Here is a 104,642-nt window from a genome sequence, read left to right as displayed (position 1 = left end):
GCTTGCGTAGTAATGAATCATTTGGAAGGAGACTGAGGTGGCCCACACGTTGCCCGCTTGCAAGATCACAATGTCATGTGCAGGAGAACGCTTACTGTCCCGTCCGTCTGTTTGTCCATTGTGAGCAGCATTGTGCCCTTGTCCTGAGAATTTTTCAACTTCTTTGCAGACATCATGGAGTGTCTCCAAATGTAAACTTGATAATTTGTTTCCTTTTACGTGGGCAGACGCTTTAGCATCAGAGCGCGCCACCGGAGTGGTGGTCAGCTGCGTGCTGGCGCGAGTCCCACTCACCACAGGTGGAACACTCATCCAGGTCGACACTGCGGGCACCCAACGACTTGCGGACATCACGTAGCCGCCGTGCATGCCTGTGTGTCCAGTTGAGCTATCATACGACTTCCAAAAGTAGCAGTTTCCACATGGCGTAGCAGTCTTAATGTCAGCATTCCATTTCACAAGTGCAAGCAATTCGATTTCATCCAAAAGAAAACAGCAGCCACGTTTTGACCTTGCGACTCAGGAAATAGAATTGGAAGCCTCCAGCGTGTAGAACTGAGGAAACAAAATGCACAAAGTGGCGTCATAAGCAAAGGTGCGCATCCATAAAGCAGCGAGCGAGCGAGGGAAGGAGGCGCTTGAATCAATGGCAACGGTGCGGCTCTCATTCTGCTTTCACCAGACATTCACGTAGCCGTTGGCTGACAACCTCGCTAACTCTTGCTAACGACTGCAAGCGCAAACTCATTCCAATGCTAATATCACTTAAGTGGCCATTAAAACGCAGCCTACTGCAAATAACCTTAGAAACGTTTGCAGTCTGGTCCATAAATATTGGGACAGCATCGCAGCTGTTCGACTCGGGAACTTTCACCCTTGACAAAAGCAGCCGCACCAATTTTGAAGCGTTTTGGCCGATCTGCTTTGCGGGGCCAATCGCCATTTTACTATATTGTTGCGTTGAACTACTTGTTTTCTCGCAATTGTGCCAATTCTAGCCAGCGCGCAGCCTCCTGAAACGAGCGCACTAGATTGGAACAGAGGCGACCCTGTGTTTCATTGATGGCAATACAGTGATCCCTCGCTATTTTGCGTTTCGTTTATTGTGGCTTCACTACATCGCAGATTTTTTCCCCAAATCAAAACAACATTTAAAAGTCAAAATAAAACTTCTAAATTGAGGAAACGTGTCTAACCTTTAAGACAATGTAGTATTGCTCCAAATGTTCGTTTACATTCCTTTAGAAGTCCATTTTCGCGTGTTAGCACGATCACGAATTAGCATCTTTCTGCTAACTCGTCAGCCTGCCCAGTACTTCTTGTTGGTTAGCGTACTTTGCGGATTTCACTTATCTCCCGCGATAAACGAGGGATTACTGTAGTTTGCTTTGATCAAGTCTTTGTGCTGTCTGCCGACGTATGTGGGCAACCTGCTGAAATGCCGCGTGTGAAAGAAGGTGATAACGCGCGTCAGCTCTCACCGCTAATTCTCATCTTGATGAGGCTTCGGGCGGCGGGCGTTTGTAATCTGGCGCGGCGATCTGGTGGTTCTTGTCAAGCGGAACGCAGATGATGCGGGATAAGGCAGCCGCCCATAAAAATAGCCAGCGACAAAGCACGCGCGGCGATAACATCGCGCGGGAGGCGAGCACGGAGCAACTTTGCGTGGGCGCACCCTGCCGTCGCCCTCGGGTGTCCTCTGGAACTCAGCGTGTCTTTGATAAACCTCGCAGGTGCCGGCACCTGAGATGCATTCCAACACACGCTGGTCCCAAGAATGCGACTGGCCGACGTAAAATGAATCGCCTCTGTTGGTTTTGCAAGGGGCAAGTGAACGCGAGTGTATCCCGGCTGATTAAAGCCGAGAGAAAAACTCCAATCAGAATCCAGATTGGCTGATATCACATGAAAAGCAATTTTGAAATTGAAAATTCTTTCAGAGCATTTTTCATTACTTATGTGAGAGCCAATCCAATTGCCGCCGCATACACTCAAGGCCGTCTGCGACATTCTAAGCGCTTTAGCGTTCTCTCCGTATTTGGCCCGAAAACGAGCGATTGGCCCTGAGGGAGGTCGCCCTCGGGGAGCGCCCAACCGCCCCCCCACTGAGCATCAACCGGTGGACTAATTCATTATTGAGGCCAATGGTAAATACGCGCCTAGCCTAGCGCCCAACGTCAACATAACGAAAAGACGTCGGGAAACTCACGAGGGAGCAACAAGCATCTAAAGCGTTCGGAGGACATAAAACGCAAACAGACTGTGGCTTGGTTGCAGCGGGACAAGTAAAAAAACACTAATGGAAAAAAGCAAAGGGAACATTTTCCAAAAATTCAAGTCATACGAAATGCCACCGACGACAACGGCAAGCTCACGTTTGTCAGAATTATGAAGGATTTTTCCAGAATCAGAAAGATGCTCGTCACTCGTTTGCTCATGTGGGTTGATTGTCGTCAGCACCAAGAATCAAAACAAGTTGAGGCAAAAGCTGAAATGCCAAACCGCCTGTAAGAAAGTGTCATTTTTAATTTGATCAGAAAACGTGTGTGCGTGTGTGTGAGTGTGGGTGTGTGTGCGCGTGTGCGTGCGTGTGTGTGTATGTGTGCATGTGTGTGTGTTCTCTCGCCGTCTTAATGTCACATCCACTTTGTGAATATAAATGTGTTTGTCTGCACGCTCGGGAAGGGAAAGGAAAAGTCAATTTCTTTCTAAACGCCGAGGGTCAGGAAGAAGGTGAGAACACGAGAGTGCAAGTATATTAGCGGCGCTAAATTACATCTCGGGAGGCGCTGATTGTGTTTGTGCTCGGCTGCGGCGGCCACACAATTTGATGGACAGAATGTGCTCACTTTAATGCATCTGGGAGCCTTTTAACGCCGCCGCTTCCGCTTTTGGCCACCGTCTGCAATTCCCGCACACTTCCTCCATGCAAGGACGCTCGTCTTAATTGTGAAATGAAGAATTTGTGGCGTAAGATTTCGCCTCCTGCTGCACTGGTCCAATTTTGGGAGGAGTTTGTAATCCATATGAGGCGACGGGCCTTTGGCGTTGACAAACGAGCGTCGGGTCTGCAGCATGACGCGAGACGCCTCTTCATCTTTTTCTTATTTGCCAACTTGAGCTGGACGAATGCTAACGCTAACGCCGGCCTGGCACGTGTGCGCAACCCCCCCCCTCGCCATCCCTGAATTGTGGGCAATTTTTACACTTTGTTTTTGTTTGCCACAATCTTATTAGGTTTGTATTATTTATTGCTTGCGCTCGTGTTTTATTCATTTTTCACAAAGTGTTTTTTGGCCTCTCCTTTTCTCATCTTTCTCCTTTGCTTATTGCCTCATTTGTACTTTTCGGCCTTTCCCCACTTGCGTTCTCTCCTTTCTGTTCTTTGTCCTTCTCTGCACTTGCTTTGCTTTTTGCCGTCTTTTCTGCACTTTTGCCATTTCTCTCATTGATTTGCTTCCTGCCCTTGACAACATTTAGCTTGGCCGGAACGCCGATGAACCCTCTGAGTGATGGCGGGACGGCGAAGGGGAGCCGCCGACCTCCGGCCGAGACGTTAGTGTTAAGGCTCTTCACCTTTGCTTGGCGGATGAGGAAGGAAGCTCGTCATCATTCACCTTGTCCCAAGCGGACGTTGCAACATTCCTTCGCTCGCCTTTCAACCATCATTTCCTTCATTCGACTTTTTACACAAATGTTGACCAGAACCTTTTTGCATCTCTTTGAACTTTGAACGGTTTTAAACAGCTTCTGAACACCAGTCAGCTGAAGCTCAAGGTGGTGATCAATCGCCAATGTGTGCGCGTGTGCGTGTGCGTGTGTGTGTAAAATAGCAAATTGTGCGTTTTCATCTTTGTAAAGGCAGCATTTGCGACGTGACCTGTCCCTAATTTTTTTGCAAAGAGATAAACGTTCTCTTTTGTGTGGCCAGCACGAGTCGCGTGTATTGTTGCGTCGTATGTCAGTCTTCATCACTGCCCGCGCGGAACGAAAATCCACAATTGGAGTCTAGCTTGTGCTTTGGTTCTTGACCTAATTTGGGTTGCTATCTCATAAATATCTTTTTGAAAAATGCTTTTGCACCACTTACTGCCGTTTCACTTCCGTCCAATTGGGGAAGCGGATTTCTGATACAGCCATGCCTCGAGACATGGGTCGAATTTGTGCTCGTAGCTCAAATCCTGTCGTAGTATTTGCTTCCACTCAAGCGCAGACCATGTGTGTACTTTGAGCCCTCTTTTGCGGACACACCGGGCGATTGTTGATGGTTCTTGGTCCTGAGCGGCTGCGAGAAGTGCAACGGGGTCTGCGGACGTGATGATCGGCGAATGTGATGGTTAGCGGATGCGATGGTCGGCAGTTGGTCTTGGCCTGGTGACATTTCAAGGCGGCATCGCGACGGCGGCCTTGTTTGCCTGCAGAGAGCCTGTTGAGTTGCGCTTATGCCGTCTGTGTGTCTTTTGTATACCCACTCTGTGGTATGGATACTGCTGGGGCCTGAATTTCCCCACCCCTGGGGATCAATAAATATTCAATCAATCTGCGCGCGAGCTTCAGACCTAGCGGTGACACCTCGCGGCGCACGAATGGCAAGCGCGGCGATCTGCTGTCGGGAGTCGCTCGGCTTGCGGCAAAACGTGGAGGTGACAGGGTGCTTTTCTACTCGGCTTTGAAAACGGGACTCATGCGTTGACCTAATGAAAATTGTCTTGAAGTAATTCAACGCAATATTCTGTGGCTTTATAAAAATGCCTTAAACTCAGCAATGGCATTAATTGTGCAGAATCAAATGGTTTGTCTCGGTTTGGAGGAGATAAGATTGCATTCGCAACTGCTCACCGGCGGATGGCGGCAAATGGGAACATTGACTGTCGTGACTGATGCCCATACGGATGAAGAAGGAAAAAAACAGCGGCTTTCCAATATCAGTCCCAAAGCAATGTGTTCTCTGTCATGGCGTGCGAGCATTTGTGAGTTTTCCCTGACTGGGCCAGTTTGGAGCACTGCAGCACTGTAATGTTCTAAAAGCCTTGGCAGACCTGTACAGCGTGTCAACACGCACACACACACACACACACACACACACACACACACACACACACACACACACACACATTTACGCACACACTTAACTGCTGCATCCATAAATCCAGTAGCAGAGGCCGCCAGTTTGTGTATGTGTGTTGTTGAGCCAAGAGAAAATCCAAATGTGATGAGGCAGCAGAGGCCGTGTAACGCTGCCGTTTTTATGCCGATCGTTGATCATATGTGATGATTTGACAGCATTAGCGTGATGTTGTTTACTGGGTGTATATTGCCCTTTGCCTTGCCCAGAGGCCAGACAACTGTTGTCAATTGTCATAGAAACACGTGTTTAGTTTTACTGGCCACAAAGAAAACATTTTAAGGCACCACAGGACGAACGCATCTATCGTCCAAGCATCCATCCAACTCCGACCGTCCTCAACATTTCAATTTTATTTGACGAGAATGCTCATAAGTGACAAACCAAAAATGGAGCCTCCACACCAGGGGTCACCAACCTTTCTTAAACCGAGAGCTACTTCCTGGGTAGTGATTAAGGCAAAGGGCTACCATTGACACACACTTCTGAAATAGCCAATTTGCTCAATTTAGCTTTCATTATGTGTTATTATTGTCATTTCCAGTTCACATGTAAGTGTGATTTTAACAAGAATAGCAAAAATACAGTCACACCTCGGTTTTCGACAACAATCCGTTCCAGAAGGCGGTTCGAGAAGCGAATCGGTCGAATCCGAATCTATTTTTCCCATTGCAAATAATGGAAACAATTTTAGTCCGTTTCAAGACTAAAAAAAAAATGTAGAAATTTAGAAAATAATTTTAAAGTCCTGATGTAGTTTCCAGAATTTAAGTGGACCTAAGTGCGCAGGGAGTTTAATTTTGTCCGATCGCGCAACTGGAGCGCACCGCCGAACGTGCAACCGTAGCGCGTCGCCGACCGCGCAACTGCACCGCGCTGGTCGCATTATTGTGACAGAGCCGTCGCTGAAATTTAGAAAATGTTTTTAAAGTCCTGATGTACTTTCCAAAATTTAAGTGGACCTCAGTGCGCAGGGAGCTTAATTTGGTCCGATTGCGCAACCGCAGCGCGCCGAGCGCTCACTGTCGCATTGCTTTAAGAGCGTCTTTGTGTTTTAGGATGGCTTTACTGCTCCCACTTGCTTTCTTTGGAGGCATGATTAAGGGTTAATACACTCCTCAAAGTAACGAAAATACAATAACTACGGAGTCAGTCGGCATCCGGGCCGCGCGGTCGGGTTTTCTCGGGTCCTCCCGGCTCATCTCGCGAGGTTCGACCTCCGAATTTTGTTCAACAACCGAAGCAAAACAATCTCGAATTTTTTGTTCAAATTCCGATTTGTTCGAGAAACGGGACAATCGGAAACCGAGGTTTGACTGTAAAATAAATAGATGCAGCTCACCGACAAGTGCTGCTATTTGAGCTAATTTTAGAACAGTCCTGCGGGCGACTCATGCGGTCCTCACGGGCGACCTGGTGCCCGCGGGCACCGTGTTGGTGACCCCTGCTCCACACCATGTCACGAGCCGCATTTTTTGGTACTTTGGACATTAGAAATATTTTACATCAGGAAGAAAAATGACATCGAATGCATGAAATGATTTATTTGCTTCAAATTCACAAAAAGAGGTGGACAGTTATTTTGAAAATTCTACAAATGTCTCAAAAAACAAAAAAAGTGAAATTGCATGTGCTGTTTTGAGGAGTGTGTGGGAAAAGTGGAAGCCAACAAACAGTTTCCAGATGGCGCTAAAGTGAGTCAAGGTGCTTTGGATCTCCTCGCACAATACGTCAAATGGGACCCTGCGGGCGGGTCATTCAGCGTAATCACTCCACGGGACAAATTGTCCAAGCCATGATTGCAATTTTTTTTTCCACCGGCCTCGTCTGAGTGTGCTCAATTTGCATCCTCAACTGAGATTCTCCTTCTCTTCCCTCAAGTGGACTTTTGTGTGTGGTTGCATCAAACAAGTTTTGCGCTCAAGGGCCGGTCCCCTCGCGAGCGAGGAACAATCACGACGTTGTGTGATGTGAAGAGTTTGATCAAAGTTTGACTTGATGTAATACTGCGATGGCTTTTCTTTCTTCTGCTTTTGGATCTTTTCTTTGATCTTCATTCATCAGGATTCCTAAAGTTGTGGTCACTGTGGCTGAATTTCCACCCCATCTGTTTTTTTTGTGGTACATCCTTCTATAGTTTGTCACAAACAACATCAAAATTATGGATTTACAATTGAGTCTGCTACTAACAAGTGGCTTGTTCACGTTGACTTGGTTTCTTATTTGATCCAGAATATAGCAATGTGGTATCATCAGCATCAATGCATTTGTCCCATCATTCATGAGCACGAGCAACAGTTTGGGGTCAAGGCCGGATCCTTGTGGTCCTCCTCAGCTGACGTTGCATGGTTCTGGAGTCCAGAATCTGGACGGAATGACTTTTTCGGTCGAGGATTTTGTACTCGTAGGCGTTCTCTGCATCTGCGCTGGACAAGTTTTCCCTCAGTGAGATTGTGTGCACGTGCATGTGTGCGCTTGCCGCGGGTACGAGTTAGCCACGTTGTCGAGGGCAATCTCGTCACAAGGAGTTTGGAGAGGGCCAGCTTGAAGCTGGAGTGTGTGCGCACACACGCACGCACGCATCATATGCAAAATGCAAATGAACTTTGCACTGTTTTCTCTGTGTGTCACTCCAGATGTGACTGTGGGAACCGTTACCTTGGAAACCCTCTTCCAGGAACCTGGAAGTAAAGCCACTGCACGCGCATGCGCACACACACACACGCGAAAAGCATTAAAATGGGAGCCTTGACTTCCAAGGCCCTAATTCCAAAGCAAACTGGAAATAATGTAAAGTCAATGCAAAGATATCCGTGTTGTTAAAAAAAGGGTGTGGTGAAGTGGGAAGAGAGCACAAAGTGGGCTCAGGTTGCGTCTCACACATGTTTTGTCTGAGAATGTTGATGCAACCCCTTTGCACACAACCGCAAAGGATGTGTTGGCATTGTCAGCTACGTTTTGCTTTGATTTGAAAGTTTTTTCTCGCAGGAATGTGGAGGCTCATCAAAGGAACACCTGGGAGATAAAACTGGTACCCCTTCACTTTACTAGAGGGGAAACCTGGGGGGGGTCTTTAAATCCGACGAAGAATTTGATTGTTTTACTTTTGAATTGGATTCCGCAATTTTTCATGGTTTTTGTTGAGATCATTAAAATGTTTGGAAAAGAGTCAATGCTGCTGTCATGATCCAAATATTTTGAAAGTGAGGCGACCTATTTGAGCAGGGGTGTCAAATTTGGCCTGCAGTGTTAATTGATTGGCCAAACGTTGCCAAATTGTCTTCGCCAATAGAGATGTTGCTTAGCAAGTTTAATTACCATTGAACTTTTTAAAAAATTTAACAATTTTTACTAGTCTCTTATTTCAAAACTAGTTATTCATTAGTTTGTTGTGTAGACTAATATTAGACATTCGTACATTTATTTGGGTTGAGAGTCATAATGGCCCTCCGAAGGAAACTATGATGCAGCCTGCGACAAAATTGAGTTTGACACCCCTGTATTAGAGGCTGCTTGGCTTCTTGAACAGCACGCATGCACGCCGCCAGCACCACAACATTAGCCAGCGTTTAAGGTGCACGCAAAATATTTGATTTGTATTTTACGACTTTTATTGGCGTACGCCGGAGCGCTCGTCCATCACGCGGCAGGAAGGCAATGTGAAATTTGTCGACACTTTTACAACCTGGCGTGGAACCAGCAGCGGTTGTCACGGCAACACCGGACAACATCTGACTTTGCTTGCCGCTGACCACTTGACAGCTTGTTTGCTTGATGATGTCATCGCTGATATGAATAGTCACGCAGATGGGGAGTTGCTGGCCAAATGGTGGCCAAAAGGCAAACTGCCATCCAGTCTCTGGATGGCTTTTCCGCTGAACAAACAAAAGTAAGCATTGTACAATGTATACTATTTGGAGAATAGAGATTCTCAAGCGGCCGGCCCATTGAGATTCAAGTGGGCCCGTACTCGAGCGTAACTGCTGTGTCCTCACTGTAGCTTGTCAGCGTACCTGCTCATTGGCAGCTTGATCCGGCGTAACGTGAGACGCATCTCATCCGCCGACCTTCAGACCAAAAATCGTCCAGAGCGGGCGGCTCGCCGCATCAAGCTGCGCTCCGGGAACAATTGCAATGATGGCGGATCCGTTGCTTAGGTCGGGCTGCGTGAGATTTGTTGAGAACTGATGAAAAACTCCAAAGAGTTTGCAGGTGGCACTCATTTGCATGTGAGGTCAGCGAGGCGTAAAACCTTTGGCGCAGCGACGCGCGCTAACATGGCCGCTGCGTGTTACCCCGGCGGCGCCATGACCTCATGGCGGCCCGGGGTTTCTCTGAGGTGTTGTTGCGGCCCTTTGGACTTGTGCTGCCGGAACGGATTTGCTGATGGGCGGTGTCATCGCGGCGACCTTGCGCCTTGGCTCTCGCTCGCACGACTTCACCGCCGAATTGTGTTTGGCGCCGTGACGCAGCCGTTACCTGAACACGCCCAGCGGCGGGTGCAGTGTCAGGGGAAGTTACAGCAACAACTTTGCAGCTTGCGAGGCCAAACTAAACAAACATGTGCGCCCGCAACTTGACGTTCAATTTTCCAGATTGAACTGATTTGAAACATCGACAATGCATCCGTTTGTGTTTGTGACGCTTTAGTCCTTTGTTTGGCTACGTACGAAAACGACTGTGCTAGCTTGAACGCGTTGTTGGATTTTTTCACAAATGTCCTTGGCTTCTCGTGTCTTTGATTTTGACAGAAACGCTTCCCTTGGGTTTACTGACGACGTCATACTGTCTTTGAGGTTTGGCCATGCTTGGCCCAACTTTAAGTTTTGACCTGCGCCGTCATCAGCCAGGCAGTAAGTGAGTTGCTTTGTCTCCTTCGATTTATGTTTGCGCGCATAGCTACGGCGACATCCTGATTAAAAGTTGTCTGCGGGAGGTGAAGAGACTCACCAGGGATGGCCAGGAATGATTGGTCGCTTGATTTGATTTGCTGTGCGCCCGCCCGCCTGTCGTCCTTTGATAGGAAGCCTCTGCTAATCAGATATTGCTCACACGCACACATGCAGGTGGGTGACAAAGTGTCCTTGATTGGATTCAAGCAAAAGCAGAAGCAATTAAGCGGCGGGCATGCTGATGCAGCTCATCCACCAGCAAAATGATTTCAAGGCAGGAAGTCGGCAGCAGCTACCAGCAAACGTTCACATGACTTATTGGTGTGAGGAGTCGCCGGCGCCGCGTCACGCTGACGCCGTTGACATGAATCTCGTGTTCGCGTTGACCTGCTACACAATGTGGCGGCAAATGTTGACCGGATGAATTTCCAGGGCAGGTCAAAACTGGCGCTGACGATTTAATACCTGTAAATAACATTTGGACAGGAGCATTTTGAATGACTGCACTTGTCGTGAAGTGGCGCTTTGGGGAGGTTTTTGTTGTCCGAGCAAAGTGTGAAACGCAAGCTCTTTCTTGTTCTCCCCCCTCCCCTCTCTGATGCTCGTATTAATGCTGTGTCCCCGTGGAGCAAAAATCGTCTTTTTTCTACCTCCATCAGGACGTTTTTACCTGCTTGACGCTAAAGCTCTTAAGCCCGGTCTCATCCCTTCCGATTCCCCAGAGACAAAAGTCTCCTTCTGCCGCTATTAGGGCCATTTAGCGTCTCCCCAGACTCAATTAAGACCTGCACTTGTAGACTTTATACATCTTGTCAGCTTGTAGATTGCTGACCCCTTTAATCAATTAATCAAACAATCAATCAACCGCAGGTCTTAGTTGTTGACTAGGTTTGTGGCAAGTCCTCAAATTTTCCCACGTTGGTGTCATTCATCTGTCAAGTACGCAAGGGCGATGGGACTAAATCTTTGTCGTTGAAGGACCACTGGAAACGGGCAAAAATGGCCCTTCCACGGCCGCTTGGAAGCAAAAGGAGTGGCCTCCTGCGTCTTTTGGCTCATGGCTTACTCTCAAACTTTTTTGTGGGCCCACTCATGATGGACTTGTCTATTGTATTTCATGATGCAAAATCAGACTGGTTTTGTTCCAAAATGGGAATAGGCTGAGTTTAGACAGGTTTAGAGCAAATTTTCCAGCCATGCCCGTCACAGACGGAAATGCAAAACAGCACCGCCATCGTGTTAGAGCTCGCTTGCCGCATTCCCGTCTTTGCTCTGTACGACTTTGTGCCGCTGAGCGACTTAGATTAATTTATTTTTTTTTTTCCCCCTCCCGATTTGATGAGGTCGAGTGGCGAGCGAGGAGGCCAAAGCTGCAGGCCCTTCGGCAAATGTCACGCTCATTACGCCACCAGCGTATGAAGAGGCGTATTGTTGGAGCGCCGCCGACTCAGCGCTTTCTCAGACGCTTCTCAGCGGTTCTGTTTGAGAGCCCGGCTTTGTTTGCCAACTTGACTTTGGCCCGCGGACATGGAACTGTGTTCAGACTCGTGCACTGTGGTCGAGTGCGGGCTCCCGGTGGCATCCGTCGAATCAAACCAATCTGTGAATTATGGGCACCCCGACATAAATACGTATGCCCGCCTTTGCGCTGATAATTTGTAATATTTCTCAGCCAAAAAAAATTCTAATTGTCCAACAACCCCCACTAAGTAGCCATGCAGGAGTTGTACGTGTCCTATATACGGCCTGCGCGTGTGTGCGTATGCTTGCATGTGCGTGCAAAGCGATGCAGCCCCTTCCAAGGCGTGAAGGGTGAGCTGGTGACCGCTCCTCCTGAAGGAGGGAAAAAGACCTTAACGAGCGTCACTGAGATGGTAAACAAGGCCGTTCCCCTTAATTAGCGCTCCTCGTGAACCAATTAAGGGCCATCAAGTGATGCTAAATGGAGTGGAATGAAGTCACGCACACACAATCGCACGCACGCACACGCACGATCGCACGCAGGCAGGCAGGCAGGCAGGCAGGCAGTTGGCTGACTTGTTTCTGCTTGATTTTCTCGGCAAGTGTGTCACATGCTTAAAGGTGAGCCTTTTTGTACACAATCCTACTAAATAGTGTCAAGGGGGCTTATCAGGACTTCAATAAAAAAGGTTGAGAACACATGATACTTTTTTATCCGAGCAAATACAACAATTTGTCATATGAAGAGAATCTTGCTAAAATCAGAAGCAACAATGATAATTTTTTTCTAAAAGTCATTGAAAAACCAAGAAACATCCATCCGTGCTTGGACTTTGTTGTCATGCTTATTTCATGTCGCGTTTATGGCGTCACCATTTTGTTGTGGATCCTGCGGAGCTGCTTTGTTCAACGTTCAGAAAAACCAAAAAAACTTCAAGTGAACAAGCATCTTTGTTAACAGAAGGCCCTGAGAGAGGCTGAAATCAGGAGCAGTTAAGTCAAGCAAGGGCTCAAATCACGTGTCAATTCATCAGAGAAGCATGGAGTAGTCCATTCATCAAATCATTGCCGCATCTTGTATTTGATTGACTTTGATATGTCATTGGTTCACGTCCGAGATGCAATTACCGTTGTGTTCCGATAACAGTCATCCGATCCTATACGAGCGCGGGCGGGCTCACCGGCGCATCCTTCACATTAACAACCTTGAGCGGAGGACGGCAGAGGAAGAGGAAGATGAGGAAGGGGTAAATACACCAGCGTAGACGGGACAGGACGGGAGCAACACAAAAGGGTGTCGCGGCAGCGCCTGTCTTGAGGGAGATGTCTTTGGTTCTGCGTGAAAGGTGCAGTGCTTCCCGGGGACGTGAAGCTCTTTGCTTGGCCGTGGTATATTTATTTGCTCGTCTTCCACCTCTGCAGTCCCTTAACACAAATATTTCCACACATTTCCGCCGTTGCCTGACAAGGCCGCTCTCCACGCGTCTGCTTTTAATATTGTTGACGCTGACAAATAGGAAGCGTCAACAGACCTTGCGTGACTTATTCAACTCCAATTGATTGTCGTGTCAACAAAAGACGATGAACATCTTCCGCGGTGCAATTAACGCCACCTGGCCCCCGTTTTCCCCTTCCACGCCGCCGTCTCTGGAGAGCCGCGGCAAGGAAACGGATAATGCGCCGTTCCCGCCGAGCCCTTCTGGATTTATGGAACGACCAGGCGGCGGCAGCGGCTTGGAATCCCCTGACTGGTCCTTCCTGGAGGGGCTGACGGGAGTCTCCATCACTTCACGCGTTAAAATAAAAACAACACGAGCAGAAAACACCCCCAAGCGAGGAAACAGCGAAGAAACATGGCTCCATAAAGGATGCATTAATGCTGCATGCTGCAGTGATATGCTGCTCATCAATAATGGAGCCCGCCCCTTAAATACACAACGGCAACGACCCTCGAGTCGGGGCGCCAGCTCAGCTAAGACAAGGTAAGACAAGTTGAACTAAGCTAAGATAAGCTAAGCTTAGCTAGCAGCTGCATTCTCACCACGGCTAAGTCAGAGCGGGTCACTCCCACCTGGGATCACGTCGTCCTTTTATTGATGGAACACAACGTTCCACATAAAACTTTATAGGCTGTGCTAGCACAGTAAGAAAAAAACGCTGACCATGGGTTTTGTATCACCCCCAAGTGGGCTGGAGGCCCGATGCAGGTCATACAGTGAGCTCGAGCAATGGTTCTCGAACTTTTTTTTACACCAAGTATAACCTAAAGATAAAATACAAAAAATATTTTGCAAACATTTCTGGAAAATTAATTGATTACACTGATGACAAGGCTTTTTGGTGGGTCTGCTCATGATTGACATGCCAAATTTTGTTGAGCAGCTTCAGTGGCTGATTTCTTCATTTATTTCAAATCCGGGAGGTGCGACCAAGAGTAATAAAACTTTGCCACGCGCAAAGGGCCATGCCGAATTGTCAAAATTCCTTTTGGCAATTGGATAACTCCTTTATTAATCCGGAGGGAAATTGTTGTTGCTCTACTTTTCTAATAGATGTAGTCGAAATGAAGCAATCGGACAAACGAGTGAAGAATCCTTCTCAACTGAACCCAAAATGGCTGCTTGAAAGCAAAATAGATAACTTCCTGTGTCGTTTCTGCTCTGCCTTCTTGGGACTGTTTTTGTGGGCGCACTCATGATTGACAAATTTCATTTTGCCCTGCCAAACAGGCTTGTGAATTTTTAGGGGTCACGCCAGAGACTCCGATCGAATACAAATGAGCGCAGAACCTGCAAAAAGTCTGGAACATCCCTCGGAATGTTGATTTATTTGGCCTGTACCCAAACGTGAGCTGTTTCCTCATGACTATCGTTTGCTGAGTGGTGATCAGCAGTAGAACAACGTGTTGATGTGGAAATTCTCCTGTAGATCTGCAGAAAGTCTAAAAGAAAGTGAAAAGGATGGCCAGACGCGGAGGTAGAGGCGCTAAGTCCCTAAGCTGCCGGCCCATTGTGGACGTGGGAATGTGCTGCTAAACATATCTCTGCGGCAAACAAACGGCTGCTGCTTGTCCCACTCGAAGCTGCTGGATGGACAATGATCATGCTAATCCTGCTCCATAAGAGGCTTTGCTGCTGCTTCATCAGCATCGACACAAGCATGTCTTTCACACACACATTTTACCTTTCGATACACTCAAGAAGGAAAGCTTTTTCAAACGGGCATCTGAGTTCCATCGACGCACTGCCAGCGTTACCGTTTCTTCACCATACAAGTCAAGTCAAGTTCATTTCAACAGCCCTTGAAAAGGGTCCTCTTCGGATGAGCTCAAATATGTCCGTCGTCGTCACCGTGCTCTTGACGGGAGTGTGTGAAAGCGGCGAGCACATCATTGGTTTTGCTTTACTGTGCTGAACCCTGCCGAAGCCATCAGAGGTTGTTTAAATCACGGCCAATTACGCGCCGCACATTAGCCGGAATGACTGGTCACGTTAACGCCATGCTGACAAGACCTGCTAGCGCCCTCACCAAATCGTGACCTCCTCCCTTCTCTTGAAAAAAATCTTCACACGCTTTGTTTTCATCTAGTAAAAGTCTGCAAATGTAGAACTCAACACTTTTTGGTTAGTGGTTGAAAAGAACAAAATGGAAAAGAGCTCAGCTAGCTGTGTGTCATGGAACTTACAAGAGGACAGAATCATATCGTGTTGGAATTGCGTTGAAATGGTAGCATCTCATCTCCATATCATTCGATCGGGTGAATTGCATCCGTATCAAATCGTATTTTATCCGATAATAGCCAATCTGATTGTATTGTAATCGGAGCAAATCGTATTGTACGTCCTGAGCTGTATCAGATTTTACAATAATTGAATCGCTCTGTTCTGCTACATCGGAGATGCGCAATTCAAAATCGGGACAAGCTTGGATTGTGTCAAAACGATGGGCAATACGGCAGCGTTCGCTAACGTCCTCCCAGTAAAACTTGATAACGGCGGTCTCATCTCTGCGCTTATTAAAGTGCCGCTAAAAGTTTTCAAAAAAAGTCTGCCAGTGTTTTAATGAAAGCGGCGAGCACATCATTAAGTTGCACGTAATTACAAAGAAGCCGCAACGCGCCGTGTTTGATTACAAGTGCGAGCGTACGCGTGGCGTTCCTGCGACTCCATCAAAACGCCCGCTGCCGCATCCGTCGCCGCGGGGAGTTAATGTCGCCCTTGTTTTGCTTGATTGTACACTCCCTGCAGACATAAAACCCGCCCGGTCCTTTTGGCCATTTTGGTTCTGTGGTTCTTTTTTGTTTTGTCTTGTTTTTTTTTTGTTGGTTTTTGGGGGGGGGGGGGGGGGACATTCATAATCTGCGGCCATGACTCTTTTCCTATGTCAATTCAGTACCACGTTTCCATCAGTTGATCATGAAAATTGGACTGATTGTGCAAAGAAAAAGTGCACAGCGTGTTTTGCAGCAAATGTGTTTTGCAAAAAACACCCAAAATGTTGAAAGCGCAGCTGCTCTGATTCGATTCAAACCGATGCGGTCTCTCTGACGGAAAACTTTGTAGCCAACGCGAGGTTGTAAAAAAGTGGTGGTGATGGCATTAATACGATGGCTGCCGTGCGCTCATGTCAGCCTTTGGGCTCGGATGAAGTTGCAACTCATAAAAAGCAAAATGACGAGCACCTTTTCAGAGCAGGTGTGGAGGCTCCATTTGTTTGTTTTGACTCCAACGCAGTCGTGTCATCCATCATCCCGCACAAAAGATGGTAAATTAGTTCACGAGACCCGCCTTTAATAATACCTGGCCTCAATTAAATGGCGCCATTCATCACTCTGCTTGCTATTAAACTGTTATTGTCTTGTGAATAAATCTCATTTTTCATTGTGAGCCTTGTTTTTCGGATGCAACCGTCTCAAAGGCGTCTCGTTATGAAGGGCGAGACCTTCAGGGAATGCGGACACTGAGCAGTTTCATGCCATTTTGCAGATTTTTTGGGGGGCGGGGGGGTGCAGCCTATCACTCTATCTCTTATTTGCAATTTGGCAAGCGAGGTTCCACCAAACAGCAAAATGTGTCGTGAGGTGGTCAGTGGGCGGAATGCTGCAGAAGACATACGAGCAGATGTTGCATTTCTTCCGCTTTGCATTGTCGCCATCTGTTGTTGTTGAGAGGAAGAAACAAGAGCAAGCCCCCGCCCGTCGAGTGTGGGCGAAGCACAATTGCACAAGCTCACTTGTTAATTTTTTCTACGTGGGCACATCTGCAAGTTGTGAATTTCAAAGGGAAATAGCCCGATATGACACTGCGAGCATTGGAGGAACGGTTCCCATAATGGATGCATGATGTTTCATCTCATTAGCATGTTTATGCTTTTTTCTATCATCTGTAGAATGCTAGAATGTTTTATTAGCTTGGTGCTGTACTTTTCACATTTTAGCTAGCATGTCTGATGCTAAGCAATCACTAGCATATTCACTAGCGCGGTTAACTTTTATTTTGACTTTGATGTTTTTTTGGAACTCATCAATATTTGACTTTGGCAGCCAGCCTCATTGGTTTTTTTTTTTCTTCATTGGTCTTTGCGAGTCGGGATGCCGGCCTCCTGACGATCGTCTCCCTCGCCGTCAATACTTTGTCTGTAATTTCTTCACTTCACTTGGTTGCTAATTATAAATCTGCAGCGCCATTATTAGCGCTCGCAAAACAAACAGTGAGAGCCCTTGCGGCTGGCCACTCAGCCTTGACGGCCCAAAACACTTCCAGCGCCTTTATTAGCTCGCTTATTAGCATCCACGAACACATACACACACACGCCCGCACAATGAAGAAATCTAATATCCTAAAGATGACTTGAAATAACTTTGACGTGCTTATTAATTACATTATGAGTTGAAGGAGACGACGCTGCTGACAAAATGAGATATCCAGCTTTCAAAAGGCTCCAACATTGGTGGAAAAATGAGAACGTATTTAGATCTTTTGATATGCCTGAGTATTATCAAACAGGATGTTTATTGATTTATTGACTAGCATTTTGGCTGAAGCACTAGCATTGCTAACGTTTGATGTTTCTTAGCATGGTTGCCACAAAAATCCATCCATTTTCTGAATCGCTTTATCCTCACAAGGAAAATTATTTATATCAACGTGCCTAGGCTACCTAAGGTTTTTGATAATTTTTCTTTGATTTCATTCTTTTTTATAATGCTGAGAAGCAAAAATGAAAATGACGGAAGGACGGATGGACAGACGGACAGGTAGATGGATGGATTGCTAGTATACAGGACTGTCTCAGAAAATTTGAATATTGTGATAAAGTTCTTTATTTTCTGTAATGCAATTAAAAAACCTAAAATGTCATACATTCTGGATTCATTACAAATCAACTGAAATATTGCAAGACTTTTATTATTTTAATATTGCTGATTATGGTTTACAGCTTAAGAAAACTCAAAAATCTTATCTCAAAAAATTAGAATATTTCCTCAGACCAAGTAAAAAAAAAAGATTTAAAACAGCAAAACAAAATCAAACATTTTAAAATATCCATTAATGCACTTAGCACTTTGTTGGGAATCCTTTTGCACGGATTACTGCATCAGTGCGGTGTGGCATGGAGGCAATCAGCCTGTGGAATTGCTGAGGTGTTATGGATGCCCAGGATGCTTCAATAGCAGCCTTGAGCTCATTTGCATAGTTGGGTCTGGTGTCTTTCAGCTTCTTCTTCACAATACCCCACAAATTCTCTATGGGGTTCAGGTCAGGGGAATTGGCAGGCCAATCAAGGACAGTAATGCCATGGTCAGTACACCATTTACTGGTGGTTTTGGCACTGTGGGCAGGTGCCAGATCATGCTGGAAAATGAAATCATCATCTCCATAGAGCTTTTCAGCAGACGGAAGCATGTAGTACTCTAAAATCTCTTGGTACACAGCTGCATTTACTCTGGACTTGATGAAACACAGTGGACCAACACCAGCAGCTGACATGGCTCCCCAAACCATCGCTGACAGTGGGAACTTCACACTGGATTTCATGCAACTTGGATTTTGCTTCTCTCCAGCCTTTCTCCAGACTCTGGCGCCTTGACTTCCAAATGAAATACAAAACTTGCTTTCGTCTGAAAAGAGGACTTTGGACCACTCTGGGACTATCCAGTGCTTCTTTTCCATAGCCCAAGTCAGACGCTTCTTCCGTTGTCTTGATTTCAGAAGTGGCATGACCATGGGAATACGGCTATTGTAGCCCATTTCCCGGACACCTCCGTGAACAGTGCCTTTTGATACCTGGACTCCAGCTTCAGTCCACTGTCTTTGAAGCTCCCCCAAATTCTAGAAGCGACTCTTCTTCACAAGGCTGCGGTCATCTCTCTTGGTTGTGCAGCGTTTCCTGCCATATTTCCCCCATCAAACAGACTTTTTGTGGATGTGCTTTGAAACTGCACTCTGTGAACAGCTTGCTCTTTGAGAAATTTCTTTTTGTGTCTTACCCTCCTGATGGAGGGTGTCAATGATGGTCCTCTGGACAGCAGTCAGATCAGCAGTCTTCCCCATACTTGTCATAGAATAGAATAGAATAGAATAGATCTTTATTGTCATTGTCACACATGTACAACGAAATTTAAAATATTTAAAATCATTTAGTTTACTGAACCAAGCTGAGGTTTTTTGAAGGCTCAGGAAACCCTTGCAGGTGTTTCGAGTTAATTAGACCATTCAAGTGATTAGTTGAATACCCTAGTAGTATACTTTTTCATGATATTCTAATATTTTGAGATAGGATATTTGAGTTTTCTTAAGCTGTAAACCATAATCCGCAATATTAAAATAATAAAAGGCTTGCAATATTTCAGTTGATTTGTAATGAATCCAGAATGTATGACATTTTTGTTTTTTTAATTGTATTACAGAAAATAAAGAACTTTCTCACAATATTCTAATTTTCTGAGACAGTCCTGTAGCTCATAGTTTAATAGCATTAGCATCAATGGGCTGGCTAGTTGAGGTATTTATGTACATTCATAATGAATCCATGTCCAAAAAAAATCTGTGGGTTTAATTGACCTTTTTTGATTTTGTGCAAGGAGAGGAGAGGTGTGTTGCCTGAAGTGTGTTGCCTGAAGTGAACGCTTAATTGTGACCAGCGCCAAAGCTCTCAATGTGCAATGCCGCTTATCTTTTGCGCTGATGTTGTGGCAAAGCTGTAAGTTTTTTTCTTTTTTGTGTGTCTGACTTGAAGTGAGGAGGTGATTGCCATGTGGAGAGTCTCTCCAACAACGCGGGAGCCACTCTTGTCATCACCAATCGCACGGCGGAAAGCGTCCAATCACGCGCAAGGGCAAAAGCTCCTTGTCCTGACATGTTCTTGATCCAGTTTGGTTGCCAAGTGTATTCTTGTTTGTAGTAGTTTTGTTTTCACTTTTGTTCCCGATGGAGCTTTGTTTCCAGATTGATTCTGCCCCACTGGTCTTCTCCCGTTTTCCATGCACACTTATTCCAGACAGTTTAGGCTTCTCAGTGCCATCTCTGATTGCTTGCTTCATTCAGGAGAGACCCTTCACCACTTCCACCCCTCACTATCCACAGTAATGCTATTCTCTCCACAGACACCTTCAAGTTCCTGGGATCCACAATCTCTCGGGACCTGAAATGGACCAGCCACATAGACTCTGTCCGGAAGAAGGCCCAGCAGAGGCTGTACTGTTCAACCTGCCGCAGGAGCTGCTGAAGACCTTGTACGCTGCCATCATCCAGTCTATCCTCTGCACCTCCATCACTGTCTGGTTTGGATCGGCCACCAAACAAGACAAGCACAGAATGCAACGGACAATCAGTACTGCAGAAAAGATAATCGGGACCAACCTCCCATCTATCCAGGACTTGTACCTGTCCAGGACCAGGAAACGTGCAAGTAACATCTCTACAGACCCTTCTCACCCAGGTCGTAGTCTGTTCGATCTACTCCCCTCCGGACGGCGTTACAGAGTGCTGTACGCAAAAACCAGCAGACACAGACACAGCTTCTTCCCTCAGGCTGTCGCTCTGATGAACTCACACCACTCATAGAGTCTCAGAGACATTACCGTGCAATAACATCCTGCTCTCGATGCTTTACCTTTGGATTGTCCATATTATGTGTACTATGTGTCCTCTCTGTATCCATTGCAGCCTGGTCATCGTGGAAGAGGGATCCTTCCATCTGTGGTCTCTTCTCAAGGTTTCGCATTTCCCCTAGTAGGAGTTTTGAGTTTTTCCTTGCCCTCCTGGGAGTTTAAGATCAGGGTGTCATGGTTTTAGCAAGTTGTTTGACCCACATGCAGAAACCAATCAGGAGTCCCAGATGGATGTGGAGTTTTTATTGAAGGGAGTGAGGAAGCAATAGCGCTGGGGGTCTGAGCCAGGGGTACGGAATTGGAGTGTGATAGTGGAGCGTGAGCGGTTCAGTCTGAGCAGAGTGGAGCCGGTCGGAGGTCCGTGGAGGGGGATCCAAGAGCGGAGACTCAGAAGACGCAGCGTAGACGGGGTAGGGTTGACTTGGATAATTGCTAGAGGCACAGCCGTAGAGGAGATCACATAGGCAGACACTCAGGCAACGAGCCGCCGGCAGCATGCTCCTTAAAAGCCTTCCCCTAACGAGCCTGATCAGCCACACCTGTGGGGATCAGCTACACCTGTGGGTCCTCCGCCACTCTGCTCACGGTTGCCCCCTGTGGATAAGAGAAAAACCTCCCGGACCCTGAAACCGGGGATGTCTGAGAATAATTGTCAATTTTTGCACGTCGTCCTGAATGTTGTTAGCTACCTAAATGTTGTACAGAGGCCGAGATCTACCGGAGTCAAATTCCTTGTTTGGCATGCTTAAACTTGGCAAATAAATGATTGATTGATTGATTGATTGATTGATTGATTGATTGATTGATTGATTGATTGATTGATTGATTGATTGATTGATTGATTGATATGCTGGAATTGGAATAAAGTTAGGGTTCATATCAAATACTCACTGATGACAACTTGCTGCTGCTAGCTAAATTGATCGTTTCTCAGGAGAGGAAGAGAACTGCTTTGCTGTGTCAATATGAAGGCACACACTTAAAAGTCGCAAGTCTTCGTTTCTGTCGTTTGCAGACTCAAAGCGGAAACAAAGAATGAGTCAAAAGTCTTCACGCTTTTCACGCCGGCGTTGGGCGTTGATTGTTGTTCGAGGCACCACAGCCAATCAATGACACCAGAATTGGAACAGTCCCCGGGGAGACGAGATGGAGATCTACTCAGATAACAATAAGCTGCTTCACACACACATACACACACACACACACACACACACGCGCACACACACGCACACACACACTTTGACCATTAAAAGATTAAACGAGGACACCAGATGTGTGCTGATTCTATCTCGAGCAAAGTCAGAAAGATGTTCAATCGAATTAGGCTTGCGGGAGGCAAAACTGGATCCAGAACAAGTATGAATGCAATCAAGAACTTGTCAAGCTGAAGACGAAGTGTGGCAACACTGGTTGTGCTCTTCATCTAGTTGTGGTTGCATCCATTTTCTTTATCCGGTTTTTGTTAGTCTTGATTTGTTTCCTGATTCCGTTTTGTTTCCTGTTGCAATCTTGATCTGATTTTGTGCTCTTCATCTAGTTGATTCCATGTGTGCCCATGTGTGGCCATGTCCATGTGTGGCCATGTGTGGCACGTCAACCAACCTGGAATTGTTGATTCTTGAGTGGCCCAAAGTGACATCATGTTGCATTGTGCCCTGTTGATGTTGGCTTTTGCTTTGCTGGCCCTCTGCTTGCTTGGCACTTTGCCTCGTCTCTTTTGTCTCTCTCGCTCACTCACGTCTTGGAAGCTTGCTCACTCATTTTCAACATTTGTCCATCCGGACCATTATTGACTTCCCTTCGCTGCCAGCTTCCCGAGTCGGGTGCTGAAAGCTGACCTGAGAGACGCCTCTTCATCCTCATTGTTGGCACATGCTGCGCCATCAAACACACACGCACGCAAGCACACACACACACACACGCACACACACACACACGCACACACACACCTTAATGGCTCCACATGGTTATCGATTGGAGATTGATTAGGTGGCTCTTTGTTGGAAAGTTCTGGAGACGAGGCCTGTGGGCTGACTGGCAAACATGCTGAGTCGTTCTTACATCAACACACACACGCACGCACGCACACACACACACACACATACACACACAAGAGCAAAACAAGATCAAGAACACGTACAGGAAAAAAAAGCTGGATTAAAACCCGCTGGACCTAATGTCGGCGTCTCACAGGTTTTTCAATGGCAAATGTCGAGAAGATTGTAAGGAAATGAGTCTGGAAACGACTGGCATGTTGAATCCAAGAAGCGACGCGTGCATCTCTGATTATCCGTTCATTCTTGTCACGTTCTGCCAGGCCTCACACGAGGGGATGAGATCACTTGTGACATTCCATCGGGAGGACCTGGAAGAGACATTCCTCGTTAGTTGAGTCGAGGGCTTCTTGTTACAGGAGATGTTGCGTGCGCTTCAACCACTTCCATCTGTTGGCACTTTGTTTATGTCATGTACTCACACTTGCAAGTATTCCAAAATACGTACTGTATGCTCCCCATCAAGTCCTGATTTGAATGTGCACCTCATTGCTTGGCCTTGAGCTTGAGCGCTTGACGTGAGCGGCAGGCAGCATCCGTGTTAGCCGCACGGCCAGGTTCCTCAGATGGACTGCAGCTGTTTCATTCTTGGCAAGAAAGCTTGTGTAGCTTTGGTCCTCTACTTGGGCCGTTTGCGGGACCAAGGCGCAACATGAGCCGCTTTTCTGTCTCTTTTTTTCCCTCTCATTTTTGTCTGTGAAGGACCCCTGGAGACCCCGACCCCACCCCCACTTGGCTCGCAGATGTTTGAGCGGTTGCACGTTGTTTGGGACCGTGGCTCCATGGCGGCCTTTGTTTGTTTCCTTCTTCCTGATTTGCTTTCATCCCTCCGTCTCATTCCTCGCGATCGGCGACCCGCAAAAACAAAGGCGAGCGAGTGTTTTTTCAAGCCCTGAGGGCCTGTGAGTGTAATCAAGAGCGCGGGCCAGACTCAACGAGCCGGTCTGATTGAGGCTGCTGAAAATTGGAGCCGGGCGAGCCTTGATGTCTTTTACAGACCTCTTCCGTATTTTTGGATGCAAAAGTTGTCATAGTTTCATATTTGTGCTTGACTTTTCACAAAGATGGGACCAAAGCAAGAATGAAGCGGCCCCATTTTGACATCACAAGTACGTCGTTGCTTGCTCACAGAGACAGTTTGGAAACGAGATCGTCACACAGACGCACAACTTTTTGCATGCAAGCCATTCTAAGGTCCATTTGCCGTAATCTGTCCCCTTGAAATATTTTTGCACTTGTCCATTTTGTTGTCGTGTTGGCAGAAGGTGCGTGGGAGGCCGTTGTCGCTTTGCTTTCCTTACGGCTTACGAGGAAAAAATATGCTGCTGAAGCATTTGGCAGGTTGTGTGTGTGTGCGTGTGTGTGTGTGTATGTGTGTGTGTGTGTGTGCATGCGTGTGTGTGTGCGTGCATGTGTGTGTGCGTGCATGAAACAGACACTGTAGAGCTGGGGTGTCAAACTCGTTTTTTTCACGGGCCGCATTGTAGTCATAGTTTCTTTCGGAGGGCCATTATGACCGTCAACCCAAATAAATGTACGAGCACCTCATATTATATACAGTATAAGCTACAAAACAAACTGACAAATACAGTGGCGCCTCGGTTTTCGAACACAATCCGTTCCAGAAGGCTGTTCGAGAAGTGAATCGTTCGAATTCCGAATCATATTCTCCCATTACAAATAAAGGAAAAAAAAAATCTGTTCCAAGCCCAAAAAAACAACCCGCCTTTTTTAAGCATTTTTTCATTTGTGCATTTTTGTCCAATCGCGCAACTGCAGCGCACCGCCGAACGCGCAACTGTAGCGCGTCGCCGACCGCGCAACTGCACCGCGCTGGTCGCATTATTGTGACAGAGCCGTTGCTGAAATTTAGAAAATATTTTTAAAGTCCTGCTGCACTTTCCAAAATTTAAGTGGACATAAGTGGACATCAGTGCGCAGGGAGCTTAATTTTGTCCGATCGCGCAACTGCAGCGCACCGCCGAACGCGCAGCAGTTGCGCGCCGCCGACCGCGCAACTGCACCGCGCTGGACGCATTATTGTGACAGAGCCGTCGCTAAAATTTAGAAAATATTTTTAAAGTCCTAATGTACTTTCCAAAATTTAAGTGGACCTCAGTGCACAGGGAGCTTAATTTAGTCCGATCGCGCAACCCCAGCGCGCCGGGCGCTCACTGTCACATTGCTTTAGGAGCGTCTTTGTGTTTTAGGATGGCTTTACTGCTCCCACTTGCTTCCTATGGAGGCATGATTAGAGTTGATGCAATCCTCAGAGTAACGAGAACGTAATAACGAACGCCGTCAGTTGGCATGCGGGTCCTCTCGGCTCATCTCGCGAGGTTCGACAACCGAATTTGGTCCGACATCCGAAGCAAAAAAATCTCGAATTTTTTGTTCGACTTACGATTTGTTCGAGAACCGGGACATTCGAAAACCGAGGCTCCACTGTAACTCGTTTTCAAATCAGACTAGTAAAAACTGGTCAAATATTTAAAAAAAAAGATATTTTTAAAAGTGAAGACAATTTGCAATTCTAGTAATGACACGAATTTGATGCACAATTTGTCTTCGCGGGCCACATAAAATGATGTGACGGGCCGTATCTGGCCCCCGGGCCTTGAGTTTGACACCAGTACTGTAGAGCAGGGGTCTCAAACTCCAGTCCTCGGGGGCCGCATTCCTACATGTTTTCCAAGTTTCCCTCGTTAAACACACCTGATTCAATTATCAGGCTCCTGCAGAACCTGAGGATGAACTGATCATTTGAATCAGGTGTGTTTAACGAGGGAAACTTGGAAAACATGTAGGAATGCGGCCCCCGAGGACTGGAGTTTGAGACCCCTGCTGTAGAGGATAGGACATGTTAGCATAAAGATGTTTGGGCGACTTACAGCAATGGGGCAAATTGGTGACTTTGGAAAGAGAAAAATCAAAAGAAAATGTCCACTCATCTGCGGCTTGGCGATTGCACACCCACTCATCTGCGGCTTGGCCATTGGCTTCCCCTCCGCCCTCACGAAGGGCATAGCAGAGCAGTTCACAAATGAATAGTAACCCAGATAACGTAAATATACACATCATTACAGTATGTTAGAAAATAACGATCATCAAGACAAGCACAGAATGCAACGGACAATCAGGACTGCTGAAAATATCATTGGAATCAACCTCCCATCTATCCAGGACTTGTACCTGTCCAGGACCAGGAAACACGCAAGTAACATCTCTACAGACCCTTCTCACCCAGGTTGCAATCTGTTCAAACTACTCCCCACCGGACGGCGTTACAGAGCTCTGTACGCCAAAACCAGCAGACACAGAGACAGCTTCTTCCCCCAGGCTGTCGCTCTGATGAACTCACACCACTCTTAGTGTCTCAGAGTCATTGCTGTGCAATAACGTCCTGCTCTCGATGCTTTATTTTCAATTGTCTGTATTATGTGTAAAATGTGTCCACTCTGCATCCATTGCAGCCTGGTCATCTTAGAAGAGGGATCCTCCCATCTGTGGTCTCTTCATAAGGTTTCTCCTTTCCCCTAGTAAGAGTTTTGAGTTTTTCCTTGCCCTCCTGGGAGTTTAAGATCAGGGGATGTTTGAGAATATTTGTCAATTTTCGCACATGTCCTGAGTGTTGTTAGTCACCTAAATGTTGAACAGAGGCTGTGATGTACCGAAGTCAAATTCCTTGTTTGGCACGCCCAAACATGGCAAATAAAATTCTTGAATCTTGAAAATAGACGACAAAATTAAATGCATCAAATATGAAATATTACACCCCACAAACAATCTGAAATTTGAACTGAATTGGATTGATTTCATTCGTTTCAAACAGGCAAACCACACATAACCACACTTAACAGAGGCTGCGCTGTACCGAAGTCATATTCCTTGTTTGGCATGCTCAAACATAAAAAATTCTTGAATCTTGAATTACAATATAATATATATATATATATATATATATACATATAAAATGAATATATATATATGTATATATATATATACATATATATATACATATATATATACATATATATATATATATATATATACATATATATATACCATTTTTTCCCATGTATAATGCGCAAAATTTAACTAATTTATTGTCCTAAAATCTGGGGTGCGCATTATACATGGGTACAATTTTAAATGCATCAAATATGAAATATTAAACCCCACAAACAATCTGAAATTTGAACTGAATTGGATTGATTTAATTCGTTTCAAACAGGCAAACCACACATAACCACACTTAACAGAGGCTGCGCTGTACCGAAGTCATATTCCTTGTTTGGCATGCTCAAACATAAAAAATTCTTGAATCTTGAATTACAATATATATATATATATATATATACATATATATATATATATATATACATATATATATACCGTTTTTTCCCATGTATAATGCGCAAAATTTAACGAATTTATTGTCCTAAAATCTGGGGTGCGCATTATACATGGGTACAATTTTTATTTATTTTTTATTTTTTTTATTTATTTTTTTTGTGAAGAAAATCATGATACAACAAATTTTGAAGAAAATCTTGTCACGGATGGTTCTTTACAACGTCACTTTCCTCTCTTTTCATTTTAACCTAACTGATCGCGGTGGTGCCTTTCTGGGCAGTCGGAGAAATCAACGCCAACAAAAAAAATACATCCAGCCTAGTTAAGAAATCACCAGAAAGATCACCATGACAATTGTGAATAATAAATAAATAATTATTATATATATCCATCCATCCATTTTCTGAACCGCTTAGTCCCCACGGGGGTCGCGGGTGTGCTGGAGCCTATCCCAGCCGTCATCGGGCAGTAGGCGGGGGACACCCTGAACCAGTTGCCAGCCAATCGCAGGGCACACAGAGACAAACAACCATTTGCACTCGCACTCACACCTAGGGAAAATTCGGAGTTTTCAATCGGCCTACCAAGCATGTTTTTGGGATGTGGGAGGAAACCGGAGTGCCCGGAGAAAACCCACGCGGGCCCGGGGAGAACATGCAAACTCCACACAGGGAGGGCCGGAGGTGGAATCGAACCCGCACCCTCCTAACTGTGAGGCGGACGTGCTACCCAGTGCGCCACCGAGCCGCTATTATATATATTATATATATTATTATTATAATAATAAATAATTGTGATAAATAACTGGAACATCACTCAAATATTGGTGATCCCGTTGAGAGTCTCACATATTTCTTCGCTATCAAGTTTGCTACTGCATGCGCAGTGATACTGACCGGCAGAATAACATCCGGTTGTTCCCAAAGATGATCTTTTTTCTGAAATAATTTTATGTTTACGGACTTAAGTAACCCGGCCAGGTCATACCAAAGACTATAAAAATGGGACCCATTGCCTCCCTGCTTGGCACTCAGCATTAAGGGTTGGAATTGGGAGGTTAGATCACCAAATGATTCCCGAGCACGGCGCCGCTGCTGCTCACTGCTCCCCTCTCCCCCAGGGGATGGATCAAAATCACACGGGGATGGGTCAAATGCAGAGGACAAATTTCACCACACCCAGACCCGTGTGTGACGATCATTGGGACTTTAAAAAAAAAAAAAACAATTAAAAAAAAAAAAAGTCAAAATTTCGGTGCGTATTAGGGGTGTAACGATTCATCGATACACATCGATTAATCGATATAATGCTCTACGATTTATTGGCATCGATGCTAAACGTAAACATCGATTTATATCGCCGTGTTTGACCTCGGACATTAGACGCGACTTTATTTTGAAATCCAGTTCATTGTTGCTTGCTTCCTCTTTCCGGGAGCAGTACGCGGCGTGTTGTGTTGTGAGCAGAGCAGGCACGTGAACGGGGAGCCGACAACTACGCGGCTCCTGGGCTGGTGCTATGGCTAGTGTCCAAGAAGACGAGGAAATTTGATAAAGTTCAGTGTTAAAATAAGCACTTTGTATACTACAATACTCTTGTAATTTCCTAAATAAAGAGTTTGCAGTACCTTGTTGATATTGCGTATGAATTGTTATAAATAAGGATATTGTTCTATATTTTTTATTTAAAAAAAAAAAAAAAAAATCGATCGTGGAGCACTATATCGTGATGTATCGTGAATGAATCACAGCAGGCTTTAAGATATCGGCAAATATTGTATCGTGGTTCTTTGTATCAATATGATATCGTATCGTGACAAAACACGCGATTTACACCCCTAGTGCGTATTATACATGGGTACAGGCTTTTTTCCAGCATCGACATGCCATTTTTAGGGTGCGTATTATACATGGGGGCGCATTATACATGGAAAAAAACGGTATATATATATATATATATATATATATATATAGTATATATATATATATATATATATATATATATATATATACCGTAATTTTCGGACTATAAGTCGCACCGGAGTATAAGTCGCACCAGCCATAAAATGCCCAAAAAAGTGAAAAAAAAACATATATATGTATATAAATCGCTCCTGAGTATAAGTCGCCCCCCCACCCAAACTATGAAAAAAAAAACGCGACTTATAGTCCGAACATTACGGTATATATATATATATATATATAGTATATATATATACACATATGTATATACACGCCATACACTGAATCCACAAAAAACAAAGAGCCTGCCAATCGCCATCAATAACAACTATTTGCTCATTTGGTGACTTTGAGGCATGAATAATTACGATGAATATGAGATGGAAACGCACACTGCTGGCTGCCGAAGTGACTGCTCGACAAAAGGACGCACTTGGGTGCAAACATTGAATATCGCACTGGCCAGACAACGTGCGTGCGTGCGCGTGTGTGGCGATTGGTACACTGGAGAGTCGATAACAAATCTCATTTCCGCCATGTTTCTCAAGCTTCCAGACAAGCATTTGTCTCCCGTAAACAAGGAAAAAAAGATTTGGCGGGCCGATAAGAGGACGACGCTCTTGAGATGCACGTCAAGTGGCGGCGGGTGGTGGGTGGGGGGGGTATTGCTAGCTGTAAATTTGGAGGGCTTGAAGGGCTTCTGACACCGCATCTGTCCCACGCTGCAAAAGGTGGCCGGCCCGCTAAGAGGACGCATTATGGCAATTTTGCTGATTTGCCATCTTTCATCTTATTGGTTTCCTTATTTAGGGCCGGGGGATGTTCGGCCCTCTTGAGGGAGTGAAAAGCCGTGAGATATCTGTGCGGGTCTAATTAGCGCGGGCTGCCAGACCAAGAGAGACGGCAATTGTTGGAGCGGACACAACGCCCAAGCGACTAAGCGGCTGGCAATTACTGCCAAGCCGTCACTGCAAAACTTTTGACGGCGCACGGGCAGCACCCTTGGCACCATCCGACTCTGATGGCGCTCCAACACTCCCAACGATGATTTGCTTCACCTTTACAAAGACGATAGCATTGGCTCACGCGCACCAGCGCAGTCTTTGCCGGTTGAACCCCAAACATGCAATTTGTTTGGGCATGTCCTTTTGCATGAACACACACACATATTTGTTTGTTTGTTTGTTTGTTTGTTGTCAGGTTTCCACGCTTAGGCTGGCCTACTTCCTTGCTGGCTGAATGTATGCTAATCCCTGCATGCATGTACGCCGCCTGCACGTGCAAGCTTCTTTTTAAAGCGTGTTACACAAGCATGTGTCGGCTGTATGTTGAACACAACACGGCGGGGAGGGAGCCCAGGCCAGGGGCCGCTCACTGAGCGAGTTTCTCTGCCTTTGAATTTGCCATCGTGGCTTTTTTCAGTCATCTTTCACCGTGTTGATGAAGTTCCTCAAAAGTGCTTTCATTTTCCTGCACAGCAGCAGGAGACTCTCATTTCTCATTTAAATCCCATGAAATGAGTATTTAATGTTAATATTCATCAAACTGTGTTTTCTAGTTGAGCAACGAGGTGCTTTTGAAAGCATGATGTCACCGCTTTGAGCAGTCCAGACTCCACCGACAGTGTGGGAACTCGTCAAAGAAGTTGCAGCAGCGTGCCTGAAGGTGCCACCACAGCGCCACCTGGAGGACGGACCACCGCCACAGCCGGTTAGTGTGTTTTATCCAAAAGGTTTTTGCCATTTTACACACACGCACACACATATATGGAGATTTTAATTTCCTCCCAGGATTGAGCATCGCGTGTTAATAATGCATGCTGGCACGCAGAGTCCAAATCGAAGCAGGCAGGCGTGCCGGCTGATTGGCGGTTTGCTCTGATGCGCGCTAATAGAGGCCTTGATGATGGCGCGGGTGGGGGTGAGGGAGGGGGTCTTGTCTGCTGTGAGGATGAAGTATTTTCTAGTATATTCATGTGCTGTCTTCCAAACGAGCTCTCACCTCCAGACCCCAAGGGTCGCTTTTTTAATCAAAAGCTGCGCCGCCGCCAAATATCATTAGAATATGTGGGCGTTGCCAAGGTGAGTGAGACGTGGAGGGATGGGGCATGAGTGGGGGTCTGATCGAGCCACGCAGCGAGGTAAAGCCGACACGTGAAGCCGATGAAGGAGAGAAAATAAAGACGAAAATAAGAATAGGCAAAGTGCAGCGGCCACGAAAAGGGAAAGAAAACACAATAAGGCGTTTTAACTGCGAGGCGGCGACTTTTTTCCCCACCGTCAACAGCAGCCGGAAAGGCGCCGTTTTATGCGCCCCGTGGCGCCACATTACCGCCCCTCGTCTTTATGAATATGATCATTTATTCATTAGTGCTTGGATCTGCATATCTTGACACCTTCAGCCACCAACAGGGGGCGCAGCTGCACTCGTGTGCAAGAGGGGAAGGGGCAAAGTCAAACACCAGCCTCTGACATCAGATGTGAGATGCAATCAGTCAGGCTGGCTTGAATTTGAAGCCCCTTTCACACTGCTGGATTCCCCCAATCTGTTTGCTCTGTGTGGGGGGAAAAATATTCATGATACTGTATGATGCATGTCATTCAGGAATTCAATCAGATTTTTTTCTGCCAAACGACATATAGAAAAAATGTGTCATATTCTCAATTGTTTTGTCCTTGGTTGACAATAGAAACCTTTGGAGACCACCACATCACAATTTGCTTTTTTTTAGCCTTTTCCACGGCCGGATTGGCAACGCTCTTTTGACAAGGGAGTGGCGTTTAAAATGCGCACGTCAACATTTCCCTTGATGATCAAATAAAACTTTTATTTCAACATCTGCACAAAGAAGCCCTAAAAAAGGCAAAGCGTATGACTGAAGTTAATCTAGGAGATGGAAATAAAAAGAAGGATGAAGTCAGAGGCGTAGCCAAGCCGGGGCGAGCCGGGGCGGCGCCCGGGTTAGGACTCCCTGCGCCCCGGTTGAAAAAAATCTAGAGCTTTTTCGATTCTTCATTTTCATGCCGTTTTTTTCTTTCGGTCTTGCGCGAATGTGCTTGCGCTATTCTATGTGCGCGATGTTATCCATTCACCGTTTGCCTCCCGGACCCGGATGTTGTTTTAGCGATCAGCGAACGGCGTGGGTGATGTTCCATTTTTTTTCCTGTGGGCGTGCGCCCCTACTGGAAAAATTCCTGGCTACGCCTCTGGATGAAGTGATGACTCAGCAAAGGTACGAGAGGCGGCAACGGGGAAGAAAAAAGGTCAACGCCGCCTACTTCACTCCGGCGACTAATTGACGTCGGCTGGGGGATGAGGAAGGAGGATGAAGGGAGGGGTCACAAGTTAGAGGGGTGCTGGGTGAGCCAGACGAGAAGAAAAATAGATGACAAGAAGGACGGACTCATTCATCTTTGTCTTCTAGCAGCCTAATGACCAATTGGTGTGTGTGTGTGTGTGTGTGTGTGTGTGTGTGTGTGTGTGTGTGTGTGTGTGCGCGTGTGTGTGTGTGTGTGTATGTATGTGCGTGTGTGCCTGTGGCATTGAGCAAGCCAACACTGCCCTCTCACGCTTAACGAGGCTACACGCAATCAAAACGTCATTGCAAAACAAATATTCATAAAATGTTTAATTGTCAGTAATGAGGAAGGAATAAGACTCACCAACAACTTCATTCTCCAGGCTGTTAGGATCCTGAACTCTCTCCCCCCTTCTGTGTAGCGTCCTGTACTTTTGCGCTATATTCTGACTGTCTGCTGTATGCACACTTGCTCCATTTTTGCTCCTCTTATTTATTGTGTTATTTGTTTATTTATTATTTATTCATCACTCTTATTTATTCATTGTTTGTGCCTTCTTGTTTTTATTTTTTTGTGTTGTTAACTTGTATGTATATTGTGTACTATGTCTTGTCACCGTGGGATAGTGGGAACGTAATTTCGATTTCTTTGTGTCTTGGCATGTGAAGAAATTGACAATAAAGCAGACTTTGACTTTGACTTGAGACAGGATGACTTGAATGACTTCAGTGTTATTTAGTTTATGTTTTCAGTTTGAATATCAAATTAATAATACATTTAAAAAAATAATATCGATAACACGGTAGGAGCGCAGGCTGAGAATGGCGTTGTCATGATTGGATCACTACCCTGTCAATCAATCAGTCGTGCCCTCTCTACCTACCGAACGTGTTTATTGGAGAATCACGCCCCTTTATATCAGACCAGCGCAAACATGTCAGCGGGAGCGGTACCGCGAGTCATCACATTCGGCTATCGCAATTACTTTTATGACGGCAAAAGACGGACAGCACAATGCGAGATATGCAACAAAAACATTTCGGACAGCCAGACGACAACTTCAAACTTTGTCCGTCATTTGAAGAGCCATTCTGCCAAGTAAGTGATTTTCATTTATCTAAATAGGTGTGATATATATAGCTTTAATGCAATAAATATGATGATGAAACTGAATTAAGTAAATATGATTTAATGGTGTAGTTTACTGAATATCAGTAATTACAGTGCAAATCCAAATTATTGTCATATTTTTTAAACAGGTTAGACACATTGGACAATGATGGTTACTTAAAGTTACTGATATCTTGTCTTTTCACTACTAAGATTAGATTCTGCGGGTAAAATTGCAATAATAAGTTAAAGTCCCAATGATCGTCACACACATCTGGGTGTGGTGAAATTTGTCCTCTGCATTTAACCCATCCCCGTGTGATTTTAATCCATCCCCTGGGGGAGAGGGGAGCAGTGAGCAGCAGTGAGCAGCAGCGGTGCCGCGCTCGGGAATCAGTTGGTGATCTAACCCCCCAATTCCAACCCTTAATGCTGAGTGCCAAGCAGGGAGGCAATGGGTCCCATTTTTATAGTCTTTGGTATGACCCGGCCAGGGTTTGAACCCACAACCTTCCAGTCTCAGGGCGGACACTCTACCACTAGGCCACTGAGCTGGTGACTTGACTTGGACTTGACTTGGACTTGGACTTGACTTGACCTATTTAAGGACGACTTGACTTGCCCAAGAAAAAAATGACTTGGGACTTACTTGAGACTTGAAGGTTAAGACTTGAGACTTACTTTAGACTTGCACATGTGTGACTTGGTCCCATCTCTGCTACCTTTCCTCATTTACTGCGGTTATCAAACACGCTGGAGCGCCCCCCACACCCTTGCACCCATCCCACCCCCAACTCCCCTCCACACACAAACATTTCGCGTTGGGAATTGATTTGGGTTGTCCTTTTTTTTTTTTTTTTTTTTTTTTTTTTTTTTTAGAGGCACTTTGCAGTCCGGGGGACACCTGCGCACCTTGCGGTGATTGTGGAGGACCCCTATTGAAAAAATAAAACTTGAAACTGAAAATAAATGTTTTGAGCTTGAAACTTTCAAAATAAAAAAATATCCCTGCAAGCATTTTGACGTCTAATAGACGTCTATATGCTAACCAGACGTCTCGGATAAAAGACGTCTAAAAATGGTCTAAAAGTGTAACAAATATAGACGTCTATGCCATAGACGTCTACAGCATAGACGTCTATTAATCGGGGGGATTGTCAAATTCAACATCAGTATTGAAATACATTCAAACAACAAATAAAATATCACTTTGCAAAGATAACACAAAACAATACTGATTACATCAACAATTAATGATATGTCCATAGTAAATCTGTACCTTGTGGGTTTGGGAGAGTTCTGGGGGAAGAATGAGCTCGCCTCTGTGGGGTCAGAGTCTCTGTTAGGGGTGGGGGGGAAAAAAGAACAAGACTTGATAAGTAAGTCAAGACACAACACATTTTTAACTTGTGAAGTAGTTTGCATTAATGTTCCATGCACTATTGAGCTTATAAAAAGTTATGTTTACATTTTAATGACATCATTGTTACTGCATATGAAAATATTTTTTTGTTGCGTCTCATTTCTTTCGTATAGCCTGTTGCCATGGTTCACTACTAGGGTAAAAGGTGAAATTATTAAATTATCTGCCATGACGCCAGAATTGTTTTTATCTCAACTTACGGTTATAGCTTGGCCTTTTTATGACTGCTTCCGCCATTTTTGACAGCCGCGTGCCGACATCTGCAAAAACAATTACAGCTTTGGGATTAAAATCTGCAATATAATGTAAAAAAAAAAGAAATATACTGCGTACTGGTGAACAAATATCAAATATGTGCTTGAGCCATTTGTCTGTCTGTGCATGCAGGAAAGAATCATTTTAATAAATCGCATATTTAACTTGTAACACAGACGGGGTACATCAAGGAATTACTATGTACCTTCAGGAGTTCTGGCTGTAGTGCGGCCATGGGATTTCCTGCCACCTGTAGTCAAGTGATATTTAAGATTAATATTTACAGGTGGTGATGTAGTATGTCACTGATTACCGTGATTTACCATGCATAATGCGCAAAATTTAACTAATTTATTGTCCTAAAATCTGGGGTGCGCATTATGCATGGGTACAACAATTTTTTAAGAAAATCTCCCTCGAAATAAAACTTGAAATCACACCTTTCTTCTTGTTTGTTGTCAATCGCGCATCGCATTCAGCCATCCTGCCCAACACACTTAGTCAGTAAAATTCATAATTGACGACACATCGTTTGATGCGATGATGCAATCCTTGATGGTGTGTTATTGTCAAATATTGTTTGTTTTTTAATCTCCATCGCAGACCGGATATCATACGGAGGCCGCCATGACAGTATGCGCAGAACGGATGCGCAAGACACGTCAGCTATATCAAGAGCGAGAGTTCAGTTCTCTACCTATTAGTATCAATTCACAGTTTAATAAGCAGTTTCAATCAGCAAATAACAAAATGCGTATTACAGGTAATATTTTATTTCACAACACTTTGCCTTGTTCCTTTTTTAATCTCCATCACAGACCGGATATCATACGGAGGCCGCCATTACAGATGCGCAGAACGGATGCGCAAGACACATCAGCTATATAAAGAGCGAGAGTTCAGTTCTCTACCTAAATGCGTATTACAGGTAATATTTTATTTCACAACACTTTGCCTTCTTCCTTTCTTCTCTGCTGTTCACTTCAAACACGCTCCATACGAACACAATGCTCTCGTATCAGACTCGTATCAGACGCTTGCCATTATTCACATGTCCTGAGTGTTGTTAGTCACCTATATGTTGAACAGAGGGTGTGTTTTACCGAAGTCAAATTCCTTGTTTGGCACGCACAAACATGGCGAATAAAAACTCTTGAATCTTGAATCTTGAATCTTGCTCTATCACCTGCTCGTTCGCTGTCACAATGTACCCTACACAAATCCGAAACATTTCTCCGCTATCGAGTTTGCTAGCGCATGCGCAGTGATACTGACCGGCAGAATAACATCCAGTTGTTCCCAAAGATGATCTTTTTTCTGAAATAATTTTACGTTTACGGACTTAAGTAAGAGTCAAAATTTGAGTGCGTATTATACATGGGTACAGGCTTTTTTCCAGCATCGACATGCCATTTTTAGGGTGCGTATTATGCACGGGGGCGTATTTTACATGGAAAATCACGGTATTTGTTAGTATATAAGAAAATGAATGCCATCTTCTGTACAATATTAATATTGAATATTAAATTCATAAATTTATACAACTTCCCATTCCTTTTCAAACAAGTAGGCTCTGCCTAATTTGTGCAGTGGATTTTTTTCTGTTTGTATCTGTTGTTTATACAGTCATAGTTTGAATGACTTTCACCTTGTTTGTGGTTTTGAGTGTATTTGTCTTCATTTGATTGGTTATGTGTGGTTTGCCTGTTTGAAACGAATGAATTCAATTCAATTTCAGAATGGTTTTGGGTTTAATACTTCATATTTGATGGATTTAATTTTGTCGTCTATTTTAGGTCGATGTGTACACCTAAAATATACATCTATTTTAGGTTATTCGATAGACGTCTAAATTAGGTTTGTGTAGACCTAATACAGACGTCTAAATTAGGTCTACAGCTAGACCATCGTGATATGTCATCGTGAAGAAAAAGTCGTTGTGAAGAAAAAGTCGTCCTCCCATTCCCTATGAAAGTGATACTTTTTTTTATCTTCTTACTATGTACAGTTGCCCCACTCATTTTTATACCCTTTCTTAAGTTTAAGAGAAAACACAGGGTTCTGACAATTGGAGGGAACTCGCGAGCTAGCGTGTTAGTGTTGTGTTGTTAGCGCCATTGTTTGCACATGCGTCAAGTGCGAAAAACCCCCCAAACATTTTCATGTCACGTGATCGATCAGTAGTGGCTAGGCGATCGACCGGTCGATCGCGATCGACGTATTGGGCACCCCTGCCCTAGACCAACGAACCCCGTACTAAATTACCTGACTCCGTTACATTCCGATTGGTAGCGAATATGACATGGACCCGGACTGCATTTCGGTGTTTCATGAATTCTGATTGATATCATAGCCGTTTTTTGCGTATCCTTTCAGGTGATAATTGTGTATCTACCGCTGCCTCATGGCAGCCAGGCCTAAAAAAAAAAAGGGAACACCTAAGGGAGTTTAGCCAAAATGAATTAGGAAGAACTTCATGAAACAAAGTTGATGTTAAAATGTAGGTGGACGTGGAAGCTTGTGTTGAACATCGTCATTGCTCAACAGAAGGCTGTTTGGCAACAGTGAACAACAAACAAATTCAGCAAGGTTATTTAATTACGCCATGACCCAGATTCGTTCCAGGGATACTGCGGCCACAACGCTATACGATTATGACCAATATGCAATAGCATACAAAAGGTATTATGGCCAATATGCAGTTGCATGTTTAGGGTCTTTTCTTTAGGATCTTCAGCCAGGACACCCAGGCAGACCATGAAAAAATTTTGATGTTAAAATGATGGTTGAACTATCCGACTGCGCAGATCTGATGATCCCAAAGACTTGAGATGAGACAACATTGGAAAGACTTATTTGTTGACAGTGTCTGTGAGTTACTTCAACCCAAAAATTTCAAATACACATAGCTAATGTTGACCACAAATGGGAATGTGAGCTAGCCAAGAGTCGAACCTAGAATCTTCTGATCCGTAGTCAGATGCGTTATTCATTGAGCCACTAGCCCCACGCAAAGTTGAGATTTGAAAGCATAAGCTATTTGGGGGGTTTTAGTACAGTCACTACAGAACTCCATTTGGTCCTGGAGCTGAGGCTGCCCTCGCCTTCCTCACTACTTCCTCAACCTCGCTCCATTTTGGGGACTGTCATCCAGCTGGTGTTCTGGTTGAGGTATTGGTGGCATGTCTGATGGTATCTCTCTCTGTTCAAATCTTTGGCTGTCCATATGAATGATTTTCAGGTGGTCTTCCAGTTCCCTCTTTGGCACCTATCACACAGCATTGTCATCTTGTGCCACTTCAAGAATACCGCATCATCTTCCAAATTGATTGAAACCACACCATACATACCTTATACAATCAATAGTTTCTGGATTTGCACATAAAATACTGTCCCAGATGTTAAGCTACAAACTGGATTCGGTTGACGTTGGGAAATTGTGTAAAATGTAAATAAAAACAAAATACAATGATTTGTCATGTCTCGTCCCCAGTTTTGTGATGTGTATAGGTTGTCATCGTTTCTGTGTGTCTGTGTGCTCGCCCCTCCCTTCCTGTGTGCCCTTGATTAGTGTAATCACACTCACCTGCCTCTTGTTGCCTGTGTTGTATTTAAGTTCTGTTTATGTGCCACTCGACGTCGGAGCATTGTGGACAATGCATGTGTCACTGCCACGAGGTTGTTTGGTTCCTGTCTTTTGTTTCACGTTTTTGCCGGTCAGTCCTGTTAGTTTTGATGTTACGTCACGTCGGGTTGCCGAGTCTGTCTTTTGAGTTTGCTGCAATAAACCCTGGTCCAAGCTGCACTTTGTCGCCCTGCTCCATCTTCCACACTCCGTTCGTGACATGATTTGAAAAATCCTTTTCAACCTATATTCAATTGAATACACTACAAAGACAACATATTTAATGCTCAAACTCATAAACTTTAATTTTTCAAATAATAATTAACTTAGAATTTCATGGCTGCAACACGTGCAGTAGAAGTTGAGAAAGGGCATGTTTACCACTTCGTTATATCACCTTTCCTTTTAATAACACTCAGTAAACGTTTTGGAAGAGAGGAGACTAATTCTCTTAGCTTCCCATGTGGAATTCTTTCCCAATTTTGCTTGATGAACCGCTTCAGTTGTTCAACAGTCCGGTGTTTTCCCTGTCGTATTTTACGCTTCATAATGCGCCACATTTTTTCAACGGGAGACAGGTCTGGACTGCAAGCGGGCCAGGGGAGAAGCTGGACTCTTTTACTTCGAAGCCACGCTGTTGTAACACATGCAGAATGTGGCTTGGCATTATCTTGCTGAAATAAGCAGCGGCGTCCATGAAAAATACGTCACTTGGATGGCAGCATATGTTGCTCCAAAATCTGTATGTACTTTTCAGCATTTATGTTGCCTTCACAGAAGTGTAAGTCACCCATGCCATGGGAACTAATGCACCCCCATACCATCACAGATGCTGGCTTTTGAACTTTGCGTTGATAACAGTCCGGATGGTCCGCTTCCTCTTTGGTCTGGAGAACACAACGTCCAGTGTTTCCAAAAACAATTTGAAAAGTGGACTCATCAAACCACAAAACACTTTTCCTTTGTGTGTCAGTCCATTTTACACGAGCTCGGGCCCAGAGAACCAGGCGGCGTTTCTGGATGTTGTTCATAAACGGCTTTTGCTTTGCATGGTAGAGTTTTAATCCGCACTGATGTAGTGATGAACTGTATTTACTGACAGTGGTTTTCTGAAGTTTTCCTGAGCCCATTTGGTGATATCCTTTACACACTCATGTTGGTTTTTAAGGCAGTGGCGTCTGAGGGATCGAAGGTCACGGTCATTCAATCTTGGTTTCCGGCCGTGGCGCTTACGTGCAGTGATTTCACCAGATTCTCTGAACCTTTTGATGATATTATGGACCGTAGATGTTGAAATCCCTAAATTCCTTGCAATTTTGCTTTGAGAAATGCTGTTCTTAAACTGTTCAACTATTTTCTCACGCAGTTGTGGACAAAGTGGTGAATCTCGCCCCATCCTTGCTTGTGATTGACTGAGCAAGTTTGGGGAGGCTCCTTTTATACCTAATCATGGTACCCACCTGTTCCCAATTAGCCTGATCACATGTGGGATGTTCCAAATAGGTGTTTGATGAGCTTTTCTCAGCTTTCTCAGTGTAGATAATTGCATGATTGTGTATTGTGCTAAAAGAATGTCCCGCACGGCTACCGCAGCTTCAAAGGAAAAGCTCCCTCTCGCTCCCCTGATGTAACGCAACCAAGTGATAGATTTTGTTCTCTGGATCCTCGTGTGAGTTTATTAAACTGCTGTCCTCTGAACGTATGGTGCTTGCTTCGACGCACATAACGACATGGTGTCAGAAGGCGTCTCGGACCTGCCCTCTGTGTATTGAGTGGTGTTTTTTTCTTCGCCGTGCTTCGCTGTGCGTCAGGTGTGAAGGGAAGACTAGCTATGGCGGAAGGATTTCGCAGGCCTGACCCGCTTGTTTTTGAAGGAGACGTTGCCGAGAGTTGCCGTATTTTTGAAAGAGAATATGACATTTTTATCGAGGCTGCACACGCGGATAAACCTGCCAAGACAAAAGTGTACATCCTCCTCAACCTTGCAGGAGCAGAAGCCATTGAACGGGAGCGTTCATTTGTATACGCTGCGGAAGTGAGAGCGCCAGGAGAAAATGGAGCCGTCATGGTCCCGGCCGACTCTCGGGAAGACCCCACATGTCTCAAACGAAAATTTCGAGAAATGTGCAATCCACAACACAACAAGACGATGGAAAGGCACAAGTTTCACACTCGAAATCAGAAGCAAGGTGAGACTATTGAATCTTTCATCAGTGATTTGAAGATAACAGCAAAAAGTTGCCACTTTGCAGAACTCACAGACGAATTGATTTGTGATAGAATCGTGTGTGGCATCAACAACGAAAGTATAAGAAAGGCTCTGCTACGCGATAGTGACTTAACCCTCGCTAAAGCAATTTCTATCTGCCGTGTCTATGAAATGACCGAGGAAAACACAAGAGCATTAACTCTGCAAGTAAACCCTGTGGATGCGCTACAACAAAGCTCCAGTAGAGGGCAGTACAGGTCAAGAAATAAGAAAGCAAATCAATATGATTCAAAGAACATCACTACTTGTAATCATTGTGGAGGCAGCCACCCAGCGCAAAGAGATAAATGTCCAGCGTTTGGCTTGAAATGTCACAAATGTGGAAAGATGAATCATTTCAGGGATTGCTGCAAGTCAAAGCCAGCATATCACAACACTGAAAGAAAGAGTTTCACAAAGAAAAGCTCCACTAGAAGACCAGTGTATCACATGGAAATCGAGCAAGAGAAAGAATACACCGCTGATGATGATACATACTATGTAGATGGAATTTCTGTGGACACTATCAATGCACATATGAAAAATAGAGATGAAGGATTTGTCACTCTGCATGTGCACGGGAAACCCATTGAAATGAAAATTGACACCGGAGCGAAATGTAATGTAATGGCTAAGGACATGTTTGTACAACTCTCAGAGGGGAACATTATTCCCTGTGTCAAGTCTACAAATCTAGTGGCTTATGGCGGCAGCAAGATAGAAACTGCAGGTCTTGTCTCACTGTCATGCTACTTGAATGAACAGCAACACACGCTACCCTTCTTCCTCGTGGAGCGTGATGTTATTCCACTTTTGGGATTTCGTGCATGTATGCGTCTCGGACTTGTCACATTCAGCCCTCACGTGCACCAGGTCGGTACGGAGACTGTTACAGACTTTGTCAAACATATCAAAGAGGAATACAAAGATGTGTTCAGTGATGAATTAGGAGAACTGCCAATCACCTACTCCATGGTATTAGATCCAGCTGTACAGCCAGTCGTGCGTCCAGCGCACCGTGTCCCCTTGGCGATGCAGGCCCGCGTTAAAGCTGAACTTGATAACATGACAAGTAAAGGAGTCATCTGCCCCGTCTCTGAGCCCACGGACTGGGTTTCATCGATGGTAGCTGCACACAAGAAAGACAAAGAAGAGCTACGACTGTGCATTAACCCCAAAGACTTGAACACTGCTTTAAAGAGACCCCACTATCCGATGCGTAGTGTGGAAGACGTAGCCAGCAAAATGTCAGGTGCCACCCTGTTTTCGGTGCTTGATGCCAAGAACTCCTTTTGGCAAATTAAGCTAGATCAAAAGTCATCCATGTTGACAACATTCAGCACACCTTTTGGGCGCTACCGATTTCTCCGCATGCCATTTGGCATTAACTCAGCAAGTGAAGTTTTCCAAAGCTCAATGGAACAACTGTTTGCCGGTTACCCATGTGCTGTCATAGTCGATGACATAATTGTGGGAGGTCGCGATGCTGCAGAACATGATGCTAATCTGAAGAAAATACTGGATCGTGCACAAGAGATCAAACTTAGACTCAACTCTCAAAAGTGCAAGTTTCGGCTCGACCAAGTCTGCTATGTTGGTCACATATTCACAAAAGAAGGTCTGAAAGCCGATCCAACGAAAACAGAAGCCATCACAGAGATGCCGGTCCCGCAAGATGCCCTAGCTGTGCAACGATTCCTGGGCATGGTGAACTACCTGGGGAAGTTTATCCCGAATCTCAGCGACATTGCAGCACCACTCAGGCAGCTCACTCACAAAGACGCTGCATGGTGCTGGCTCCCCCAACACCAACAAGCATTTGAGAAATTGAAGTCATGTCTATCCAGCCCACCTGTCCTTTCTTATTTTGATGTAGGGAAACCTGTGATGCTAACATGTGATGCATCTCGTTATGGGTTGGGTGCAGCATGTTTACAAGATGGAAAGCCAATTGCGTATGCATCTCGCACATTGTCAGATACAGAAACCCGTTATGCGCAAATTGAAAAAGAACTCCTTGCTGTTGTTTTTGCATGCACTAAGTTTAAGGACTACATCTATGGCAAGCACACTGTCATTGAAACAGACCACCAACCTCTGGTCACTATACTGAAGAAGCCGATCCTCACAGCTCCAGCTCGTCTGCAGAGGATGCTACTTCGCCTACAAGCTTTTGACATCACCTTGGTTTATAAAAAGGGCAAGCAAATGTACCTTTCCGACACCCTGTCAAGAGCCCCAAACAGTAAAGTTTCTGAATTATCCAGTGCTCACAGCTCGTTTGAAGTCATGTCAGTCAGTTTTATCTCGACAGCCAGGCTTGAAGAGCTGAGAACACACACTGCCAGTGACCAAGTGCTTCAAACTCTTAGCAATGTGATCCAGAATGGATGGCCTAACAAAGAACGTCAGGCACCGCTCTCTGTCCGCCCATACTTTCCATACAGAGACGAGTTGGTAGTGGAAGAAGGTATTGTTGTTAAAGGACACAGACCTGTCATACATATCTCACTGCAACAAGAGTACATCCAGATTATGCATAGAGGTCACCCAGGCCTTGAATCAACTAAATGTAGAGCCAGAAGTACAGTGGTTTGGCCCAACATGAACACGGACATCACAAAAGTACGACTGTCTTGTGCTGTATGCAATAGCACACGACCACACCAGCAAAAGGAACCGCTAAAAGCTCATCCTGTCCCTACCCTGCCATGGTCTACGGTCGCAACAGACATTTTTGAATGGCATGGTCAACAGTATTCAGTCCTTGTAGACTCCTACTCGGGATGGTTCGAAATTGATCTGCTTCGTGATTTGTCTTCAGCTACGGTGATAAAAAAGCTAAAGAGACATTTTTCTGTTCATGGAGCACCCCATACACTGATTTCTGATAATGGCAAACAGTACACAAGCCAACGATTCCGCGACTTTTCCAAACAGTGGGACATTACTCACGTTACCAGCAGTCCCGGATACCCGCAGTCAAATGGATTAGCCGAGCGTGCCGTCCGCAGTGCCAAACAGCTCATGGAAAAGTCACACCGAGATGGAACAGATGTTTTTCTCAACCTGCTCAACCTCAGGAACATTCCTCGAGACAACACGCTTGGATCACCTGCACAGCGTCTCATGTCTCGCCAGACACGTTCTACATTTCCTGTCAACAACAATCTGCTTGTGCCTACAATAAAGGGTGCAGGACAAGTTGCTACTCAGCTTCAAAGGAAAAGACTTGTTCAAAAGCAGTACTATGATGCAACAAGTCGCCCTCTGGTGCCACTTGTGAGAGGACAAATTGTCCGGTTACAGACTGCAGAGGGATATGACCGCCTCGGGAAAGTGGTTCAGGCTTGCAAAGAGCCGCGCTCCTACATCGTTGAATCCAACGGAGGTATCTACAGGAGGAATCGCCGTCACATCCTTCCTGTTGCTGAACCAACCCCACCTTTGCACGCCGACTCTGACCATCACTCTCAACCACCGGTTCAGAGTACGCCAGACCCTCTTCTATCCAGTCCACATGCCCGACCGTCTCACTTCTCTCAGCCATCTGCTCACTACTCCACCAATGAGCAATCAACAACATCTCCAGCTGACGTGCCCACCCGAGTGTCACACAATTGCTCTGCTTATGTGACTTGCTCAGGTCGGATATCTAAGCCGAATCCGAAGTATATGGATTGAACTGCATGTTTGTTAGTTGCATTTTGAAAAAAAAAAAAAGTTAAGCTCTAAGGTTGTTTACATACTTGTTATCATTATCAAGTGTACCTTCGTGCATTTCCAAGAGGAATAATTTGTTAATTCAGTAAATTTTATGCTGCCAGTTTTACGCAGAATTGTTTATTGTTAGACTGTCATGTCACATTTGTATATTACAGTTTTTTAGTTGACAATATTTTTTATAGAGGCAATGTTCTAAAAGGAGAGGATGTAGATAATTGCATGATTGTGTATTGTGCTAAAAGAATGTCCCGCACGGCTACCGTAGCTTGGACGGAAAAGCTCCCTCTCGCTCCCCGGATGTAACGCAACCAAGTGATAGATTTTGTTCTCTGGATCCTCGTGTGAGTTTATTAAACTGCTGTCCTCTGAACGTATGGTGCTTGCTTCGACGCACATAACGACACTCAGTATTTTTTTTTACACCTTTCCCAACTTCTACTGGACTTGTTGCAGCCATGAAATTCTAAGTTAATTATTATTTGTCAAAAAACAATGAAGTTTATCAGTTTGAACCTTAAATGTGTTGTCTTTGTAGTGTATTCAATTGAATATGGGTTGAGAAGGATTTTCAAATCGTTGAATCAAAGGGCATGGCGCTTTAAGGCAGCTGCAGTGTTTGTTGTCTGCGTGTGCGCCGACTTTTAAGTTTGTTTTAATTAGTTTTTAGTCGTGTTTTTTTAAAGTCTTTTTTTCACGGCATCCTGTGTGGAACTGTTTTTGCTTCATGCGTGGCCATCTATGAAGTTGAAAGGAGATGGAAGGGTTGAATATTTACAAATACTATCCGCACATCCTAATGAGTCTAAGGAAACACGCTGTCCAGCTAAATGGGAATATACAACAAAAGCTGTCAAACATCGGGATATCACACAAAATAAGTTGTGCAAGAGGATCTAAAGCCGGTAAAAACAGATGGCAGAAAATAATCATAGAAGGACACAGACCGAATGCCAAACAAAGGAAGGAACGGGTGAGTGCCCTGTCTGCAATACGGTGTGTGAAACCTGAACGAGAGCAACCGCGAATGTCAAAGTTAACTCTCTGCAACGCGAGGTCATTGATAAATAAGACGGATGAATATGAAATATTGCTGAAAACCCTAGATGCAGACATCGGGGGCGTTACTGAAACGTGGGCTCACAATAATATACCGGATGAATCGCTGTCAATCAAGGATTACCAACTATTTAGGAGAGACAGGAACGGCAAAAGTGGAGGGGGCGTGGCTGAGTACTGTGTCAAGTGGCATGGTGGTACGAGATGGTGTAAAATTAGGTATTGAATTTGGCCCAGGCACATTGGCTATCCCAAAACATGTAGTAGTTCAAAATTTCACCAGGAGATGGTGTTAAAGCTTGACATAGGGGTGACCTGATGGAAATGAACAAATCTAGTAAATTGTTAGCAATTGGGAGGACACGACCTGTTCAAACACGTAGCAATGGACAATTTTGGAATATGAGTTTGCTATGCCGTAATTTTAAGATGTAACAGCTTGAGCAATATCAATATATGTGTTTAAGTTGGAGGAACCCATTATTGTGTTAAGTACTATTATGTGTTGAGATATATCTTTATAGACAAGATATATGTGATTCATGTTGCAATGTTTTGTCCAACCTGTATTTAACATTGGTGTTCCATCCATACCTGAATGTATTAAGTTGAGAGGAGACATTAAGGGCTAATAGTGAAAGAAAGAACAAGCAAAACAGTAAACATCTGCATCCGGTGACGGACTGCGGTCAGGCGCAGTGGTTGCTGCTTGAAGCAAGGTTGCCAAGACAACCAGTGGTGCACCTACATATTACGATGAGGTAATGCCAGAAGCCTATAAATATGTTGCCCGGACACAGAGCGGGCGCGCTTCTTCCTGGTCAGGGCGATGGCCGTGACGCTGCCCGGAGTAAAAGAACGAAGATGGATTTTTCATTCTTTTTGAGATTGAATCAAAATCTACTAAGATGAATTTCCAGAGTCTTCGACTTGGACTTTGTCAAATTTTAAGCTTCGAGGAAGGCAGAGGAGACAGCCGCTCTGGGCAGAAAGGGGAAGACGCCAATTTTACTTTTTTGGCTATGCTCCTCACGGCCAGACCTTTCCTCTTTTTTTTAAACAGAATTCGGATTTTGGAACAAAGGAGAGCCGATTACTCGCCTTCAGTCTCCTCTTTTGTTCTGAGTGGGTGAGTCTTGTTTTTTTGTTTTTTCGACTTGTAATTCTTGCTTATTCATTAAATCTCTTCTTAAGCCTTAATTCGGTTATCGATTATTTCGTATTAACTATGTTGAGCATGGTTTTATATGCGGTAATTACAACTTTAAAGTGTCTTTATTTCCCTATCATAGTCATTCTTTAAATCCGTTCAATTCTTTTTAAAGTGAAGACATCTTTAATCCTTAACATCAGGAATTGTCAGATCTGGTTCGAAGTAGTTATCTTGAGGGCGAGGGTGCTCTAGTAAAGTAACGAATCCTTGAGGTCTTAACAAAGACATCTAAAAATATCCGTAACATAACAAAAGCATCAAACAACCGAAGGGAGCCATCATTATGGCGCGGTCCTTTCGACGACTCGCCTCGAATTGAGTTACTCGGCTCGCGCCTCGGATGACTTGAGAGGGATTGGCGTCGTAAAGAAATTAGATTGATTCCGGTAGAATTAATTTAACTCAGGTGGTTAGATACGGACGAGTCCCTTCACCCCGGCTTATCGAACCCGTTAACGGGGAGCCGGTGACACTTTGATAAAAAGTGCGCGTTTGACATTTTGGCGCCCAACGTGGGGTTGAACTTCAAACCGTCGGCCAGCAAAATCAGCAAGCCCACGATCAAATCGTGGCAATGGAGCAGAAGGCAGCCGAAGTTGACCTCAAGCTCCAAAGCGAAATGCAGCAAAAATCCCAGGCCGTAGACAAAGTCCAGTTGCTGGAGCTCCACGTGACAGATTTAATACTACAACTTGAGGAACAGCAGTTGAACTCTGGTCAACAACTGGAAGACCATCAGCGTTATGAGATTCTAGCCATTGAAATGGATATGCTGGCATCTGAGCGAGATTATCTCAAGCAGGCGCTGGACCTTGCCCTGGAGCGGACTCAAATACTGGAGACGGAGAAAACTGCACTTTCAGAGGAGCTTGAGGAAAAAATGGAAGTTGCTATTACAAAACCTTTCAACATTACACTTTGACACTCTCTGACAAATGCTTTCCTAGACAGGCTTTGAGGAGCCCTGTTAAGGAGACGTTTACAATTTGAAAAGGAGGAAGTTGTCATTACTAACTCCTTCAACATTATAGAATCAGGACTTATTCTATCGAATTCTTTTTGACACTCTCCCCTGCCTTCCTAGACAGGCTTTTTGGAGATCAATCCCAATTAGTCAAAGTCAAAGTGTGCATACAGCAGACAGTCAGAATATAGCGCAAAAGTACAGGATGCTACGCAGAAGGGGGGAGAGAGTTCAGGATCCTAACAGCCTGGAGTACGAAGCTGTTGGTGAGTCTGGTGGTGCGGGAGCGCAGGCTCCTGTACCTCTTCCCAGATGGCAGAAAATCGAACAAAGAGTGAGCGGGGTGACTCACATCACTCACAATCGTGGTCGCCTTGCGGGTGAGATGGGAGGTGTAAATGTCCTTCAAGGAGGGGAGTGAAGCACCAGATTGATTGATTCCGGTAGAATTAATTTAACTCAGGTGGTTAGATACGGACGAGTCCCTTCACACCGGCTTATTGAACCCGTTACCGGGGAGCCGGTGGCACTTTGATAAAAAGTGCGCGTTTGACATTTTGGCGCCCAACGAGTTGAGGGGGATTGTGATTTAAGATTTACTAATAAATATTTACTCGCAGCTCCAAAACAAACCTGTGTGGAGTTTTTTCAGTTTTTTCTTCCCAGGAACTGTCATTTCCGCTCACTGATACAAACAAATGTCAGAACGGCCTTGAGTGACATAAGAACAGTCTCTTTAAGGAATAGAGTTTCCTGGAAAAGAGCCTTTAGTAGCACGGGAGGATTAGAACTGTTTTGTGTCATAGTAAACGGTGACCGCTACCCCTTAGCACGTTGCTTTAAGGATGAGTAAGGATGATCTCCTTCTTAACTTGTACTTGTATGGAGTACTAAAAGTAACGTTAATGTTGTACGCAGAGTATTCGGCAGAACTTGCGAAAGCTAGAGGGGCCGGTACATGGGCACGTTTCTTGCGTGGCGGTACACTGAAACGCAGAAAGTGCATCCCGCCGTTGAGAGCATCAATTAGCGAGGCGGGAGTTCTCGAATTGGTGTTCTGAGTAGAGGCGACGCAAAAGGTGCCGTTGAGTAACTAAGAGCTGTATCGTCCCTATTCCGAGTGCACACGGAAAGGCTTCGAAAGGAGACAGCTCGAACCTAAGACTACTTTTTGGAGGCGGCTTGTTAAAAGTTAAAGTTAAAGTTGTGAAGCGAAGCTGGCCTCCAGAGTTTGCTAAATACATAGTAGAGCTGGCGTCGGAGCGGCGCCTCGCTGTATAGTGTGTGTGCTTTTTGAGGAAGGAGTATTAGAGAATGAAGAAAAAAAGAAAAAAGCTAAAGAGAAAGAGCAGAGCAGGCCGTTTGCCCGGTGGGGGTTGAGTGTGCTCGGGGAGAATGTTAAAGGGACAGTCTGTGTTTCCCACAGGGTATTTGAAGCGGGGAGAAGATGACATTTGCGCTGCGTTGCTTGTTTGTTTGTATGTTGTCTGTCGGTGTTATGTGTTGTAAGACAAAATTGGCTATAATGGTGCACTGAAGAATTTGCTAGACTGTAGTTTGTCTGGTTTGCACCGCAAAATGGAAGGAAAAAAAAAAGTGGAGGGATTAGTTGTTTACAGGAACTGGTCCACACTCGTTTAGGGTCTAGCCCTAATAGAATTTTTTTTTTTTTTCTTTTCCTTTATTTTTTTTAAGACAGAGAGCATTCTGTCTGAAATGGGATGAAGCAAAATTATGAAATAAAGACATTTCAATCCTAAAGTCAGGAGAACTAGTTGATTGGCTGTGTCAAGACTATACAAGTATTTGCACAGGAAAATAAGAGAGATTAGGTTATATAAAGTTGAGACAACAAGAATTTTGATTAATCTATTGGCAGCTGTTTTGTTGATTCTTTTTTTTCTTTTTGGGGAAGTGAGTGGGTTATCAGAATCTTTGAGAAAGGAAAAAGAGGAAACAGCTGTCTCGAAAAAGGGAACTGTCGACAGCCTTGAGTGAGACCTCTGAGGCCGGCTGACTTAGAAGAAGCTGAACATTTTTGAAGTTTTTCTTTTTTCTTTCTTCAAAATTGTAAACATTCTTGCTGTAAACAATCAGGAGATTATTGAAAAGTGACTGAAGAAGATTTGCCAGCAAAAAAAGTTGTGGAGGCAGTCCAATTGCCACAAAAAGAAAGCTATATGCATGTGTCTAGCACACAAACACACACACACAAGACTGATGAGATGTCAAAAGGAAATGAGTTGCAGACAGGCCCGCAGAAGCAGACACTGCGAAAAGAGACGGATCAAGAAAGGATGGAGACCTGAAAGCCCATTGGGGCTTCATCCCTAAGAGGAGTTACCGACGTTGGGGAAGAACGCCCGGTGACGCACAGGCAGGAGAAGTTGCTCCTACAGTGCTGGAAAGACTGTTGGAGGTTGTGAACAGACACGCAGGAAGCGTGAGAGTCATAACCGACAGCCGTTATGGTGAAGAAGCCCTCATAGACGTTCTGGCCATTTGGGAAGAACATGGCTACGGGGGTGTGAAAGGAAGACCGGATTGGCCCTAGGAGGGGGCCTGCTGGTTAAGAGTAAAGGTTCATCGATACGTCCAAGAAAGGATAATTATAGTTGTAGGAGTTGAGAAATGGGACAAGACCCCTCGCGGAAAGTGGTCCCATATGTGAGTCCGTGAAGAATGTGGTAACGGCCGTACATGAAGCCATAGGGCACGGAGGAGCCGTGCCTACACGGAAGGAGTTGGAGAAGCTGGAGCTCTGGATTTCCGAAAGTGTAATTCGTGCTGCCTTGCGTGAACTGTGTGACAAGTACAGCACAGGTCGCAGAGGACAGCAAACAGACGGATTGACTTTCAAGCACTGTGCCATGGGGGCCAGTATGTCGCTGGACCCATGCGAGTTGATGGCACAAGAGGTGTGCTTGTGGACTCCTTGTCAAGACATGAAGGGCTGGAAGCTGTGAGAGAAGCTGGAGCTCGGGATTTCCGAAAGTGCAATTCGTGCTGCCTTGCGTGAACTGTGTGACAAGTACAGCACAGGTCGCAGAGGACAGCGAACAGACGGATTGACTTTCAAGCACTGTGCCATGGGGCCCAGTATGTCGCTGGACCCATGCGAGTTGATGGCACAAGAGGTGTGCTTGTGGACTCCTTGTCAAGACATGAAGGGCTGGAAGCTGTGAGAGAAGCTGGAGCTCAGGATTTCCGAAAGTGCAATTCGTGCTGCCTTGCGTGAACTGTGTGACAAGTACAGCACAGGTCGCAGAGGACAGCGAACAGACGGATTGACTTTCAAGCACTGTGCCATGGGGGCCAGTATGTCGCTGGACCCATGTGAGTTGACAGCACAAGAGGTGTGCTTGTGGACTTCTTGACAGGACATGGAAGGCTGGAAGCTGTGAGAAGAGCCGACGCCAACAGGAATCGTGAGCGTGATCAAGACGCTGGAAGAATAAAATCCAGAGGGTGAGCAGTTGAAACCATTGCCAGCTGACCCGATTCGAGCTAAAATGTAACCAAAAGAACCAGATTACAGCTGACAATTTAGCTGTCCCCGCCTTGGTGTGTTTGGCCGCATGCAAAGGTGCGGTTATCATACGAAGAAAACCGAACGGAAAAATGGCTGGTCGGGCCCTGGACCTGCTGAGAAGAGCCACACGGGGCTGTGTCCCTAGGCGACGTGACTCTTTTTATTGGAGCAGGGACGACGAAACACCGTGTGAGCATTTGTGAGCATCGTTGTCAAGTGGAAGGAGTCTGAAGTGAAGACCCAGGCCTCCAGGAGGAAGACAACATCGGTGCTTCGGAGGCAAGACACGTGACGTGGACTGACCTTTGACGACTCCCGGAGCCTCTGCGGCCCCGGGTCTCCAGATGGTTTGCAAGATAAATAGGAGACCAGTGAGTGAGTAGGCTTACTGTCCCAGCGATGTTGAGTTGATGGGGTAACTCCTCAGCAACGGTGATAGAGAGGTAAATTTGGTAGTTTTAACGCACCGGCCAACTTTGCTAATCTAACATTATATTTGATTTGCAAATGTAGTAAGTGGAGGATAAATTTGTTCGAAGAAGTCTCTCTTCTAGGAGGGGGAGGGTCAAGCACAATGGTACAGCAATGCCTAGTGTTTCCCGTTACCCAAGACTAAATTCAGCAGTTATTGAGAGAAGAAAGCAAAAAACAAAAAGGGAAATACTGGAGGAATTTGAATCCCCCGCCCCAACTTCCTCCTTTTTTAAATTGTAAACGTCTTCTTAACAGGGCTCCAAAAAGCCTGTCTAGGAAGGCATGGGAGAGTGTCAAAAAGAATTCGATAGAATAAGTCCTGATTCTATAATGTTGAAGGAGTTAGTAATGAAAACTTCCTCCTTTTCAAATTGTAAACGTCTCCTTAACAGGGCTCCTCAAAGCCTGTCTAGGAAAGCATTTGTCAGAGAGTGTCAAAGTGTAATGTTGAAAGGTTTTGTAATAGCAACTTCCATTTAATTTTTGTGTTTTATTTTGGAAGCAAATGTGAGCGATAAACACCTGCCGGCCAGTCCCTCTGCCATGCGGAGGGATTGACCGTTCTATGTTCTAAACTTGTGCGTCTATGTGTTTCAGACAAGTACGTGTTTTGAATGCACCCAGGTGCATTCTTAGTAGATTGAATCTGTCAAAATTTGCCTGGACGGTCGGAAGGGCGGTTGTGGTGAGCTGTGGCTTTCCCACATCCCCGCCGTCCTTAAATGGCTTGCCCCTAATGTCAAGCAAGGAGAGCAGGCTGAGTGGAGCGCCTTAAATGGGGTGGCTACTCTGACCTGATGACTTCAGCAACGCAACTCGAGACGTCCCATGGCCCACCGAGACCATGGGTTGTCCTCGTTTTGAGACAGTGATATCCTGTCGCACCATCTGGCCTCTGGTTCACATGGCTTAGGGCCACCTGGACGGTTCACGATGCTTCACGTCCCACTGGCGGTGTGGCCGGTGTGTGGCTGTTAGCCTGGCTCATCGTCCTGTGTCCAAAGACTTTTACACCCGAGTAGAGGGACCCGATGCTGCTCCTGTCGTGGCTGTGTGACCCTCCCCTCGGCGCGGAGGACCTTGCCTTGGACATTGGTCCGGTGACGGCTTCTTCTTCAAGCCATCACTGAGGGGGCCGTCAACGACAACGTCAACGACAACGTCAACGACGACATCAACGTCAACGACAACATCGACAACAATGGCAACGGCAGCGACGACGACATCAGCGTCCGTCACGGCGGCGTGTTCATTCAGGACCGCGTGGAGCGCTTGCTTCGGACCCTGGAGTGGCTTGCGGGATAGGGCTGTCTTGGGTGAGTCTTGTTTTTTTGTTTTGTCGACTTGTAATTCTTTTTCTTGCTTATTCATTAAATCTCTTCTTAAGCCTTAATTCGGTTATCGATTATTTCGTATTAACTATGTTGAGCATGGTTTTATATCCGGTAATTACAACTTTAAAATGTCTTTATTTCCCTATCATAGTCATTCTTTAAATCCGTTCAATTCTTTTTAAAGTGAAGACAGCTTTAATCCTTATCAGGAATTGTCAGATCTGGTTCGAAGTAGTTATGTTGAGCTCAGCTAGGGCGAGGGCGCTCTAGTAAATTAACGAATCCTTGAGGTCTTAACAAAGACATCTAAAAATATCCGTAACATAACAAAAGCATCAAACAACCGAAGGGAGCCATCATTATGGCGCGGTCATTTCGACGACTCGCCTCGAATTGAGTTACTCGGCTCGCGCGTCGGATGACTTGAGGGATTGGCGTCGTAAAGAAATTAGATTGATTCCGGTAGAATTAATTTAACTCAGGTGGTTAGATACGGACGAGTCCCTTCACCCCGGCTTATCGAACCCGTTAACGGGGAGCCGGTGACACTTTGATAAAAAGTGCGCGTTTGACAACTGTCATGAGAGACTGCAGGCAAAAAGGAAAAAGGATTTGGAGACCGATGACATTGAGTTTGCATGGGTCCAACTACAACCGTGTCGAACCCCCAGAAGTGTCTCAACTATATTTGTGGGGGTTATCTGTACCACCCGCCCTGGGCAAATAAAAACTGTACCAAGACAAAGTTCTGGAATATCTAATAAATACTATAGACACAATTAAAGCGTCTTTCCCCCACATGGGATTGTATTTATGTGGAGTTTTTAATAAACTGCCTACAAAAATGTTAACATTCTCCCACCCTGAAATTTGGCAGATACCGAAAGCAGGCAACCCTAGACTTGATTTTTACCAACATGGCTAAACTTTACAGCCCCTCAACCACCCTTGCCCCCTTGGGTTCCAGTGACCACAAGTGTTTGGTGATGAGCCCCTTAAATTCAACAGGGCAGAAACAACAGGTGAAACGTAGGAGGGGCTGGTTAGTGACGACAGAAAGAAAAGAGGCTCTGTTAGGGTTTACAGATTATCTTGATTATATTAGAGAATCTCCTTTAAAACAGGAGGCAATAAATGGGATAGCCCCTTTCATAAATGGTCTTTGGTTAGGAGGAATCATTAGGAAGTGCTCAAACTCTTCTCGCAAACACTCCTATTTGCCCAGTTCAAAAGGGCAATAAAATTGACTACAAGAGTTGCAAAGAACAGATGAAGAAGAGTCATTGGCATGATCAGAGCACTTAAACTGAAAGATGTGTCAAATGCAAATTTACTGCCGCCTGATCTGTCTTCCCCACAGGTCAACAACCGCCCCAAGCCAGGAGACTGAGACAAACGACATAAAGGTCGTCAAAAAGAACAAACTGGGCCAGCCATGGTGGGAGGGACCATTCCAAGTCTTGCTGACTACCCCCACTGCACTGAACATTGCTGGAAGGCCCAACGAAGTTTCACCTCAGCCACTGGACGTTACAGAGAGTGCTGTACCCCATTTTCGGAGTGGGGGGAAGGCTAACTTCAAAGGGGCCTCATCGTTTAGGGTGGGGCGTCTCAATGTTGGTGAAGAATGGAATCCATAAGATCCCCACTCTGACTAGGCAATGGGAAATATCGGTGTCTCTGTCATCCGAGTAGCAACGGGGCTCCACATGCCAGGTGGATCCTCTGCTGCGTTGTGGTTGGAGCGTGCTATGGTCTATGGACTCACCTGGAGTGAACTATACGCGTTACATCCAAGGAAATGAGACCCACAAATGCATTGACAGCGACTGCTCTCCAGGAGGAAACTGGATGGGAGCTTTGGACATCACCGCTGAGAGCCAGGATGGGAGAGCCATTTCAAGGCGTAAGGGCTCTCGTACCAACATGGCTGCACCGTCGGACTTCATTCAGAACGGATCGTGGCTTTGTGGTCACAAGAACTGTCCGACGCTGCCTGCCAACTGGACAGGAGTGTGTGCACCAGTGTGGGTGACAGACCACACCTACAGAATACAACATCATCAGCTAACGAAAGTACACAACTCTTCTGGACGTCGACGCAGGGCGGTTGCAACCTTTGACCCTCATGACCCTGTCTGGGGTACGAATGTTCCGGACGACCATAAAGTATGGTCCGTTGGAGACAAAGTTGTGCATGCGCTTTTTCCTTGGATCGGAGTTGGAAAACAATCACTCTTCATCGAGACACTGAACTATCGTTTTCAATCCTTTGTGAATCTCTCACTGCAAGTCAACGATGGACAAAATAGAGAGATTCAGGCTATTAGGCTAATGTTCTTGCAAAACAGGATGGTTCTGGACTTGATGACTGCAGCACAAGGTGGTGTGTGCCGCATCATTGGGACTTCCTGTTGCACATACATTCCAGGAGATAATGACACGCACATCAAGGAAGCCATGAACTCACTGAGGAATTTACAGCAGGCCATGTCGGAGGATAAAATCCCACATCAATGGGATTTCTTTTCATGGCTATTCTCTGGCACTTGGGGGCAGTTGCTGTTGAAACTTGTGGCTCCTGTGCTTGCTGTGCTGGTATTGTTGTGCTTGTTTACGACCTGTGTTATCCCATGTTTGAAGTCTGCTGTGACAAGGGTTGTGTCTTCTACCGTAGCACAAGTACATATACAACTTCTCAGACATGACGGATGTGATGACTATAATGTGCTGCGAAACGTGGATTGCGTAGATGCTGTTTAGCTCACCATGTTTTGCAGAAACTTGAAAATGGCTTGCAAGTGATGGATACAATGATGTACTGTTTCTGTGTTTCTTTTTTTTATTGATAGCATTCTGGTCGCCTAAAGCAGAGGGACCGTGTGACTCTTTTCCTGCATTAATCTTGCCGCAGGGTTTTCAATCACACACTAAATTTGGACTGGAGTATTGAGGGAAAACCTCATCTTCACTGGAAATTATTGCTGTCATTGTATTTTCTTACTTATGTTTGATTGATCGGGGTTGGCATAATCATATGATAAAACAGGAGGGATATGTTAGGGTTTACAGATTATCTTGATCGTATGATTATGTTGGAATGTAACCTGTAATAATTAACCTAGCTTGTCCTGTCTTAACAAAAGTAGTAGAACAAAGTGCTAAGATCTTTTGAACTGATTGACTAGCTGCAGAGGAAGCAATCAAAGTTGCCTTGTTTACACAACGTCGTAAAAGACCCCCTGCTATGCTTTGATCAGCAGGCCAGGGGCTTCAACCCCATCCTGTCCACTCTCACCCCCTCTGTTTTTTCTCTCAATAAATATGCTCCTGCATGAGGCCTGAGTCAGACCTCATTCGATCATCGCTGTAAGCACAGCGATGAATGGACTCCACCTGCAGGTGTCTAAAAGGACTTACTTGTCTCCCGCGTGGTTCTTGCAAAATAAGTTAGAGTGAGCGCCACCCTAACAATGGTCTCTTTTCCTCATGAAATGTTACAAAAAACTGTAGGCGGGTATATTTGCTTTCTACTGGGATGTAATCCACTCTTAATTCATATCATAATTTCTGTTCATAATTTGTAATATACAGTTTAGAAAGCTGTCTAGGATTGGTGGAAAAGATTTGAGGACATGCACAAACAAGACATTGGAAAGGTTTGAATACACATACAAGCTTAATATTTATACACCATATAACGGACAACAGTGGACTTTAACAATGTGGCGGTGCATTTTTTTTTTCTTTCTCCTTTTGCAGACTCTTCACCAATGATATAATAATGGCACTCTATAACATGCAAGATAGTGGCCGCCAGGGCAAGATGGCCTTCCAAAAAACGGCCTTCTATGAAATTGTCAAAGGTAAATTTAAAAAAAAATAAAAAAATTCAATTGCCATTTTAGGATCGTGTCATGTTAGTGTGTGACTGAACTGGGTAATTGTGCCATTCTGACAGTTACTTAATTAACATGGTTTGTCTCCATTAAATTTCTATGGTTATAGTCTGACTTTATTTCTTAATTACTTACAGCGTAACCCAGTCAATAACGGGTGGTGCCATTGAGCCAGGTGCCTTGTTTAACTTTTACCTTACATTGAAATGTTATGCACATCAAAAGGTGGTCGCAAAATGCCTTGAATTGTTTTTCTGCGGCCTAGCAAATTTCATGCATCCTCATCTAATATTACTATCGAAAATTTACCATTTATCCTCGGTCTGTGTTTGCAGAAGCAGTCCAGGTATAATACCCGGAGGCCACGGAGGAATCAGTGTATAAATCTATAGCACTGAAATTAAAACAGGCGCCAGCACGTTGTGGTGGTGGGGACTATATGAGGAAATGAACCAAAAGATTTTTTTTCTATATTTTGAATATTTTATTTTTTGAATTTTGTCCTTATATGACGCTGTCTAAATAATGACATATATTTGCACATTATTCTGTTTTTGATGGTTTGATAATGTTTTCAAAAATGCATTTATTTAGATTTGCAGTTAGCACCAATATATACACATTTGTGTTACTGAAATAAAGTTAGAAGTCCCAAAACACTGTATATTATCCAAAACATCCTGGAACTACACAAAGGTAAGGATCTCAGGTTAAATGTATTGAAGTTGAATAGACATCTAGTGTCAAGGAACGGAATGGAGCAGGGCCACCAAATGCAGCTTGGACCAGGGTTTATTGGAGAACACAAACTAACAGACTCGGCAAACTGACATGACTTAACAAACAAAACCAACAACAGGACTGACCGACAAAGATGTGCAACCAAAAGACATAAAGACATTGAGACGACAACAATCCGACGGGGCGTGAGGGGCAGACAAGACTTATATACACACGACAGGTAACAAGAGGCAGGTGAGAATAATCAAACAAATCATGGGCACACAGGAGGGGAGGGGCGAGCACACAGACAGATACCATGACAACAGACACGTCGTGGAACGGCTTGGGACGAGACGTGACATCTAGATGTTCAAATGATTAGCGCTGATAGCTATTAGCCATCATTCGAACATCTACTCAATAAACGTCTAAAAACACTTTCACATAAAAGACGTCTAAAAGACGTCTATGCCATAGACGTCTATATTTGTTGCGCTTTTAGACGTGTTTTAGCCGAGACGTCTGGTTAGCATATAGACGTCTATTAGACGTCGAAATGCTCGCGGACTCATGAGACAAAGGAGTTTGGTTTAGTGAGAGGATAATTTACTCACATTGGCAACCGAATTGTGTGTGGGCTCAATGGTGATGTAACGGCGAAAGATCGCCTTTTGGCGGAAAAATGACTGCAGCAGACGGATTCTGCGGAAATAGCACAGTGGAATATTAATTAATTATAATTTTGCGGTGTAGTAAAAGTGTCGTCAAAAATTAAAAATGCAAAGAATAACGACAAAAAATGTGCAATATAGCTACTGTGGTACAGTGCAACTTCTGGGTTATAAATGATGATAGAACTATATTCATCCCACAGCGGGCAAATTTACTTGTCACAGCAGCGTACAAGAGTGCAAGAATACAAGTGCCAAATCTAAAAAGGATAAATAACAGACAAGGACAAAGACAAGTGCCACCAGTAGCGGTAGAGACGAAACACAATTTTATCAGGCGCCACGCATGTCTTAGAGTCTGACGGCAGTGGGAAAGAAGGACCTGCGCAATCCTTTCTTCCTACACCGTGGGTGTAATAGTCTGCTGCTAAAGGAGCTGCCCAGGGACCGCATAAAGTCATGGAGGGGGTGTCAGGTGTTGTCCATGATGCAGGGATGAGAATCTTCCGCGGATCCGCGGATTTCCGTGTTTTTTTTCCATCGGGAGTATCATTTTCGTGAATCGTGTAGATCCGTTGATAAAATTGTTTTTATATCGGGGGGAGCGGCTGGCAGCAGTATTGCGACAACAGCCACCTTATTTGCGGCAGCATTTTGGCGCTACTTCGTCACATCATTGGCCAACTCATTTGCCGAATTAGCAAAAGTTTTAGCCAGCATGGTGAAAGTTTTAGAGAAAAAAGACGAGGATCGTGCCAGGGAAATAGACAAGTCGAACGGGATCAGGAACTGATTCAGATGGGCATGGCTCGAGAGCAGCGTCATCTTACAACTCGGAACACAAAGACGCTCTTAAAGCAATGTGACAGTGAGCGCCCGGCGCGCTGCAGTTGCGCGATCGGACTAAATTAATCTCCCTGCGCACTGAGGTCCACTTCAATTTTGGAAAGTACATCAGGACTTTAAACATAAAATTTCAGCGACGGGGCTGTCACAATAATGCGATCAGCGCGGTGCAGTTGCACGGTCGGCGACGTGCTACGTTTGCGCGTTCGGCGGTGCGCTGCAGTTGCGCGATCGGACAAAATTAAGCTCCCTGCGCACTTAGATCCATTTGAATTTTGGAAAGTGCCCGATGACGACTGGGATAGGCTCCAGCACACCCGCAACCCCCGTGGGGACTAAGCGGCAGGGCCGGTTCTAGGAATGCACATAAGAGGGGGCAGTCAGAAATGTGAAGGGGGCATGTTCTTTTTTTTTACACATTTTTAACACTGTTAGTGTTTTCTTCACGGCAGTTGTTAGCTGTGTGTCCAGATCTCAACCTGGAAAAGTGGATTGCACTCTGTCAGGCCTCCACACTAAGACCTGTCCAGCTTGGGTGTCCCACCTGAAGATTAAAGCTTCTGCTGGTATTGCTCTTAGGGTCACTGAGGCACGCAAACCCCCTGACCACAATAAGGTGGCAATCTCTCACGGGGGGGAACATATAATATGAATGTTATATTAACTATTATTTGAGTTGTCGTTAATCATTAGTTATATCACGGGTCATTACGACGAGTTTGGTGGAGTTTTTACTGCTTCTTCCAACTCCTACCGCGCTGACTGTAACTTGACACTCTCTGGCTGCGTCTTGCCTCATTTGCATACTCACAGTGATTGGATGTTTACGGAGGGGCGCGGAGTCCTGACAGCAGGCTGTGTGAGGACACACACTGCACCGACATGAGAGGCTGATTAACGTGTGTTTTTATCAGCGGATTTTTCACTTCTAAAAGTTTGATTTGAGGGGGCAGGACATCTGTTTGAGGGGGCGTTGCCCCCTCTTGCCCCTGCGTAGAGCCGGCACTGCTAAGCGGTACAGAAAATGGATGGATGGATGGATGGACATCAGGAGTTTAAAAATGTTTTCTAAATTTCAGCGACGGCTCTGTCACAATAATGCGACCAGCGCGGTGCAGTTGCGCGGTTGGCGACGCGCTACGGTTGCCCGTTCGGTGGTGCGCTGCGGTTGCGCGATCTGACAGAAATGCGCAAATGAAAAAATGCTTAAAGCATTGGATGGGATTAAAAATGTTCCATTATTTGTTATGGGAAAATAGATTCGGAATTCCACCGACTCGCTTCTCGAACCGCCTTCTGGAACCGATTGTGGTCGAAAACCGAGGCTTGACTGTATTACGTATATCCACCTTGGTAGCCCACCAAGCAGGAATATTTTTTAACAAAACTGTTGAAATTGAGTGATGAAATTAATGGTTTTGGGGTTGCTATACTGCCAAAATCCAGGAGTTTCCAGGGAACTTTATCCCCCTGAGCCCCCTCCAGGGCATTGCCCCTGGCCCCCTGCGGCCCCGAATGGGGGGCTGTGGGCCCTGTCCCCCCAATAGGGGCCTGTGGCCCCTGCAGCCCGCAATGGGGGCCTGTTGCCCCTGGCCCACTGCGGCCCCAATTGGGGGGGCCTGTGGCCCCTGGCCCCCTGCGGCAAGTGGGTGGGGGCACAGGCCCCCCCAATGGGGGGGCCTTCGCCCCCCCAGTGGGGCATGCAGCCCCCAAACCCTGGCTACTTTTCAGGGTTTTTTTTCATTTGCTGTTCTCATCCCTGGTTGGCTCTGCACCCCGTACTCCCGAAGCACCCTCCACAGAACTTCCCGAGGGACACGGTCGAACGCCTTCTCCAAGTCCACAAAACACACGTGGACTGGTTGAGCGAACTCCCATCCCCCCTCGAGGATCCTGCCGAAGGTGTAGAGCTGCTCCACTGTTCCACGGCCATGACAAAAGCCACACTGCTCCTCCTGAATCCGAGGTTCGACCTCCCGATGGACCCTCCTCTCCAGCACCCCTGAATAGATCTTACCAGGGAGGCTGAGGAGTGTGATTCCTCTGTAGTTGGAACACACCCTCCAGTCCCCCTTCTTAAAGAGGGGAACCACCACCCCACTCTGTTGACGGTGCACTGCTTCCCCCTCCTGAGACGCCGGATGGTGGACCAGAATCTCCTCGAAGCCATCTGGAAGTCATTCTCCATGGCCTCGCCAAACTCCTCCCACGCCCGGGTTTTTTCCTCAGCAACTGCCGAAGCCATGTTCCGCTTGGCCAACCGGTACCTGTCGGCTGCCTCCGCAGTCCCGCAGGCCAAAATGGCCCGATAGGACTCCTTCTTCAGCTTGACGGCATCCCTTACCGCCGGTGTCCACCAGCGGGTTCGGGGATTGCCGCCACGACAGGCACCAGCCACCTTACGGCCACAGCTCCGGTCAGCTGCCTCAACAATGGAACATGGTCCACTCGGACTCAATGTCCCTGCCTCCCCCGGGACGTGGGAAAAGCTCTGCCGGAGGTGGGAGTTGAAGCTCTTCCTGACAGGGAATTCTGCTAGACGTTCCCAGAAAACCCTCACAGAGCGTTTGGGTCTGCCAGGTCGGACCGGCATCTTCCCCCACTGTTGGGAAAAATATATTTTTTATCATTGGAGTCTATGTATCTACTTATGTGTGCAAGATCTTCCACAGTATGTGACAGTTTGACCTCGTGATAATGACTTGGGAGCATATGGCTGGCTAAGGAGCTCATGACTGGAGTCATGAGTCACGCTATACAATAAACTACTTAGTTAGCTATTCATGAACAGATCATGAGGTTGTTATGGGATGGCTGAAGCAGACAAACGTCTTATTTAAGTAGAAGTCATGAGTACGCCACAGAGGTATGCATCCCAGGGGCACTAAGACTACATCTTTGTTAAGCTAAAGTCATGAGACGACCATACTGCTCTTTCCATAATAGTATCCCTGTTGTTCTGTGGTCAGGAGATGTCATTATGAAATGTCCTTCCTGTCTAAGAAACTATGCATTCATGTAGACTTGCCCCATTGTTGTTCCTCAATAAAAGGCACGACCAAACTGGAGCAAGAGCGCGAATCTCAGCCACACTTGCTGTGTGTCTGATTTGCGCCCTTCTGCAGAAGTCGCTTGCCATCGAAGACATCTCCTGCCTCTGTGATCGGAGCCATCGGAGCCAACCCACCACCAGGTGGTGATCACTTGACAGCTCCGCCCCTCTCTCAACCCGCGTGTCCAAAACACGCGGCCGCAAATCCGATGACACGACTACAAAGTCGATCATCGAACTGCGGCCTAGGGTGTCCTGGTGCCAAGTGCAAACATATTCCTTATGTTTGAACATGGTGTTCATTATTGAAAATCCGTGTCGAGCACAAAAGTCCAATAATAGAACACCACTCGGGTTCAGATCGGGGGGGCCGTTCCTCCCAATCACGCCCTTCCAGGTCTCACTTTCATTGCCCACGTGAGCAATGAAGTCGCCCAGTAGAACGAGTCCCCAGAAGGAGCGCTCTCCAGCACTTCTTCTAAGGACCCCAAAAAGGGTGGGTACTCTGAGTTGCTGTTCGGTGCATAGGCACAAACAACAGTCAGGACCCGTCCCCCCACCCGAAGGCGGAGGGAGGCTACCCTCTCGTTCACCGGGGTGAACCCCAATGTGCAGGCGCCCAGCCGGGGGGCAATAAGTATGCCCACACCTGCTCGACGCCTCTCACCGTGGGCAACTCCAGAGTGGAAGAGAGTCCAGCCCCTCTCGAGAGGGCTTGTACCAGAGCCCAAACTCTGTGTGGAGGCAAGTCCGACTATGTCTAGTCGGAATTTTTCTGCCTCACACACCAGCTCGGGCTCCTTTCCAGCCAAAGACGTGACATTCCATGTCCCAAGAGCCAGCTTCTGCAGCTGGGGATGAGACCGCCAAGGTCCCCACCTTTGGCTGCCGCCAAGCTCGCTTTGCACCCGACCCCTTTGGCTCCTCCTACAGGTGGTGAGCCCATGGGAAGGGGGACCCACGTTTTCTTTCCGGGCTGTGCCCGGCCGGGCCCCATGGGCGAAGGCCCGGCCACCAGGCGCCCGCTTTTGAGCCCCACCTCCAGGCCTGGCTCCAGAGGGGCGCCCCGGTGACCCGCGTCCGGGCGAGGGAAAACTAGGTCCATATATTTTATTCATCATAAGGGGTCTTCTGAGCCGTGCTTTGTCTGGCCCCTCACCTAGGACCCTTTCGCTATGGGTGACCCTACCAGGGGCATGAAGCCCCAGACAACATAGCTCCTAGGATCATAGGGGCACGCAAACCCCACGGAGTCGTCACCTTGCTTATCTATACTGTAAATCGCTCAGTTCTTTATTAAATGAAGACAGCTTTAATCCTGACATCAAGGAGTGTCAGATCTGGTTCGAAATAGTTAAGTTAAGCTCAGCTAGCGTGGGTGTATGCCAGTGGAAATAAACGAGTCCCCGCGGTCTTAACAAAAACAGCTAAATCTATTTCGAGCGGTTAACAAAAGCCCCAAATCTTATAGGAAAGAAAGCCGCTGAAACAGCCGCGATCAACACCGACACCGGGGTCTTTTTTATTTTAAAGGGACTGGCGTCCGGAAATGACGGAATTAATCTAACAATAGATTGATTACTTGAACAGCGGTTAGACTCGGAACGAATCTTCTTTCCGTACCGGCTTAAATAAATTCTTGTCTAAATTCTAGGAATGATGGAAGAGCATTGCTCGCAAACCTATCTTTCACCACTGTACTTACTGTTAGGTTTATTTTCCTAAACATCTCACAAACAATAAGGAGAGAAGACGTTTTCGGTTTCTTGCGAGGAGAATTAGGAGAGCTGTATGGTTCTCCCACAATTACCCCCGCAAGGAGAAATAGGAGAGACGTACGCTTGCCGTACGCTGGTCTCAACTACTCCCAATCAGCTCTCCCATCAACCTCCTTTTATTTGGTTTTGGGTCCCTAAGTCACATAATTCTAAGGGGTGGGGAAATCAGCACTTGTTTACCTGTTCTTGTTGCAGAGTCTCTGCAAGCAGACATTAACAGATAAGCTACTTTGCACGTCATTTCATCACATCATCTAACAGCAGAAAGGTCTTCTCCGGTGGTTTCCTCTTATCGCCGGCTTGAGATCAACTGGGGCCAAGCAGAGGCAACAAGTTTCGGCCCCTCTGCTCCTGTTTGTCAGTCACAACAGACTTTCCACAGCGATCACAAATGTATAACACATAATAAATCATAATGAAATATTACTCCACCACTTACTTACTTACTTACCTACTCAGTGGCCTAGTGGTAGAGTGTCCGCCCTGAGACTGGAAGGTTGTGAGTTCAAACCCCGGCCGGGTCATACCAAAGACTATAAAAATGGGACCCATTGCCTCCCTGCTTGGCACTCAGCATTAAGGGTTGGAATTGGGGGGTTAGATCGCCAAATGATTCCCGAGCGCGGCACCGCTGCTGCTCACTGCTCCCCTCTCCCCCAGGGGATGGATCAAAATCACACGGGGATGGGTTAAATGCAGAGGACAAATCTCACCACACCCAGATGTGTGTGTGTGACGATCATTGGGACTTTAACTTTTTTAACTTTAACTTAGGCCCATCGCTCCCCGTGGAGCATAGGCCACCGACGACTCTTCTCCATTTAACGCGGTTTTGGGCAGTCCTTTCTGCCTCCCCCCAGCTGATTCCAAGGCTCTTGAGTTCTGTCTCAGTGTCCCGTCTCCAGCTGTTTTTGAGCCGTCCTCTCCTTCTCTTCCCCTGGGGGTTCCAAGTCAGGGCCTGGCGTGTGGTAGTAGCTGCCGGTTTCCTCAGGGTGTGTCCCCACTTTCGCCTCAGGATTTGTTTCTCTACTGGCTCCTGTCTTCCTGTCTGCCACAGTTCTTCATTTCTGATTTTGTCTGGCCATCTGATTCTGAAGATGCTCCTCAGACAGCAGTTTCAAGATTCAAGAATTTTTATTCGCCATGTTTGAGCGTGCCAAACAAGGAATTTGACTTCGGTACATCACAGCCTCTGTTCAACATTTAGGTGACTGACAACACTCAGCACGTGTGAAAAATGACAAATATTCTCAAACATCCCCTGATCTTAAACTCCCAGGAGGGCAAGGAAAAACTCAAAACCCCAACTAGGAGAAATGAGAAACCTTGAGAAGAGACCACAGATAGGAGGATCCCTCTTCCAGGATGACCAGGCTGCAATGGATGCAGAGAGGACACACAGTACAAATAATGTAGACAATTCAAAAAAGGTGTGGAGAGCAGGATGTTATTGCACAGCAATGACTCTAAGACTCTAAGAGTGGTGTGAGTTCATCAGAGCGACAGCCTGGGGGAAGAAGCTGTCTCTGTGTCTGCTGGTTTTGGCGTACAGAGCTCTATAACGCCGTCCGGAGCGGAGTAGTTCGAACAGACTGCAACCTGGGTGAGAAGGGTCTGTAGAGATGTTACTTGCACGTTTCCTGGTCCTGCACAGGTACCAGTCTTGGATAGATGGGAGGTTGATTCCAATTATCTTTTCTGCAGTCCTGATTGTCCGTTGCAGTCTGTGCTTGTCTTGTTTGGAGGCCGATCCAAACCAGACAGTGATGGAGGTGCAGAGGACAGACTGAATGATGGCAGTGTAGAAGGCAGGTTGAACTTCTTGAGCTGTCTCAGGAAGTTGATGAAGGTTTGTATTTTCTGCCACGTCCTTTTCGTGCTTCTCCACGTCTCTGAACCGTAGAGAAGGATGCTTTTCACGTTGGAGTTGAAGATACACATTTTAGTTGTTGTGGCTATTTCTTTGGAGGACCAGATGTTTTTTAGAATAATGAATGCTGCTCTGGCGTTGCCTACTCTCGCAGTGACATCGCTGTCTGTGCCTCCCTGACTATCTATGATGCTGCCGAGGTAGGTGAAGGAGTCAACCTCCTGTATGGGATTGCCCTCTACTGTGACTGGGTTGTTGGTTGAGGTGTTTATCCTCATCAGTTTGGTCTTCTTATGGTTTATCCTTAACCCCGCCCCAAGGGATGTGGTTGCTAGTTGGTAGTCTTGTCCTGCATCTGATTGTGGTTGTGTCCGCAAAGTCAAGGTCGTCTAGTTGTGTCCAGAGGTTCCACTGTATGCCGTTTTTCCTGCCCGTAGTAGTGGTCGTCATGATCCAGTCTATGACTAGGAGGAACATTAAGGGCGATAGGAGGCATCCTTGTCTAACACTGGTCTTGACCTCAGAGCTTTCTGACAGTTGGCCTGCATATAGAACCTTGCATGACATTCCCTGGTAGGTGCTTTGGATCAGAGTGATGATCTTCTCTGGGATCCCAAAATGTCTCAGTAGTTTCTAGTGTTTCTCTGTCTACACTGTCAAATGCTTTTTCATAATCTATGAAGTTTACGGATAAGGGGGAGTTCCATTCTATTGACTGTTATAATTATGCGCAGGGTGGCAATCTGGTCCGTGCATGATCTGTTACTCCACTGTGCTCATGTTTAAAAGAATTCGGGGGTTATTTATTAAAATGGCCAATCCATCATTGCAGTTTTCATTTGACCCACTCCATAACGATGGATAGGGCCACATCTCCTCCCACTGTCTGTAATTTCTTAAAAAGGGTATGGCGCATTCTTGAATTAAAATCACATCGGCATTGAGGGTTTTTATGGAGACACTAGACCAGGGGTGGGCAAACTTTTTGACTTGCGGGCCGAATTGGGTTCTAAATTTTGACCGGGGGGCCGAACCAGGAGCAGATGGATGTAGTGTTTGTGTGAAGTAATATAAATGACATGTAAAAGTCATTGCATAAAAGGTTTTTACTTTTAGTAGATACTAAAGCATGGATATTAAAAAAAAGCTTTTTGAAAACAAATGCATTTATTAACAGCATTAAAAAAATATTTCACCAAAAAACTACTGTCAGTGATTCTTATTAAATACGACACTGTTATGATGAATAACATTTTCCATCACTTCAGCGCCTGCAGGTCGGATTTATGAAATATGTTTATCTAATGAGGCGAAATCACATCCAACGGCAAACATTCTGACCAAATACATCATCTTGAAGAATCAGTGAAAGAATACATCTAAATAAAGTAATAAAGAAATCAATAGTATTGTTGGTTTCCCTTTTTGGCTAGTGCATCATAGTCTGGAGTAAAATTTGTTGTGGTCATTTTTAGGATAGAGCCGAGGTGTCGGTCCGTTAACCAAGATCTGTGACGGGCTTTGTTGACGTTCATGTGGCTGAACGTCTTCTCACACACGTAGGTCGAGCCAAATTGTCCACTCTTTTTTAACATTCGGCACTCACAGTCCACCTTTCTTTTCTTCGGGCCACTCGTTTTAATGGAAGGATTCCAGGGGAAGGTTTGTGGGTGGCATTAGTGTAAAACTGTATCTGAAAACTCAGCGCGCGAATTACGAGAATATTGACGTCACAGCCTACACTCGAAATTCGGCACTGATAGATGAAATTACTACGTACTACTGAGTACGCACGCACACGCACTTGTGAGTGTGCACCGAGCTTTCTGACACGGCTCCCGGGAGTAAATGCGCGGGCGGGCGCTTCCCCATCTACTGGGGAAACATAGTAATTGCAGGGAAAATGACCCCAAAAAAATTAATAATACAATTTATTCAGGTTTGGCGGGCCGGATTAAACGGCCCCGTGGGCCGGATGTGGCCCGCGGGCCGTAGTTTGCCCACCCCTGCACTAGACACTTAGAGCTCTAATCTAATCGGCGGAAACTTGGGGACAGAACCGCAATCAGCAGAATCTCGGGAAGCAGAGTCGCGCTCTGCGGAAAACGGAGAGTCTGAACCGCAATCGACGGCACGGGAAGTCAGAGTCGCAATCAGCGTCATTTGGAAGTCAGCGCTGTGCGCAGCGGTAGGAGCCACCACGCGCTGCAGCAGTGGGAGCGGGGCCAGGGACTATCACGGGTCCGGCGCACCTGGCTCGAAGTCCGGCGACGGCCGCGGATCCAGCGACAGCCGCAAATCCGGCGGCACAACGGTGGATCCCGATGGCGCACGTGCGTGCAGCGTCGCTGGAGCGAAGTCCGATGACGGCCGCGGAACCGATGGCGCCGGGAGGAACTCCGATGGTGGCCGCGGGTCCGGCGTCGCTGGAGCGAAGTCCGACGGCCTGCCACGGAGCCGGTGGCGCTGGAACAAGCTCCGACGACGGACGTGGATCAGGCGTCACGGCGGGAGCTGGTGGAGGAGGTTGGTCCAGGCGCTGGTCGCTGAAGCTGTTGGATCGTTCTGTCAGGATTGGAATGGAGCAGGGCAACCAAATGCAGCTTGGACCAGGGTTTATTGAGGGAAAAGGTAGTTGGAAGGGAGGATCAGGGGAACGAGCCCAACAGAACCGGTAAACTAACATAACTCAACGGACCGACCGACAGACTGGCTAACGGAAACAGAACTGATAAAGACAGGAACTAAAAGAAACAAGAAACAAGGTTTCAACAACGATCCGACAGGGAGTGACACGCAGACAGGACTTAAATAAGAGACAGGTAACGAGAGACAGGTGACTGTGATTAGTACACTGATTGCGAGTAGACACAGGAAGGGAGGGGCGAGTACACAGACGCGGACAGAAACCATGACAAACTACACATAATAAAACAACCGGGGATGAGTCGTGGCAGCTCCCAGGCTTTCCTCTCTTCTCTAACATCGATGGCGATTCAGAGGACCGTTCAGATGCGAGTCTTTTAGCTTTTTGCGCTCAAGGAATCTGGGTGTCTGCACTCAACTCATCTGTGGCTATTTCTTGTGACATGTCACTTTCCATTTGTGTGCTAACCACATGCCCCTCTCTTTCCCTTTCCTCACTTGTTTCCTCTCCACTACTTGTAGGCATTTCTTCTACTCCATCAATTTCCTCTGCGTTCTCTGTTGGTGGGGGTGGCACATGCCCCTCCCTTTCACTCTCCTCATCTATTCCCTCGTTACCTGTTCTCTCGTCACCTGTTCCCTCATCACCTGTTTCCTCGTCACCTGTTCCCTCATCACCTGTTCCCTCCTCACCCGTTTCCTCTCCACCAATCACAGGCCTTGGTGGGAAATTTGAATTTCCAAAATGTTTGTTCGCTTAATTTTCCTTCACCTGTGTCATTTCTCTCCCGGCGTTCAGTTTGTTGGCAAAAGACCTTGGGCACTTTCTGTAGAGATGATCAGTTTCTACACAGAGATGGCACTTTCTGCCATTGCTACACTCGAAAGTGTGACCAATAACTCTACATTTCCGACATATTATTTGCTCACACGCTTCTGCAAGGTGCCCATGCTGTCCACACTTGCGGCAGAGCTTAGGTTGGCCCTGAAAATATATGTAGCCTCGGTTTTCTCCCCAAACTATCATTGATGGGAGATGTTTCAGGCCCTGGTACCCCTGAGGGTTCTCCCATTGTTGAATGGGGACCCGCCAGGAACAATTCCAGATGCCATCTTCATCTCTCACCTTCATAGCCTGGCCTTTAACCGTGCAATATCTTCCCAGAAAATTACAAATGTCCTCTGCATTCACTGTCTCATTCAACATTCTGACAATAACTGTTTTCGCAGTACTGTCGGTCAGCTTTTCAACAATAAACACAGAGAACTGGGATTTAACATTTCCATACCGATTCCAAAACTCACGCAGTTTTGCCGCAGAGCAAAAGCTCACATCAAAGCCTTTGCTAAAAGGAAACGTTAGAACAGTGGTCCCCAACCACCGGGCCGCGGACCGGTACCGGTCCGTGGGTCACTTGGTACCGGGCCGCGGAGCCGCACAGGAAAAAAAAAAAATATTGACGATCAATTCATTCAGGTTAAGACGCTCGTCCCGGTCACGTGACATGTTTCCCCAGTCGAGCCCGCAAAGCTAGCAAAAATGAGTAAGAATTTATTTTGAAAAATATAAAAAATTTGGCGAATCTCTCCCAATTACATCTGTCGGTGCATCTGAAAAATAAGGACTCTTGACACAGGGCGCTCGTCTCGGTCACGTGACATGTCACCACAGTCAAGCCCGCGAGGCAAGCAAAAATGAGCAAGAAACAGAGAAGTTTGGAAAGCTTCTTCGGAAAGGGAAAAACGTCCAATGAGGACACTGAAGAAGAAGAGGCTACGACTTCTAAGAAAAGGAAAGCTGCATTTAAAAGAACATTTCTGGAGTCCTACTTAAAATATGGATTTATCGCCACAGGTGACTCTGACGCGCCAAGTGCACTCCGCATATGTGGCGAAAGGCTAGCTAACGAGGCAATGAAGCCTTCAAACCTGCTTCGGCACATGGAGACCAAGCATCCTGCATTTAAAGACAAACCTTAACCACTTCGGGTGTCATTGTCTCCGATTACGCCTAGATGGGAACGGCTCATTTCTGAGAAAAGAGCTCGGTGCTCCCACTAATTCAACGTTTTATTTTTATGTGGTTTATATTTGTTTTTATGCCAGTCGTATCATTTTATTTCATCCTATTTATATATATAAATATTTAAATAATAAATATATAAATATATTTATTCATATAAAGGCCGGTCCGCGAAAATATTTCTGACACGTAACCGGTCCGTGGTGCAAAAAAGTTTGGGGACCACTGCGTTAGAATGCAGTTCAAATCATATGTTTTAAATTTCAGGGTTTGTTGGTTTAGCTTTCTGGAAAAGTCTAAACTTGACATTACCAGCGGCTCACCATTCATTTCCTTAAAATTGAAGCGTACACTATGGTGCCTCCGCATGGCCGCATGGGGAGCCACCATAGTGGAAGCACCACCTAAAGACATTTAGACAAAAGGAAAGAAACACTTAAAGAATACTAAATAACACAAAGTAAATTAAAGTAACTTGCCACAGTAGATTCTGTCACAAAAGTATCAGGTTATTTGTAACACAATGCTATGACACTATTTCCTCCACAAAGTGAGTCAAGTTCACTGCCACGTCAGGGTGAGAACTTGCGACTCAGGAGAGGTGATCGCCTTCCTAGCCAGCTAAGAACAGATACTACACTTGATCTTAGCCAAAAGGCCGAGAAGCGATGGAGTATACGAGTGACGGACTCGCTTACAGGCTTCCCTGTCTACCCATTCTCACCGACAGTTACAGTACGGAACAGAGTGCTGCTCTTCTGGGCACTAATAAATCGGCAAACTTGTCTGCCGACTTATTTGTTCACTCTTCTTCACCCGCAGTAAAGCATGTGTCACGTGCCGTGCCAGAGAGACGTTCGGCCGGCAACTTTGTTCATAATGTAATGAAGCCTGTACACAACAGAGTCGAAACAATATGAATGACAATCAGAATCCAGTTGCGCTGGATCCGAATGCTTGTTTGCTGATTAGAGGACATCATGAAGGACTAGCGCTGAGCAGCAGAGTGGCGCAGCGGGAGCGTGCTGGGCCCATAACCCAGAGGTTGATGGATCGACACCATCCTCTGCTATTTGGAACGTGTCCTTTGGACCTTCTCTCAAGGCATGATTTTGAGAAGAAATGTGTGGATAATATTTTCCACACGTTGGTTGTGCTGCGTGGAACTCGACCCATACTCAATGCATACAGTTTATTAGGCATATATGTGCTTTATTTCACCATTCTCAGTCCAAATACACCAGACATGGGCAAATGACAGTCGGCGGCCCAAATCCGGCCCACGGGGCCTGCCAAACCCGAATAAATTGTATCATTAATCATTTTCCCTGCAATTACTATGTTTCCCCCAATAGATGGGGAAGCGCCCGCTCGCGCATTTACTCCCGGAAGCCGTGTCAGAAAGCTCGGTGCACACTCACAAGTGTAAGTAGTACGGACCCGGCGCATTCCGCGCTCTATTTTCATCAGTGCTGAATTTTGAGTGTGGGCTGTGACATCAGAATTCTCGTAATTCGTGTGCTGAGCTTTCAGATACAGTTTGACGCTAATGCCACCCACAAACCTTCCCCTGGAATCCTTCCATTAAAATGAGTGGCCCGAGGAAAAGAAAGGTGGACACTGAGTGCCGAGTATTTAAAAAAAGGAGTGGACAATTTGGCTCGACCTGCATGTGTGAGCAGACGCTCAGCTGCATGAACGTCAACAAAGCCCGTCACAGATCTAGGTTAGAGGACCGACACCTCGGCTCTATCCTAAGAATTACCACAACAAATTTTACTCCAGACCATGATGCACTAGCAAAAAAGGGAGAACAACAATACTATTGATTTCTTTATTACTTTATTTTGATGTATTATTTCACAGATTCTTCAAGATGATGTATTTGGTCAGAATGTCTGCCGTTTGATGTGATTTCGCCTCATTAGATAAACATCTTTCATAAATTTGGCCTGCAGGTGCTGAAGTGATGGAAATTTTATTCATAATAACAGTGCCGTATTTAATGAGAATCACTGATAGTAGTGTTTTGGTAAAATATTTTTTAATGCTGTTAATAAATGCATTTGTTTTCAAAAAGTTTATTTTGATTATCCATGCTTTACTACCTACTAAAAGTAAAAACTTTTTATGCAAGTGAAAATCAACATTCATTCTTTAATATGTCTATTTCCTGAAAGTTTACGTCTACTTCCAGGATAGTGATGTACAGTAATCCCTCATTACATTGCGGATCATTTCAATACATCTCGGATTTTTTTTTCCAAATTCAAAAAAAAGAATCAAATATTCAAAATAAACCTTCTAAATTGAGGCATTATGGCACGAAAGTTGCTCACACACCAGCATACGGCAGGGAGTGCCCACACTATTGCAGTACATACACTTGTACCTTTTTATAAAAAAAGGTTGTGATAATAATGAGAGTTCTATAAACATATTTACAGTATTGTACACTTGTACCTTGTTATAAAAAGTTGTTATAATAATAAAAGAGTTCTAAAACACATTTACAGTATGTATACTTTAGCTACATCTACATATGTTACGCACAAACACACACACACACACACACACACACACACACAGGGCAGTGACGCAACAGCCTTAACCTCTCGGCCACCTCGTCTTGTGTTGAAATGTCCTGTTATGTACGTTGTGCCAAGATACTTTGGATGTGAAGATCATGAAAATTCGACAAGGTTGTGTTGGAATAATTTATGTGAAGCCTTGGCCTGCCAGACCTGGAGGCCTTGTCTTTACGAGTTTATGACTTTCCTTTTATCTAGGTTCTTCCTCTTTCGTGACAGGGATGTCTTTTGATCCCTGTCAGCCATATGTATCCTTCCTGTCCTTATGTTGTGTGTGTTTTTGTTCCTGTAAGAGGCCTTCACTAACAATGAGCAGAGCTTATTTGCATAGGCGAATTGTTCTTATTTGGTTCAAAGAAACTTCGTTCCTTTTAGTTAACTGTAGGTTTGGTTCATAGATTGTTATTGGTCAGAACTGTTTTTCTTTGTTAATTGTTATATACAGTTTGAAGTAGTTGCATACAAGTTATCCCATATTTACTCAATGTTTGTTGAAGTGTTTAGGACAAGTTACTCATTATTATTGTGTGTTTATTTACCAAGTAGATAAAGTTAGCAAAGGTTTAGTTGCATTGTTCCACAGGAAAGTGGCAATTCAAGTTATCTGATCACACTCGAGGACGAGTCAGCCAACCATGGGAGAAGACAGCTGGTTGAGGAAAGAGGACAAATTCTGCGGGGGTCACGGGCCGACAATGAAGTGCTAATTCACACCACACTACATTCCTTAGCTAATCAGCGTTGCTACAGACACAATCTCCCCTCCCTTTAGTGTAGCAACGCCTCTGTAACCAGGGCAACCAAAACATTAAAAAGAGGAGCACGTGAAGTAAGGACTCAGAATTGATGGAGATTGTAACTGAGGTTCCTTCCTCTATCGTTCTCCTCGTGAGTAAACCTGTTCTGGTTGTCTTCTCCACTTCCTTCCAGCGTGTGGTTTAATGTCTGATGGTACTTAGACCTGACAGGTTGTAATATGTAATGATGAGTGGAGAGCACAATAGAGTAGCAACCCATCGCCTGAATATCTCAGCCACCGCATCTCATGCATGAGTTGTATGGGCGACATGATATGGTATGTACGGCGTGGTATAAGCCGCAAGGTAATATGACACGATACTTTGCGAAGGAGAGGTAAGCCACAAAAGGAGCGACACTGTCAACAAAGAAAAACGTTTTTCAATGTTGTCCCACCCCAAAACGTTGGGATCATCGGATCTGCGCAGTTGGATAGTTCCACCAACATTTTAACATCAACATGGTCTGCCTGGGTGTCCTGGCTGAAGATCCGAAAGAAAAGACCCTAAACTTATTGTATGCTATTGCATATTGGTCATGATCGTATAGTGTTGTGGCCGCAGCATTCCCGGAACGAATCTGGGTCATGGCGTAATTAAACTACCTTGCTGAATTTGTCCGTTGTTCACTGCTATGATATTAATCAGAAGTCATTAATCCCCGAAATGCAGTCCAGGTCCGTCATATTCGCCACCAATCGGAATGTAACGGAATCAGCTAACTATCTAGGGCAGGGGTGGCCAACCAGTCAGAGACTAAGAGCCACATTTTTTTACTGTGTACCGCAAAGAGCCACATCCCCCCCCCAAATGGGTTTGCCCCTCCTCCTTTGCGGGATTTCACCTCATGCGCATGCGCGTTTGACGAAAATACCATATTGAACTCAAGCGAAGCGAACACGCAGCGTTTGACGAAAATACCATATTGAACTCAAGCGAAGCGAACACGCACAAAAACAAACAAACAAACAAATAAACCCACAAATGTTGATATGAACGTAAAGGAGCCGCATGAAACCCGGCAAGGAGCCGCATGCGGCTCGCGAGCCGAACGTAAAGGAGCCGCATGAAACCCGGCAAAGAGCCGCATGCGGCTCACGAGCCGCGGGTTGGCCACCCCTAATCTAGGGGAATGATTCTCGCTTAGGGTGCGGGAGGTCCCGGGTTCAACTCCCGGACGAGCCCTACTTTGAAACACAGCTGTCTCCCGTTCTCTGCCAATGTCACATGCCCATTATTTACTGGCTGAATTTGTGTGTCACGTGATGCAAATTTGGACATAGCGAAGGACTACCAAATGGAATGTAAGCAGTCAGCATGATTCCATCAAAAGTGAATGAAAGAACAAAGTTTTCCCCCAGTGTCAAATCCGGTACCACAACATAGTTGCAACGCTAAATCGTTTCAATGTGTCAGGCACTTTGCAAAGGCACCAACAATGACAAGAAATATTTGAAAAAGCTGTTCCCACCCAGTCTCGACCTGGGGACCTTTCGCATTGTTAGAAAAATGTATATATATATATATGTTATCATGCGTTCTCTAATCAATGCTTTACCGCAATATTACTGCAATATATGCTTGCTGTTTGGCCTTGCTGTTTTTATGATGTACCACAGAAGAGAAAAGTTACGGCTGGGTCAGGAGAGAGGTTACAGCTGGGTCAGACAGGACCAGCTGACAACTCAGCAAAAAGAAGACATCTACCGAGACAGTTCCTTTTTAACAAAGACCACTTTGTTAAACAACATGCCTCATTGCTGTCTTGCACCTCAGATGAACCTACAAGTGACCATCATTGTCAGGGTTTTCCAAACTATCTTGATCGTAAGATTATGTCGGAATGTATGTATCCAGTAATAAATAACCTAGCTTGTCCCATTCTACACAATGTCGTAAAGCATCCCTTGCTATGTTTTGACTAGAGGTCAAAGGTTTTCTTCTCTATCCAGGCCACTCAAATTCCTCTTCCCACATGTTCTTATCAGTATGTAAACACCTAGTGATTTCTTCCTTACGAGGCAAAGCCCACATGCGTTCCCCCTCCTCTTTTAGGGGCTTTTGTCTCACGATTTGTGGGTAGGGCAAATCCCAATAAAAAGAGCGGGAGTGCATACAGATATTTAGTGTAGTGAGATTGTTGTGAAGCTATCTGTACTGCACTCCTCGCGAGAAAAGACTTAATATTCTGTCTCACTTGTGGTTTGTTTGCTGTTGCTCTTCTCTTGAAATTTGTTCGGTCAGCGAAAAAACCTAACAGTAATTGGGGGCTCGTCCGGGATCTCGACACACCTGGCGGTTCCAGCGGACTCTTCGACGCAGGCGAAAATCCTCGGCCGAGGTAAACAAAAGCCCTTTGACGGGACTGTCTCGATCAGTCCGGCTGGACACCGGGAGGGTTGACGAGGCTATCCGAGGAGGAGAATCAGCAGACCGTGAGTAGGAATATTAATTCTACTAAAAAGAAATGGATGAGCGGTGACAAGAGGTCACCTAATGAATGAGCAGTGACGAGGTCACTTACAACGAGCAGTGACAAGAAGTCACTTAAAGACCTTGAGAATTCTAGACCCTATCAAGTGCAATCAGAAACAGTTAAATTCCGCAGGGGCGGTGTGGAGCCCCCTAACTTTGTTAGTTAAATTCCGCAGCGGGAGTGCGGACTCCTCTGTTATTAAAAATCGCGCGTGGTATGCTTGTGTACGGTTTGACTGAGAGTGATCTCATTTGAGCGCTCCTCTATATAAACACACAGGATTGTAAACAGTGGCTTTGTGTGGGTGCAGAGGCAAAAACTCTCCGCTCCCTTCGGGGAGGTGAAAGGAGACTTACCACACATCGAACTTTTAACCACTGTCCTGTGAATAAAGTTGGTTTTAGGACACTGTAGGTGCCATTCAAACTACCAACTCCAAAATTTAGAAAAATAAACCATGGGAAATTTAGATAGTAAGCGAAAGTCCCTACCCCGACATGAACTACAATGCAAAGATTGGAAAATAATTGAAAGGCAGGATCCCGACCGACTTAAAAAAGATTTCGATAAATGGGTTAAAAAATATAAATTTGAGGGAGAACTAGAAGAAGTACAAGAGCGGGAAGAGAAAACACATGCTACAAATTCAAAACTAAAGATCATAGCGAAGTTGTATCCGCAAATACATGACACACGCAAAATTGAGGAATCACCTCCTCCTTATGGGTTGATGGACAGGGCCACTAGGCAGAAAAGCCCGCTAGAAATGGATTGGTCAAAGGAAATCAGAGCAAATTATACAGAAATAGGGAGAACAAAGCAAAATGATAATGAAACCTTTGTTGAGTATCGAGTGCGCATGACAAAAGTGTTTAAAACACACAGTGGACTGGTGGAAGATAATGCGCCTCAAGGTGCTTATCAACAGCAATTAAAAAATGCCATCCACGCAGGGTCCAGACCAGCAATACAAGGCTGGGTGATCAAACATTATATGGGCATGAACACCGGAACTTTGGAGAAATACATAAATCACGCCCTCCATGCGGAAAAAGTAGTAATAGACAAACAAAAACGAAAACAAATGAAAGCTTCAAAAGACACTTTTCTGGTAGACCAGGATAGTGACACTTTTTACCAAAATGCAGGCAGAGGACAGAAAGGCCAGAGAGGGCGAGCAATGTCTAACAGAGGAGGCTTTAGAGGCCGTGGGAGAGGAGTTGTGCAACCTCCAATAGAATGCTGGAATTGCGGAGAAAACGGTCACATGGCACGTGACTGCACAAATTAACAAAGACAGTTATGATTAGGCCAAAACCAAATCAAATCAGGTTTCCATGTAATGAAGTGGGAACCTGGCTGCCAAAATTAAAGAGAAATTAGCTTAAATATACAGGAGATATTTGTGTTAAAGGGATAAAGTAAGATAAAGAAACACTGAAGTTAAAATTGGCTAAATAAATGGAAAAGAATTACAAATAGCTTCTAGAAGTAAAATAAAGAATAAATCTGACAAGTAAGACGAGCAAAAAGGTGTTCTTAGTGGGATCTATGTGGTCTTATACGTATGTTGTGCGTCATCCTTTTGTGTTGGTGTGTGTGCGTGTGCGCGCAGAGGATCCTCATGAGTGGGTGTGTATATGAGTGTGTGTGTGAGTGAGATGTGTGTTCTATGAAAGAAAAATTGAAGAATAAGGGAAGTGAAGAAAAATCCAAAGAGAGCTTGTTGTTGCATAGGCAGGAAGATGATGAAACGACATCAGCGCGGCCTCGCTTGAGGGCCGTAGCTGAGGGTGTGGACAAATGACAACAAATGTTGTGTAGAAGACATTGAAAGATGTCGAATGTGAACATGACAAAGGGCGCAACAGCAAAGCTGGCCTGCCCTTTGAGAGGGTGAGACTGATAAGCGTGCCTGCGCTCGCGCGTTGTCGCGGGGCGGGGCTGTGCGCGTGGGCCTTTGCTATGCTCGTGTGGGCGGTGGGCCGGCATCATGGTTGTTGCAGGAAATGGCCAGCCTGTGACCAATCAACATTGATGCTGCGCCCCCCCTCGCACGAGGGGTGCTATGGCTGCGGGCGACGCAGGGAAAGTGCGAGTTTCTCAGAGAATGTTTGAATATTTGAAGCAGGGTGATGCTTAAGAAAGATGTGACAATATTTGCATGAAGGATAATAGGCACTGATGAGAAAAGGAGTATAACCAAAACGTCAAAACAGAGGATGACGTTGGCGCAGCGTTGTTTGTTGGTATTGTTTGTGAGCTGTGTCTCTGTTGTTTTTGTGTTGTCTGTGTGCTGTCAGTGTTATGTGTTAAAATTGGCTAATGTAGGTGCACAAAAGAATTTGCTAGACTGTAGTCTATCTGATTTGCACCGCAAAACAAAAGCAATTTTGTGGAAATAAGAAGAAAAGAAAGGCAAGCAATTTTTTGTGGGCAGAAACTGGTCCACACTGCATTAATGCCTAGCCCTGATGAAACAAAATTTGAGAGATGGAAAGAACTTGCTTTCTGGAATTGGATGAAGCAAAATTATTAAATAACAACATTTCAAAGCTAAATTTAGAAGAAATAGTCGATTGGTTGTGTCAAGACTACACAAGTTTTTACATTTGAGAATAAGAGAGTGATTGAGTTAGTTAAAGTTAAGAAACAACAACAATTGACTATTATATTAATTTACTGGCGGTTATTTTGTTGGTTTTTATCTTTTTATCTTAATTGGTTTGACACCTTGAGGGAGAAAAGATTAGGATGTGGAACACGGGTTGAGACAACCAGTTACACACGCAAAGCATGTGAGCACTGGGACACTGAGAAGCATTTTGAAAGGTGTGTCAAATTAAATGAAGATGAAATCATATGTAGTAATACAACACTTTACTACATATGGATGCTCTAAATCAGTGGTTCCCAAAGTGGGCGGTACCGCCCCCCTGGGGGCGGTGGAAAGATCTGGGGGGGCGGCGAGGAAGAAAGGGGCGGCAGTCGATTTGTACACAACACGCCGCTCTGGCCCAGTCAGATCCGACAGCATAGACTACAAAAGCAAAAGCTCAGGTTTATAATTTCAAGCTTGTAATGTTCAGAATTGTATCTATAATAAAAACCGCACTCTGGCGGTCAACATCATCTTGAGTTCAAGTCAACATGAAATTGGGGACTCGCCAGAACGCGCCGTGTTGTGTTGAGCTGGTTAGGGCAGTGGTCCCCAACCACCGGGCCGCGGACCGGTACCGGTCCGTGGGTCACTTGGTACCGGGCCGCCAAGCCGCACAGAATTTTTTTTTATCGACGATCAATTAATTCAGGTCAAGACACTTGTTTCCATATGTGCCTTGGGGGGGGCGCTAGGAATTCACTGGGGAGCCAAAGGGGGCGCCAGCCTGCAAAAGTTTGGGAACCACTGCTCTAAATCATACAATTGAGTAAAATAAAACATACATTTTGATTTTCATTCAAATTGCTAAGATTCTTGTGATAAACAATGAGAGAATGATTGAAAGGAAACTACAAGGAACTACAACTAAGCTAGTTGTGGAAGCAGTCCAATTGCCACGAAAAATAGCTATATGCACGTGTGCAGGGCACACATGAGACTGATAAGGTGCCAAGAGGTAACAAGCTTGCGGACGGAACCGCATAGCTGTAGTGCAAAAGACGCTTCAAATTTTGTACACACAAGAAGCAGATTAAATTACTGAAACGTTTTTAAAGATGTGCAGCGACAAAGTCCATAGACTGAAATTCGATTATGGACGAAAAGAGGGGCAAGAGTGGAGAATGGTATCTATAAATGACCAGAAGACTGACCTATCCTACAAAAAGCCTATATAAATGGGCAGCAATATTGAGCCATGGTGTGTGTCACATGGCTCAAGAGGAGGGATAGTGGGGCAGTTCATTCAGCTTTATACAACATATGGATTTGATTCATATTCAAAACATTTATAAAACAAAATTTTTGTGGAGTTTGTTTAACATGTGCTAAACACAATCCACAGGGTTATAATGCCTGGTCATAATAGATGCATTCTCAAAATGGTTTGAATTGGCTTCAACAAAAACACTGAATGCCTTAACAGTGGAAAAAAAACGTTATGTAAAGAAATAATACCGAGATATGGGATTTCGGAAATTAATTCTCATGACAGGACTGGTATAAAGTGTGAAAATGTGCATGGAAAAAAGTGGAAGATCATGGACAAAATGTTTACACCTGGTCAAACTGTACATAAATATTACAAGTACTGTGGGTTTAACCCCGTATGAAAAATTGTTTGGGCGACAATATAGATTACCATGTTTCAAAACCAAGTGGGATACTAAGGATGATTCAAATTTGGCATTTACATTTTATATTTATAATTAATATTTTAAAGGCAAAAAGAACAAAGCACGTTCTCATTAAGAGCATTGAAAACGAAACACTGGTGTTCTTCCAAGGGGGAAGGGCCACATTGAATATTGATAATTACATCAACTGCCATTAAAATAGCAGAAAGGTCAGTTGAGGTGGTCCTAGCAAATTACAAAAGGGTAATTTCTTTTGAGGTAACGTTCAATCGGAAAAAGTGACCCAAAGGAAGCCTCAGAAATGCCGGGAACAAGAAAATGGAACAATGACGTTATTGCATGTAAGGTGGCTATCTTTGTTGCCATTTTGTTAACTTCAGCAATATGGTATTTGTGGGAACTAAGTCATAATGAGTAGGGGAGAGATGAGTGAACAACTTATATTGATCACTCCCAAAAAACAATGCTGCATTGTAGCAATTTAAAAGATCAATTTGACTTTTGCAGGATGATCTGCTGTGTCGGATCTGGACTGCAATGAAAATATGATGTTTATATGTGTACTTTGTCAACAACCGCTGTAGATGTTAAAGAATGGGATGATTATATCTAAAACGAATGTGGATAATTTGTTTCAGGTAACTATAAGAGTTGCTGAAAAACGAAACAATTGATTGCTAATGGCAAAACAAGCTGCAAAGACAGAAACAAAAAGTGAATATGTCATATGTATGGATTTGCGACCGATTCTTTATGTTGTATCGTTGCCATTGACCAAAGATTGTGTGACATCTGTCACATCTACTGATTGTGAAATGTGTGACAGAGCATTCTATATAGTAATATCCATTGAAAAAAGAAAAAAGAAGCCATTGCTTTCAGAGAATGTAGTCAAGCTAAATTGTATATGTATCAACATGCCAAGATCTGGGAAAAAGCTGGAAAAACAAACAAACAAAATGTCTTTAAATTTGAGAGTCGACGATGATCTGACTGAAATTGATGCAATCAGAGTCCCCAGAGGAGTTACTGATTAATAAGAATTAATTGACCAAATTGTAGCAGGATGGGAGTCTTCCATTTGCTGGTGGTGTACGATGAACAAAAACGTCGACATGATAAATTACAACCATTGCAACATGCAGAAATTGGGCAAACGGACACAAGCGGGACTTGAGGCAGTGCACGGACAGCTAGCCACGCCTTCCCTAATGTCAATCCAGAACCGCAATGCTCTTGTTATGTTGTCGTCTGAGAAAGGAAGGGTCTGCGCAATGTTCAGAGAACAATGCTGCACCTTCATCCAGAACGACACCGCCCCTGATGGGAGCCTGACGAAGGCGATTGCAAGCTTGCAATCCCTCAAAACGAGGATGAAAGAGCACAACAAGTGGATGACTGCTTTTGGGAAGTATAAAGCCCTTGTGTCCTCAATTACTGCTATACTCACCTTGTGTGGTTGTTGTTGTATTCCATGTCTCCGTGCTCTGTTTAATCGTCTCATCACTACAGCAATATCGCCCATGGAAGACAAGATGGCCGGGGTATGCCTAATGTCTGAACGCCAGCATGTTGATGATAACGATGATGATGATGGAATTTTTGCACTTGGGTTTACAGACTTCTTCCCAGATCTGGGTGTTTCCGAATGATAATATCGCAACGTTTATCCTTTCTTGGTGTAAACTTATTTGTGCTCATACTTGTGATCCTACGGCTGAAAATCTTTTTGAAGTGGCCACTTTTAGGTGATAAGATGGTCTCTGAGAACTTATGATAAAGAGGAGGGAATTGTTAGAAAAATGTATATATATATATATGTTATCATGCGTTCTCTAATCAATGCTTTACCGCAATATTACTGCAATATATGCTTGCTGTTTGGCCTTGCTGTTTTTATGATGTACCACAGAAGAGAAAAGTTACGGCTGGGTCAGGAGAGAGGTTACAGCTGGGTCAGACAGGACCAGCTGACAACTCAGCAAAAAGAAGACATCTACCGAGACAGTTCCTTTTTAACAAAGACCACTTTGTTAAACAACATGCCTCATTGCTGTCTTGCACCTCAGATGAACCTACAAGTGACCATCATTGTCAGGGTTTTCCAAACTATCTTGATCGTAAGATTATGTCGGAATGTATGTATCCAGTAATAAATAACCTAGCTTGTCCCATTCTACACAATGTCGTAAAGCATCCCTTGCTATGTTTTGACTAGAGGTCAAAGGTTTTCTTCTCTATCCAGGCCACTCAAATTCCTCTTCCCACATGTTCTTATCAGTATGTAAACACCTAGTGATTTCTTCCTTACGAGGCAAAGCCCACATGCGTTCCCCCTCCTCTTTTAGGGGCTTTTGTCTCACGATTTGTGGGTAGGGCAAATCCCAATAAAAAGAGCGGGAGTGCATACAGATATTTAGTGTAGTGAGATTGTTGTGAAGCTATCTGTACTGCACTCCTCGCGAGAAAAGACTTAATATTCTGTCTCACTTGTGGTTTGTTTGCTGTTGCTCTTCTCTTGAAATTTGTTCGGTCAGCGAAAAAACCTAACACGCATGTTAGGCGAACGTGATAACCACTACACTATGGAAACATCTGGCGCTCCCTGTGTGGAGTTTGCATGTTCTGTTGCCTGCGTGGGTTTTCCCCGAGTTTTCCTCCCACATCACAAAAACATGCTTGGTCAGCCGATTTACGTAGTAATCCAAATTGCCCATAGGTGTGAGTGCAAGTGCGAATGGTTGTTTGTCTCCGTGAGCCCTGCGATTGGCTGCCAACCAGTTACAACTTGTCCCCTGCCTACTGCCCGATGACTGCTGGGATAGGCTCCAGCACGCCCGCGACCCCCCGCGGTACAGATAATGGATGGAATGGATGGAACTGAATGGGGATTAGTTTAGGGCAGGGGTGGCCAACCAGTCAGAGACTAAGAGCCACATTTTTTACTGTGTTATCGCAAAGAGCCACATCATACACATGAGCACACATGAACACCCCCCCACACACGCACACAAACACGCACGCGCACGCACGCGCACACGCACACACACACACAGTCCTTATCGATATTGGCATGAAGTGAGCTGAAGTGGCGCTGACCATTTGAAGCTTTTAAATGCGCCAATGACGTCCGACATATGAGGCAGAATGGCTTGCCATAGCGTTCAACAAAAAACAACTTTAACTCTGTTAAAAACGTCCTGTGTTCATCGTCATATATTCGTTTAGCTGTGCATTTTTTCCTTGCCATTTTGGCAAGCGTCTTGTCAGCCTTTCTGGACCTAATGGGCCCCCGTAGTCACAGTCGCCATTCATAAAAAAAGCGGGCAAAACCAATTCACCTCACGCGCATGCGCGTTTGACCAAAATACCATATTGAACTCAAGCGAAGCAAATACGCACGAAAAATAAACACAAATGTTGATATGAACGTAAAAGAGCCGCATGAAACTAGCCAAAGAGCCGCATGCGGCTCGCGAGCCGCGGGTTGGCCACCGCTGGTGTAGGGCCTGAAGAGGGAGCAACAGCAATGTCTACATACTTTTATTAGTTTATACAAACATCTATACTTCATCATATCAATCAATGTGTTAATAGGGTTAGAGTTAGTTTATATAATTTGTCCAAACATACGTAGGTGCTCAATCAGAGCACAGACACAGCACACAGCTTTGTGACTTTCACTTACACATAGGCAGAGCACAGACACGGCACACAGAGCTCGGTTAAGTTCCATGACACATAGTCACAAAAGCTCAGTGGCCTAGTGGTAGAGTGTCCGCCCTGAGACTGGAAGGTTGTGGGTTCAAACCCCGGCCGGATCATACCAAAGACTATAAAAATGGGACCCATTGCCTCCCTGCTTGGCACTCAGCATTAAGGGTTGGAATTGGGGGGTTAGGTCACCAACTGATTCGGGAGCGCGGCATCGCTACTGCTCCCCACTCCCCCAGGGGATGGATTAAAATCACACGGGATGGGTTAAATGCAGAGGACAAATTTCCCCACACCCAGGTGTGTGTGTGACAATCATTGGGACTTTAACTTAACTTTAACATTTAGTAAATTAGTGATGTGCATTCCAGTTCTTTTAAGTGAACTGAATCTTTAGAATGTCAAAAGATTCGTTCAAATGAATCGTTCAACGAATCGTCCCCCCCGACCCACACGTACACTGATCTGATTTTTTGTTTTTTTACTTCAATAACATACACAACTAAGCAATACACCTCACAATACACCAGACAAAAAACAATCAAGTAAACACACGGTAATGTCGACAACGGCAACGCACGCATTTTTCTCTATATTACAACATCCCGTGGTAACAACCCATGTGCATCAAACAATACAACTACCCCCCCCACCAATTTTTTTTTAATTACATAAACATTTATATATAAAATAATAATTGGCTCGGGTAATTCAGACATTTCTTTCTAGAATACAATACCTACACACTGATCCGTTGGCAACAGTCTCTCACTCGGTCGTGAACGGTGTTAGTTGCGTCACTGACTTGTTCATGAACGGGAATTTACGTCACTGACTCGTAATGTCCCGCCTCCATCTGTTGCTCGCTGCTGATTGGTCGTTCGCGAAGATTCACGAGTGAGTGAAGACAGCATTGCTGCTATCGCAGCCGACACACGTTATGCCGACATTGATGTTTTAATTTTGTATTTGTTGGCTTGTAGTTGATGGTGTTATGATGCCAAAGGTGTTTGTGTTTGAATAAAAGGTTGAATGGGGAAAAAAACGTTATGCCGAAATTTGTTATTTTGGGGGACACCAACTCATATAACAACGTAAAACATGCATATTGTCATATAAAGCAGTTAACCAAATGTCAGATTTTTATGTTTTAATGGGCAAAAATAAAAACAAGGAATAAAACACCAGACAAGTTTTAACATAAATGTTTATTAAAATGATGATGAAATTGAGGTTCATGATGAAATTGAGGTTCAATTCCCCGACGCGGAGTCTATTTCTTTGCGTTAGAAAATTGCTTTTGTTTCACAGTTTTGAAGAACAAATCAAAAGGATCATAAAACTTGTTTCCACCTGGTTTCAAACCACGGACCTTTGGCGTGTGAGGCAAATGTGATAACCACTACACCATGGAAACTGTGCTGATACATATGGCCTTTTGAAGAGCCTGGCAAAAGTATACAAAAGTGCGAATGGTTTACACCCAGTCTCAAATAGGGTACCCTTCAGCGCAGGCGTCGAGAACCTATGGCTCACGAGCCAGATTAAAGATTAAGATTAAAGATTAAAGTCCCAATGATCGTCACACACACACCTGGGTGTGGTGAAATTTGTCCTCTGCATTTAACCCATCCCCTGGGGGAGAGGGGAGCAGTGAGCAGCAGCGGTGCCGCGCTCGGGAATCAGTTGGTGATCTAACCCCCAAATTCCAACCCTTAATGCTGAGTGCCAAGCAGGGAGGCAATGGGTCCCATTTTTATAGTCTTTGGTATGACCCGGCCGGGGTTTGAACCCACAACCTTCCAGTCTCAGGGCGGACACTCTACCACTAGCCCACTGAGCTGGCTGAGATATGGCTCTTTTGGTGACGTTATTAAAAAGAATATATTAGTACACTCAAAAAATTGTTGGTGTTAGGGTTTACAGATTATCTTCATCGTATGATTATGTTGAAATGTAACCTGTAATGATTTACCTAGCTTGTCCTGTCTTAACAAAAGTAGTAGAACAAAGTGCTAAGATCTTTTGAATTGATTGACTAGCTGCAGAGGAAGCAATCAAAGTTGCCTTGTTTACACAACGTCGTAAAATATTCCTCATACCCGCCATCTGGCTGACGGAGCAGAACGTGCTGCATTGTCGACAAGCCAGCGTCCTTTAGGAGGACCTGGAAAAGAAAGTCCTGGGAAGAGAATTTCTTCGCTGGGCCAGCATCTTAGGTCTGCCTTCGTCTGACAGAGGTGGATTGACGGGATCCGGCAGTGCAACGAACCAGGGGACAGGTAAGTTAAAGCCCTAAAGTTACGCGTAAAAAAAAAAAAAGAATTAAAGGTGCACGGGATATAGCTTGGGTTCAAGTCCCAGGGGAAGAAACAGGCTAAGAAAAGCAGAGCTTCTTTTTCGTTCATCGAAGAAGTGCGTAGATTCTTCTTTGTCTGTTTTTCCAAGCTGAGGGATCTGGCTTGGGTTAGAGTCCCAGTGGAAGGAACGTGCTAAGAAACACGGAGCTTCTTTTTTGTTAATCAAAGAAGAGCGTAGATTTTTCTTTGTACGTTTTTCCGGCCAAATAACAGCTTGGGTTCAAGTCCCAGTGGAAGGAACGGGCTAAGAAAAAACAGAGTTTCTTTTTCCTAATTGAAGAAGGGCGTAGATTCTTTTTTTGTCCGTTTTTCCAAGCTGTTTGGGAGGGTTTTACACCCATCCTGGATAGACCTAAAAATAAAAAGCGCTGGAGTTTGTGTGGTTGAGAGTGTGACTGGTAGAATAAATTGACTAAAAAGCAGTTCTAGCATTGATCCACGGCAATAACACAGGCTAGTAATTTGTTGAAAGGTCAATTTAAACCTGCATTGAGTATTCTCAAAGAAAGAAAATTTTTGAAGAAATGTTTTATAAACGGGCGGCTTGGTGGCGCACTGGGTAGCACGTCCGCCTCACAGTTAGGAGGGTGCGGGTTCGATTCCACCTCCGGCCCTCCCTGTGTGGAGTTTGCATGTTCTCCCCGGGCCCGCGTGGGTTTTCTCCGGGCACTCCGGTTTCCTCCCACATCCCAAAGACATGCTTGGTAGGCCGATTGAAGACTCCAAATTGTCCCTAGGTGTGAGTGCGAGTGCAAATGGTTGTTTGTCTCTGTGTGCCCTGTGATTGGCTGGCGACCGGTTCAGGGTGTCCCCCGCCTACTGCCCGATGACGGCTGGGATAGGCTCCAGCACTCCCGCGACCCCCGTGGGGACTAAGCGGTTCAGAAAATGGATGGATGGATGTTTTATAAACCTAAAAAATACCAAATTAAGATGGGAAACAAGAACGGTAAATCTCTAGCTCTTGAAGAAGATGAGAAGTTCATGGCGAGTAAATTTCTTAATTGTATGCAATACATGCCGAAGTGGAAGAAAAAGTATGGAGTAGAAGGGAAGTTGAAAGTTGAAGTGTGGGAGATAGTGGTTGATGTTTTGGAGGAGAGTGTAGATAGGACGACAAAGGGACTGAAAAAGAAAAGAAAAGAGAGAGAGTTGAATTGTGCTAGAATGTGGTTGAAAGCTTCACAAGAGAGAAGGGAACAAATTCAAAAGACAAAAAATAGAAAGATAGAAAGTGATGAGGCTGCCATTCAATTAAGATTTGAAAAAGAATTCTGGGTGCACAGTGGCATCCCATTCGATGATGCAGCTGAGAGTGCTTATCGGCAACATCTTAAAAATGCGCTCCTCACTGGTTTCCCCCCTGACTTAGGCAACTGGGTGAGGAAACACTTGGTAGAAGTGGATACTGCTACTGTTACAACAGCTATGCAGTGGGCCAGACATGCTGAAAAAGTGATCCAAAAAGGCAAAAGTTCTGATGTATTTCATCTAGATTAGTGGTCCCCAAACTACGGCCCGCGGGCCGTATACGGCCCCCCTCCGCATTAGACCCGGCCCCCTGAACAATACCAGAGACGGAAAAAAATGCTAAACAATACCAGACCCCCTGAACAATACCAGAGATGGGAAAAAAATGCTAAACAATACCAGAGACGGAGAAAAAAATGCTACTACGACCTCACTTTGCCCCAGCACGTTTTTACCCTTATGGCCACCCATAACCCAGTCATAGAACGTGAAAGAACGGAATAATGGCAAAAAGGTTGGGTAAGAGAAAAATTTATTCTGAATGCAGGGTATTTAACCCGCAGTGGACACTTTTTTTTTTTGTTCAATTCAAAGAAAAGACTGCTTGTCTCGTCTGTCAAGAGATGGTGGCGGTATTCAAGGAATACAACCTGCGTCGACAATATGAATCCCGTCACAAAGACAAGTACGCCAGCTTGCAAGGCCAAATGCGAGCAGAAAAGTCCTGAAAGGGGGATCCTGAAAGGGGGATCCTTCCATCTGTGGTCCCTTCTCAAGGTTTCTCATTTTTCCCCCTGGTAGGGTTTTTTTTTAGTTTTTCCTTGCCGTTTTGGGAGCTTAAGATCAGGGGATGCTTTATAATAATTGTCAATTGTTTGTCTATGTGAAGCCCTTTGAGACTGCTTGTGATTTAGGGCTGTACAAATAAACTTGACTTGACACCGCGGAGCTTCTTATTTTTATTCGTGGAGTGACCGCAAACTTTGAGATGTGCGAGGAGCTGGCATCCCTACAAAGCCTGAAAGGCACTACGACTGGAGAGGATATTTTCGACGGTTGGATCTGGACTGGGCAAAGGTTGCCAGCATCACGACTGACGGGGCCCCAAGTATGGTGGGCGCGTCTCGGGGTTTAATAGGACGCATGAGCCGGGAGATGGAAGAATGGGGTCTCAAGCGAAGTTGAACTTGTACCTAGGATTGTGCACGGCACAGCATAACTTTCTTTCTGTTAAGAACCCACTGAGGGTTATTTGATTCTTTATCGAGTTCATAAATAGTGTTATTGGCCTATATATTTTCTGCGTTATTTTATTCTGTGAAGAACCCAGAGAGGGCTATTTGATCTCAGAAAGGGTTATTAATATTTGGATATGTGTGGTGCGCTGGAGTGTCAGCATGTTTTCTGGAAAACACTAAATGATTACATTTCGGGACACCTGTGATTGTCACACTTTTTCTGTTCGAAACTGACCCCGGCCCCCAATCAGAGAAGGGAAAAGTTATGTGGCCCTCATTGGAAAAAGTTTGGGGACCCCTGATCTAGATGATGACAGTAATGATCTAGATCAGGGGTCTCCAAACTTTATTGGCCCGCAGCAAATTCTGAAAACATAATCGAATATGGCCCGCACAAGAAGCTTGAGCTCAACTCTGTTGCACTTCTCAGTTTCCACACTAGATGGAGCCCGCCACACAAAGCGTTTGACGTCCCATTAGCACCCCCCCCCCGGAAGAGAAGCGAACGCGCAGCGTTTGACGTCCTCTTAGCACCCCCCCGGAAGAGAAGCGAACGCGCAGCGTTTGACGTCCCCTTAGCACCCCCCCGGAAGAGAAGCGAACGCGCAGCGTTTGACGTCCCATTAGCACCGCCCCGGAAGAGAAGCGAACGTGCAGCGTTTGACGTCCCATTAGCAACCCCCCCACCCCCCCGGAAGAGAAGCGAACACGCAGCGTTTGACGTCCCATTAGCACCCCCCCGAGAAGAGAAGCGAACGCGCAGCGTTTGACGTCCCATATTATAAATCTGACAAGTAAGACGAGCAAAAAGGTGTTCTTAGTGCGCTCTATGTGGTCTTATATGTTGTGCGTCATCCTTTTGTGCTGGTGTGTGTGTGCGTGTGCACGCAGAGGATCCTCAAGAATGTTGTGTATATGTGTGCGTGAGTGAGATGTGTGTCCTATGGAAGAAATCAGTAATGGAGAATGTTCAGGAGGCTGTTGAGCAATAATAGGGAAATTGAGAAGTAGACGATGATGTGTTTAAGTTGGTTGGAGAAACTAAGATGAGCAGTGTGTGGCAGTAGAGAAAATAAGACGTGTGTGGCAGAAAGTGACTAGAACGGTGGTTTGATAGGACGAGAATAAGAGACAGCAAATGTTGTGTAGAAGACAGTGAAAGATGTCGAATGTGAACATGATGAAGGGGGCAACAGCAAAGTTGGCCTGCCCTTTGAGAGGGTGAGACTGATAAGCGTGCCTGCGCTCGCGCGTAGTCGCGGGGCGGGGCGGGGCTGTGCGCGTGGGCCTGTGCTATACTCGTGTGGGCGGTGGGCCGGCATCATGGTTGTTGCAGGAAATGGCCAACCTGTGACCAATCAACATTGATGCCGCGCCCCCCCCTCGCACGGGGGTTGCTATGGCTGCGGGCGAAGCAGGGAAAGTGTGAGTTTCTCAGAGAATGTTTGAATATTTGAAGCAGGGTGATGCTTAAGGAAGATGTGACAATATTTGCATGAAGGATAAAAGGCACTGATGAGAAAAAAAAGTATAACCAAAATGTCAAAATAGAGGATGACGTTTGCGCAGCGTTGTTTGTTGGTATTGTTTGTGAGCTGTGTCTCTGCTGTTTTTGTGTTGTCTGTGTGCTGTAAGTGTTATGTGTTAAAAGGATGAAATTGGCTAATATAGGTGCAGAAAAGAATTTCTTAGACTGTAGTCTATCTGATTTGCACCGCAAAACAAAAACGATTTTGTAAAAATAGGAAGTGAAAAAAAAATTTGTTTATGGGCAGAAACTGGTCCACACTGCATTAATGCCTAGCCTTGATGAAACAAAATTTGAGAGATGGAAAGAACTTACTTTCTGGAATGGGATGAAGAAAAATTATAAAATAACGACATTTCGAAGCTAAATTTAAAGGGAATAGTCGATTGGTTGTGTCAAGACTATACAAGATTTTACATTTGAGAATAAGAGAGCGATTGAGTTGAAGTTAAGAAACAACAATTAACTATTATATTAATTTACTGGCGGTTATTTTGTTGCTTTTTATCTTTTCCAATTAGTGGATTGGTTTGACACCTTGAGGAAGGAAAAATTAGGATGAGAAACACGGGTTGAGACAACCAGTTACACACGCAAAACATGTGTGCACTGGGTCACTGAGAAGCATTTTGAAAGGTGTGTCAAATTAAATGAAGATGAAATCATATGTAGTAATACAACACTTTACTACACATGGATTCTCTAAATCATACAATTGAGTAAAATAAAACATACATTTTGATTTTTATTCAAATTTCTAAGATTCTTGTGATAAACGATGAGAAAATGATTGAAAAGTAACTAAAGAAACTACAACTAAGCTAGTTGTGGAAGCAGTCCAATTGCCACGTAAAATAGCTATATGCACGTGTGCAGGGCACACGCACGAGACTGATATGGTGTCAAGAGGTAACAAGCTTGCAGACGGAACCGCATAGCTGTAGTGGAAAAGACGCTTCAAATTTTATACACACAAGAAGCAGATTAAATTACTGAAACGTTTTTAAAGATGTGCAGCGACAAAGTCCATAGACTGAAATTCAATTATGGACGAAAAGAGGGGCAAGAGTAGAGAATGGCATCTATAAATGACCAAAAGACTGACCTATCCTACAAAAAAAAAAAACTATACAAATGGGCAGCAATATTGAGCCATGGTGTGAGTCACATGGCTCAAGAGGAGGGCTAGTGGGGCAGTTCAGTCAGCTTTATACAACATATGAATTTGATTCATATTCAAAACATTTATAAAAAAATGAAAAAATTGTAGAGCTTGTTTAACATGTGCTAAACTCAATCCACAGGGTTATAATGCCTGGTCATAATAGATGCATTCTCAAAATGGATTGAATTGGCTTCAAAATAAACACTGAATGCCTTAACAGTGGCAAAAACGTTATGTAAAGATATAATACTTTGTCAACAACAGCTGTAGATGTTAAAGAATGGAATTAATATCTCTAAAATGAATGTGGATAGTTTGTTTCAGGTGACTGGTAAAAGAAACAATTGATTGCTAATGGCAAAACAAGCTGCAAAGACAGAAAAAATAATGAATGTCATATGTATGGGTTTACGACCGATTCTTTATGTTGTACCGTTGCCATTGACAAAAGATTGTGTGAAATCTGTCACGTCTACTGATTGTGAAATGTGCGACAGTGTTCCATATAATATCCGTTGGAAAAAAAAAAGAGAAAAGAAAAGAAACCATTGCTTTTAGAGAATGTAGTCAACCAAAATTGTATATGTATCGACATGCCAAGATCTGGGAAAAAGCTGGAAAAAACCAAAATGTCTTTAAATTTGAGAGGCGACGATGATCTGACTGAAATTGATGCAATTAGAGTCCCCAGAGGAGTTCCTGATTAATAAGAATTAATTGACCAAATTGCAGCGGGATGGGAGTCCTCCATTTGCTGCTGGTGTACAATGAACAAGAACGTTGACAGGATAAATTACATCCATTGCAACATGCAGGAATTGGGCAAACGGACACAAGCGGGACTTGAGGCAGTGCACGAACAGCTAGCCACGCCTTCCCTGATGTCAATCCAGAACCGCAATGCTCTTGTTATGTTGTTGTCTGAGAAAGGAAGGGTCTGCTGTTCAGAGAACAATGCTGCACCTTCATCCAGAACGACACCGCCCCTGATGGGAGCCTGACGAAGGCGATTGCAAGCTTGCAATCCCTCAACACGAGGATGAAAGAGCACTACAAGTGGATGACTGCTTTTGGGAAGTATAAAGCCCTTGTGTCCTCAATTACTGCTATACTCACCTTGTGTGGATGTTGTTGTATTGCATGTCTGAGTGCTCTGTTTAATCGTCATCACTACAGCAATATCGCCCATGGAAGACAAGATAACCCCGGGTATGCCTAATGCCTGAACGCCAGCATGTTGATGATAACGATGATGATGATGTAATTTTTGCACTTGAGTTTACAGACTTTTTCCCAGATCTGTGTGTTTCCGAATGATAATGTCGCAACATTTATCCTTTTTGGTGTAAACATATTTGTGCTCATACTTGTGATCCGACAACTGAAAATCGAGAGAAGTGGTTGTTTTTGGTGATGTAAAAATTTAGCAAATATGTGATAAACAGGAGGAAAATGTTGGAATGATTTAAGTGAAGCCTTGGCCTGCCAGACCTGGAGGCCTTGTCTTTACGAGTTTATGACTTTCCTTTTATCTAGGTTCTTCCTCTTTAGTGACAGGGATGTCTTTTGATCCCTGTCAGCCATATGTATCCTTCCTGTCCTTATGTTGTCTGTGTGTTTTTGTTCCTGTAAGAGGCCTTCACTAACAATGAGCAGAGCTTATTTGCATAGGCGAAATGTTCTTATTTGGTTCAAAGAAACTTCATTCCTTTTAGTTAACTGTAGGTTTGGTTCATAGATTGTTGCTGATCAGAACTGTTTTTCTTTGTTAAGTGTTATATACAGTTTGAAGTTGTTGCATACAAGTTATCCCATATTTACTCAATGTTTGTTTAAGGAACTGCATACCAGTTACCTCACATTTACTTAATGTGTGTTGAAGTGTTTAGGACAAGTTACTCATTATTATTGTGTGTTAATTTACCAAGTAGATAAAGTTAGCAAAGGTTTAGTTGCATTGTTCCACAGGAAAGCGGCAATTCAAGTTATCTGATCACACTCGAGGACGAGTCAGCCATTGAGGAAAGAGGACAAATTCTGCGGGGGTCACGGGCCGACAATGAAGTGCTAATTCACACCACACTACATTCCTTAGCTAATCAGCGTTGCTACAGACACAATCTCCCCTCCCTTTAGTGTAGCAACGCCTCTGTAACCAGGGCAACCAAAACATTAAAAAGAGGAGCACGTGAAGTAAGGACTCAGAATTGATGGAGATACGTGGTATCATCTGTCCCAGTGCGCCCCAGTGAAGGGTTCCTGCAAGGAACCAGATCCGCCATCGACAGCGTCCCCCCCCCCAGTTCAAACAGAGGCAGAATAATCCTCTTCCCCCTTGGTGGCCAGGTAGTCCACCCTGAGCCACTGAAGACAACGACCACGCGGCAGATATTTCCAAGTTCTCCCCGGACGGAGCAGAGCTGCGAAGGGGGTGAGAATTGTGCTCACCCTCCACCAGCGGGCGTGCCAAGCCCCCAACGGCTGAACAATCACGAGCAATTTTTATCTTGAACTGTTGTTATTGATAACATTCTGGTCGCCTAAGGCAGAGGGACCGCGTGAGACTTTTCCTGCAAAATAATATCTAGCCGCAGGTTTTTCACTGACACAAAATTTGGACTGGAGTATTGAGGGAAAACCTCATCTTCACTGGGAATTATTGCTGTCATTGTATTTTCTTACTTATGTTTGATTGATTGGGATTGACATAATCATATGATAAAACAGGAGGGATATGTTAGGGTTTACAGATTATCTTCATCGTATGATTATGTTGAAATGTAACCTGTAATAATTTACCTAGCTTGTCCTGTCTTAAAAAAAGTAGTAGAACAAAGTGCTAAGATCTTTTGAACTGATTGACTAACTGCAGAGGAAGCAATCAAAGTTGCCTTGTTTACACAACGTCGTAAAAGACCCCCTGCTATGCTTTGATCAGCAGGCCAGGGGCTTTAACCCCATCCTGTTCACTCTCACTCCCACTCTCACCCCCACTCTGTTTCTCTCAAGAAAAATGCTCCTGCATGAGGCCTGAGTCAGACCTCATTCGATCATCGCTGTACGCACAGCGACGAATGGACTCTCCACCTGCAGGTGTCTAAAAGGACTTACTTGTCTCCCGTGTGGTTCTTGCAAAATATGTTAGAGTAGAATAGAATAGAATAGATCTTTATTGTCATTGTCACATGTACAACGAAATTTAAAAAGTGCCAACCGATCCGCGCATGCGATAAAAAATATATAGAATAAAAAGATAAAAAAAAACAAGCTAAAAACCCACAGAAGAACATACACAGACATAATCATTTACGTTTAGCTGCATTCAATGTGACTACCGCTGTAGGGTAAAAACTGTTGGCGAATCTGCTAGTCCTCGACCTAATTAATCTGTAGCGTCTGCCTGATGGCAACAGTTCGAAAAGGGAGTGGCCAGGGTGGGAAGTGTCCTTCAGAATGTTCTGTGTTTTTTTGAGACAGCGGGTTCTGTGTAGGTCTTCCAGTGTGGGGAGAGGGCAGCCAATGATCTTCTGTGCTGTGTTGATGACCCCTTGGAGCTTTTTCCTCTGAGCAGCAGTGCAGCTGGAGTACCAAACACATATACAGTACGTTAAAGTGCTTTCTATGGAGCAGCGATAGAAGGACACCAGCAGTCTCCGTGTGAGCACCACCCTAACAGTTGGTCTTAATTAAAATACATGCATTTAATTGTATCTAGCCTATCGTTTTTTTTTAATGGTATGGCTCTCACGGGAAATTATTTGTAAAAAATGGGCATGTATTGCTCTGTCCGCCAATAAGGTTCCCGACCCCTGCTTTAGCGAAACGACTCACAGCCTCGGCTCGGCAAATCGGGCTTCAATTCCCCGACGCGGAGCCTATTTCTTTGTATGAAAAAATTGCTTTTCCTGGCACAGTTTTGAAAAGTGCCTGCTTTCTTCCACACTCACTTTTGTTGAACTTTTTTGTTGCCGGGCTTCTCAAAATGACGTCACAGCAGTTTCCATAGCGTAGTGGTCATCATGTTCTTCTAAGACGCAAAACACCCCCTGTTTGAGACTGGCTGGAAACAACTTTTTCTAAATGTATTTGTCAGTGTTGTCTGCTTTGTATAGTGTGCCAGGGACACCTCGGCAAACGTGAGCCAGAAGCTCTCTGAGTCAGCAACAGCCAAGTGTGCGACACTCCGCTACAATGCTCCCCTGACCACGTGTAGGGCGAAACCAGCCTCTAATCTGTGTTTCCTTTTTCCTTTTTTTTTTCCTTCAACTGTCACGCCAACTCTTTCCTTCTTGGCTTGGCCAGCTGACTGCAGACCCACTCCAGAACTGCTTCCAGTTCATCCATCCAAGAAGACATTCAGTGAGTGCAACTTATCAGAGTACAAACTACTGGAGATTAAATTGGGGAACAGAAGTTAAATCGGTCCTTATGAACGTTAATAACGTTTCATGCCCATGTCGCTTATTTCGAGTTGCTTTTATTGTTCATCTTGTCATTCGATGATATTCTCATTCTTCGCTATCCTTTTGCCATAGTTAGTCTTTTCTGACTTATTCATTATAATTTCCATGTAGATTTGGAGAATAATGTCCACATTATACAGCTGCACAACATAGTTTATGTTCGTGTGTGTGTGCGTGTGTGCGTGCATGTGTGCGTGCGTGTATGTGTGTCTATTCCATGGTGTAATGGTCCGCACTCTGGTCTTTGAATCCAGTGATCTGAGTTTTAAGTCTCAGTGAAAAAGCTCCAAGGGGTCATCAACACAGCACAGAAGATCGTTGGCTGCCCTCTCCCCACACTGGAAGACCTACACAGAACCCGCTGACTCAAAAGAACACAGAACATTCTGAAGGACACTTCCCACCCTGGCCACTCCCTTTTCGAACTGTTGCCATCAGGCAGACGCTACAGATCAATTAGGTCAAGGACTAGCAGATTCGCCAACAGTTTTTACCCTACAGCGGTAGTCACATTAAATGCCGCTAAAAAGGAATGACTATGTCTTATGTTCTTATTATGTTATTATGTTCTTCTGTGGGTTTTTAGCTTGTATTTTTTTATCTTTTTATTCTATTTATTTTTTATTTTATGCACTGATCGGTTGGCACTTTTTAAATTTCGTTGTACATGTGTGACAATGACAATAAAGATCTATTCTATTCTAGTGGGACCTCAAATACAGTATTTGGTCATATAGTATTTGATAAAGTAAGTGTTTTCCGAGTTACTATGTCAATTGGTGGAACTTACTTTAGATCTTGGATGTTTTTAAAGCTAATGCTCTTCTGGATTACCGTGTAATGTTTGCATGGTGTGATTTTGAGCACTCTGAATCTAGTGTTGCGTGTTGTGCGGGATGTCCGATGTTGAGGCAGGAACAACAAAGATGTGGAGTATAGAGTTGGTTCTTTATTGGCAAGATCTTGGGTTGTTTAATGGCCGCCAATACACGAGGCACGGCAGCAGATGAAACAACAGCTTCCTTCTCCAGGTCAACTTCTTTTATACTGCCCGGAAAGGCGGGAACTTGGCACATGACCATTTGGTACCTGAGTGTGGGGGGCGTCACCCCCCTGTGTGTGTGGGTGTGTGTGTGCCTATGTGTGTGTTGTATTAGTGTTCTGATTGAGCAGTTATGTTTATATAAACTAAGGAAAATAATTGCATGATATGAACATTAAAACGTCCATGAGATTGTCTAGCCTAATAGAATACGTACAGATTGCTGTTGCTCTCTCTTCACTAGCAATACTGTCACATCTCGTCCCCAGCCTTTCCACTACGTGTATGTTGTCATGGTTTCTGTCTGTGTGCTCGCTCCTCCCCTCCTGTGTGCCGATGATTAGTTTGATGATTCTCACCTGCCTCTTGTTACCTGTCGTGTATAGAAGTCCTGTCTGCCCCTCAAGCCCTGTCGGATCATTGTTGTTGTCTTGATGTCTTTTTGGTTCCCGTTGTTGTCGTACTGTCTTGTTGTCGTTATGTCCTGCTGTCTTCTTGTTTTACGTCCCAGTCAGTCAAGTTATTGTTTTGTTAAGTCATGTCAGTTTGCCTTTTGAGTTCCCTTCAATAAACCCTCGTCCAAGCTGCATTTGGTCGCCCTGCTCCATCCGTTTCATGACAGATACAAGTTCAAGTCTTGATGGAACTTACAATTTGTAGTCGTGTACTTGAAACAAGAATTTGGAAATTCCAATTCAGTACTTTGTGTACAGCCCTGTGAGTGTGTAAGCCCTGCCGCCACTACTTTTGTCAATTTAGTAGCCTTAGTTAGTGCATTACGCTCAGAAAAATGATGCTCCTGCTTGGGTCATTCACAGGGTTCCATGGTGTAATGGTTGGAAATCTGAATCAAGTGATCCGAGTTCAAGTCTCGGTTGGCCCTCAAATATTTTGTCATTTAGCTGGGAAAAATTTGCGAAATGGTAGCAGCTTGTGTGCTGCCCCATGAACTCGTACGCTTCCCCACACCTGAGGGTTCCATGAGCGCTATGGACTCTAAATCCAGTGATCTCGGTTCAAGTCTCGATTGGACCTCAAATATTTGGTCATATACAGTTGTATGCAAAGGTTTGGGCACCCCTAATCAATTTCAAGATTTTCCTTTTATAAATCATTGGCTGTTCGGATCAGCAATTTCAGTTAAATATATTATATAGCAGACAGACACAGTGATATATGAGAAGTGCAATAAAGTTTATAGGAGTTACAGATTTGTCAAGAAGAATGGTCAAATATATTTTCAACCAGAATCCAGACTCTCATTGGAAGCAATGTCTAGAGCGGTGGTTCTTAACCTTCTTGGAGGTACCGAATCACAGCAGTTTCATATGCGCAATCACCGAACCCCTCTTTAGTGAAAAAAAACCCCATGTTTTTTTTTTCCAAATTCAAGACATAGATGTTTTTTGCTGGCACACAAAATGAGCCGTGCATGAACACAACCTTGTTCAAAGAATAAAACCAACACAATGCATGAATTCACGACAAATGACATAAAAACAAATCAGTGTGACTTCTGCTGTTGCCTTTGCAAGACCAGTTCAGATATGCGAATTTATAAATCAGGTGTGTTTTGACCTCCGCAGTGGAAGCTCTGCCGAACCCCTGAGACCGACTAACCGAACCCCTAGGGTTCGACCGAACCCAGGTGAAGAACCACTGGTCTAGAAGCTGTTATTTCTGCAAAAGGAGGATCTACTAAATATTCATGTCATTATTCTTTTGGTGTGCCCAAATATATGCACCTGCCTACTTTTGTTTGAATAATGATTGCACACTGTCTGCAAATCCTATAAACTTCATTTCACTTCTCAAATATCACTGTGTTTATCACTGCTGTCATCCACCGTGAATGGATTCGGACCATCTGATTGGTTCCTTGAACCCTGGTTAAGACCTGCAGGGGCTTGTTAGGATTTGGTTAGGAATTGGTTCGGACTTGATTAGTACGTGTTAGGAATCGTTTTGGCTGTACCTTCAGGGCAAGGAACGAGCCACGAGCCCCTTGGGAAGTTGTCATTGTCTGTAAGCTTGTGTGTATGTAAATTTGTCTTGGTCTAACGGAAGACTGTTTCGGGGGAATAAAAAACAACTCTGCAACAATTTTATTCTGCTATTAACCAGATTCAAACCGGGGTTGCAGCGGCCTCAATGCTATATTATGGCCAATCTGCAGTTGCTTGTTTAGGGTCTTTTCCCTAGGATCTTCAGCCAGGACACCCAGGCAGACCATGAAAGAATGTTGATATTAAAATGTTGGTGGAACTTTCCAATAACTACGCAGATCTGATGATCCCAAAGACTTGAGATGAGACACAATTGGAAAGACTTTTTTGTTGAAAGCATCTGTGAGTTACTTCAACCCAAAAGTTCACATGAAGTACACATAACTAATGTTGACCACAAAATGGCATGTGAGCTAGCTAGTGAAGGAATGGGGTTGAAATACAAAAAGTCCTTTTCTTATCTATGAGAGGCCCTCACTAGTTATGAACAGAACACCTTTGTTCTTTGTTTAGTTCAAGAGAAGTTCTTTCTCTTTTATACCTTGTAGGTTCTATTCATAAATTGTTGTTGACCGGGACAGTTTTTAAGTTATCCCATATTTACTCAATGTTTGTTTAAGTAGACCATGCAAGTTATCTCACATCTACTTAACGTTTGTTGGAGTGTATGCATGAGCGGTATCTGATTATTTCCTCATCATTATTATTGTGTGATACTTAGCAAGAAAGTCTAGAGCAGGGGTCACCAACCTTTTTGAAGTTGGGAGCTACTTCAAGGGCACCGAATAATGCAAAGGGCGACCACTTTGATAATACACTTCTGAAATAACAAAGTTACACAGTGTACCTTTAATTTTATATTTTTATTAATGATATTCTATGTGAAGACACTGAACATTAATGTTAGTGGGAAGCCTGGCATTGCATGCTCTTCACCAGTGTACTGTAATCTGGGATGTAAGTTGACACTGCAACTCTGAGTGACTCTTGCAGATGTGCATCAGTGAGGCGGGTTCTGTGTTTGTTCTTAATGAAGTTCATGTCAGAAAAGGCTGATTCACACAGATAGGTTGAACCAAACAGGCTGGCAACCTTCATGGCTGCTGTCGGTTAAAAATGCAAGGTCAAGTATCCACTCAGTGTCCTCCAGCAGCGAGGTGTCTTCACCTTTGGACTGCATGAACTCTCTGATTTCACCCAAAAGCGACAAAAAACGTTGCAAAATCCGTCCCCTGCTCAGCCATCGGATTTCTGTGTGCAGTAACAGGTCACCATATTCAGCTGACAGCTCCTCCAATAGCACCTTGAATGTCCGGTGCTGTTTCGCTTTGGAGCGGATTCCGTTTATGATTTTCACGACGGGAGTCATCACATGCTCAAAGCCGGTCACTTTTGCACATAACGCCTGCTGGTGAATGATGCAGTGGTAATGCAGAAATGGTGGGAAGTCTGTGTCACCTTTACAGTGTGCGATGAATCTTGCATGCCGGCCGGTCATAGCGGGAGCTCCGTCTGTGGTCACCGATACCAGCTTTTGCAGTGGTACTTTTTTCTCCACAAAAAAACTCTTTACCGCGTTATAAATGTCAACTCCCCTCGTAGTTGTCTTCAGGGGCAGTAGTGTCAGGAGTTCTTTAGTAAAGAAATCATCAAATACCATCCGAATAACTGCTGTTGTCCACAGACTCGTCGCACTGGATGCTAAACCAGTCGCACCTTGCCAGATACCGGTCCAGCTGCTCTGTCAAGTTCCCAGACATAGCAGACACTCTTCTAGCCATCGTGCTCGCCCCCAGCTGGACATCGGAGAGAGTGGAGAGGATATCAGTTCCATTCTTCTCATCTTTAAGCACAGTGTTCGCAATAATCATCATTGCTTCTTTGAGAACCTCCCCGTCTGAGAACGCCTTCTTCTTCTTTATCAAAAAATGTGTAGCTCTAAATGAGGCTTCGGTTGCTTTTTGAGAGTTTTCCACCGGCCTCGTAAAAAAAGACTGCTGTTTGCCGAAAGCTGCCTTTAACCCGCGGGCTTTTTCCATCCGTAGTGCGCTGCCTGGTGGGTAGTTAACATGGTAGCTTTTGTGAAATGTACTGAAGTGTCTCTCCACGTTGTGCCGCTTAGTCGTCGCCACAGTCGCACCGCAAATGAGACACACACATTTTTTGTTCACGTTAGTAAAAAAGAACTCTTCCTCCCATTCACTGTTAAAATGACAAGTTTTCTTCCTTTTTTCTGCCATGTTTTTGTGGGTAGAAAACGCGTTCGTCTCCTCATCTCAGCGCTCAAGAGCTCATCTCAGCAAAGTTGGTTTGTCATGCGCACTAGACTGACCTCCGGCCCAAGTAAGATGGCGGCGCGTGCACACGCAGCGGCCTCTCTCTGTCCCGAACGGTGTTTTGTTTTGTTAGGCTACGGATTTTAGTTATTGATCTGACTCCAAATTATGATCAACACTTAACACATGAATCGTTACGTCCTAATCCACACACTGGTACACCTAACAATTTTGCGAGTTCGTTCTGTCAAAGAGAAGACCAATAAATCAATTAGGCCGAATTTACCAATTGTTTAATCCTGACAAAGCAAACTAATACAGGCGCCTGGGTCCCCCGGGTCCCTCACACTAAGATTCGTGTGTTCTTGTGACCATCAAGAGACAACACATTCTTCCGGGTTGCCCAGTTTTAAAGAAACACAATATGAATATTCAAGCATGCAAAATATTGTGTGGTGATTGGTCGATGGTCGATGGTCGATGGTCGTCTCCTCCTGGTTTGGGTTTTTCCCCTGCTCAGCACAGGTGTCTGGACCACAAAGACGAGTTGTTCTTCACCGGCCTTGAGATATCCTCCCTGTCTGGTCATCCTGTTCCACAATACTTTGTAGAGAACAAATTCATTGTAGCCTGCACATTCCTTTCCACTTATTAATCACCACACGAGTACACTACTACTGATATGATTGATATGATTATATATGTCTAATGCAGCCTTAATCAAATATGTTTGCAAACTGCCGAAAGTACATTTCCCTTTAGTTTTGTCGTTTAATGTGGGTTTGTCCGACAGTTTTGTGTGTTCGTCTCGTCGTACCGGGTTGTGCTACAAGTACGGCGGGCTGGTTCTGCTCGACTTCGGCGAAAGCGAGTTTTGTGGCGATCTGGACTTTGAAGCGGGGACATTAAAGGCGCTCGGTCTGCTCCGTCCTGAAGCGTCGCCGGACTCGCCTGCTATTCCTCCCCTGCTATTCCTCCCCCGGTTGGGCGTCCGGGCCAGGCTGGCGGCTGGCGTGCTATCGGGCGGACCGGGCCATTGTACGAGGGGGAACATCGCGAGGGGGTGGAATGTGCGTCTACAGCCGTGACGAAATGGTGCCGGGACTCTGTTGTGGGATGCAAGCACTGCTCGCCACTGGCTGGTTTGTGATCTCCGGGCTGTTGGGGTCCTGAACTCTCTCCCCCGTTGTTTACTTGTATGTTAATCGTGTGCTGTGTCTCGTCACCGTGGGATAGGGGAAACGAAATTTCGATTTCTTTGTGTGTCTTAGCATGAAGGCATTGACAATAAAGCTGACTCTCTCTCTCTCTCTCTCTCTCTCTCTCTCTCTCTCTCTCTCTCTCTCTCTCTCTCTCTCTCTCTCTACTACGTCAGAGTTTGTATATGAAACTTTTTTTATGATATACATTTTTTTTTACGTTTTTATGTATTCGTTTTTAAATTTACATCACTGTAAATGTAATTCAAAAAGAATAGCAACACAATTAAATAAAATTTTAGACAGAGCTAATTCGTGATTAGTGCTATTTTTAGAACTGGCCTATGGCCGACTGATGTGGTCGCTGCGGGCGACTGATGTGGTTGCCGCGGGCGACCTGGTGCCCGCGGGCACCGGGTTGGTGACCCCTGGTCTAGAGCGTTGTTTTACTGAGACACGGCACCCAGCACGTTTGGAGATCGCAGCCCAGGACGAGGCTGCCAACCAACTAAGGACAGGCTCTGCATTGCTGGGGTCACGGATCGGCCAAGGCCTCGTACCACACAACATTCTTTAGTTAGCTAATCAGCGTTGCTACAGCCACAATCTCCCCTCCCTTTAGTGTAGCAACGCCTCTTGTAACCAGGGCAACCCAAAATAAAAAGAGGCGATAGCGGAAGAGGAGTCTAAAATTGGTGGAGGACTGTAACTGGGCCTTCTACGTAATTCTCCTCACAAGCAAAAGGAATACTGGTTGTCTTCTCCTCTTGTTTCAGTGTATAAAATAATGTCTTATGGTACTTAGACCTGACATAAACTCTCCTGCGAACTTGCCACACCCCCTGACTCATCACCCATCAAACTCTGCCCACACTGGCATATGCAACTGAATATAAGCTGAGCAAAGAACCTTGAACGTTGCCTTTTCTGAATGGAGACTTTCTGCTCTTGAGCATGGTCGCACGAAAGGCCCAGCGCTGTATTGTACTTTCCTGAAAACAGAGCTTTCTTAACAAGAATTGGGATTGAACTCAACCAACCTGAGTAAGTCTAAATTTTGTTTTGGTGTCTTAGCCTTTTCCTAAAACTGAAGAAATAAAAAGAGCACGCGGTGAGTAAATTGGATAACACGTTATTTGCTATGGCTTTTGCCGTGAGGCGCGGATAGCGCGCTTCCCAAATTGTGGACCAAAAATCCAACACTATCTTAAAGAAATGTGAACGCCAGAGCCGGAATTGAATCTACAAGCTCTGCACTGTGAGGCGGATGTGCTAACCAGTTGACCAATGTGCCAAATGATTTGAAGTCATTCAGCTAAATTTCACTGCTTTTTGCTCATATTTTAAGGGGTATTGATCCCTTTTAGTTTTATTTAAAGTTATAGAACATGGGTTGAAAATTGGGAAATTTGAAAATCGTGTCTTTTAAGATGTGTGGACTCCACACATCTTAAAAGACACGATTTTCACTGGTGTGGACATAAGCGTTGGCGTTCATCATGCCAAAATTAT

The 104,642-nt window shown here is 44.9% G+C and overlaps 4 long non-coding RNA genes and 1 pseudogene across 4 annotated transcripts; 3 read left to right on the top strand and 2 right to left on the bottom strand.

Moving 5' to 3' along the window:
- The first annotated feature begins 36,418 nt into the window (after nt 1–36,418).
- LOC119134970 lies at nt 36,419–45,875 on the top strand. Its single transcript, XR_005100448.1, has 3 exons — nt 36,419–36,521; nt 37,536–37,548; nt 45,865–45,875. It is a non-coding gene; the product is annotated as an uncharacterized LOC119134970 (long non-coding RNA).
- Nucleotides 42,614–45,054, bottom strand: LOC119134981. Its single transcript, XR_005100458.1, has 2 exons — nt 44,249–45,054; nt 42,614–43,945 (listed from the first exon to the last, which is right to left on the bottom strand). It is a non-coding gene; the product is annotated as an uncharacterized LOC119134981 (long non-coding RNA).
- Nucleotides 45,876–57,001: 11,126 nt separating the features above from the next.
- On the top strand, nt 57,002–75,639 carry LOC119134994. The gene is made up of 3 exons (XR_005100470.1): nt 57,002–57,086; nt 69,505–69,507; nt 75,622–75,639. It is a non-coding gene; the product is annotated as an uncharacterized LOC119134994 (long non-coding RNA).
- LOC119135289 lies at nt 71,194–71,398 on the bottom strand (annotated as a pseudogene).
- Nucleotides 75,640–78,055: 2,416 nt separating the features above from the next.
- LOC119134992 lies at nt 78,056–90,443 on the top strand. Its single transcript, XR_005100468.1, has 2 exons — nt 78,056–78,125; nt 90,263–90,443. It is a non-coding gene; the product is annotated as an uncharacterized LOC119134992 (long non-coding RNA).
- Nucleotides 90,444–104,642: the final 14,199 nt, after the last annotated feature.

The sequence above is a fragment of the Syngnathus acus genome, chromosome 15 (assembly GCF_901709675.1).
Source record: "Syngnathus acus chromosome 15, fSynAcu1.2, whole genome shotgun sequence".
NCBI lineage: Eukaryota > Metazoa > Chordata > Actinopteri > Syngnathiformes > Syngnathidae > Syngnathus > Syngnathus acus.
Note: the sequence above shows the minus strand (reverse complement) of the source record. Positions and strands in the feature narration are given on the sequence as shown.